This window comes from Lissotriton helveticus, chromosome 2_2 (genome assembly GCF_964261635.1).
Source record: "Lissotriton helveticus chromosome 2_2, aLisHel1.1, whole genome shotgun sequence".
Classification (NCBI taxonomy): domain Eukaryota; kingdom Metazoa; phylum Chordata; class Amphibia; order Caudata; family Salamandridae; genus Lissotriton; species Lissotriton helveticus.
In genome coordinates, this window is record NC_136060.1 from 398,188,233 (window position 1) to 398,332,411 (window position 144,179).

Here is a 144,179-nt window from a genome sequence, read left to right on the forward strand (position 1 = left end):
ATATAAAACCCAGATAACAATAACAATAACAATGATGTCATCCTCTCACTCACCCAACCTCCGTCAACACTGTGACATCTGTCACAAGAGCTTCTTGCTTTTGGAGACGTCGCAGGGTTCAAAGTCAACTTCTCGAAATCGCAAATTCTTAACATCTCTATTCTTGAAGCTGAGGTCCAGGACCTACAGCAGGATTTCGCCTTCCACTGGGTGCACACAGACATTATGTACTTGGGCGTTTGGCTGACTCCCTCTATCACTAAGACAACTGCCCTCAACTACAAATTATTGTTAGAACAAATGACTAAGGCGTTATCCGATTGGTCCCGTCTCAACCTGGCGTGGTACGGGAGGTTAGCGGCAGTAAAAATGACTGTGCTCCCGCGCATCCTATACATCTTTCAAATGCTTGCTTTGAGGCCACCGCCATGTACCCTTCAGAAACTACAGGGGCTCCTTAATAAGTTCTTGTGGGGGTTAGATAGAGAATCGGACACATGAAACGGGACCTTTGAGATACAGGAGTCTGGACTTATCAGTTTCCAGGAAATTCATTCAAGTTTGTCGAAGGGTTGCGAGCCTTTGAAGTGCGAGGCAGCTTCCTCAAATTAACATTTTCAGTATACCTCTGTGTGCACCGTTACGAGCTTAACACTGCCTGCAACTTTATTGGAATCTATTCCACATGGAAGAATTCCCATCAACAAAGTGGGTGCCCATGTAACCACAACTACCATTATCATCAACAGGAAAAGTTCTTTGAGCCTTGAAAAAGCCCTGCGGGCGAAACGTGCGTCGGCTGCTGCTGTTTCTTCGTATGTTGTGGAAATAAAAAACAAAAGACCTGATTGGAAGGGTGGTTGAAGTATTTCTTGAAGCCTTGTTCAAAGGACTTATTGGAAACACACCAGAAGGGAGAACTTCATCTGTTATTTGCTATTGGAGTATAGATATAGTGATTGGGTGTGCTTTGGTGTATTGTGATTAAATTCTTGTGGGGTAATAAGAAGCCGCGGCTTGCACCATCACTAGTTACCTCCCGAAAGCTAACGTGGGCTTGGTTTCCCACTAGTGGGTGCTTATTATCAAGCATCTTGCCTTCGTTACATCATGGAATGGAATAGGCCCTTGTCCAGTAAGCACTGGAACTTTATGGAGCAAACAGTGGCCGGTTGCAATATCTGGCGCGAACTGAGGCTCCCGTGCAGACACAGAGCTTGGGGCCTATACTCCTCTCCGGTTACATCACCGACCCTCCAGGTTTGGGACCAGCTAGCACGCCAGACACCCTAATTGTGGGGCATATTCACAGTTGTGTAGCATGGGGGCCTTATGAGCCCCCAATTCCCTGGTTGGAATTTAGGAAACAGACAATATTGGGGTGCCGGCACCTCTGAGACCAATATTGACAGCTGCACCCCTATATATTCAGAGTACCACTTAGGGCCTGATTACGAGTTTGACGAAGGGGTTACTCCATCACAAATAAGGGGGATATTCCGTCCACCGTATTGAGTTCCATTATATTCACTAGTGCCTGTCTAATAAATAAGCTTTTGAGTGGTATATACCTCCATCATGCTATTGCATACTTAACTACACATTTTTAGACCTAAGAGACTCATCTACAAGGCTCTTTTGTGCTCACAAACCCTGTGATTCACAAACTTAAAGGGTTTGTGACCACAATGTAAAAATAAAAGGCTTCCCAGATTGCAAAAGGAGTTGAAAATAGGAGGAGGAACTGTAAAGGAGAGACAGGTACCACCTTGCCTAATTAATATTAATTAGGGACTTTGCAATATGATGCCCTGTGTATGGGATTGTCACAATCTGACCAATAAGTACATAGGTCGCATTGCAAAATTACAGACTGGTGGCACAAAAGTCTCAATTTGCACTCACTGTTTCCGGCTTGCCTCTTCTTACATGAAGCCTCAAATACCTTAAAAAAATTCCTTAACTTCAGGGTTTAACCTCCTATCACGTAGCACAGCTTTTAAACATGTAAATAGATCACCACAGGGAAAACATGGAATACACCATTCTGCTACTAAAAGGGAGTATTTGGGGAACACAGGTGTGCACTTGGCAGATACATAGTCATGTAGCCCCATTCGAGTCAGTAAATTCGAAATAAGTCTGCCTAAAGCAAGCACAAGTTACATTTAGATGTATGCCCATTGTAACTTTGGTTCCCTGTTAAAAGAAGCTTGTTCCTCCTTGCACAAGGTGAAATGTATTTCTTGTGCTGTCAAATGATTATGCTATTAGTACAATAAAATGCATAGTGTACCAGGTAAAGAGTCAAGGCTCTCCCACTAGACTACCTCACCAGTACTGACCGTGATTTCACAAGCCAGCTTATTGAATTGCAAAGGGCAGTCGTTGGACGATGCTGTCATAGACTTCCCTCTCCATCTGTAAACATTACACGGCCATGCTACATTAAGGGATGGCGGTGAGGTCATGCTTCCCAGGGACAACATGAGCTCGCGACCCTCCCCGCAGAGATGAAAGTTGCGCCCGCTGCGCCGTCAACACAGCTTCAATGAACAGTGGAGCCACGGCCACGGCCACGAGGACAGCTCGAGCGTGAGCTCAGCGCGTGCCCCCCGCGGAGCGGGGACGTACAGTCCGCTTTTGTGCGAGAGCACAGAAAGCGCATTCATGCGAGCGCCGGGATGTGACATGAATGTCCCGCTGGGAGAGTGTGCAGGGCCTTGTCTGACTTGTAAGTCACCCTTCCTACACACTGGCTTTTATTTTGTGTTCCCTAACCTGCGGAGCTCGTGACCCCGCGGATGAATATTTATAGCCGCGCGCGAGCCAAAGGAAAAACAATGGCGCAAAGGAACCCCCTATGAATTCTGTCTCTGTGTTATGTGACCAAGTGACCCTCATGCAAATGGAGGAATCTCGGAGTTTCAGAACTTTTTGAACTTTAGAAAAGACTCTTATGCGCTGTGCATATTATCAAATTGAGTACGTAGGAAGGTTGTTCAATCGAATGCATGCTAAAGAACAGTTGCATTGATTGCCTGCCAAATGATGTAGTAAAGATATCGGTGCACCATCAATGGACATTCTGTAAAACAGTAGCGATTTTCCATTTTCAATGCCTTTGTTATGCAGCAAGATGCTAGACTAAGAGTATATAGAAAAAAAGATGAGTCCATTTATTTTTTGTAAATGATTACAACAAATTATCTTTGAAATAACTTGTATATTGTTGTTAACCCTAGTTTGGAATGGTAATATTTTTTTAAATTCATGTTTATCCAACATTCTATGTTTCATTGCATTCTATTTTCATGAATGTTCACATGGATGAGCTGTAGATAATGTGCTGGTGTTTTCAGAGCTCAGCAGTAACTACCACATTTTCATTGGCCTCTTAAATACCAATTTGAGTGAAAACTGGAGTTTTAGTTACACGATATTATGCGGCATGCGTTTATACCTCATTGCTACATTGATTTTAGAGGGGATATCCACAGTGTCACACAAGGAGATATTCGTTGCAAATAAAAAGGGCTGGAATTACAGAACTTCAAGTGGAGATATGTGCTGTACCACTGATTTCTCCATGTTATTATCCATTCTAAGGGCACTTGAATCGCTAACTTGTGATCCCGGATAATACTGTAAGCTAAATTGTAAGGACCACAGATATTGCTAAAACCAAGCCCGGTACCACATAGCAATGACTGCATTATTTGCGATGTAGGCCGAGCAGTGGTGGGTGCAGGTTGGTGAGCTGCTGATATCAATTGTGCTCAGTATATTAAGTCCCACTTCTGTTTATTAAATACAGGGTAATAACACGTCAGTGTGTTCTCACGTGCTCTTAATGGGACAGAGGGCTTTGTGTTTTTTGTGTTTTAGGGAAAGCAGAAAATCTTTTTTGTTAATGTGGTGTTGAAAGTCATCGAGCTAAGAAAATAATTTGCACTTCTATAGGGAAATTATGCAAATACATTTTTTTTAGCAGATGATACATTTACTGTCAAATAATACTTTCTCATATCTTCCCTCCCGCTCATCCCTTACCACCTTTGTGCAACATAATATTGCTCTGTAGCTCTGAATATGCTTTAGAAATCCCTAAACGTATAGACATAAAGAGTTGGACCAATGTAACTAGTGGTATCTGTGGGAGATTAATACAGAGATGTGAGGATTATTGTGTTCCAAGACAGGCATGATAACATATTAATGTTGTATTATCTTGTTAATGAGTCATTTTGGAGAAGGGACTCAGTTTGAATGATGTTTTGGTGTAGCTGGAATGAGCCCAAAGCTTGGTTGACAGAGGGAAGATATGTTGAGAGGTGGTGGCAGTGGTGTTTACTAGGATGGTTATGGGTTTGATCCTTGGCAGTATTTAGGTGTGTGCCAGTGTATGTATAGCTTGATTCCATGTATTAATGGGTTGCTGTTTATGGTAACCTGAGATAGTATGTTTTTCCGGTAAGGTATGTTAGTGTTTTTTAAGAGAAGGAAAACACACACATAGTTTATTGATGCAGGAGATTATATCCTTTGTAAAAAAATAATTAAAAAGAGTAGGTTTAAAGAAGCCCAGTCTTGGATATTGCTATTAGTCACCCATTAAGGTTTACAGGTTAGCATTCATGGCTCAGTGATTGCGATATTTGAGGCTATTGCAAGGCTGTTTGCATTTTGTAGCTGGGTGTGATATAAATGTCTCTTTGTTTTAGGTTTGGTGGCTATAATAAGATCACAGAAAAAACATATAGTCTATTGAATTTTAGAAGCAGATTCAGTGCTAGACAATCAATATACAGACTTGAGACATCACTCAGCACAGAGATCTCAACTAAGCCAGTAAGATGACACTTTATGGCAGACACGTTGACATCAATGTGACCTTACATTGGATTGAGAGGACACTGAGGTGCAAAATCAACCTTGGCACAGCATCAGCTGACTGAAATCTGAAGAGTGTTTTGGAGCTCAAATTACATTTAGCAGCACAAGAACCCTTGATGCAACATCAGCAGGCGCATAGAATAGCTTTAAAGACAAAACCACATTTCAGTTCCAAATCACATTGAAATGCAAAACCACAAGTGCGTGAAGACACATTTAGGAGCAAAAAACGCATTTTGGTGCACGTGCAAAGTTAGGTGCAAAATCTTCCTCCTTATAAAGATTCACTGTGGGACAACCTCAATATGCAAGTTGAGCTATCATTCCATACAGAGAAATTAGTTAGTAAAATGGCATTTTCGGTACAAAAGTTGCAAACGCATTTGGTTGATTGACAGTTCATAGATGTTCCAAGTCACCAATGGTGCAGTATAAGCAGGAGCGCTGAAACAATTTTACAATGCTTTTCTGATACAAATCAAATTTAGGAGGAAGACACATTCATGTGCAAGTTCAAATTTAGGCTCTAAGTCACACCTGGTGCAATGATGTTGAGTCTCTGTGAGCGGAGTGAGAGTGCTCTTGGTGGTGTGACTGCTAGCCTGTGAGATGGTAAACAGTGAGGTGTGTTAGAGCGGGTTTAGTGGTGTGTGACTGCTAGCCTGGGAGATGGTAAACAGTGAGGCTGTGAGAGAGTGGTTTTGGTAGTGTGTGAGTGCAAGTTTGGGAGATGGTAAACAGTGAGGCGTATGAGAGTGGTTTTGGTAGTGTGTGAGTGCTAGTTTGTGAGATGGTAAACAGTGAGGCAGGTGAGAGTGGTTTTGGTAGTGTGTGAGTGCTAGCCTGGGAGATGGTAAATAGTGAGGTGTGTGAGAGTGGTTTTGGTAGTGTGTGAGTGCTAGTTTGTGAGATGGTAAACAGTGAGGCATGTGAGAGTGTGGTATTGTGTGAGTGCTAGCCTGGGAGATGGTAAACAGTGAGGAGTATGAGAATTGTTTTGGTAGTGTGTGAGTGCTAGTTTGTGAGATGGTAAACAGTGAGGTGTGTGAGAGTGGTTTTGGTAGTGTGTGAGTGCTAGGCTTGGAGATGGTAAATAGTGAGGCATGTGAGAGTAGTTTTGGTAGTGTGTGAGTGCTAGTTTGTGAGATGGTAAACAGTGAGGCGTGTGAGAGTGGTTTTGGTAGTGTGTGAGTAGTGGCCTGTGAGATGATAAACAGTGAGCCGTGTGAGTGCTGTTTTGGTAGTGTGTGAGTGCTAGTTTCTGAGATGGTAAACAGTGAGGCGTGTGAGAGTGGTTTTGATAGTGTGTGAGTGCTAGTTTGTGAGATGATAAACAGTGAGGCGTGTTAGAGCGGGTTTGGTGGTGTGTGACTGCTAGCCTGGGAGATGGTAAACAGTGAGGCTGTGAGAGAGTGGTTTTGGTAGTGTGTGAGTGCTAGTTTGTGAGATGGTAAACAGTGAGGCATGTGAGAGTGTGGTATTGTGTGAGTGCTAACCTGGGAGATGGTAAACAGTGAGGTGTGTAAGGGTGGTTTTGGTACTGTGTGAGTGCTAGTTTGTGAGATGGTACACAGTGAGGCGTGTGAGAGTTGTTTTGGTAGTGTGTAAGTGCTAGTTTGTGAGATGGTAAACAGTGAGGCTTGTTAGAGCGGGTTTGGTGGTGTGTGACTGTAAGCCTGGGAGATGGTAAACAGTAAGGCGTGTGAGAGTGGTTTTGGTAGTGTGTGAGTACTAGTTTGGGAGATGGTAAACAGTGAGGGGTGTGAGAGTGGTTTTGGTAGTGTGTGAGTGCTAGTTTGTGAGATGGTAAACAGTGAGGAGAGTGAGAATGGTTTTGGTAGTGTGTGAGTGCTAGTTTGTGAGATGGTAAACAGTGAGGCGTGCGAGAGTGGTTTTGGTAGTGTGTGAGTGCTAGGCTGGGAGATGGTAAAAAGTGAGGCGTGTGAGAGTGGTTTTGGTAGTGTGTGAGTGCTAGCCTGTGAGATGGTAAACAGTGGGGCATGTGAGAGTGGTATTGGTAGTGTGTGAGTGCTAGTTTGGGAGATGGTAAACAGTGAGGCATGTGAGAGTGGTTTTGGTAGTGTGTGAGTGCTAGTTAGTGAGATGGTAAACAGTGAGGCATGTGAGAGTGGTTGTGGTAGTGTGTGAGTGCTAGCCTGGGAGATGGTAAATAGTGAGGCGTGTGAGAGTGGTTTTGGTAGTGTGTGAGTGCTTGCCTGGGAGATGGTAAACAGTGAGGAGTGTGAGAATGGTATTGGTAGTGTGTGAGTGCTTGTTTGTGAGATGGTAAACAGTGAGGCAGGTCAGAGTGGTTTTGTTAGTGTGTGAGTGCTAGACTGGGAGATGGTATATAGTGAGGCATGTGAGAGTGGTTTTGGTAGTGTGTGAGTGCTAGTTTGTGAGATGGTAAACAGTGAGGCGTGTGAGAGTGGTTTTGGTAGTGTGTGAGTAGTGGCCTGTGAGATGGTAAACAGTGAGGTGTGTGAGAGTGGTTTTGGTAGTGTGTGAGTGCTAGTTTGTGAGATGGTAAACAGTGAGGCGTGTGAGAGTGGTTTTGGTAGTGTGTGAGTAGTGGCCTGTGAGATGGTAAACAGTGAGCCGTGTGAGAGCGGATTTGGTAGTGTGTGAATGCTAGTTTCTGAGAGGGTAAACAGTGAGGCGTGTGAGAGTGGTTTTGGTAGTGTGTGAGTGCTAGTTTGTGAGATGATAAACAGTGAGGCGTGTTAGAGTGGGTTTGGTGGTGTGTGACTGCTAGCCTCGGAAATGGTAAACAGTGAGGCGTGTGAGAGTGGTTTTGGTAGTATGTGAGTGCTAGTTTGTGAGATGGTAAACAGTGAGGCGTGTGATAGTGGTTTTGGTGGTGTGTGAGTGCTAGCCTGTGAGATGGTAAACAGTTGGGCGTGCAAGAGTGGTATTGGTAGTGTGTGAGTGCTAGTTTGTGAGATGGTAAACATTGAGGCGTGTGAGAGTTGTTTTGGTAGTGTGTGAGTGCTAGCCTGTGAGATGGTAAACAGTGAGGCGTGTTAGAGCGGGTTTGGTGGTGTGTGACTGCTAGCCTGTGAGATGGTAAACAGTTTTGTCAGTATTTAGGTTGTATTGCTTTAGCAGTTCTTCTTTGGGTACACCAAAGAACAGACACTCGGCCTCTTACCCCTGAGGGCTTTAAAGCTCGCATGTCAACACACTCTTCTCTCGGATTCACATGAACAGATCTGCAGTAGTTTCTAGTAGCAGCTCTCCCTGGCTGGTGCCATTTCCAGTACACTAACTCCAAAACCATTCCAGCTGTCTTGCATAAGCGCTCACATAGTTCTTGATTATGAGAGCTTGAAGCATAACAGCATTTACCAGCCCCATCGGAATCATGTACCCAAAATATTGTACATGAAGGCTTCAGCTGCTGAAAATACGTACCCGTGACAATGCAAGGAATGACCAGGGTAATTGGGATTGGAATTTCAGTGGCAATCTATCAGGCAATCAAACAGCATTTGTAAACCGCAACACTTTCAACCCTAGGGGTATCTGGGCGCTGGTCCACTGGTAACTCTAGAATTCTGAGAGGATCATCATGGTCTGAGGTGGAAAACTCAAAAATGCTCCGGAGTTCCAGATTGGTAACTCTGGGGTGAGGAGGGGGTTGACATAACTACATCTCAGAACTCATAGTGAGGCCCAGAGTGTCCATATGCAGCAAAGTGCAATTCATGGCCCAGTGCATGTAGGGAAGGAACAGTTTGTCTGCCACCATTTGGGGTCCCTATATTGTGCATGTACTGAAGAGCACATACACATGCATGTACAATTGAGTACTATACACGTGCAATAGTTAAACCAGCATAGAACACAACCATTCCTGTCATCACCCACTGGGGAGAGGAATGCTGGCTCTGGGGGAAGTCCAGCAGTAGCCAAACTAATACATAATGCAGTTGCCACTTGGGACTCCGAGTGGCACTGCTGCTTGTTTACTGTGATAAGCACGACTTGCCAGCCTACGCCATAAGCTGCCACGTGGACTAGAAGCCCACATCAACCAGCTCAATTTGGGATTAAAAACCTACACCAACCAGCACATTGTGGTTGGAAGCCTACATTAACCAGCACAATGTGGGATGAGAACACTACATCAACCAGCTGAATGTGGGACGAGACCCCTAACTAAATCAGCTCAATGTGTGGCTAGAAGCCTACATCAACTAGCTCAATGTGAGACTAGAAGCCTACATCAACCAGCCTAATGTGAGAATTTTACTGTAACAAACACGCCATAAGCTGCCACGTTATTAAGTTTGTACTCAGCAGCAGTTTTAGGAGTAGGGGAACCACATCACATCATTCTGCATTGCACCAGCCCTGCTACTGATGTAATGAATGTATGAACAGCGATTATATCAAAAGTAAAGAAATTGAAAAAAAAATCTATTTCTTTACCTTTGGTATAATCACAGCACTCACGCTTTACTTATAAATTAAAAGTAAAGCGCATGTGCCGCGCTTATACCAATAGTAAAGAAAAACTAGCCCTGGTTTCGGTTTCAATTATTGTGCCCGTGTCTGGGCACGATAATTGAAACCACGTGACGGCCTATTGGTGTCTATTATGCACACCAATAGGCCGTGGGAGGAGCAATGCGCCCACCTTTGGCCAAAAGCGTGCAGTTTTTCATTAAAAGACGCACGCTAAGGCCAATGGGGTAGCTAAAAAAGGAAACGAACACGCATAAGCGAGTGCGAATCCTAGGTCAGCTCAGATTCCCCGTTTTTCCCTTACTAAATGACTAGCGCTGAGCGAGCACTGCTGCACAGTAAACCGCTAGGTGCGAGACCTAATAAAAAGTACTTTAGTTCACACATATCCAACTACTTAAATTTACATATGTGCACAATGAAAACTTGACATCCCTCATGCAGCTCATGGAGCAGAGATTTACCTAAGAAGGCCTCTGAGTTTTAAAGGCCCTAGCTACTGTATTTGTCAGAGAGAGACAACAATGTAAAACTGCTGTTTCATTTGTAAGAGATCACTGCTGCCCATTGTATTTGTCACTAAGTTCATAATGTAAAACACCTTTCTACAGTAGCTATCGGAGAGAGTTCGCCATTTAAAACCTGTTCCTACTATATTTGTCACAGGGTCAGGCCATGCAAAGGATTGTTAACGTTTAACTCACACAAGGTCTGCATTAACGATGTCTGTATCTATTGTGAGCAATGGGACAGCTTCATAAGTAAACTAGCACAACTACTGGCCTATTCAAGGGCGGTACATCAAAAGACAGACCCAACGACCCTCTCTGTATACTTCTTTTTAAATACAATTTTAATTTATTTTTGAGATTACATTAACTCTGGCAAACAATTAAAACTGCCCCTAGTCTGACTTGAAAATCCAAATTTTGATCCAGAGTTATCCAAAAGTTGATCCAGAGCTCTTATTTAACTACAGGAATATTGCAGGCCTCCCTTGCATTCAGAGCTGAGGGATTTGGCCGCAGGAGCCTGTCTTCTACTACATTGTAGCAGAGCGGTAATTTTTTACTACTTCAAGGTAGGACTCTCTTTCATTTCAGAAATGTGTTGGCTCCCAATCTCAGGTTTCTGCATGTATCTCTCATTTCCATTCTCGATGGTTGCCTTCAATTCTGTTGGTCTAGACATATGTGCCATCCAGTGCTTAATTTATAAAACAATGCGAGTCAGTGCACAAAGGTCTGCTCCGAAGCCCTAGGATGGCGCTATTAAATTTGGCGCACCGAATACTAAGTTCTGCTTTGCCTTGAATCCTCCTCATTCCTCTTTAATTGACCACCAGACACTCTTTGCCCCTTTATCTCACTCTCGCCGGTCCCTTCTTTCTCCTTTCCATGGTTTTCCATTTATTTCTTACTCATTCTTTCCCCTTTGTGTGTTTTTCCCTCTCTTGCTCTCAGTAAATATCTGATGCAAATCAATTAGAGCCGGTCCCCAAAAATGAACTCCACTGTCAACCACTGGTCAAGCAGTGACGTCTTCTCATAGAGCAAGATGATGGATGTCTTGTCTGGTCATCAGGTTTATCACCACTGTGTAAAATTCACAGTCTTTGTCCTCCCAGTGGCAGATGTCTTTGAGAAACTTCAAAAGCGTGTAAGATTCAGACTTCTTCTGTTCTTGTGAAGCAGTAGTATCAATGTCCTTCACGAGGAATGTTCCAGAGTTGGACAGAGTGAAGCAGCACAGCCTGCGGCGGAGGAGCTGTGCATTATAGACAGCCTGGAAGCTCTGAGTCGCTGCCTGGAATGGCGGGTGGTCACCAGCAGAATAGTGAGCCACACTTGCATTGTGCAAACTTTGCATGGTGTTTAGGGTGTGCAGGAGGCTAGCCACCGACCACAGCAAAGATACCTTATCTGCCAGAACCGCACCCATGTGCTCTTGGAGTGGGAACAGGTGGCAAGAACCCTCGACTATGAATTATATAGGTTTAGAGGCTCTGTGTCTGTGGCATTTACAATTCATGTTTCTCAGCGGTCAATTGAATGAAACAAAAAGGGCAAATAAAAATAATTCCATTGGGGTACTTTTTGTTGATTGAATTAATGATACCGCCTGAAGGTAGGCTCTCAGCAAATTGCATTGTCTACCCCGGAAAACGTGCTGTATGTAGATGTGTCCACATTAGATGGCTTGATTGTGTGGTTGTTAATGGCTGATGGAAAAGAGATAGACTTTAGTTCTTTTCCAACATACATCAGAGTGCTCTTCAAATTGTTATTCTCTTTCAATACGTCCAGGATCCTTGGATCATAAATTTCACTGGGGATCATCTTCTCCAGTAAATGATGGCTGCAGTCCCTCTCTTCACATCCACTGTAAACTGTATTCCTGGTCTAGCCCAACATAGGGTGCCCTCTTCCTTCCTGAAAAACGTTCTGTGTGGCAATAAAGACAATATGGCCCATTAAGAAGATCTCATTGCTTCCCCATCTCTTTTGGTGATCTAGGGATCTGTTCTGAACAGGGTTCTAACTGTTCCTGAGGTCGGAGCTGAGGCCGAAGCATTCTAAGTGTGAGGTCATTAATTGGGATTAATTGTGTCACTGTGGGATTCTTTTGCCCAAGAATCTACAAATGTTTGGATAGATTGGGGGAAATCAAAGATAAAGTTGTTCTCCTTGCAGGAGGGGAATGGGAGATTTAAGTTACAGATGTATTCTCTTTCTTGGATGATATGCAGAAGAAATTTCATAAAGCTAGTAGCCCATCATGCAGATATTTACACAATTCATCAACAAGTTGATAGAACTTGCTCATGTACCTGACTATGAGTGGCTCGTCTCCATGCATCTGATGCTAGTAGTTACCTGCCTAAAGGAATGTTACATTTCTATATCTTTTCTGGCAGGACTTTTGTAGTTATGGTCCACTTGATTTGTTCAGGCCCCCATCGGTACCTTACTGTTACTTTGGTAGGATATTTGAGATGGTGTATTTGTAAACAGTAGGGGCACGTAAGTCACACATTTATACTTGTAAATCAAGCAATTTTCCATCTAAATTAAATGTAGGTGCACCGACCACAGACTTGCTTAAAAGTAGCACAGCCATGTAGCGTAGGTCGTCTCCTGAGATTTGTGCAGCTTTTCACCATTTTAGGTGATTCACAAGGAGAACACATGGAAATCTACACAAATTGCATCTTCTATACACTTGGTACTATGGGATAGGGAGATTTTGGCATTTTTCATTTACCATTCTTCATACCTAATTTGCACCTTTTATCCAGCTCTCATTGTCACGAAGAGAGTCAATTAGATGACTATCAAGGACATGACATTGCAAAGGTCTCTCATGTTACCTTCTTGATTGCCTGGAGAAAAAAATGACTCTTCCCAGCAGCCATGCGACCATCCTTGTACAAACTGTCTCCTTCAGAGCGTTTGAGTTAGGAGGGAAACCACAAGGGCAAAATATTGATCAGCAAGGCACAGAAACTACCCTGAACCAGAGTGAAGAAACAACAAGGCATTGATCTTAAGAAAGAGAGAATCTAATAAGCCGACCAGCTGCAAGAAAATAGTGCTAATAAATAAGGGACAGAAATACTTCAAAGTGGATGATGAACATCACGAAAATTAGGGACAAAAATGCATTGAGACACATCCATCTGAATGCAAAGTATCATTATATATGGTGAAATTATATGCTGAAACTGTAGTATCCACAATGGAACTAAATGTGGATACCTGAAGTCCTGTTGGCACTCTGGAGATTTTTAGATTTCTCTGTGATAATTTTCTAAGTCCCAACTCAAAATGGCACATAGTAATTTTTCAGCGGTACTGAGAACTCCCCACAGGGTGAAGCTAAAAACCAGTACGTTCTTGTGCAACTGTTGGTTGGATTTGTTTTCTTGCGGGTTCTCCTGATACTCTGGAGGAAATTATATCAAAAGTTTACAAACTTTCTTCTGGTGCCCATACAACCACAGAATAACACTTTTCAAAGCCCCCAGGCTCTCAGGGAAAGTCACTTTCAGACTCCCAGGATATCAGACAGAGGCCTACATCAAAGTCCAGTCCTAGTCCAGTTGCCAATGGGATTCTTCACAGGAATGCCCTCTCCAGCTTTTCTGTATGATCCTGGAGCCAATAAGGGGATCAGCCTTACAATGCTTGCAACGTTTAAAGTTTTAGAATTTCAAGTTAAAGCGGGTCCAGATTTCTCAGGTCCTTCTCAAAGGTCATCAATGCCATGTGCAGGAGGTTCAGTCCAGCTGGTCTGCTTTCACAGTCCAGCAGTGTTCTAAAGAAGGCTGTGCAAGGTTACAGGTTTGTAGGTTCGCCAGCCTGTGGATGGAGGACACCTTTAGACACTCCAAATACATCTCTGTGCAATGGAGCAAATGTTATGTTATGTTATCTTCCCAGTCCCTGGCCGACATACTTTTCAGTAGTTCATGTTAGCCTTATAGGCCCAAATGAAATAGCTCAGGGCAATTCAAGATGGTCAAAGTCTTCGGCTACACTAAAATGGAGCTCTGCGAGCTGGGAGTGTGTACAGAAGTATACTATGGAAATTCCTAATGTCCTCCCTGCATTTTACACTAAAATTGAGTTTCAAGAAGGCCCTGGGCCCACAACATAAAATGAGGCAGACATCAAGAAATGTAAAGTAGGGTCCTTAAGTAACCAGACAGTGGATATACAAGAAGTGTGACCTAGGCCTGTTTGAGCCCTTTCAAGGGGGAACATACGTTACATGGGCCTCAAACAGGCCTGTCTTGCAGGATTTGACACTGTTATGCCAACACGAGGATAAGCTGCCACAGCTCTAAATATTCTGCTGCAGTCAGATGAGTCATCCCTGCCCCATTCAGATCAACGTTTCAATCAAACGTGTCTATTGTGCAGCTGCTGAAAGCATTTTCACACCTCATTACTGGCAGGGCTGGGCAGCAGCTGTAGATTAAGGCCAATTAACCTATAGAGGATTGGGCAAGTAAATATAACTATTCTAAAAGTTTTATTTTTCAATTAGAAAAAAATTGACTTTACCAATGAATTACGTTTTTGAAAGTGTTTAGGAAAGGTTCTTGAACTTTTTCTTTAGCTGTTTCCTATTGGACAATGCAGAAAAAATGGTTTAATCTACTTTACCACTATTTCCAATGGGAAAACTGTAAACCCAATACAATGAACATAGCTTTTGGTGATTTAGGTATGTACCACTTCTAGGTACAGTGGGCCAGATGTACGAAGGACTGGTGCAGTCACAAACGCTCTGATTCATGAAATCTGAGCCAATCCTGCCGCAAAATGACATTTAGGTATGTACAACCCCCAAATTATGATTCAGTAACATGTTTGGGTCATTGAGGACACCCCAAATCGATTTTTGGAAGAAGCATGTTTTGGGCATTGCTTTCAAATAGTTGTGTGCAATGGTGTTTATTAATGTTTGGCGATCAAAGACTAGAAGCACAAAAATTAATATTATTCTAACTTCATAAATGTTGTGGTAACCCATTTGCTAACGTGAAGGGGTAACCGTAGGGGCCCCTTCCCCTGCATGTAGTCAAGAGTTCCATTGACCACAGCCTAGTCTTTAATGCATCATGTTTCCTATAAGGGAAAGAGGTTGCATTAAAAAAAAGATTCCATTATTTAAAACCAATCACAGACATGGTGGTCTGCTGACTTCAGGAAGCCACCATCCCCGTAAGTGAAGTAAAATTATAGTGGGTCGCAAATTGCAATCTACCTAAAATTCATGAGGTAGGTCGAATTGCGAACCCACCATGATTCAGTAGTTTGAGAACCAACCTATTAGTACATTGGTCGTTGCACAAAATACCGCTGGATTTGCTAAAAGTTGGTGCACAAATTGCAACCACTTTTAGCTAATCCAATATACTTCTCGCCCTATGCAACCTACATTATGGGCTAATAAGTTGATTTTAGCTGTGACTTATTAAGCTCTCATAAGCAGGTTTTGAGGCCCATAAAAGTGTTTGTTTTTAAAGGTCTGTCATGGATGTCTTTTAGGAGTCACCAGGGGTCGAATTTGCGCCCACCCGGCTTGCCCCTAGCGCCCTCTGGCTCTGCCGTTTTGACCCATGGCCTCAGAGGTATCAAAATCAGATCCAAAAATAAAGTAGTATCTCCACATTTCTTATTTTCTGCCAATTTTTCATTACAATAATAGTGAATAATATTCTATTATTTGTTATTAGTGTAATTATGAAAATGGGGTACACTTAGCTGGAATGATCCTTTTGGTGGCAGCTGTAGTAAGTAAAAAAGGTTTTTAAGTATATATTGTATGTATGCTCATGTGTGAGAGTGTGTTTAAGTGAGAGAGAGAGAGAGTTTGTGTATGTTTAAGCACGTGTGTCTGTATGTGTAAGCATGTTTGTGTGAAAGTCAGTGACAGTTAGTGAGTGAGCGTGTGAGATTGAAGCCCAGACTTACTATTCTTTTAAAGGTAGGCAATATTGCCCGAAATTTGCTATGCTGCCATGCCTCAAAGGGAGAAAGAGAAAATGAGCTGTATCTACTAAGATATCTTGCATTTTATCTCTCCTCGGGCGCTGATGCACTCTTGGGAGCCATGTGCCAAAGAAAGCACCCTTGCACCATAATGCAAAAGATGTGTGCATTCTCTGAAACATATGTTTTGTATTGGAAGGTATGCCTACCATTGTCTTACGTTTTAAGGTTTTTACTACTTTGTATGTGTGCTATACATGCAAAGTTACCAACCTATTTGGAATAAAAGGGAAGCTTGAATTATTTGGATTGAATGGACTGACTCAAATATTTTTAGAGGATGATAAATGTTTACTGTACATTTAGTTTGGTGATACAAAAGTTACATGTATTATCTGGTATTCATGACAGAAGAAGCTATTGGCAAATGCTTCTGTTTGAGATTTGTGTGAGACTTCGGGAGTTAAAAAAGAAATTACAGCCATGAAGGAATGGGCAAAACAGGGGTAGGATCAGGGATGAGGAAAATACAAGAGCCAAAGGTTTTGAGTATTTTTTACCACCAGTCTGTCTGGTGTCTCCCTATATAGGAATATTTATATATTTTAGGAGTGGTTTATGGTGTTTGGGGACTCAGAAGAAAGGTTTCAGTCCCTGCAAGTCTACCTTTAGCATAAATGGAGGAAACCTGAGATATGGGAGGTATTCCAACTGAAAAGAGCCAGGTAGACTCTAACACTATTTTACTACGTTATTGTGTTTGTGACAGCAATACGTAAGCACAACCTTGATGAAGGGTCTGGCATAAGATAAAAAAAGCACAAAATCTAAACCAGTAGTTCAATTTTGACCCAGATTTGTCACCTATGTATTTACTTATTTATTTATCTACTTAGGGCTAGATGTAGGTAATTGAAATTTACAGATTCGAAAGCACCGAATTGTACCGATTCGGTATTTTCGAATCGGTAATTGCGATGTAGATAAAAAATCGGTAAAAATTACCGAATCGTTAAGATTCGGTAATTACCGAATCGGTATTTACCAATTCGGTAATGCCATTCATTTCTAAATGAATGTCAATTAGCGAATCGGTAAATACCGATTCGGTAAAATAGGAAAAGAGTCAAGGGTGGCAGGGTGGCACTTTGACACCCTGTTGCACCCCTGATTAGTGCTTGTGTGCACATGTGGCAGACATACATGCCCTAAGGGCATGTATGTCTGCCACATGGCACAGTTGAAAATGCATTGATTTGCATTTTCTAAGGTATTCCTTATTTACGGGGGAAAGGATCACTTGTCCTGCTTAAACCTTGGGTTTCACAAGTCGAGGAACTGGTATCTCCCAATCAAATATAACTCTCATACACGTGTACTAGGATGATTCTTTCTTAGCGGTATATACTGGGTACCCGCTTTTTTTACACGTGCGTGCGTAATCATTGAGTTATTTTTTGTATTGTGCACCCTCCACCAGGAGGTATTGCCTTTGGTTTAAGGCAGTAGTGATCGTGAATAGTAGGGGAGGGGTTGTGGTGACGGTGTGGTTAAAAAATCCGGACAGCCAGACTGAGAAAGTTTTAATAGGTCTGGATTCGGAATTAATTTAAAAATTAGTGGTGCACTTTTTGAAATTGTTAGGGGTTCAAGTGCATTTCGTATCTAAAAAGAGGTCAACATGTTTCAGCCTTTGGTAGTCAGAGGATCTTAGGCTTTCGTCAGGACCAATAAGGGTGAATAAATAGTGATTAAAGCAAAAATTGTGAGAAGAGAAAAGGTAAATTGACCTGATCCTTCGTTATTCAAGGTTTCATTGTACCTGAGAAAATGACAAAAAGACACACACAAACGACAACAAATAGGGAGATAGGGGACGGGAAAACACATAATATGTACAGTAGTGCCTTTCAATTATTAAGGAACTCATGAATAGCAATGCTTTAGCTCATACTCAATTCAGGCGTCAACTCTTCCTTTTTCATGCTTCGATAGTGGCAGGGACTAGGACTGTAATATGGTGCCCATAATTTTACCAAAGTACATTCTCTGTGCGTGGTTTATAGTGAGGACTATTGTTTGTGATTGGTTCATAATTTCATTCATGCTCCATTCACACCATGCTTTCTGTCGCATATCAATCGTGTGGTAATAGTTTTAAAATCACGTGCCCATGTGATGGTCAGATTGTTGTCTATAAATCGATGTTGCTTAGTGCGATGTGCACAATGATTAATAATGACTTATCAATCGTGTGATTCTAAATTCATGCTCTAATGATGGTCGCATTAGGTATACGATGCTTTGTTGTGAAATGCGTCGTTCATAACTGTAAATTTGCCCAATTGCTACATCTGGCCTACATCTGGCCCTTAGTTGTTGATGTGACAGTTTAATGGAATTGAATCAGGTCAAAACTTTGGAGTAGAAGCTCTTCATATTTATGGCTTTGTAACCATTTGGTAACTTAGGACCTGATTTAGATCTTGTCCCTTTTCCGATGGTTTCTCCACCTGCCAACTTGGCGGTCTGCCCACTCTATTTAGATGTTGGCAGGTTCATGTACGATAGTCCGTCCCAGTGCCGCCATCTCCGCAAGAATTTTCCTTCCACGTCGATTGCATCATAGATAAAACCAGCTGTCGGAGAGGGTCCAGCCAATATTACCGCCAGGTCAACCATAAGGTGCCTTTCTATCAAGGTAACTAGGACAGGGAACCCTTCAAACTTGAGTGGCAGCATCAAAGGAAATTTTTCTGTATTCCACTTCCGTTTCCATCTTGAACCCCACTGTCCAGGTCCTTCCTTTGCTATTACTACTTGACCACAACGCTAAACAACTCCTTTGTCACGGGAATCTAAGGTAAGCTTCTTTTTCACTTGTTTTACTATGAATCATGTGTTCATATTTGCTTTGTCCTCATGTATTTTTACATTGCCCTTACATGCAATGTTTTATTATGTGTAATGTGGTGCCTGTGGGTGTACATTCAATATTGTGTGTATGTTGTTTGTGTGCTATGCTAAATGTAAAAAGAGGCCTAACATATTGCCTACATATATTTTTTAAGCAAACACAGAGTATATCTGTAGTGACACATAAATAAGTAGTACTAGTCTCCCCTCCACCAGGGACTCACTCCATCAGGAATCTGCCGCAAGGACAATGCCAGCTTAATGGGGAAATCTAAACAGGCTCTGCGCAAATCCACAAGCCAGACAGAGATGGAGTACTGTTAGCCAGCAGAGAAGTCCACCGTTTTGACGGAGGTGTGCTGCTTACGCGACGTAAAACAGTCTGTTGATGTGGACGGAGGTTCAGCCAGCACACATCTAAATACGGCAGGCGGGACTCAGTTAGCTCGACGGAGTACTTGTAACCGTCGCCATGGATGGATGACGGAAGTTCCGCCAGGATCTAAATCAGGCCATCAGTCAGACTCAAGACTTAAACCCTGAAGAAAATTCTAGGGAAGTTGCATAAAGCAATTCTTGCTTAGACTATTTTCTTGGAAATTTGTTCTTTGGCTTGTGCATGCTTCCAACGCATGATCACTCCCTCTTAAGTCTCTAGATTAACAATTCTGAGCATTTGATTTGTGCTCACCCTTCCACTGGAGAACTGACTGTGCTTCTCAACATGAAAAAGTAAACCATAGTGATGCTTGCTGCTCCCTTCTAAGCTCTTACTCTTGGACTATGCAGCAGTTAGACATAGCTGAGAGCTCAAAGTTTAATCGCCGGAAGCTCTACTTAATTGCGTACTATCAGAGCTCTCCATAATAGTTGTGAAATCAAACACTTTAATGGGTAATTCAAAATATTCAATTTAACCATCTTGGAAAAATATCTCTATGTAGTATTTTAATCCTTGCAAGGGCTCTTGCTGTAGGGATCAGGGCCTTAACAGCGTTCAGTTTATTCTAACCCTACGGTCAGATTCTTAATCATATTGGGATCCCTGTTTGGTTAGGCTCCTCATATAAACATGACTTTTCAGGAATCTTCATCTGTCTGACTCAAGTTTGTCACCCAGGGGTTATTTGGTTGGGCCAACTAAAGTTCTGTACACTCAGCAACCAGTACACCTCTTTTGCGTTTGACTCTCAAAAAAGATGCGGGCGAGTAGTCCAAGGCTTAAACAGAAATTTGGTGTGGGATTAGAGATATATACCTCAGCATATGTTTATATGTCATCCATAAACAATGCCTTGTAAGCCACCATGCAGGCTGCCCCATAAAAAATAAGTGGCACACTACATGTTTGAAATAGGTGCAGTCATAATGACTGAATATCTAATAGCTGTTTTTACTGTGAAGGTTAGGCTAGGCTAGATTTTTCACAGACAGGCCTATGTGTTCTGAATTATTTAACATCCTGTTTGGGAAAATAAAGAATAGTAATTCATAGTTATTTTCCACATCGTTTTAAAAAATCTGATTTAGTTGTGAAATAAAATTTTGATAATTTTAGTGGAGAAGTAATTTTATATGGGCTGCCTAAGTCAGAATTGTATTTTTTTTTTTTTAAAAACGTTTATTGCCAGTCTTAGAGTCTTCCCATCAAACCAGTACCATACAATAAAACTGCCATAAATCTAAAGAAGTGAAGACTATACATCTGACTACTTTGCGCCCACATCCTGGCCACTGTTCTGCAGAGCACCGGTCCTCCATCACAGCCCACCCGTTGAGTGCCTACTGTGAGCCTAGCTACTCAGCCCTTGATGCATGATCCCGATCCTCTCACTCCCTCTCCGTAAACGCTCAAAGGAGAGATGCCCAGTTACCAGAGGTCGGGTGCTGTTGAATACCTCTGCTCTCTTCTGTCCTCATCTCTGTTTCCTCTGCCTCAGCCCAGCGCTCCACCTCAGATTGTCATCTGCAGTGAAGCGGCCCATCAGAGGACTTCCAGTGGATGGCCAGTGACAGAAGCAGGAATCTAGTGTCCACCTTGGGCATTTTCAGGGATGGTGATAGTCCAAGGAGGCAGACCGCTAGTCCCACAGGTCAGTGCGGTCTAGAGCATGCCCTAGATCAGACATCACTCCCTGCCAGAACCTCACTGCTTCCGGGCCTTACTTGGTCATATGTATAAAAGTAAGCATTGGGTACCTGGTAGCGAGGGCACTGCTAATCATTTGCCCCCTTTATTGTATTTGTTTGTGGTGTGGTGTCAGATACATCATATGCAGAACATTGAACTGTGTGTAATGGAAACAGGTGTACCAGGAGACTGCATGAACCTTTTCCAGTGCCCGAGTTCATTCACCATCCCGTAGCTCCCGGCCGGCCCAACACCGTCTGACATCCTTTACTGAACTGCATCTGGTCCGGTCATGACTGAAGCAGCGTTCATTCATAAAGCCAAGGAAAAACTCTATGGCCCTGCCTGAGGTTCAAGACGATATGCAGAACTTTATGTGCCAGTGGTTCATTCTGTCCATGCTGCCATGATCGATCCTATCAACTTGGCATACGTAAGAAACTGTGAAGGGGGCAACCCTGCATCTGCTGCCAGGTCGTCCAGGGATCTCAATCTGCCCTCCACCTAATAGTGTCCCACAGTGAGAATGTCTGATGTGGTATAGACTCCTTATGTGCTGGGCATGAGCGTGCCACCACCGCATGCAGCTCCAGCGGCAGGACCGGGGAGTAAGGTTGTGGTTGGACCGGGGAGTAAGGTTGTGGTTGGCCCTAAAGCTTAGCAAACTTCGCCCAACATCGCAATGTGATCCGCAGTAGTTTCAGTGCTCGCCCTTGCATGGGCCTCTCCCCCAGCATGAGTGGTACCAGCCAGCCACGGTCTGGGTCCAATCCATAAAGACCCACACTCCACTTGAAGTACCGGGTTATTTAGAACCCAGCGGTGCCAGGGGACACACCCAAAGACTTCGGATTCTCCTGTCTCAGACTACAGAAACGCAGAGACTTCTTGGTGACGTCAAAGATCAGATTTTATTGGCTGCAACCAGTAACAGGCATCCTAGAAGTACAACACGGTGTATGTTCTCAGGAGACTGCTCAACTTTACAAAGCTGGTCATCCCTTTTATACCAAATATTATGCTTCAGGCAAACATTCCTTATTTACAGTTGACCATTCACATATTTTCACGACAAAGAAAAAGCAGAATCATGATGACAAGCCCATATTTCAGTTTGTCCAGCCCACAATCAATTACCCGGTAAGGCCCAACACTTTTCATCAGATATCGGACGGACCCCTAATAAAATTGGGCACCTCCTCATCGTAAAGCAGGCCATAAAGAAAGGAACAGAGGCAGGTGTGAGTAGGATTAGACATAGTTGTGTGCAATACAGGGTTTATGGCATGTTGTGGCTTGATTCCTAATCTCGATCGGCCACTAGCAAAGGAACTGGCCGAACAGGTTTGGCTTCCGGCAGTGGAGTTAGCTTGCCCAGGTCACACAGAAGTCAACAGAGAGTGTACGTGTTCCTAGGACTCGTTCGGCCTTAGTCATCGGCCTATGTGAGGGCAACCACAAAATGGATGCCGTACATAAAATGGATTCCGAGGGTTCAGAACGGAATCCCTGATTTCATGGTGATCTCGCCACTCAAATGTGACGAAAAATACTTGCACACCTTACACTTGTCTTTTTCGGTCTGATGTTACCAAAATCGTCATGATACGGCGATTCTTATGACACGGGTGCAGAATTTCTGTACCACAGACCTCCTTTTGCCCTTACATAGGCAATAACCTACACTCACGCTAATCTGAGTCTAGGTCTATATTCATAAAATCATAGAGATGTTGCTGTAGCATCATCCTATCACTTAGCTCGTCCCTCGATATACGTTTCCTTACACATGATGTAGCACAGAGGCCACATATAGTAGGAGCACACTGTACGCACAGACAGAACAGAAAAAGAATGGCTAAGATCATCCCAATGACCATCAGAATCTTCCATCCCCAGGCGGATATCAGTTCCCAGAACCACCCCATCAACGACCAATCTCCTTTATCCACATGTATAGAGTCGGAGATTTTCTGCAGTTTGGAAATGGCCTGGTACACTGTCGGGGCATTATCTGGAATGAAAACACAGCAACTTGATTGGATCACTTTACATACCCCACCTCGGTCTGCAAGTTTGACATCTAATGCAACTTTGTTCTGGAGTGTCATAAGACGATCCGACTGGAGCTCAGCAGTCAAGTTACTAAGGGCACCGGCAGTTTCAACTACGGTGGACTCGACTACCCTCGTCAATTGTCGTATGTTCCTGCTGTTAACCATAGGTCCCCAAAACGGCAGAAAACCCTTCAAGAAATCTCCTAATTCTTGTCCTGCAGTATCTTCCTCAGTGAAGACACCTCTAACTACCCTTGTCTTGTGGTAATCTGCCACAGCTGTGTAGGTGGAGGCAACAGGAACGAGACAAAACATGTGCCAGAGAAATCAGGGGGCAACCATGTGTATGCCCTATCATAGCAGATGAAATAGGTACCCTTAGCTGCTAAGAACGAAGGGGAGGTCTGGGACGCAAAGACATATGTCTCTTTACAGACACTCTTCCCTAGCTGAGCTCTCGGATTCTTGCCATTACCTTGCAGACATAGATGACCCTGATGGGGTACAACCCAAATCGGGGAGGATCTTTTTGCACGCTGGTTCTCACTCAGACTAACTCCATATCTGGTTACATTCCATCCAATGTATGCCAGTGTCTCATCTCTCGGGATAGTCTCATAGGAAGTAGTTCCTCTAATCATATCTACTACACCCTTAACTAGAGCACTATTCTTTGGACTATCTTTTACCGAACGTAGGGGATGGACTTCACGAGCATAGATGAACATTGTTCTGTATGCCCGTACCGAACCATTGTAGCTGAATGGCAGGACCAGGTAGGGAATACCTTTACCAGTAGTATGAGGCATAAGACCATACACCCAACAGTTAGTTGTGTTCACTACTAATTGGTGTTGGTGCAAAATCTGAACGAAGGAGTTATTGACGAACTCTAATCTTCTAACGGACTCATGTTCAGGTAGAGGGTGAAAAGAATGTGAGGAAACAGTAGAAGGAGGTATGGGCTGTGTAGTGGGTGCAAACATCACTCGAAAAGAGAATAAAACATATCCTATTAAGAACATCATTACACTAAGCATCATGGAAATGCATAATATCAAAAAACGTTTTCTGGTCATCGTTATACACATTTTGGCCTTAAAGTTCATCTCTTTGGCAGGTCTCTCCATCTCGAAAAACTCCATCCTCTAACGTTGCTGCTCGCGGAGGTAGGGTATTCCGTGCTAAGGAATGCGCCTGTCAGTCCAGGGAACTCCCAAGGACCAACGACCTTGTGTCTTCGGCTTGCACTCCAAAGACTTGTCGCCCGCGACCCTACAGCTGAACCCGGATGGTGGTTCGAAAAACAAAAATCAAAATAGTTTCTCAGATGAGAGAGCTGCACTTTCAAAAATAGCAAAGAAAAAGAATGTGTTTATTTGTCCATAGTTCTCGGCCTCAGATTATAACGGCCTTTCCCTGGTAATGTCTCATCACGAAACAACAGGTCGGGCTCAGTAGTGTCCGATCGAACTGAAGATGGCACGGCTTTTTGCAGAAGATCGTCGTTTTCATGCTCAGAATTTGTCCCATTAAACGTGCATCGCTGAAAGGCAGAAAACGAGGCACAGTCTCAGTTTCAGAATCTGCAATACCCTCCTGGACCCACCGGTCGTACGGCAGAGGCAAAGGGACCCTCTTGCAGTGTACGCCGTGGATCCAGTTCTTTTTTCCTTGCACTCGCACTGCACATCTCGTGGACAAAAGCACCAAATAGGGACCGATCCAGCGGGGCTGATCGTTCTTTGTCCGCTGGAAGTTTCTGATTAACACCCACGGACCAGGATCGATGACATGTCCTGGATCTTCAGAAGCCTGAGGCAAAGTATCGTGAACCTGTTGGTGTAAAACACGCAATTTAGCCGTCAAATCATGCAAGTAATCAAGCAGTACAGGGTGTTCAATCTCGCTGAATTTCGTCGGCCTCGGCACTCCCCATATGTTTGCCGGGCGACCAAAGATGATTTCATAGGGACTAAGTCCCACTCGTGAATGCACAGTCATCCTAGTTGATAAAAGTGCTAATGGCAAAGCATCAGGCCATTTAAGACCAGAGCTTGCTTGTATCTTGGCCAGTTTCAGTTTTAGCGTGCCATTATAGCACTCTACTAATCCAGCTGATTGGGGGTGATTTGCAGCATGGAACTTCTGCCGGATTCCTAGCCCTTCACATACTCTCTTCATCACTTGACCCACAAATTCACTCCCATTATCACTCCAGACCATTCTCGGCAAACCAAATCTGGGGAAGAATTCTTTGACAAGGGCTTTAGCTGTGGACATGGCAGTGTTATCTTTCAGGGGGTATGCTTCTACCCATCTCGAAAAGGCAAAAACAACAACGAGTATGTATTTTAAGTTGTTGCACCTCTCCATGTGGATGAAATCTAGCTGCAAAACCTCGAACGGATACGTTGGAGGGGCAAAATGACCAGCTGGAGTTGGGGTTCCCCTACCAGGGTTGTATTTCAGCCAAACCATGCAATTCTTGACCACATTCTCTGCACACTTAGGAATTCCAGCATTTTGCCATACTGGGGCCAACAACTCACAGATCCCTTTCACACTGATGTGAGCCATTCCATGCGCCATTGTAACTACTGCAAGTACGTACGCATCGGGTAACAACCATCGCTGATGCTCTGACAACTCAACCCAACAACCATTCGTATCCAATTTACCCGTGAACTCTCTCCCCACACTCAACTCTTTCTCTGTAGCTTCAGCTTGAATAGACTTCACACTCTCTATCGTATCTTCACACATTCCAACGTCACCAATCCATCTTGCGGGGCCCGCCACATACATTCGACTCATCACATCTCTTGCTGTTGCTTTCGCCACTTCATCAGCAAACGCATTACCGTGACCAATGTCGTCAGTAACCTTCTTGTGTGCACTACATTTCACAATCGCAACTTGCAATGGCAAGGTAAGTGACTCAAGAAGCTCATTCACCAGCTGACCATGCTGTATCTTGGCTCCATGCGAAGTCAGAAACCCACGCTCTTTCCACAATCGTCCAAAACTATGAGCCACACCAAACGCATACTGGCTGTCAGTATATATGTTCACTTTCATTCCTTTCGATAATGCACACGCTCTCGTAAGTGCAATCAACTCGGCTGCTTGAGCTGAATTATGTGGGATACATGCAGCTTCAACAATCGTATGCAAAGTCGTAACAACATATGCCGCAGTCGTATCACCATTTGGAAGCTTGAAGCATGAACCATCCACCCATAAGGTACCATCACACTTCACAAGAGGAGTGTCTTTAAGATCTACTCTCCCTTTCGTTTCTTCTTCTGTCCTAAGAAAGCAATCATGCTGTTGCGGCTTGCACTCCAAAGACTTGTCGCCCGCGACCCTACAGCTGGACCCGGATGGTGGTTCGAAAAACAAAAATCAAAATAGTTTCTCAGATGAGAGAGCTGCACTTTCGAAAATAGCAAAGAAAAAGAATTTGTTTATTTGTCCATAGTTCTCGGCCTCAGATTATAACGGCCTTTCCCTGGTAATGTCTCATCACGAAACAACAGGTCGGGCTCAGTAGTGTCCGATCGAACTGAAGATGGCACGGCTTTTTGCAGAAGATCGTCGTTTTCATGCTCAGAATTTGTCCCATTAAACGCGCATCGCTGAAAGGCAGAAAATGAAGCACAGTCTCAGTTTCAGAATCTGCAATACCCTCCTGGACCCACCGGTCGTACGGCAGAGGCAAAGGGACCCTCTTGCAGTGTACGCCGTGGATCCAGTTCTTTTTTCCTTGCACTTGCACTGCAGATCTCGTGGACAAAAGCACCAAATAGGGACGGATCCAGTGGGGCTGATCGTTCTTTGTCCGCTGGAAGTTTCTGATTAACACCCACGAACCAGGATCGATGACATGTCCTGGATCTTCAGAAGCCTGAGGCAAAGTATCGTGAACCTGTTGGTGTAAAACACGCAATTTAGCCGTCAAATCATGCAAGTAATCGAGCAGTACAGGGTGTTTAATCTCGCTGAATTTCGTCGGCCTCGGCACTCCCCATATGTTTGCCGGGCGACCAAAGATGATTTCATAGGGATTAAGTCCCACTCGTGAATGCACAGTCATCTAGTTGATAAAAGTGCTAATGGCAAAGCATCAGGCCATTTAAGACCAGAGCTTGCTTGTATCTTGGCCAGTTTCAGTTTTAGCGTGCCATTATAGCACTCTACTAATCCAGCTGATTGGGGGTGATTTGCAGCATGGAACTTCTGCCGGATTCCTAGCCCTTCACATACTCTCTTCATCACTTGACCCACAAATTCACTCCCATTATCACTCCAGACCATTCTCGGCAAACCAAATCTGGGGAAGAATTCTTTGACAAGGGCTTTAGCTGTGGACATGGCAGTGTTATCTTTCAGGGGGTATGGTTCCACCCATCTCGAAAAGGCACAAACAGCAACGAGTACGTATTTTAAGTTGTTGCACCTCTCCATGTGGATGAAATCTAGCTGCAAAACCTCGAACGGATACGTTGGAGGGGCAAAATGACCAGCTGGAGTTGGGGTTCCCCTACCAGGGTTGTATTTCAGACAAACCATGCAATTCTTGACCACATTCTCTGCACACTTAGGAATTCCAGCATTTTGCCATACTGGGGCCAACAACTTACAGATCCCTTTCACACTGATGTGAGCCATTCCATGCGCCATTGTAACTACTGCAAGTACGTACGCATCGGGTAACAACCATCGCTGATGCTCTGACAACTCAACCCAACAACCATTCGTATCCAATTTACCCGTGCTCTCTCTCCACACACTCAACTCTTTCTCTGTAGCTTCAGCTTGAATAGACTTCACACTCTCTATCGTATCTTCACACATTCCAACGTCACCAATCCATCTTGCAGGGCCCGCCACATACATTCGACTCATCACATCTCTTGCTGTTGCTTTTGCCACTTCATCAGCAAACGCATTACCGCGACCAATGTCGTCAGTAACCTTCTTGTGTGCACTACATTTCACAATCGCAACTTGCAATGGCAAGGTAAGTGACTCAAGAAGCTCATTCACCAGCTGACCATGCTGTATCTTGGCTCCATGCGAAGTCAGAAACCCACGCTCTTTCCACAATCGTCCAAAACTATGAGCCACACCAAACGCATACTGGCTGTCAGTATATATGTTCACTTTCATTCCTTTCGATAATACACACGCTCTCGTAAGTGCAATCAACTCGGCTGCTTGAGCTGAATTATGTGGGATACGTGCAGCTTCAACAATCGTATGCAAAGTCGAAACAGCATATGCCGCAGTCGTATCACCATTTGGAAGCTTGAAGCATGAACCATCCACCCATAAGGTACCATCACACTTCACAAGAGGAGTGTCTTTAAGATCTACTCTCCCTTTCGTTTCTTCTTCTGTCCTAAGAAAGCAATCATGCTGTTCAGGAACATCTGTCTCTGCTACAATCGGCAACAATGTAGCTGGATTCAACGTGTTGCATCTCTTTATGTGCACATGACTCGCTAAAAGTGTTAACTCATAACCTGACAATCGAGCACTAGTTAAGTGCTGCGTCTTGGTCCTGTTCAACAAAGTGTCCACTGCATGTGGAACCATTACAATCAACATATTATTCATCACTAAACCAGCAGACTGTCGAATAGAAACAGCTGCTGCTGCCGTCGCTCTCAAGCAACTCGGCAACGCTCTAGCCACCGGATCTAAAGTTGACGAAAAATACGCACATGGGCGCTGGGTGTCCCCAAAAGGCTGTGTCAGCACTGACAACGCACAACCGTCTTTCTCATGGACATACAGTGTAAAGGGCTTACTGTAGTCGGGGGTACCCAACACAGGAGCCGAACACAATGCATCACGTAATTCGGAAAAACTTTTCTGACAATCTTCAGACCACGGAAGGGGATTAGGTGTATCTTTACAGGTTAATGCCACCAAAGGTTTGGCCAGCAGGGAAAAGTTTGGTATCCATTGTCTGCAATATGACGTGATACCCAAGAAAGCACGCACTTCTCTCTGTGTAACTGGCACACTCATTCTCGCAATCGCTTGAATTCGTTCTGGAGTCAATCTTCTTCCCTCCTTCGATAAGGAATGACCTAAGTAGGTCACTTCTTGTAGACAATACTGTAATTTCGAAAGGGACACTTTATGATGCAGATCAGACAAATGACGCAACAACGACAAGGTGGCTTCTTTACAAATCTCAGTATCTGCAGCGACTAGTAAATCGTCGACGTACTGAATAAGAGCAGCACCATCAGGTAAAACAATTGTATCAAGCTGTGTCTTCAACGCCTGACTATATATTGATGGACTCTCACAATAGCCTTGGGGAGCGCGTTTGAACCGGAAGCTTCGTCCTCCTAAACAGAAGCCGAAAATATCCCTACTCTCCTCAGCAATCGGGATGCTGAAAAAGGCATTTTTCAGGTCAATCACCGAGAACCAAGTGGCGGAAGCTGGAATCATCGTTAATAAGGCAGTGATATCAGGAACAACTGGAAATTGTGGCACAACTATTTTATTCACCTCCCTAAGGTCAATCACAAACCTGTAAACAGGTGGCTGAGAAGAGTCAGTACGTTTCAGAACAGGCATAACAGGGCTATTGCAAACGTTACCTCTTGTTTCTTCAATTACACCTTTCTCAATCAGGTCATGAATGATCACTAGCAACGCCTTTTCACCTTCACTAGAGATCTTGTATTGGGGAATACGTGGCATTTTAACATTCGCTTTCAATGTCACAACATATGGCGGAATCTCCAAAAGACCCACATCATTAGGACCAGTAGCCCAAAGAATATCAGGAAGAGACGACAATTCTGTCGGAAGTTTATCCTTTGACAAATACATCGAGGAGACCATTTTCTTACCCAGTGTAAGCTGTTCTCCCGAAGGAGAACAATACAATGTCGCGTGCAATCTTTTCAACAGATCCAATCCTAACAAGTTCTCACCACAACCTGTTGTCAGAATAAGGGGTGCTTCGAATTCACAAGGTCTGACAGAAAGAGACATAGGACTAGAAATCGGGTTCCTAACTGGGGCGCCAGAAAAAGCTACTGAAACATTCATTTCGCCAGACAAAGGTGCGCCAGGGAGTTTAGAGTGCATAATAGAACTCTTTGTAGCACCAGTATCCAACAGAAAAGGCTCTGACACACCTGATGTAATTACCTCAACATAAGGCCCACTCTGATCTACTGGAACTGAAACAACTCCCTCTCTTTGTCTATGGCTGTCCTAGCAATCATCACTTTCCATATTCTCACCTTCTGCATAGTAGTCATCAGCATAGTACTGAGTCGTTCTACCAGACGCGTTATTCTGCTGATCAAAATTGTTCATTGAATTCTGTGGAGGAAAGGGACGTGTGTTCTGGGGAAAACCTCCACATCCTCTACCTCTAGGAGCTTGTGGAGCACCCCGACCTCTTGCGCTAGAAACACCATTCACACGTTGTAACAAAACAGGGCAGCTACTTTTAAAATGACCCTCTTCTTTGCAATATGCACACTGATTAGGGCCTACAGGAAAACGTTGCTGAGAAAACTCGAACCTTTGCGAGTTTCTCTGAAATTGCTGAGGTTGCTGATAATCACGCTGACCGCCACGAGGTGGATACGCCTGCTGCAAAAGAACCTTCGTCTTCAATTCTTTAGTTTTCTTGTCTGCTCTATCCTTCTCGTCTTTATCTCTATTCTTGTAGTACTGTGCAGTAGCCAATATCTGTGCTGATGAGGAAACAGCCCACGAACTCTCTGAATCTTTCAATTTCTTACACAACTCAGGAACCAAATTGTGTACAAACTTGTCAACGAACAACCGTTGACCACCTTCTGTACTCATGTCTTGACCACTGTGGTCGATAAACGTCTCTTCAAACCTGGTGAAGAAATCAGACACGGTTTCCTCTTTCTTCTGCTTACATGCAGACAACTTATCCCAATTTACACGCATCGCAGGCATTAAAGTCTTCATATAAGTAACGATCTTACCAGGGAGTTCTGCTACTACAGGCTCAGGTTTAGCACCACCAACTTGTCGGCCATCTGCAGCAGCAATATTAACCCAGGTATCACCTAACTCCTGCGCATGATCTGTATGAGGAATCAATCCCCACAAAGGCTGTGGAACCACATTTCCAAACAACATGTCTATATCAGCTAGATTCATAACACATGAGTCTGCAGTCTGAGATAGTTCCTTATAATACCCTGCAGGATTTTTCCGGGGGTCAGGTAAGGTCTGCTTAAGAGCCAAGACTTCAGCACGTTTCCATGGAACATGTACCCAAACACGCTGAAAATGAGGCTGAACAGGTGGATTAGCTGCTAGATCCCCTTCTTTCCAAACTGGGGGAACTTCTCTCATCGGATATTGTCGCGCTTTTCTCCTAGCAGAGGGATCAGGTTCAAACAACGACCGAGAGATAGCCTCACTCCTAAATGACAACAATGTCGCAACTGCTCTCTCAACATCGGAACTCACAATCGTGCCTTTCGCAAATTCGAACCGTACTCGACATAACTCAGGTGGATTGGGTTCCAAACCATTATCCTCCAATTCTTCACAAAGAAAGCACACATTTTGTCAAAAACATATCTCTGCTTTGGTGCTTCCCATTGACGAAAAACATCCATAACAGACTCTAGCTCATATCTTGTGGGGTCAGTAACCCATTTATGTGCCAAATAATCCAATGTTTCCCGTTCTCTAGAATCAGGCAGTTGACTACGCAACTGTTTACGTGTTGAAACAGGGGTCATACTTGATGCCCCAAAGAAGGGAGATAGAAGACTAGCAACAGTATCAGTCATCCTCTGTCGAACAGAAGGAGAAGTCGACAAAAGAACAGGAGGAAAAACAGGATGAGACAAGGCAGTATCGGAAGGAATATCGGAAAAAGTAGTCGATACAGTAGGCAAAGTCGTAGGAAATACAGGTGGAGCAGGTAGCAAAGTCGGCGGCCCTTGAGGAGGCTGCGCCATAGCAGTGGGAGCCAACTGAAGAAGAGCTGGCGGTTGTGGAAGAACCTGAGGTAAAACAACCGGAGGTTGCACAACTAAAGGTTGCGGAGGTGCTGTAGCACTCTGCGCATAGGGGGGTGGTAAGCTCAGCAAATGCGACATTAAAGAATCTTTCTCAAGTTCCTTTGCTGCATCCTGCTGAAGAGGCGGCAAAACTGGATAGCATTTATCAACTGCCATTTTACGTTGCCTGTGCAACTGCTCACTGGCTTGTTCTTCTTCATCATCTTTATACTGCATAGCAGCTTGCATTATCGAGATACCCTTTTCTCTTTTATTCCTTTTTGCTAATTTAATTTCTTTCTGTTTGGCTTCCTTTCGCCATAGGCGGAAAGAGTCAAACATCGCTGGCCGGGCTTTCTTCTTAAAAAGTCTAACCTCTAGATTGTCTAAGATTTCTGTGTCAAAACTACCATATTGGGGCCATTTGAGGACACCGTCCTTCCTCGTGTATCGGATCCACACTTCATTATATGTGATGGGGCCCACGCCATGCTTCACATAGAGTTCATAGGTTGGAGTTCCAATCGGAGGAACCGGACACGAGTCCTCCAATCGGGAATCCCTATTTCGACCACAACAAAACAAATTTCCAAGTCTGCTAAGACCAGGCATCTTCGCTCACTAGTCTAGCTTCAAACTTCAAAGGATTATCAAATACGATAGTCTCGTGAATACACGAGTCCCTCGGCTTTGGTACTTGCAAGTTCCAAATCAAAGATCCCAAGGGGATACCCAAAAACTAAGGACTGGGAGACGCTCCACTCATACTTAACTGAGGTATCGATGGCATCACCAGAAGACTCGTCTATCGTCTCGCTCTACAAATCGTCAAAAGGTCCAAGACAGGGCGATAGTCAGGGCAGCAGTCCTTCGTAGCCGTTGGAAAGCGGGGAACCTCGCAGCAAAGACTTTCGGACCACGATGACATACAGGGGTCGAGGAAGTGGTTGGCCTTCCTCCAGAATTTTCACACAAAGCTCCTCACGAACCTCTGGCTTGGACCGGTACCGCTGAAATCGCCCCACGTTGGGTGCCAAATGAAGTACCGGGTTATTTAGAACCCAGCGGTGCCAGGGGACACACCCAAAGACTTCGGATTCTCCTGTCTCAGACTACAGAAATGCAGAGACTTCTTGGTGACGTCAAAGATCAGATTTTATTGGCTGCAACCAGTAACAGGTATCCTAGAAGTACAACACGGTGTATGTTCTCAGGAGACTGCTCAACTTTACAAAGCTGGTCATCCCTTTTATACCAAATATTATGCTTCAGGCAAACATTCCTTATTTACAGTTGACCATTCACATATTTTCACGACAAAGAAAAAGCAGAATCATGATGACAAGCCCATATTTCAGTTTGTCCAGCCCACAATCAATTACCCGGTAAGGCCCAACACTTTTCATCAGATATCCGACGGACCCCTAATAAAATTGGGCACCTCCTCATCGTAAAGCAGGCCATAAAGAAAGGAACAGAGACAGGTGTGAGTAAGATTAGACATAGTTGTGTGCAATTCAGGGTTTATGGCATGTTGTGGCTTGATTCCTAATCTCGATCGGCCACTAGCAAAGGAACTGGCCGAACAGGTTTGGCTTCGGGCAGTGGAGTTAGCTTGCCCAGGTCACACAGAAGTCAACAGAGAGTGTACGTGTTCCTAGGACTCGTTCGGCCTTAGTCATCGGCCTATGTGAGGGCAACCACAAAATGGATGCCGTACATAAAATGGATTCCGAGGGTTCAGAACGGAATCCCTGATTTCATGGTGATCTCGCCACTCAAATGTGACGAAAAATACTCGCACACCTTACACTTGTCATTTTCGGTCTGATGTTACCAAAATCATCATGATTCTTATGACACGGGTGCAGAATTTCAGTACCATAAGCTTTATGGTCACCTGCGAACCAATTGGTCAGCCATTGTACTTGTGCCACTTTGTGATATAGCTCGATATTAGGTACACCCAATTTACCCTCCCTCATTGGACACTGGATGGTACGAAGCAATTTCCTACACTGTCCCTCATCTCAGACTAATTCCCCCTACACGGTATCCAGGGAGTGAAACCAGAAGCTAGATATCGAGAGGGGAAGATTCACGAAATAATAAAGCAGTCTAGGTAAAACAATAATTTTCGTGAGCACTATTGCGCCATCAAGGGGTGTCTCAGCGGGCGCCAGAATGCTATGTTTCCCTTCAATGATCTAAGTGCTCCTACCAAGTGACCTTCCAGACTTTGTTGTTGTAGAAAATTTGAATCCCGCGATATCGAACGACCGAGTCTCCCAAAGTATACCACTATCCTGGACCACCTGTAGTGGAACCATGGTGCTCTCTCCAACCAGGAAGACACACAACTTGTTACAACTGGTGCATAATCACGTTGTGCCTCCCAGCCCCCGGAGCATCAATCCCCTCAGGGTATGCCAGTGCGGGCATCCCGTAAGAAGAGGAGCATGTTGTTTAAGTATAGGGAGATGTTATGCTCCCCGTCATGTCCTCACCCTGCCTCTGCTGTCATGCGGCACCCTCAAATGACTCAATAGCCAGCGCAAACAACAGGGGGGAATGAGGACACCCCTGCCATACGCCCATGCAACTCTCAAGTGGATCCGAGATGTTCAGCCCAGTTTTTACCCAGGCTCTGACTACACCGTGCAACAGTGAGATCCACTTGGCCCACTCAGGGCCAATGTTCATGTGGTGCATTACCGTCTGCAACTATCTCCACTGAAGGGTGTCAAAGGCTTTAATGTTAATGTTAATGGTAAGAATGTTTTTGTATAGCGCTCGGCTACTCCGAGGAGTGTCCCGGCGCTTTGACCTAACACGAACAAAGGACAAAAGCAAAAAGGGGAAATGAGAACTACTGCACAAACAACCAAGATTTCAAGTCCTTCCTGAAGGCCAACAAGTTAGGATTCCTGCGCAGGGAGACCGGCAGTGTGTTCCACAGCTGAGGGGCTGGGCGCCGAAATGACCGGCCGCCAATCCGAACTCTTCCTATGGCCGGGACATAGGCCAGAGCCAAAGACTCTGATCTCAGTGATCTGGCAGGTTGGTAGAAAGTCAGCCTTATTTTAATGTATTTAGCTCCGGTCATGTGAAGGGCCTTAAAGGCCAGAGTAAGGGCTTTAAAAGCGATACGCTTCCGGATGGGCAGCCAGTGCAAGGTCTGCAAGAGGTCAGAAGCTCTGGCGCGCTGATGAAGTCCGAAAATGGCACGCGCCGCTGAGTTCTGCACTATCTGCAGGCGTTGGAGAAGGTATTCAGGAAGACCCAAATATAGGATGTTGGCGTAATCAAGATGCGACCCAATAAGCGCCTGCACAGTGATCTTTCTATGTGCAGGTGTCAAGAGTGGAAGAAGTTTGCGCAGCATCTTGAGCAGACCAAAACACCTCCCGGTAAGGCCAAGAATCTGGGGTTTCATCGTTAGTTCCTTGTCAATTTTTATCCCAAGATTCTTGGCCATAGTAGAGGCAGCCGAAGGTGGAAACATCTTCTCAGGCCACCAAGGTTGCCAGATGGGATCCGAGCGACAACCAAAGAAAAGCACCTCTGACTTATCAGAATTACACTTGAGGCTCTGTAGATGGAACCAGTTAAACACAGCCCCAAGGCAACCTCTGATACTCTCCCCATCGAATTCAGCACCTTTCCCACAAGTGAAAAGGAGCTGCGTGTCATCAGCGTATGACAGGATCTCGGCTCCAAAGGACTTCGCCAATGCCGCCAGAGGGGTCATAAAGATGTTAAAAAGGGTCGGGCTCAATATCGACCCCTGCGGGACCCCGCCCTCCAGTGGCGGCACTGCAGCAGAAAATGGAGGAGCCCATACCGTCTGACTCCGGCCAGCCAAGAAGGAGCGGAAACAGCTGAGCACCGTCCCCCGTACACTGATCTCCCTGAGTCTTACTAGGAGACCCTGGTGGGGGACGGTGTCAAATGCCGCTGATAGATCTAACATAACCAACATGGCTGTACCTCCAGAGTCCAACACTTCCTTGATGATTTCAGTAACTTCCACTAACGCCGTCTCGGTACTCAAGTTAGCCCGAAAACCGGATTGCGAGCTGTGGAGAAGATTATTAGTCTCCAAGAAGTTAGAGAGAGAAGTCTGTACATGTTTCTCCACCACTTTAGCAAGAGCAGGTAGAAGAGAAATCGGCCTATAGTTGGCATACCCCTCCGGGTCCAGATTGGGCTTCTTAAGCAGTGGGATGACAAATGCCTGCTTCCAGACTGAAGGAACCACCCCCGTGCTGAGAGACAGATTCAGCACCGGGTTGATGACAGGATTCAGCACCGCCGCCATTCTAGCCAACAATTTAGCTGGGCAAGGGTCCATAGGGGAGCCGGACTTTAGTTTGGACAAAATGTCCAGAGAAACCGCAGTGGAGAGTAACGGGAATTCAGAGAAGGTTATGGTCCAAATCTCTTTATGTAGGTCCAATGACAGAGTTTGCAGCTGAATTCAAGAACCCACTAGTGCCATCTAATACAGGTTTGTAATTGTATTATGCAGATATTGAATTTTTTTTTTAGAAACTTGATTCTATTTAAAAGATTTCGATCGATAGTTTATTCATAAAAAACACATTTTATGCATATAAGTGCCATAACAACAAAACATTAAAAGCTGTGTACAAAACACAGTAGCGATTTAAAAACATAAAATAACATTGAAGGAAAACAAAATGTCGACGCAGCGTTTCGGTATGTTGCAATAACACCTTCTTCAGGACAGTTCTCTAATTAAAGAAAACATACAATTATTATTCATATCCACATCGTCTTTTTCTACAATAACACAGACATCTGATTATCTAGTCCATTATTTTTTTGTAAAAAACCTTCAACAGATTCGCTTCATGGCATGCATTACACTGAAAATCAATATTTTTTAGGTTCTTTAACATGTTCTAGGCACTCTCAAAGGCAAACTAGTGGGTCTCTACGGTTTTCGCTGCTGTAGTTAAAAAGCCAGTGTCTTCGCACTCATAGTTGTACACAAAAGGGAAAAGTTTCCCATTACCCCCATTATTAGGTCTTAAAAAATACTTAGACAATCATGAATACAAATCTAAGAGATTTCAAGCAATTCTAATTATTCAATACCTCATATAGATTGTGTGCCTTTCTCTTTGATTTACAGGCTTTATTTTCTGGTCGGTCTGGTTGGCTATCAGACTCTTTAGCCTGGTAATTTTCCAAGTTCTGTTTTTGTTAAGAAAAACTTCCACCTTTGGGGGCATAATATAAAACACATCCTATTATTTCGGACACCCCACCTTTCATGTCTAGTTCTGTATTGTGCGGGTTCCTAGAATGGTTACCTGTGAGTCTCAGTTCCATTTCTTACATTCGGAAAAATAAGAAACGGAACTGATTCAATTACAAACCTGTATTAGATGGCACTAGTGGGTTCTTGAATTCAGCTGCAAACTCAGTTCTACCATTTGGGGTTTTGGGGACTTCCCTTATTTTCTAAACCTTTCTCTCCTTGTTCCGCTATGGATCTATAAGGAGACCTCCTTTTGTTTTTTACTTGGTCCAATGACAGAACCACAACTCCTGAAGCAACATTCCAGGGGGTCTCGTCCAGCACCCTAAGGAGGCTTTTAATGTTCAAAAAGGTATTGAGGTGAGGAATAAAGTTGTTCTTATTCCTTTGAAGCAAGTGGTGTAGGAGGGGTTGCAGACGGGTAACTAGGACTTTACTGAGGATTTTATAGTTGATGGTGGACATTGGCAAAGGCTGGTATGAGGAAGTGTTCTCCTGGGTCTTCCCTGTTTTTAACAGAGAGATCAGAAGCGCCTCTTGGAATGTGGGCGCCAGAGTGTCTGGTTCCCACACAGTTCTATAGAGGGTAGACACCTCGGCACCAGTAGCAAGCTGAACATCCGCTAGATTTATGTGGGGAGACTGTCCACTCCAGGGGTCTTTCCCGTCTCCAGATCCCTGATGGCCTTCTTAATCTCAGTTTAAAAATGGGCCGGTCGAGGTTTTGTCGGCCAGAAACCCATCAATCACATCATCGGCTGGAAGGTCTGAGCCCCCATACAGGTCAGTGTAATGTTACACAAACTCCAGATGGTTGTCTGATTGGGCATACAGTAATGTATCATCGGTGTCCCGGAGCACGTAGGTGACTGGCGTTTGCCGCTCTGGAGAGACAAGCCAGGCCAACAGCCTCCCAGCCTTGTCACCCTTTGCATGTGACTGAACCACATACTCTTTATAAGAGAAAAGGCACAGCTGATGTGTTGCATCTGCATGGGACACCCATGTCTCCAAGTGTTCTGGAAGATGAGAGGGATCCAGCAGAGACACAGTCTTGTAGCTTGGTCTTCAGACTATTGAGCTCGCATTCCAGAGTTTTATGCACACCAGCCTGTACACACATGCAATGACCCTATATCACCACCTTGAATGTTTCCCAGGCTAACGCTACTGACGCAGTGTCTTGGTTACAAGGCAAGAAATCACTTATTGCTTCCTTCAGAGCATCGCGGAAGAACATGGTGTGCAGCTGCTCCGGGCGGAGCCGCCATGTGGAAATCGGGGTTAGTTTCTTTCCCAGTGCAGACGCAGCATGAGTGTGTTATATTTGGAGTATGTGGAGGCTCATAACTTCGGGCTTGTGGCTTAGTCTGCTTTTGAAGGGGATGCCAGAAGTCCATCTATTCATGCATGGAGTAAATGTAGTGGAGAGTAAAATAAATACTCCTGTTTCCGGCCGTGCTGTAGTCACCAGATGTCCAGGAGGTCCTATTCCATCATCCATTTCCAAAAAGAGGTAGCTAACTCTAAGAGTGGGGGCAGGACCTGTCCAAAGATATATCTGCACACAGTTGAAATCTCCACCTAACAGCCTAACAGTCTGCAAGGATGCACCTAGGTGTCGTGCAAGGGATTCCAGAAATGCGGACTGATTAACATTAGGGTCGTAGACACATCCCACCCCTAAAGGCCTCCCATCTAGTGTTCCACTGAGGAGCATGTCTCGCCCTTCTTTGTCAATGTGTTGGGACTCAAAGTAAAAACGGACCCCGGCTTAAATACAAATCAGAAAACCCCATGTAAAAGAGAAGTAGATGGTGGGGACGATTTGAGCCTATTCTCACAATGAGGAGAGCGAGAGGAAACTGCCCAGTGGCATTCTCTCTAGTTCATTTTTTCACACAAAAAGGCAACTCTGTAAAATAATAAAAAGAAAAGAAAAAATGGAGGTAGACGGTAGGGTCCAGAAAGCATACTACTTTCTGGGTCTGCCTGGGAATCCAGAGATATTGAAATAGATGCCTCACTCATTTTATCGTGACATGATCCATCATTGGCGTCTATCCACACCCTGGTAGGGTGGCACTCCCAGGCTGTAATCAACCAAAGAATGGGAGTTCTTAGATGAATTCTTGCTGGATAAGCAGGGATCCAGAATCCAGATGAAAATAGAGAATCTGAACATACCTTTAAGTATACCCAAAGAATTTCTTTATTGGTAGGTTACATGGGGTATAGGTTAAAACGTATACTTTGTTCTTTTTTTTAAATGACATTTGTTCAAATAACCCTAGTATATTGAAGCCAACATGTTTCAGCCCATGCTGAGAGCCCGTCTGGGGCCTTCGTCAGGCCTATATATTGTTTATCCCTGCCTTGCTACACCTGCATTCCATGCACATACATGAGGCCTAATGCTCTCACCTGTGTTCTATCTTCCATCATTGGGGATATCCTTATTATGGGCTGTTCACTGGTTATACATGTCTGGAGCGTGGTTTTGTCCTGTAGTCACACTTGCGTCAAGGAACCAACACCATCGGAGGAACCTAGCTCTCACCACTTCTCAGACTGCTGCCGGAATAAAGAATACCTGGGCTAGTGCTAATCACTCATGAGTTGCAATTGTAGAAATAGATCACCTACCCCAAATCAGTGAACTCTTTGGTCAGTCTTTTAAATGTTGAGTCTCTTGTGTGATACAATCTTCCTTCCTCCTGCCATTATGCTAGCCCTGTTGGGCAGAGCAAACTCGAGTTACCTGGATACTGAAATCAGTACAGCAGGACCGGAGCTTCGGTGGGCAAACATGGCTGCTTCCAGCGGGTACTTCCACTCAACCATGTCCCTCCTTTACAGATTCCTGCTTGGAAGTGCGATGGAGCATCATAGTCCTGATGGGGGAGCAGAGAAGCATGGTACAGTAGGCAGCAATCACGCCCCAACATATCAGCCCCTCTCCCCCCAAATTAGTTACTGAGTATATGATGAGGTCCAACGAGGGCACCCAAGTAGGTCAGGTTCAGCCCACCCTAGTGTATTTAATTAGAGCGAAAGTCATTCAGATCACAGAATTAATGGACCCTGCTGCACTGGGCACACAGAGCACAAGATTAACTGTTTTGTCACAGTGAGCAGCACAGTAGTGCTGGACAGAGGAGCAGGTCAGTCACACTAGACACATGATGAAACGGAAAGGCGCATTGGGAACATGAGGAGTGGTTCAGCAGTACTGGACACCAAATGAGCGACACAGTCATTCTGAGCACACAATAAGTGGCACAGTCAAACTAGGCAACCGATGAGTCGCACAGCCATGTTGTATGCCAGATGAGTGGTTCAGTCTAGCTGGATACACCATTGGCGGCATTGCCTTCTTTAAAGTCAGTATAGTCAATGGGCCTCAGTGTTAATTCATGTCCTTCGTACAGCCCAGGTCTGAATATATGACAAGTGAGCTCAGTTAGTTTAATTATGTTTTAACAATGTTTTATCCAAAAACACAGAAAATATTAAGAACAGTTGAATTTCTGTAGTTTCTTTGAAATATTTCTGTACAAGTCTCCCTTTGTGACGCTTTGCCTTAACTCTGTAATCAATACCTTCCCTAAAAAACACAGCATACTAATATTTGCCATGTTCTGATTGACATGGTTATATAGGCCGTTCTGAGTTTTTCTGAGTTGATCTGCCAGGTATTGCTATCCAGAAAGAAGGTGTTTTTTCCTGTAGTATGTAAAATCATAGAACAAATAAATATTAGAAACCCATTACTGAGAAACCAAATAATTGAAATGCCATTTTGTTGAAGAATACATTAACAGATATACAGTGTTTGAGAACCCCCCAGACATAGTTAAATAAATAATAATCTTATATATATATATATATATATATATATATATTCACTGAAAAAAACATAGGTTTCACACCAGTTATAGTTAGGTGGAAATTTTACTCTCATAAAACCATTGAATACCCACGTTATAGTTAGTTGGACTCACTATAACTTGCGCGTGCAATGCACTGCTGATGACGTCACATATTACATCACTCATGACATGGTCAGTGACATCACTCATGACATCACTGATGACATCTCAAATGACATCACTGATGACAACATCCTTGTGACAAAGTGGCAGACCTCCTATCAGCATAAAATAACCTTTGACACATACATTCAAAAATGGAAACTAACATTTTCTTAAAAAAGGAGAAACCAATACCAATTACAACAACTTATTAGGTAATTCCAACATCTACATACACATCCACTCATTCACCAACAGTTCTATATAGTCACTCATGCATGTACTTACTCATCATATGTACTCATACACCTATACATCCTGTTACACACTAATACTCATCCATATAGTTACTCACACACAAATTCACACATGCAAATAAACTATCAAAAACATTTACTTGATTATACTGCTATATACATACCACTACACATACTTCTACAGAAACGGAAACATATTTACTCTCTTAAACAATCAATTATAAAAACACATACTCACTAACCCACCCATACACACAATCATCCACCCATACAGTCTTGCACACATGCTGTCTTCAAAATACATACAAATAGTGAGTCACTCATTCATGCATCTGTGCTCTAAGTAATATCCCCCACCGAACCATACAGACACTGATACTGATACTCAAAAAAACAACTAATAACCCATATACACACTCATGTAGCTACTCAACAACCCATGCAGCCACTTATACACAAAGTGAGACACAGATACAGATATTTAAATATTTAAACATTACTCGCTTATATATGTATTCACTAAGATACATTTAATAAGTCGGTTAACCAATCAATTTTACACAAAAAAAACATCCATTTAGACATTTATTTACCAATTTATTCTTCCATCAACCTTTAGATATACATATATAAAAAATATTTATTTTTCAGAAAGATACACATTCACTGGATGATGTCATCAGTGATGTCATTTGAGATGTCATCAGTGATGTCATGAGTGATGTCACTGACCATGTCATGAGTGATGTAATATGTGACGTCATCAGCAGTGCATTGCACAAGCAAGTTATAGTGAGTCCAACTAACTATAACGTGGGAATTTCAATGGTTTTATGCGAGTAAAATTTCCACCTAACTGTAACTGGTGTGAAACCTATGGTTTTTTCAGTGAATTTAATAGGTTTTTTAAATGCTAATTCCTAACTATAACTGGTGTGAAACCTATGGTTTTTTCAGTGAATATATATATATATTATATATATATATATATAAAATTTCTATGGCAAAATGAAACCCCTCATTTTGTTTCTTTTCAAATTAAATGTATTAAGTGTTACCACTTTATTCCAATCAAGATGACTTCAGGTGTGCCATACTTTTGTCATAAGTAAGACTGTTAGCGTTCTAGTTGTTCTTTAGAACACTCTGGGACATTCTGTCATCGGGCTATAGTTGGGCTACATCTGGCTGATATTTGGGCTACATTTGGGCTCTTTTGTCTCTGGTGGCCATCTTGGGAGACTGCATATCAGAATTTTTTTAATTAAATATAAGAGGATTTGAGAAGTCACTCAAAATGTGCCCTAATTTTTCTTTCTTCAGCACTAATCATAATTTCTATGGCAAAATGAACCCCATCATTTTGTTCCTTTGCAAATTAAATGTTTTAAGTGTTAACACTTTATTCCAATCAAGATGACTTCAGGTGTGCCATACTTTTGTCATAAGTAAGACTGTTAGCGCTCTAGTTGTTCTTTAGAACACTCTGGGACATTCTGTCATTGGGCTATAGTTGGGCTACATCTGGCTGATATTTGGGCTACGTTTGTTTTTTTTTGTCTCTGGTGGCCATCTTTGGGCTACATTGGGCTACATTTGGGCTCTAACATATATATAGCCCAATGTAGCCCAATATATATTTTTTCAAAGTTAATTTTCGTAAAAACCACTGGAGCATATATCTTGAGACATAGCAAAGGCACATCGGGGTACCAGTCCCTACAATTTTGCCAAGTTTGGTGGAAATCCATTCAGCCGTTCGGGCTACAAGTGAGTCCAACCGCCCTATGGAAATTAACATGGGGAAAACACGTTTTGGGACCCCCCTTTTATCTCGGCCCCCGCTTGACGGATCCCCCTGAAACTTTCAGGGAAGGAGCGGAGCGCAGCGAGGCACAGTTAAGGAAAATTACAGGCAGATCCCTCATTCGGTGCGAAAGTTATTCCCAATAGAATGTTGCGGATTTCCTATGGAAAACAATCCTAACTATAACTACCTACTGGCGACCGCCAGTAGGTAATATATATATATATTCACTGAAAAAAAACATAGGTTTCAGGGACGTTATAGTTAGAAATTAGCATTAAAAAACCTTAGAAATTCACTGGAAAAAACATAGGTTTCAGGGACATTATAGTTAGTTGGAGATTTCACTCGTACAAAACCATAGAAATTTGCCCGTTATAGTTAGTAGACCTAACTATAATTCGCGCCCCCGCAATGCACTGCTGATGATGTCACATATTACATCATTCATGACATGCTCAGTGACATCACTGATGACTTCACTGATAACATCTCAAATGACATCACTGATGGGTGACTGGAGGACTGCACGGGGAGTGACAGGGTGATTGCTGGACTGCTTAGGTACTCCCAGGGGAATTGAAGGGGTGAATGAGAAGTGTGTAGGTGGTTAGAGGACTGCATGGGTAGTATAGAAGGATTGTAGCAGTGCAAGTGTTAGTGCCTGTATCATTGCATGACTACATGGGTACTGACTTAATGATTAGAGTACTGCGAGGAGAGTGCATTGTGAATTTATAAGTGCTTGGTTTTTCGTGCAGTGATTGGATAAGGACATAGGACTGGCTGGGTTATTGGAGGACTGCATAGGTAGTACCAGGGAGACTACTGGACTGCATTGGTAGTCCTCATTGGATTGCAGCAGTGCATGTGTTAGTGACTGGGTCATTGCATGAGTACATGGGTAGTGACTGGATGATTAGAGTGCTGCAAGGACAGTGCATCGTGATTTTATAACTGCTTGGGTTTTGGTGGAGTGATTGGATAAGTATACATGGTGCTGTCTGGGTGATTGAAGGAGTTCATGGGTACTGACAGGGCGATGGCTGGACTGCATGGGTAGTGCTCAGGGTATTTTAGCAGTGCATGTGTTAGTGCATGGGCGATTGCATGAGAGCATGGGTAATGCCTGGATGATTAGAGTACTGCAAGGAGAGTGCGTGGTGAATTTATAAGTGCTTGGGTTTTGGCTGAGTGATTGGATAAGCACACACATGTCACATCAGTCCCGCCCCCTCCCTTCACCACTGTGCAAACGCGCCCACTGGCAGGTTTTAAGTTAGGGGATTAATTCCTCTTGAATCCTGAGGGTCCCTGGGGGGCAACTAGCCCACCATGTACCTCCAGTAAGCGCCACAGAGCTGCGTTGCAGAGAGGTGGTCTGAGGCCACACCCCTTTTTCCACCTCTCTGCAATGCAGCTCTGTGGCACTTACTGTAGGTTCAAACTCGAGCCCATGGGCTCATGTAGCTGATACTGACTGCATGTCAATGCACATTGTGGCTGTTTGTGGGGAAATGCCTATCTGATTTGGACAATGGTCACTTGTTCTGCCTCACAGCTGTGGGGTTGTGCTCGTATGTTGTCATCACACCGTTTTTTTACTCTGCTTTTATGGTGCATTTTCCCACCTGACAGGTGGGATTGGTTTTCGCTGCTTTTTGTATTGTGATTGTCCTCATTGCTGTTTTTTGCGTTCGTGTTTAGCAGTTTTGCGGCGCCACATTGATTTTAACGTGGTCATTTGATGCTTTATCTGGAGACTATCGCATGGTACCGCTGTGTTGTGAATACTTAGTTAACACGGCGGAAGTTTCCTGCGATAGACTGCGATGTTGAAAGTTGCGTTAAGTTACTTTTGTGATGGTTATCACTCGTTCTTGAGAATATGCCCCTTGGTTTAAACTTTAAATCATAAAGAAAGAGGTTATGGGACAAAGGTACAGATAGGTAGTGTTGCATAAAGGGTTATGAGAATATAAAAAGGGACACCACAAAAAAAGTGCAAAGAAAGAAGAGGATGGGGACTGAAGGAGTGACATTGGGGTGCTTCCCCCATAAAAGGCAGATGGGTGGAGTGAGATGAAAAGTAGTGGATATATAGGATGGATAAAAATCAATAAAACTGTTTAGGTAACAGAGTGTGTCAGGATTAGTATTCTATGAAACTGTTTTTCTTTGAAATCACAGACAGCAATTATTGGCCTACGCTTGGTTTGGTAGACAGGGTCAGACAAGAAGTCTGAAGGGTTTGCGTGCATGCCAGGAGACCAGACATGGTAGCCCATAAAAGACCCTGAAGACTTCTAACTTGGCGAAGATGGGGAAAAGTGCAATAGAAGATACAGACCCATAGCAGAGCACATGTTCTACACCTGCTTTAGGACCATCCATGCTGCATCACTACCAGGTCAGTAGAGGTGGAAATGGCATGAGAATTTACCATGTTTAGAAGCCTCTGCCTGGCAATATTTTACATGTTCTTAAGCACACTCCCTGGACAAGAAACCTATTGTCCAGGCCTCCCCTGTCGGAGTTTTGTCCAGCAGCAGGAGAGCAGACTCGTGCCTGTGGCAGCAGCATCCATTTTGTGATGCTGGGGGGCTCTGTTTAACTTTAACCGGGTTTAACAGTAACTACATGTCTTCTCCCTCTAGAAGGGTGGAATGCTACCCCCGCCGCCAGAATTGGCAGGCTAACCAGAGGTGGCAAAATACATGCTGTAGCCCCAGGTAGGTCTAGGGTGCACCTATGCCCTGGGTACTAAAGGTACATTATACAGGGGCTCACAAGGGTGACAGAGTAACTAATCTGGTATGTACCTAACGTACATGGAGTCCATTTTCTAGAGAAAGCAGATAGACTGGGGCCCTGAATAGCAGGGCCCCAGTCCAATTAAGTCGAAAACCAGCAAAACACCAGGCAAAAAGTGGGGGTAACCATATAGTCAGATATCCACCTTCCTACAGCTGCCATCTTTGCACATTCTCAAATCAATCACATTGCTATACTTGCCATTTACACAAACTGCACTGATGCATTGAATCTAAACATTTATGATATTTAGCAAAGTTGACATCGCATGTAGGTGATTTTTTTTTTTTAAAGTATATTTTTATTGCGGAATTACGAACAAAACATCGAGAAAAGCAACCATTAGCACCCCCTCCATACAAGGTACCACATGTTTCCTGGAATGTACACAGCCCATCAGCCCACATCGCATGTAGGTGATGTGCATAAGTATCACATACGGGCAGTCATCCAAAAATTGCATTCAATTTAAATGACATCCATAGCAGACCCAAGTACAGCCAAGAACATCACGAAAGGACAGAATTTCTATTCTCTGCGGTTGTCATCCGAGAACAATTACAGAGATACAAGTTCACCCAGCATGCCTTCCAGCAAAGATTATTAACACACACACTCTGGTAAAGATTAATTATATGAACGCTCTAGTGTACAGTTAAATATTACTTAATAATTCATCTAGTTGAACCACCACTAAATTTGAAAGTATAATGTAATAAATCATTTTACAATTCATCGCCTTTATGGCTACCATCTTGTTACATTCTGTACTTAAACTTAAATACTGCACTTATACATTCGTTTTGTGTCACTACTCAACTGACCCAAATGTGCAACACATGTCGGTGTTGTACATAAGATGTAACATAAGGGCAAGTCAGTTGTACCTCAGCGGCCATCATCTAAGTCTGATCACTAATATCTAACCCATTCCAAAAGTATCTCAACCAAAAGTGTTATTACAGTACATGGTAAGAACTAAATTGAATAATTCACAAAATCAGACTCTGCCCAGTATTAGGCAAACCATAATAAATATTACCATTATTACGGTGATAACAGAATATTAGTATTAAACTGGCATTATCAGCACCAAAACCTTTATTACCTAGCTAAGTGTGCAAAACTCATATCTATCCCATAGAAATGTAAACCAGTATAGTTTAAAAAATATGAATAGCATTACATGCATGGAGAGGCAATGACGCATCCATCACTTTACAAGAGAAGATAATTCAATCCCCCTAAAATAATGTAAGTAGTGGTCCACATTTAGCCCTCTCTCTACCTCTTGCAATTTCATAATCCAAATGGCTTTGAGCATGCATAGGTTCAATTATCTTTTCACACCTCGGGGGTCCCTGGTCACATGGTCTATACCAAAAACTTGGAAACTCCTGTGTTGCCCCTGTGTTTCATGCTCCATGGCATGAACCAGTATAGGGCATTTCATGTCACCTGATTATAATGATCGCATATGTTCACCAACCCTATCTCTCAAAGCTCTAATCGTGTTCCCCACATATATACGATTACATTTACATAAAAGTTTTTAATCAGCAAACTTAGTGCCACAGTTATTGTTCGTGTTGATTACACATTCATCAACATCTCCAATGTCACATCTCTTGGTCTTGTCCAGGCCACATCTCTGCACATCCCTCAGTGGCCACATCTGTAGAATGCTAATGTGTTTTGTGACAACTAACCCGTCGGTGGTTGCTGTTTCGGATAACTAGGGCTCAAAATGCTTTTCAGGGACCTTCCTTTACAGAAGGTGATGTCAGGCCGATCTGAAATGAATTTGCTTAACGATCTATCAGATTGAAGCACATGCAAATGTCTCTGTAGACAATTACGAAATGTATGCAAGTTGCAACCGTACTTTCTTTGAATTGGCAGTATTCTGTATGTTAACACCAGGTGTGCCCTTGCGATCTACTTTCAAATTTCTATTCCTAGCTGAGCAAATAGTGTGTATGTCATATCACTCCAGACAAATCTCATCCACACATCATGGAGGCAATCCTGAATTTCATGCTCATTACTATAATTGTGTCTGGCCCACATCAATAGCCTGAAAGGAATGACATTTATCTAGCATTTTGGATGTGAAGTAGTCACATGCAAAGTTGAGCTGTAGGAAGTTGGCTTACGAAATAACCAACTGTTAATCCTATTTTTCCTACATCCAGAAAGACAATCTGCTCAGCACTATATTGATATGTGAATTGTATGTTTGAGTCATTCATCTTTATATAGTCATAAATAGTTTTCAGTTGCATCTCATTTTCTGTCCAAATCATGAAGCAATCATCAATAAATTGCTCCCGTAGAGGATATGATTACTCCATCTTACACCACGTGGACCCAGATCTGCCCCTCCTTAAACTACCCCATGAAGGGGTTTGCATAAGAAGGGGCAAATCTGGAGTCCATCGCTGTCCCTTGAAGGGGTCAAATCATTCATTGTTAAATGAAGAGAAATTATTCTCCAATATGATTTTAATCATTGTTAACCACATTTCCGTGTGCTCCAATAGGTCTATAGATCTAGTGTTCAACACCTGTCTGAGTGCCATCATACCATTATCATGTTTGATACTCATATAAAGTGAGACAGTAATAAGTGTTACCATCAACATGCCTGATTTCCAGGTCACATTGTTCAAAAGATTAGGAACGTGTTTAGTGTCACGTATGTGAGATGGTAAGTTAATCACTAATGGCTGAAGAAAGACATCTACAAATATTGATAACTTCTAGGTGGGCACACCAATACCCGAAATTATGGGCTTCCCTGGTGGAAACTGTAGATCCTTGTGCACTTTAGGGAGTGTATAAAGGCAAGCATACATGGGACGATCAACCCGTAAATAAAAATGTTCAATGTCATTTAGTAAACCTCTCTCATGCCATTTCTTCAATTCACCATTAATCCTTTTGACCAGTTCAAAGGAGGGGTTCATATCAGATTTTTCATAACACAGCCCATCATTTAGTTGTGTATATATCCCCTGGTCATAATCGGATTGGCTCATAACCACAATGTTTCCCCCCTTGTCTGCTTCCCTTATTTTTTAGCTCATCATCACTTTGCAATTGTTTAAGAGCAAAAACGTCCTCCTTAGGTTATGGTGGAGGTGCATATATGAACCACACTTGGCCTGATATGTTTTTGTATTAAGTTTATGTTTTGATTTGTAGACTTTAAGGGTCTTTAGGTAAGGCTCAGAGAAATTGACTATGTATTTAATTTGATTATGCATGGGTTTCTACAATGAATGAATGAATGAATGAATGAAAGAAGATATTTATAAAGCACACAGCTACTCAGTAAGACTGTCCCAGCGCTAAACAGGTCTCCCCATCAACACAATTGATGCCCCTCACAGCAGGAAATCATATTTACAATTGCTCCTGGATGATGGCTGATCAATGACAGAATAACTAAGTTTTAAGTATTTTCCTAAAAGTTGTTAGCTCGGTCACTTTTCTCAAGGACAAAGGAAGCAAGTTCCATGCCTGTGCTCCCAGGAGCCTGAAAGAACTGCAGTCCGACCGAGCACGGTATATTCTGGGAACCCAAGCTAGGCTGAAAGAGGAAGATCTCAAGGTTCTTGGTGGCGCGTGTTGGGTTACTCGCCTTCTGAGATAGCCTGCGCCAGTCACATGAAGGGCCTTGAAAAATAGCACCAAAGCTTTAAACCTGATCCTCTTTTTCACTGGAAGTCAGTGTAGAGCCTTGAGGTGCGGGGATATGTGGGCCCTAGGCTTAAGCATAAGAACTGCTCTGGCGGCTGCATTTTGGGCCACCTGCAACTGCCTCAACAGGCATTCAGAAAGACCCAGATACAGGACATTCACATAGTCCAGTTTAGGAGTGACAAGTGCTTGAACCACGATCTTCCTACATTCAAGTGGTAAAAGTGGAAGAAAATGTCCTCACCATAGGCAAGAGCCCAAAGAAACCAATTATATTATATTGTGATTTCTCACTAGTGTCTCTTTTGACCCATGTAACTTATTGTCTGCATTTATCTGTACTCTTGTATATCTCTCCTGTTCACTCTCCCACACCCACCTTTACGCCATCCTAACATGGATCACAGCGGCAAGCACACATATAAAATAAACTACCCACCCGCACTCACCAAAAAAGCCGCTAAACGCTTTAAACACAACTTCCTGAGGTCCCACCCTGAAACACCCTTTGCCGACACCTACTTCTCAACGGTAAATGGATCCCTGAACACCGATATCATCTTTCACACCGCACGCAGAGCTCAATGGAGAAAAGCGTTCCCTACCTTACTCAACGTCTTCACCATCAGGAAATCCGCTCATGGACTAACACTCTCCATCGCACAATCCCAACTCTTCCCAGGCAGAACAGCCATTACTATCTACAATAACGGGATTGTCCTAATTCAATCCACAGACAGGAACCTAGAACTACTCGACAACCTGTTCCCCACTTTCAAAGAGCACCTTTCCAACAGTCGGACCTCCACACATACTCCAAACCAACTGAGCCAGAACTCCACACTTCCAACTAACGTTTCAGAACGACCCACCGCTTCTGACCCTCACAACTCGACTCTATCCCTTCCCAACTCCCCCCCACTTTCTCCACCACCGCCACTCCCTGCACTCCCACCTCTCCTAGCTCCCCCTCCCGCCGTGACCTCTCCCCCCCACTCCCTGCTCTCTCGCCTCTCTGGGCCCCCACTCCTCCCTCAACATCTCCCCCCCACTCTTTGCACTCAACCCACTCCTGACATACACCCCTCCCTCAACATCTCCCCCCCACTCCCTGCACTCCTGCCACTCTTAGCCTTCACCCCTCCCTCAACAGCCCCCCCATTCTCTGCACTCAACCCATTCCTGACCTACACCCCTCCCTCAACATCTCCCCCCCACTCCCTGCACTCCCGCCACTCCTAGCCCTCACTCCTGCACTCCCGCCACTCCTAGCCCTCACTCTTGCACTCCCTGCACTCCCGCCACTCCCAGCCTTCACTCCTCCCTCAATCGTCCCCCCCCCTCTCCTAGCACTCCCGCCACTCCTGGCCCCCACTCCTCCCTCAACATCTCCCCCCCACTCTCACCCCCTTTTACTATACTTGCACCCCCGTAACGACCAGTTGCCTCACCCCTCCTGTCATTGATTACCCTTCCAATAACACCAACCCCATACCCAACTGCACGCTGGACACAATCATGACCACCCTCCTCCAAGAAATTCACACGCTCAAAGAGTTACTCCTCACGCACCCCAGGCACCCCCCTCCCACCACCACCTCTCAACGAATAAACAACGCCCCCTCACATCCTATTCACCCCTTACATGGGACCTCTATCTCCTCTCGCAATACCTCCAACCGGCCCCAGCGCACTATCAAGACACATCCTTCTCACCCCCTACACTGGACCTCTATCCCCTCTCGCAATACCTCCAACCGCCCCCAGCGCGCTATCAAGACTCTCTCGGACCGCGACATACACACCCTACTCAACACATATGTCCCGGCAACCCAGAACATCTTAGCCACCACACACCTGTCCATTCCTACGATTCTCTCCAACCCTATCAGGCACCCCACGCATAGCAACAGAGGCTCCATTCCCAACAACCTCACTCAAGTCCCTCTCACTATAGACCCTTCCACCTCCCCTTGCACCCCCAGACTCAAATGCACACTTCTCAACTGTAGATCGGCCCAAAAACACTCGTCGGAGGTCGCTGACCTCATCATGTCTATGAACCTTGACCTGGCCATACTGACGGAAACATGGTTAACTGAATCCTCCAATCCTATCATAGATATCCTAGTCCCCCCCAACTACTGCATCACTAGACTTGACAGGTCCAACAAGACAGGGGGCGGAATCGCTTGCATTTACTAGAGCAACCTCTCAATTAATAAAGTCACCGCCCCTTCGCTTACCTCCTGTGAATATTTCTGCCTTGATGTCATCAGTGAGAACAAACCTGTATGTTCACTGCACATCATATACCACCCTCCGGGGGACAACCTCGTCTTCTCCCAACAACTCATGGACATAATGTCAATCAACTCAGGACGGCAAAACACACAAATTTACCTTGGCGACTACAATCTCCACTGGAATGACTGCAGTGACACAGTAGGTAATAGCCTCAAAAATTTTCTTAACACTTCTGACCTCACTCAAATATGCAACACTCCGACACATGACAAAGGCTCTATTCTAGACCTTGTCATCTCCAAAGAAGGCACCATTCAACTTGATTCAATCCAACCTTGTGACTGGTCAGACCACCATATTATCACATTCCTCATCAAGGAAAAAGTTAAACGCATCCCGGTGCAATACTCCATGCCAAAAGTTTGGAAAAGAGACCTGAGGAAACTCAATCCAAACTCTCTATCCCCTAACAGCTGCAATCTCCTACTCCCCCCTACCGGCGTTACTGACGTTCAGTACCTAACTGACCACTATCTCAACTCCATGGCCTCAATAATCAATGAGGCCGCTCCACTGCAACTGAAAAGAGTATCCACCAAGATATCCAACCCCTGGTACAACGGGAGCCTCAATGAAGACAGACGGGCTATGCGAATGGCAGAGCGCACCTGGAGATCTGCCCCCTCGACATTGCACCTAAAAACTCTGAGGAAAAAGAGAAACGCATTCTTCAGGAAAATAAAACGCTCAAAGTCAGAGTTCTTCAGACTCCAGCTAGACCAAGCAAAAAACCGTCCAAGTAAACTGTTCGAGCTAATCCGATCTCAATCTAAGGAACAACCCCCAGCTGTCGACATGATGAGCATCACTCCTTCATGTGAAGATTTCTCGGCTTTCTTTAACAAAAAAACTGACAATATAAGGATTGACCTCCTCAAGGACGCAAGCCTTTACTCAATACCCAACTGCATAACACCCAATAATGTAAAAAACAATGCGACATGGTCATCCTTTGACACCTACTCTGAAGAAGAAATTGCCAGAATACTCAGCACCCTAAAACCATCCAATCACCTCACTGACCCTCTCCCTGCTAACGCCGTAAAATACTTCATCCCTTTCCTCCTCCCACTCTGGACTAAAATTATCAATAGCTCACTTCAACAAGGAACCATCCCTGACTCCCTCAAAGTTGGACAAGTTACACCTTTACTGAAGAAACCAACAGCCGACCCCACTGATCTTAGCAATTACCGTCCGATCACCAACATTCCCACTCTCGCCAAACTTTTAGAAAAATGCGTCCAACTGCAACTGACAAAGCACATAGAACAGTTTGATCTTCTCAATCCACATCAATCAGGCTTCCAAGCAGGGCACAGCACTGAAACAGCTATGACTCACATAATTGACGATGCCCTCCAAATTTTAGACCAAAATGATACCTGTCTCCTCATCCTTCTTGATCTCTCTTCAGCATTCGACACAGTGAAACATGAGAACTTACTCGAACTCTTAAACACAAGAATGGGCCTCTCTGGGACTGTTCTTCGTTGGTTCACTTCCTTTCTTCACAACCGGTCTCAAAAATTCAAGAGCAAAAACTTGATGTCTTCCCCAGTACCGGTATCGCTAGGTGTCCCTCAAGGATCCTGCCTATCCCCTACTCTGTTCAACCTAGTTATGGAACCTCTCACCACCTTGCTACAAGCATCCAATGTTCACTTTCACATGTACGCCGATGACACTCAACTATATCTCAAGGTACAATCCCCCAAAGACATCCTGAGTCTGAACTCAACGATCAGAAGCACCCAATCTTGGCTGGCCGATAACCACCTCAAACTCAATGCTATGAAAACTGAGTTCCTCCTAATCTCACCTCCCACGAAAACATCTGCCGCACAAACATGGCTTAAGCACCTTACAGCACTCAATGTCCAACCGACCATCGTGGATTCAGCAAAATCTTTAGGCATAACACTTGACACCAACCTCAACATGCAGCAGCATATCAGCAAGGCAACTAAGGGGGCGAACTTCTAAATAAATACCTTGAGGAAACTTAAACCCTTCCTCCCAGCAAAAGACTTCCAAACCGCAGTACAAGCACTAGTCATCCCTCGCATAGACTACGGCAGTGTGGCCCTCTGCGGACTACCCCTAACTACAACCGCACCCCTCAGAGCGTCACTAAACGTGGCAGCAAGACTCATCACTGGATCAAAAAAACATTCGCATATCTCCCCTGACTTTAAATCCTTGAAATGGCTGCCTTTTGAAGCCAGAATACAGCTGAAAATTGCCTGCATGACGCACAAGGCTATACACCTGAAATCACCCGGCTACCTCACTCATAAGTTGACAATTTCCGGCGGGTCCAGAACCACCAGAAGCACAAACAATCTACTGCTGAAACCTCGAAGATTCCGGAAGGAAAAAACTTACAAACGCTCCTTCTCAGGAATGGCGCCTAGGATCTGGAACGCACTCCCTCCTGAAACCAGACTCATCTCCTCCACTCTTCTTTTTAAGAAAGAAGTCAAAAATATCCTTATGGCTAAATACACTTGAACAACTACGTTTGATCTACAATGCGTCGATCAGTATTCCCGGTCCGATTCCTATGCATATGTGTTTTTACTTGTATTAGACTAAAGTGTTTAGATTCTTGCTCCCTCATATCTGTATTATCTTCTATTTCTGTATTAGCTACATTGTTTTGATGACCTATGTTCCAACTATGCCATGCTACCTCATACCTGTACTAAATGTAATATTTTTATTATTTACATTAACTTGATGACCTACCTTCCTACTATGCTCCCTTGTTTCCCTACCCTTCCACTTGCCTTTGTAAAGCGCTCTGTTATCTGCAAAGATCTTGTTCGCGCTATATAAAACTTTCAAAATAAAATAAATAAATAAAATAAGTACCTACAACAGACTGGACTTGGGCTCTAATTGAAAGTGTATCCTTTATTATGATGCCCAGATTTTTTACCGTCTGTTGTGCAGAGAGAGGAGGTGACATATTTTCAGGCCACTAGCGTCTCCTATTGTCTGGAGGTGGGGAGCCAAAATAGATCACTTCGAACTTCTCCGGATTACACTTCAGTTGGTTAGTTCTCAGCCACTTAAACACCTTCATGAGGCAGATTCTAATTTTCTCACTCTTGAAGTCCACTCCCCTATCACAGGTAAAGAGGAGCTGGGTGTCATCAGCGTACAAAATAATTTTAGCACCATATGCTTCGGCTAGTGGCGCAAGCGGAGACATATATAGGTTGAACAGAGTAGGGCTCAACTTTCAGACTGGGGATTGCGGCCGCAAAGGGGGAAGTCAATACCTCCTGACCTCTATCCTCCAAGAAGGAAGAGAGCCATTTTAGTACAGTGCCTGCAATTCCGAATTCCCGTAACCTGTCCAGGAGCCGGTAATGGGAAATAGTATCAAAGACCGCTAATAGGTCTAAAAAGATCAGGACGGCCTTCCCTCCCAAATCAAGCTTCTCTTTGATATATTCCGAGACCTCCAGTAAGGTGGATTCAGTGCTATAGTTGGCTCTAAAGCCAGGCTGGCCAATGTGCAAAAGGTTGTTCCTTTCGGCATAATCCGAAATGTCACAGATTCGATCTAATGTGGACACATGAATTTTGTCACAAGGTGGTAGTCTCCCTACAGAGAGCATTCGTTTTGCCCATGTAAAACGAAGGCTTTGTTTTGTTTCAGCCCTGATGTGTGTCTTTTGCTGATGAAGATCTGGGGCAAGATGCCTGATTGACGAAACATGTATTGGCAGTAAAGCAATACGGATCAGGCAGGTGACACCACTGGACTTTGGAATTGTGAAATAATCTTCTTTGGACTCTGCATAATTGCGTTTTGTTTGTAAGTTGTTATGTTATAAGCCTTCAGGTTTATTGAGGGGTTTGGGGTGAACACCTTTCCTTGGAGCACCATATTGCAAAATTGTGTACATTCTGAAATTGTGTGAGATACATAAGTGAGCGCCATATTTTTCTCTCACCCTTTGTCTGGCAATATCGATTGTTATGTTTACTTTGCTTTTGTTTCAGTTTGCTCTCAGCCTTTTGGTACCCTTACCTTTGTTGTTTTTCTCCTTTTGGTTTCCTCAGTTCCTCAGCCTGTGTTGTAACCATGACTTGTCACTATCCTATGCTTGTTAGTTTTGTCTCCCTACTTGCAGGTTCTCTTCTTCCTGGGGTTGCAATGGTGTTTCATCTTACTTTGGCTCTTGGGCAGGATTCCAGATATGCTTGAGACCTAGTTAGAGTCTGTCTGCATGCTGCACCGAGTATCGTCATATCCTATTCCTGTGCAAGCTCTTCTTATCCCTTTAGTACCTTGTCCCTTCACTGATTTGTGCTATCTCTTCCATAGGTTGTGAATTTCAGAACCCCTGACCCTTTGTCAAAGATGCTATGGCAGAACCGTTCACTCCGGGGTTTACAGCAACTAATCTTCAGTAGAGTGTGACTATCTTTCGTATTCCTTTTTGCCCCTTTTCCTCTTGAAATCAGCTGTTAAAGTCAGGTGTAATTTACAAACCTCTTGAGATAACCACAGGGGGTGAGTGGACCCATAGAAGAAGGAGGAGGGATTGGCCTTGACATCCTCAATGTAAACAGAGAACAAAGTTAAAAAGTAGTTTGTCTATGTCTAGTTCTGAATTCGTAGATATATTCATAATGGTTTTCATATGAGGAGAAAGGAGATGAGAACGTTACTTATTTTTTCCATATATTATGCAATATACTGATTAACGAGAAACGAGATAAATTGAATCATTTTGAAAGGAAATAATGATTTCATGGGTGCTCTAGGTGAGCTGTACCAAGGTAGGTAGGCATTTATTTAAAGAACTGTGAACTTTTAACCAGAAATTCAATTGTTAGATTCAGCCAGCTTGTTACATCTCTTCGAGTGCCTGCATGCAAAGTGAGATTATTTGTAAAGGTCAGAAAGTAAGATTTCGACTATTTGAAATAATAGTGTATAATTAGAAGGTTGGAATGTGGAGAATCTCTGGCAGAAGATATCATGTCTGCCACTGTCAGAAAAGTCGGTGGAATTCGAGGATACAAAAGCAGTTTAGCCAGGCACCATACAGCTCTCCTTTCCAAATTCCCTCTCTGACTAAAGAAGTACTGTCCAGAGAGCCAATGAAACGTGATTGCATAGCAATAATTGCATAGCAAGAACAAATGTTGAGTGCATCTGGGCAAATTCAGCTGCAGTTCACAAGAGGATCACATTCCTAGCACTGAGGGCCTGATTCACAAAGGTAAACTTACACCTTTATGTAAGATTGCTACTTTGTTGGTTTTCACAAACTACAAAATTAATTTTTCTGATACTAATTTTGCTGCTGCAGAGACTCTGCGGTGTGGGCTCAGAGCTCTGCACATAAAAAGATAGGACACGGCTATCTTCTTATGTGCGGAGTCCCCGCCTACTACATGTATGTGTGCCTGAGGTGTGGTGAATCTTCCTCTCTTTCCAGACATAGCCATGTTTGCATTTTATGACGTGATGCCATCATGATGTGTTCATCGGCCTGCTCCAAAGTTCGTGGCACAAACATGTTGTTTAAACGATAGATTGTTAAAAAAGAAACATATGTAGTGCACCTAGGGCTAGTATGAGAGTGTCACAAATTATATTATTCTGCTTGGCATGATTTGCATGGTTTTGCATGCTCAAACTTTGGCACCCATACTCACAATTTTAAAAGTGGAAATCAAGTCCCAGAATGCAACATGCCCCAACGCAAAAATCCAGAACTCACTTAATCAGAATGATTACACCCTTCTACATACAAAAAAGAATTATTAACTGAATTGCTTTTTACTCACTTTTACACCACCAATAAATGCAATTATTACACTGAATTCTGTCTACATACAAGAATTAATTTATCTGTGCTGAGACAAACAACATTTCCAGGATCATGGTTCAAAAACGAGCCGCGGCCCATGCAGGTAAGAGCGGTGGGGCTGTGTGGGCGGGATTTCGACAGACGACGACCAGGGAAAATTATTTATTTATTTAATTTCCGCTTATTGTCATCTGTCGAACTCTCCCCCCATCCACCCCCACTGCTCTTATCTGCACAGGCCACAACTGGATCACAACCATTGCTTCCCGCATTGTATCCGGAAGTCTCCCCCTCTGCAGTGCCTCATGATATACCTCTAGCAGGTTGTCCGTGATGGTGCCCACATATCTGTGATAAAATTCTGCAGGCAGTCCATCGCACCCAGGGGTTTTTGCCGTCTTCAGTCCCCTTATTGCCACAAGTATTTCCTCTCTGGAGATGGGTGTTTCTATTGACTCATGATCACTCTCAGCAAGTCGCAGAAGTGCTACCCCGGCCAAGTGCTCCTCTCCTCTCCCCATCGCCCTGCTCAGGTGGGCCATGTACGTCCTGCACAGGTGGGATTTGAACATCTCATTAATGGCTAAATGCGTACCGAAGAGCAATCCCCTGCCATCAGCCCTGCTGATTGTCCAATATTGCCAAGGACGCGAGGAGTAACCCTGCCCTGTCCCCCTCTGTATGTTGTCATTGGCAGTGTGCTGTGTAAGTAAAATTCTCCAGTCTGCGCTAGTCAGCCAGTATTTCCTACCGGCACTACTGCCAGTCTCCGACTCTGCTGAAGTAAGCAGGCAGATCCCTTTCTATGTCACCCAGGTCCACCTCGTTTCTACTCAGGATGCGTTCCAGTTGTCACCTGTCCCATAAGTCGCCTTTAGGCACTCACCATGAATGACCACCTTCATGCCCTCCCAGTCTATGGATGTACTCCCTGCACTACCCCAGTTCTCCTCACAGTAGTGTCTCAACATCTCTTCTACTGTCACCACAAACGGGGGGTCCGTTAGTGCCTCGCCCTAAGTCTCACAGTGGGACTGCTGGGAGTCTGCCCTCCCTTCTAAAGCCCACCACCACCGGGGAATGGTGAGACTGATATCAGGCCAAGTATGATAGGTCCATCACTGCCTGTGGCATGGGAGCGGATACAAAACAGTACACCAAGAGGCTGTACGACCCCATAGCAGTCGCGTATAAGAAGTAAACCTTCTCTGCCGGGTATCTCTTGCACCACATGTCTACCAAGGATCACATACCTCCACTCTGCATCTATCACATGCCACTTGATGTTGAATGAGACCCCGGGGGCCACCCAGATCATCACTCTCAGTGGATACCCAGAATAGGAAGTGGCATAGAGCTGTCCTCTCTACCTCTTCTGCAGACTGCGTACACAGGCCCCCCAGACATGGGTTTGATTCCGAAAAGATATGGAGACTCTGTATAATTTTAAGTAGGCATTCATCCTGCCATTTTTCCAGGTTGCCCAGACTTCTAACATTCCATGTCATAATTGTAATCAATTCACCCACCATTTCCCATCATATTTGGTACAGTCCAGCACCTTTCCCCACTGGTTCTACCAGTCCTGGGCTGCCCACATAGCTGAAACGGGAGCAGTAACCGGTATGTTGTTATGCAAGAGCAGTTTAACATTCCCCAAAGCAGTAAGCAAGTAGCATCATAACTCCTTCCGAACTCCCCCACTTCTTGGGCAGCCCATTCAAACTACCTAGCCCCGCAACAGGCAGGCCAGGAAATAGCATCCACTACCCCATTTCCATATACCAGAATGATGGGCATCCTCCTCCAACTAGAACTTGTGCTTTGCAAAAGGGCACAGTCCGGAGAGAGTTGCGAGGCCAAAGGCGCTCAAGCTCCTCACCCTAGACCACACACCTCTCCCCCCCTTCGGCCAGCATAGCAGTCTATTTATAAATCAAGAACACAGCAAACTCTTTTACGAATTGCAATGGAATGAGTTCAAGCACCATATCCATCACTTGGAAGTCTTCAGCCACTTAGCACCGTCCCATAGTTAACACATGGACTATGGAGCAGCAGTATTCGCTCTTAAATTCTGCCACTCACAAGCGTGCAACAGTTCCAAATCCAGACCCGTGTTAATTCAGGGTGACCCCACATCCATACTGTCAGTGCCAGTCCCAAGGTCACTTACCAGTCTCTGGAATGAGTCCCTCGAGTTCGGCACCACGTTCGTGTTCATGAGCATGCCTTCTTGGCAGACCACGATCCATCCTGTCTGACGCGTATCATACCCATTCCAACTGCAAACTCAGGCAGATTGCCTTTGTTTGTGCGGCATTCATGATTCTCATCTCGCAGCACCTCGTCACAGGACCTCAGCGAGAGTTTCAATCCAGTTGTTTGCCTCCTCTGGGATGAAGAAGATCAACACTTACCCTTCATGCAGTACATGCAAATTCACTGGGTACAACAGGCTATGTTTCATGTTAAGGTCCCACATGTGCTTCTTAACAAACAAAAAGACTTTACGTTGTTCCTGTACCTTTTTTGTGTTGTCCAGGAAGATGGAGCTGGCATGCTGTAATGGCTCTAGGAGGGCGCCCCATGTATTTGCGGTGGGGAGGAGGGTGTCAGAACTTGGTTGGCCCTTTCAATTGTGAAAAATATCGAAAGTGTGCTGGGGCATAATGTGTTAGTAATCCAGTCCTATAAATACAACTCCATTGATTGCCCCTCCTCCTTCTCCAGGGACCTAATGAACCTCAAATTATTTCTCACAGACCAGCCCTTAGAGTCTTCAATCCTCTCTTCCAGCTGGACTGTTAATGCCTGTAGCGTCAACACAGAGGCCGTTAGTGCTTGCACTTCCTGCTGCATTTTCACCATTTTTTGCAGGTCAATGCGTTGAATGGCAAGCGGGAATCAGACCACGTTGTAATTGCTGTTTCCCGTAGGCCCCACTAGGCTACCATTAGGCCACGTTTGGGCCTTCTGCACAAATTCCAAGATACAGCGCATCTCACCTCCGATTTGGCAAGTGTCCGGCCTCACTTGCCACAGCACTGACCCGCGGCATGCACACCTTTGCTTGCGCACAGTAATCCTTCTGCCTGTCTGAGCCCCGCCATCACTCCTTCAATGTGCCAGCCACCGGGGCCCCAGAGCATGCCCACTTTCCTGGTGTCTTTCAAACTGCCATGCCCCCTCTCTGGCCCTTTCTCACTGCAGCTTTTCTCTTCCAAGTAGGCCCGCCACAGTCACCGCATAATAGGCTCTCCCGGTGCTTGTTGGTGACCCAATGTCGGGCCCGGGGAACAGCCTTTACAACGCAGGCACGCGCTGCCATTACTACGCTGCTTTTACAACGCAAGTTGTTTCAACGACTTGCGCTGGAGGGCGCTGTTGGACACGGAATAGTTTAATTTTCTATTCCAACACCTTCCCTACTGTAACGTGGGCTGGAGTTGGAATAGAAAATTAAACTATTCCACTTCCCAGCGCTTACAGCGCAAGTCATTGTAACGACTTGCGTTGTAAAAACAGCGTTGTGATGGCACGCGTGGTAATAGCCCGCGTTGTGCTGACATACAACCGTCGGGCCCAGGACTCTTATCCTCAATGGTGCAGGACTGGGGGGTAGGCATCAGCCTCAGAACCCCTCAATGATGCTGGATACGGGCAGGATTTCTATTACGGTAGCGGGAGCTCTGCATAAGGCTCCTAGTCGGCCATCTTGCTTGGCGACCCGGACTTGTCAACCAGTTGACCAATTCCTTGTTAAAGTGCAAAAGTGCCAATGATGAATTGTCACCTTTGAGGCTTTGAATGTGTAGTAATTTGTGTCTGAGAATGGCTCTGAGACAGACTCACCTAAAACCTCAATTGGATTAGATCTGCTTTCTTCCTATCATGAAGCTTTATTTTCCCATTTTCTTTCCACATGTCAAAGTCATGCACCATCAAACTGGGACATGATTTCCATCATGAGATGCGTGGCATGAAAGAAGGCTTGAATAAAGGATTGATGGTACTATTTTCTGGGTTTATGGCCCATGTGGTGGCAACACACCTGTCTCTGACCTCAAATTAACTCAGGCCTACTGGCGCTGATCAAATTAGAGCTGATCAACTAGGATGAAGGCTACAGTCTGAAGATGTCGGCAAATGAGTAATTGGACAATTGTCATTTAATGAAAACGGAAGATCAAGGCAGTAAAAATGCAATTGGTTGGATTTTCAAAATTTTGTGTCAAGTTCAGCTTGTATTTTACTGAAATTATTCATTGCATGAACACGTCAAGGAAGTTATATAACCAGTTGTCAAATCATACATCATACAAGAGTGATTAGAGTTTGATTAAAGGTTCTCCGCCACATATAGGAGTTTTTGGAGAAAAGTTGGATGACTTTATAGGAGGTGCTAGATAAAGGAGTAGTGATTTCAGATAATTTGCTGGAACTCACAAACTGCTACGTATGTTGTTCTCTAACCATCCACCTCAATGTATATAGACATCCGGAGAATATGCTTTTTTACCTTTCTCCAGTGTAGCCCTATCTACCACTATTTGGAATTATTTTAGTGTGTCTGCCTGCAAAAATTGCTGTATCAAACCTTTTAATGCAATTGTAGCTGTTTATGGTTTGATTTTTATAGGGAAAGATTTAACCAGGCATAATGTTTTCTTTAAGGCTTTCTTTTTTAAATTATTTGTGCAAAGAATGAAGGATTTTTCTGCTGCCATAGTCGCTTTGGTTTTGGGAGGGGTTTGTTTTCTTGTCCTGTACTTTTATGAACCAAGGGCATCTTCTGCTTGTGGGTTGTTACTTCAGAACACAGATGATTGACTTATTTATAGATAGGTTTTTTTTTAATCAGAGATCATTTTTAATGAGATAATGCATTCAGCAAATGCATGGGGTAGGGATAAAATTAGTAAATGTCCCATGGATAGTTTTTGTCCCTTGGATAGGTTTTGGTTTGCTGGTGATTTGTAGGCATGACAAGTTTACGGAAAAGGGTTGGGTTGTTGTATGGTAAGTTCAGGTCGAAACAGCTTCTCTAAATTAGTGTATCGAGTCCAGTATTAGTAAAGTCAGCATTCTTTACTACTTCATTTATTAGGCAAAGGTAGAATTGATGCCATGTATGTATTTTACTCATGGATTCTTTGTCTGAAGGAGCTCTCTTTTTATAACTGAAAGACAATGTACAAATGTTCACTACCACAGTGATCTCACCAAGGAATGCCCTTCCAGTAAATCTTCGTATCTGTTCTTACATGCAGATTTAAAAGCACACTTATTTGAACTGCATTTTCCTGGTGGTTAATAAATGATGTGATTTTATTGCAAAGATTTATTGTTCTATATGTTTTATTATGTGCCGTAAAATTGCAATTGCATCTTCTGGAAACCCCCAGGTGCTTATGGTCTGGTTTGTGTTGGATAAAGAGGCATAAGGTACAAAATAAATACATATTTTATTGCCTGGCCAGCTGGTAGCAAGAGAGACAGTGCAGATTTATATGCATAATTTACTTCAGGGATTATGAGAGAAGAAAAAGTGTCAAGAGACAGACTGCTGTGATTGCTGTCACTGTTCCTGTCAATGTTAAAGCCAATGAAGGACCTGCTGCCTTTGGATAGAATATGTTTCTCTGTGATGTGTTGGGTGACTCACTCTCTACATGAATTCGGGGTAATTGCGAATGGATGAAGGGGTTCAAGAATACTGTAGATGTACTGGATATATTGTTGTCTTTTAGATCAGATTCACTGTGGATTTCAAGAGTCATTTTTAGGTCGAGCCTGAGCCAGCGGGGAAGCAATGCTCTGCGAAGATCTTTTGTAGTTCAGTACGGAGAGAAGCTTCACCCACTCCTCCCGGCCTTATTTTTCATTGACTTGTGTGTTTGTCCTTTGTAAATGCTGTCTTCTAATTCATTATTATGCTTCTTAGTCCCTCCTTAGTACGGCCATGTCGCAGACATGCCAACCCTCCCGATTCAGACGTGAGACTACCGATTTCAGGGCCAGTCTCCTGCCTCCCGATTCCTGCAAGCAAAAACCCGATTCCTCAGGGGTTTCAGCTGACAGGGCTTGGTATTGTGTAATGTGCTAATTCTTCCAGAAAAAGTCAGAGGGCAGATTTAGCATTGTAATCGTGCCTTTCATTTGTGCTGGGGCTCACTAAAATCAACTTTTAAAAATCTTTTTTTTCCCCAACAACACCAAATTGCCGCACTTTGAAAATGGCGCCCATGCGTTCATTGCCAGCAGTTCGGCGGTTTCTAACATTTCCGCCCGCTTTCCCTATGTGACTGCTTTGGCTCTGGTGTGTTACTAAGTGCTGAGATCCCTACTACAGCCCCTGCAGACACTATGGACAGCTGCAGCTTTGTTTATTTCAGATAGATAGCCCTTCCCCTTTCATTCAAAAATAATCTGGGTAACGTAAAGGCCAGGTGTGAATTAATAGGCAGTGGTTGCTCGGCTTGTCTGTACTTTCTTCTTCATATTGTGGCAAGGGGGGCACAGAGCAAGTGGGCAACAGTGCACTTTAATTGACTATACAGTTTGATATAGAGGGATTTTTGTGCCCTGACCTCCTGCCTTTGTTGATGGTGTGTACGAAGGAGAGGGTGGGCATTGGTGAACTTTTCACTCTTTGTTCTGTTTTTCAGACAGATGCCGACTTGTAAAAGCGCGTGGAGGTAGACGAGTCACCCACAAGTTAAGCGGGTGGAAGGAGGCCACTTTTTCAGTATCGCTTGATCAAGAATGTGGGTAATAAAACATCGATGTGCTCTCAGCGGGCCAGCAGGGTTTGGTAAGTTATGGAATTCAGAGCGGGAGGACAATGTGCGATAGCACAGTGAGTTGACGTCCTGTACAAAGACCACGAATTACAAGTGCTATTTTATAAAACTTGTCAATTGTGCGTTCCTGAGTTAATAATTGGTGACACGAGTGTTTGGAGACACCTTGAAAGGTTTTCATCGGTCATAGGCATCAACGATCACAAGAATTGTTTCATTGTTGTCACGTTACCACCTGAAGCCCATTGCCTTACAGCTAGAGCTGCCGACTTTGGAGCTGGAGAACCGGGTTTGAGCCTCAGCATCGGCTCAGCATCCTGTGATTCTTGGCAAGGGGGATTTGGGGGTCAGCCGAGCCGCGAGGTCTGCCCCCGGGTAGTTTTGGGAGGGGTTAGGGGGGCGAGTCATGGCAGCGGCCATTTTGTCGCTTGGGCTGCCTGGGGATAGCCCAAAGGCAGCCCAAATTATGAGGTAGGCAGCCCAACGTAGCCTGTGTTTTCCCAGCCACCATTTTGGGTATTGAGACCTGGTGGCTGGGAGCGAGCAGTGTAGATTTTTGTCGAGCAGTGTAGCTTTTGTCTAGCGTGAGTTTCGGTTTCGCGTTAGCGTTAGGATTTGTGTGGAGGTTGCGTGACTTATCTGGAAATGGATGCCCATGGTGATGTTCGAACTTCGAGTCCTGGAGGCCCTCCGCCTGCTGAGCGAGGCAGGGCAGATGGACCTCCTTGTGGGCCTGAGAGAGGCGGCGCGCCCGGCGATGCGCGCCTCTGCAGGTGTGGCGGCGGCGGTCTTCGCCTGCTCGCCGCTACGGAAGGCCCCGAAATTGCAGGTGGGTCTGAAGGGCCGCACCGATGCCAAGAGCGTGGCCCTCGTGGGGGCGGACTGTGCCGGGAAAGGAGAGCGGTTACTGCGGCCGAGGCGCGCTGCCAGTGGCGCCTCGCCATGTGAGCTGCTGCCGTCTGGGGGCCGGGCCGGGGGCGGGGCAGTGGGCAGGAGCATGCCGCGATCTGGTCGCGCTCCAGAGGGAGCACCGGGGCCATGCGGAGATGCGCGGGGACGCCCCAGCGCGACAGCAGCAGGCGGAGAGGCCCTGCCGGTGTGCAGGGCCTCTGAGGCGGCAATGAGGGAAGTGGGGAAGGTGCCGGGAGGGCAGGGGATGGGGGGGTGGAAGAACAGGCCCCGGGATTAGGGGCGGGGGGTGACGCCCTGAGTGTAGGCGGAAGAGACAGCAAAGCACAGAGAGGGAGGGGGCGGGGGGCTCATATATGGGAGGAAGGACAGTGGCCTGCATCAGAGGGTAGACAGGAGAGTCCCTCACCTGCTAGGCAGGGGGCCATCTTAGACGGGGGAGGGGCAGAAAGGCAACCAAGAAGAGGGCAAAAGGGGAGGCACAGGTGGGGTGGGGCAGGGGGGCCGAGAGGGGAAGGGGGGGCGGGGCACCGTCGAGCAGGGGGGGAGTGGAGGTCAATTGGGGGCCTTGGGAGGTGCGGGGGCGGGGGGAGGACCTGGGACAAGGGGGGTGGGTTTCGCCAGTATTGATAGATTCAGAGGGCAGCGAGCGGGACTGGGAGGGTTTGGATATTTTCGAGTCCTGGGGGAGGGGGTGCGAGAGGCACGGGGCGCGTTAGGGAGCAGGGTGGGGGAGGAGGAGGCGGGGCTGTTGGGGGGACGGCAGCGCTGGCGGGGGAGCGGGAGGTGGGACGGGGGAGTGGGAGGTGGGGGGAGTTCGCTGGAGGAGTTGGGGACAGGGGTTGGGGGCTTATTGTGGATTGAGGACGAGGAGGTGGAGGTGGTGGGAGGCAGGTGGGGGACGGGGGAGGTGTAGGGGGCGCGCAGTTGCAGGGGCCCAGCCCACAGCAATACCTTTTTTCTTGCAGGGGGATGCCCGGCGCGGGGTTGCGGACTTGGTAAGGCTGGGAGCGGCCCAGCGGCACCAAAGCGAAGGGAGGGCAGAGCTTCCTGCAGCAGGCCCGGGGTCAGCGAGGGATCACGGCGCGGCTGGCTCGCCGGCCCCTCCACCCACAGGGCCCCAGCAGCTTGGGGACCAGCGATGGAACTGGAGCACCTGCGCGGAGGACTGTTTTGTGTTGAGCGGGGGGAGAGAGGGGCCGTGGGCCTCTAGTAGGGTGCAGTCCACGCCGGAGTTATTTGTGGGGTGGAATTGAGTTGTTGGAAGGAGATGATGACAGTTTGGAGGAAGGGGAAGTGAGGGATGGCGAGGGCAGACGGGGGTCCGGTAATGGTGTTGGTTCTTTTTTGCAGGTGTCACGGGGCCTGGGTGCTGCGGCGGTCCATCGCCGACCTGGGGACAGGTCGGCGATGGATCGGAGAGGCTTCGAACGGTGAGGGGATGCATTGGTGACAGGTAAATGCAAAGCCGCGGCGCGCATGGTATCGGTGGGTGTGGGGGGGAGAGGGAGGTGGGGGGATCGGTTATGCAAGGGCAGGTATGTGGTGGATAAGGGTGTGGGGTCAGAGGAGGCTCTGCTGGTGCCTGAGGCGAAGGGGGACCTCAAGGGGACCACGGAGGCCGCCGGGGCGAAGCCTGAGACTCAGGATAGCGCGGGCAGTACGGCCGCCGGGGGGGCGGCGGAGGCAGAAGGTGGCGCGTCGAAACCGGAGAGCAAGGAGCTGAAGATAAAGCGGCTACCGTATATGGGGGTCACAAAGCCGCTGGGGGCACACTTAATGGCGGCCACTAAAGAGAAGATATGGAAAGGGGAATATGTAGAATTGTTAAAACTGCTGCACCGTGAGGTCCGGTCAAAGGAAGGGTCAAATGAGGAGGAATACGTGCTGCAGAAGCGGCCGAGGGTGCCATTGACGATTGAGAACTGGACGGCAGCGTTTCTGATATTTGCGAGTGTTTATTGCAAAAAGTTCCCGGAGCGTTCGGTGTCCATGTTTAAATACATGGACGTTATTAGGAAGGCGCAGATCACGGGAGGTGGTTACGCGTGGGCGCTGTACTATGAAGAGTTCCGTGCACGGATGGCATGGGATCCGGAGGCTAAGTGGGGGAGCTGGATTGCGACCTTTGGCAGCACACAATGGGGCTGGCGGGGTCAGGTAAGACTATTTTTACTGCCAGCGTTCTACCGATCATATATCAGCCCTTTCAGGGGCGCACCACCCGCGGCGGGGTGGGGACCGGTTTCAGAAGCCAGTCTGGAGCGGCGGGCGCTTGCTGGGACTTCAATAAAGGGTCTGTGCCAGGGAGCATTGCCGTTTTAAGCACGAGTGCTCCGGGTGCGGTAAATACGGACACCCCGTGGTCCGTTGTTGGGGCCCCCCCGGACAGCAGGGGGGGTCGCAGGCGCCAGGTGGGAACGCGCGCCCCGGAGCCGCTCAGCAGTCAGGCAGCGGCCGTGGGGGTAGCGGGTCTGGGCCAAAGGGCTCGTACTTCGGTTAAGATGGAGCAATTGACAGTGGACCTGCGTAATTACCCGGACGCGGGGGCCGCGGAGCATTTGCGAACCGGGTTTCGTGAGGGGTTTCAGTTGGGTGACGCGGGGCACCGGCAGTGACGATGGGCAGACAATCTGCGGTCGGCTCGGGAACACTCGGAAGTGGTACAGAGCAAATTGGACAAGGAGGTCATGGAGAGCCGCATGGCGGATCCTTTCGTAGATTGGCCATTGGAACATTTGATAGTGTCCGGGTCGTGCCCAAGAAGGAGGTGGGGCAGTTCCGCCTCATACAACACTTGTCATGGCCGGAGGGGGGATCGGTGAACAATTTTATTGATGAGAATGAAGCCACGGTGCCTTACTCATCGGTGGAGGCGGCCATGGCCCTGGTGGTGGCGGCAGGTCCGGGAGCAGAAATGGCTAAGTGCGACATCAACTCGGCTTTCTGGCTGCTGCCGGTTCACCCAGGCAACTGGTGCCTACTGGTGATTCAGTTTCACGGCCGCTGGTATGTGGAAAAGGCACTGCCAATGGGCTGCTCGATGTCGTGTGCACTTTTGAATGTTTAAGCATGTTCCTCCAATGGCTTTTTATGGAACAAACGAGTTACGCGCTACCTGGATGACTTTTTCTTGGTTGGGGCCCCGGACTCCACGGACTGCCAGGTAGCGCTGGACAGGTTTCAGGAGATCATGGAGGACCTGGGCGAGCCACTGGCATCAGAGAAGACAGTGGGGCCAGGCACGGCGTTGTCATTTTTGGGCATCGAGCTAGACTCAGTGCTGATGGAGGCGCGGCTGCCAGCGGACAAACAGCGGCAGATGTTAGGATTGCTGGAAGTGATGGTGGCAAAGCATAAAGGGTCAGTGTTGGAAATCCAGGTGCCGTTGGAACACCTCAATTTTGCATGCCGAGTGGTACGCGTAGGGAGGAAGTTCTGTAGGCGTTTGGGTCGGGTGCTGGCGGGTCAGAGGCCTCCGCACCACCACGTGCACTTGTCGGCGGGCATTCGGGAGGATTTGCGGATGTGGCGGTTTTTCCTGAACCAGTTCTACGGTGTGCCCTTACGGCAGGACGAGGACATGGTTTGGGACGTGCAGATTTTCTCGGACGCGGAGGGCAGCGACGGATTCGGGCTCTACTGGAACGGGAAATGTGCGGAGAGTTGGCCCCCGGAGTGGCTGGGGGGGCGGGAGGAGCATTGCCTTTCTTGAACTGTTTCCTTTGGTGGTGGCGATATGGCTGTGGGGTGAGGTGTTGGCCCACCGAAGGGTGACTTTCAACGTGGACAATATGGCGGTGGTCCAGGTGGTAAATCGCCAGTCTGCCAGGGATGAGTAGGTGTTGAAGTTGTTGCGTGTGTTTGTGCTGGGTTGCTTGCGCCATGACATTGACTTTCGCGCGGTGCACGTACCGGGAATTGAAAATGACATAGTGGGGGAAATTCCGTGGGTTAGCCGAGGATACAGAGCGGGACCCGACGCCAATGCCGCCGCAGATGTGGCACATAGGCAACACCGGATGTTGCAACTGGTTCTAGGATCCTTGGCGGAATCGACCAGGACAATGTATGTGGCGAATTTGTGCTCTAACGCGCCCCGGGTTAGAGGCCGCCAGGAGTGGAGAGACAGGAAGACGTGGTGCAGTTTATGCTCTCCCTGATAGACAAGGGTCTAACGAGGGTGACCATAGCGGGCAAGCTGGCAGGGATTGCGTTCATGGGGAAGCTGTTCTGGGGGTACGCCCCGTCTGCGGGGGAGCTCGGGTCGCGGATGTTGAAAGGGTGGGCCCGGGAATGCGGGAGGGTAGGGGCTTTGCGGCAGCCTTTGTCAGAGGAGTGGTTGGGGAGGATTGTGGAGGTTTTGCCTTTGGTGTGCAAGGATGGTCGGGAAGCTTGCCTCTTTGCGACAATGATGGTGTGGATGTTTGCGGGGGCTTTGCGGGTGTTGGAATTGTTGGGTGGGAAAGCAGGCCAGGGTGTGGGGTGGTCAGATGTACAGCTGGGGGGGCAGGAGGTGGGCATTTGGCTGCGTAAGTCCAAGACAGATCAGCCGTGCGTAGGGGCCTGGGCGGTCTTGCGGCAGGCGGGGAGGAGGAGTGGCGTGCCCGGTGCGATGGGGTTGGACATGGGAGGGAGAACGGCGGTCGGAGGGGTTGGTGTTTCAGCACGCGAATGGGAAGGGGGCGACAGGGTCACAGTTGCTGGGGGTGCTGCGAAAGCGTTGGCCAGGGTGGGGGTGGATGGCACTCAGTATGGCACACACTCGTTCCGAATTGTTCACCCTGTCCCCCTTGTAAATTCGGTAATTTTACCGAATCGGTATAAATGACATTGGTTCCTATGGGCATCATGGCCCATAGGAATCAATGGCAATTACCGAATCGGTAAATACCGATTCGGCAATTACCGAATGTTACAGATTCGGTAAAAAATTCGGTAAATATACCTACATTGCATTTACCGATTTGTAAATACCGAATCGGTAAAATTCGGTATTTACGAATCGGTAAATGCCATTTACCTACATAGGGCCCCTAGTTGGAAACGTGACTGGGCACCCTGTTTGTCAATCTGTCTGTCTGCCTACCTCATTTAAAGATGGGCAGACCATGAGCTTTCTGTCGACCAAGCTCACTTTGGCTCTGTCAAAGAAAGGCCCTCTCTCACAGCCCAACTGATTAGGTGCCGTTAGTGGAAGGGCATTACACTTCCAGTCCTATTTAGAGTAGATGGTCGGTCGGCTTCAGGGAAAACTTGGGAATGATAGACATAAAACATAATGACCCCCAACCATAGGAGAAACTTCCACAACCTAGGAGAAACTCCTAGGCTGTGGGGGATCATTATTTTTTTTCCCAAAACAAATTGACACTTTGGAGTTTATTTTTTGAAAAATACATTTTTTTAAAAGATTGTTAGACTCAGCCGCGGTCTGTGCAGGTAACCGCGGTAGGGAGTTGGGGCTACGTTGGGGGGGATTTCGAAGGACGATTCCAAGGGAAAATTAATTATTTATTTAATTTTCCCTCTGCATCATCTCTCGAAATCCCCCCGTCGCCGCCCCACAGCTGTTACCTGCACAGACTGCAGCTGGTTAGACTACAATCAAAACAGAAGCCATCCACCAAACTTTTCTACCTTAAAGGTAACAGCCATGATGGCAGTTCCTTTCATTGTGCAAAGATGACAAGTGGACTGGTGATCATATCTAAATTTAGAAGACCATAGTCCATGATGGTAGCAGAGATAATGTAATCTACCATTCTCGCGAGATGTACTCCATCCACCAAACTCTAAGGGCCTTATTATAAGTTTGGCGGTGCGAGTTTTCTTTTGTTTGTAGGGCTGTTCTTTGATGTTCCCAGGGTGTCCCAATGAAATAGGCACTGCAAAGGGAACGTCAAAGGCAGTACCTTCACGGCATGGACTGCTGGAGTCTATACCATGCAGGTACTTGTGTGAATGCACACAATGGGGCACATGTTGTACCCCCTTGTGTGCACCCACATGGCGTAAGGCACCAGGGGGCCCTGTAGAGCCCCTTTGTTTACTCACCACCACACTTTTCATGGCAAAGTGTGTTGGTGAGGAAACATGGTGAGGAAACTCGTAATATGCTTGGTGAGGCCACAGCAGCCCAGCAAAGCATATTGCGGCCTCAAGACTGCCACGCCAGGGATCCCTGGTGGTTGTGGTGGTCCCAGGGTGGCCCGACTGCCCTCGTCCTAATAGGGCGGTTGAAAGACTGCCTCTGCCGCTCCCCCACAAGTCTGGCGGTCCGTGGACCACCAGACTCATAATAAGGCCCTAAACCGGCTCCCTCTGTTTGATCAACTTCATCAAATGTATGCGCAAAGGAAGCTTACTGGAACTTCCGCAAGGCTGAATGGACATATTGTCCTATTTTATCAAGGTTCATCATATTATCTTAGAAATGAATTGACCCAAAAGGACTCAGTGATGAGATTAAGGACAAATTAGGTAGAGTTTTTTGCCTAGCTTCCTTACAAACACTGATTGATCTGCTCTTGGGGATCTTATATAATTATAATGATAGACGAAACTGAAAAGGAAGCTGTACCTCAACTTGCTTCCTCTTCTGCGCAGTCCATGTTTGCTAAATATGTGGCTCCTCAATCCCCAGACGCTGAGGAACCTATACAGGTGAATGCAGTTAGATAGAGGACCTTTATCTGCTGGAGAACAAAACAGACAGTATACTGTGGGCTGATGAATGCATTTTTAACAAAAGATATATGATAATCTCACATAATTAGGGTCCTAATACCTAAAACCCAACAGGTAAACACATACACTCTCCTCACAATCTGGAGGAGAGAGTGGATGTTTCATTTTGAGCTCTCCCTGTAAACAATATTGAGGTAGCTTCTTCAAAATGACTGTTGGTAATCCCAGTTCAACCTTCTTGTCCGCCTAATATTGCTGTCATGATTTATGCTAGGGTCACAGGTGTATTTATGGCCAAAAGAGTGGGTTGAAATAAATAATATTCCAGTAGTTTCTAAGCAACAAGCTTGAATCAGTTCAGTCTTTTGATGGTTCATTGCTGAATTCTTGTGCAATTATGAATTATGTGCACTTCCTCAACTACAGATAAACAATCATAAACATTTAGTTCTTAGCCATATTATAGTATCTCCCAATCATTGTGTGGATTGAGCTCCTGCAAGCTAAAGACTGCAAGGCACTAGGCTCAAATGATAATCCACCAGTCTTACTGTAAGGATTTTTTGAAAGGCGGTACAGTTGGAACAAGCTCCCGCAAAAGTCCACAGTGGGGAAAGATGAGTTAGGGCTATATGGAGCGGGAGAGGGAACACACCCTGTTTACTGTGAAATGCCAGCCTGTACTGACTGGATGTAGGAGGTATCTTCAGGGTAGGGGTAACAAGACACCATAACTATGCATAGCAAAAAGACAATGAACACAAATGAGAAACAAACATGAAAGTCTGAGTATAAAAGGCAATGCCTGACCAATTCACTGGGTGCTTCAGATAAACAAATGGTAACATGTCCCAAGGGCACCAGAATATGTTGTAGAATCCCGAAGCACTCAGCTGGTGGTAAGTCGATAAGCCAGATGCCACAATAGAACAATTTAGTCCAAGAGAGTAAGGCAAAAAAGGTACAGGAAATACATGAACTGGGGACGCAATACGATGAGGCACTGAGTAGGAACAATATAACACACAGAAAGTTGCCAGACTCTAACTTTGTAGTTCGCAGCCCTTTCCCGGGATCCATATATACTGTAAGAGATCTCCTACCCGTGACCTGAAGTAGCTTAATCCTGATCCTTGGTGTATTTGTGTGGTGCCAAACGCCTGTCTTCACAATCTCTAATCCGTCCCAGCCTTACGTGTTTTTCAAAGACAGATCCAAAAAGACTTGCACTTGATGAAATCCTGACCTTTGTCCTCTTATTTTAGTAGTCCTTGGTTGACTTGTCATAATCCCTACATAAATTGATCAACAAAATGTATAGTCCTGGCTTCATATTTTCCCATAATCAGTTGTGGAGAACCTAAACATTACTGTAATCTAGATTTTTCAATTTCTGGATAAGCTGATAACAGGCCTTCTATTGTAGCGGCTATGACAACTTGCATATTATGGGGATGTTTTTGATGTGTTTTGAGATTCTAGATTATGTAGCCTTCCTCCTTCAAGAGAGGTGTTCAATTAAATTAATACCAAATACTGCCATACTCTTCAGTGAAAAGTACTTGTCTGAGAATGGAGACCGCACAGGGTACCTTCAAAAGAATCTTCAAAAGAGTTTGATTGCTAATTTCAAATCACCTGAAGGAGCCTTCTACTGAATTAAGATATTGTACAGAATACAGGAGATTTAAAAAAGGTTACTGTCAAGGATAGATGCCCTATGGCCATAAGAAGGAATATTATTTAATCCTTATGAGATGCCAACATTTTTACCAAGCATGACTTTAAGGGCGCCTATCATTTATTGCAAATAAAGAAGAGTGATGAATAGAAAACTGAATGGAAAACTGTTCCGAAAACACCATTTGATTATAGGCATTAATAATGCAGAGCAATGACATTTGCATTCTGCAAGTATTCCTTCATTTGATGGATTCAAAATTTGCTGAACTAACAAGTCACAGTTTATCTTCATGATAATCTAATGTTGTCTCTAGCCTTGGAAACTCATATTGACATGCTCAACAAATCTTACCACGTTTATGAACTCACAGTCTGTTTTGAAAACCCCCAAAAATTGTGTTTTTGATGTGAATCGTGTTGAGTATTTAGGATACATCATCTCTTCCCATGGACTTTTCATGGATAATAATTACGCTGTTTGACTAATAGCTTACACTCCAACTTGGTAGAATTATTATTAACAGCTGACTTTGCAAAATACAATGCTCAGATTGTCCTACTAATTTTTTTCTGTTTTGCGTAGGTATCTTCCCCCGAGCAGTGCCTTTTGAAGGACCTACCTTTTGAAGAACTTCTTGATGACTCTGTACCAGTCACTTCTGAAATTTTCTCTATTCTATAGACTACCGGGAAACACTTAATAGATCATTTAAAGCCTACGTGAGTTACATGGAAATGACTGCCAATCATTTGAGAAGCTTGTCCCTCTTATATTGTAGGACAAAAAGTCTAGATATTCTCTAAAGGCCCTATTACGAGTCTAGCGGTCCGAGGACTGCCACACTCATGGTGGCACAGTGGTGGCAGATCTAGCCACCGCTGCACCGGCAGTACGACTGCCTGATTACGCCTTGGGCAGTCGCACCGCCCTGGGACCACTGGCTCTGCCAGGGAACCTCCATTCCTTGGCGTTGGAGCAGCAGTCAGAGGCCGTATTATGCTTAGCGGGAGCTACACGGTCCCGTGAAGCATATTACGAGTTTCCTCTCTGCTAGGGTTTTCATAGCAGTTCCACCTCATTCTGAACCTCTCATGAGCACTCATTTGAGCACTTGCTTCTCATCACCTACCTTGGAGCACCAATCATGAATGTATTGTATAAATTGATTTTGTTGTGATGAATATGATGTAAACTTGTAAAATTGAATTTAAAAAAAACTTATTTGGAAAATGCCTCTATTTGGGGTGTTGTAGACTTATTAGTCTTCATATTCTGTTTGGACCAATTCTTTTGTACCTTGTTTGAGCTGAGAAGCCCTTCTCATGGCTCCTAAAGACTTCAAGGCACATCAGTTACCTTTCTGAAGGAAGAGATAATACCTTCTCTAGACTATCAGTACTGGGCTATCTAGGATCACCATGTAGATTTTAAGATCCAAGGGTCAGTAAAATGTGTACATCCAATAACACCTGCCAGGAAGAAATAACTCTTATTGTATGAACAGATGTTACAGCTTGCACTCCTATTTTATTTTCTGGATGATGCTGTGTTTTCCAAACTACAGATGTTATATGAGTTTAGTATTTCTTCATTAGCAGATCACAAGCCACTTCTGGAATGGTGGTGCACTTCAAAGTGTCCTTCTATCACTAGTCGAGCGTGATTACTCGCCATTCATTAAGCAATGGGATAACTGATGGTTGAGTTCAGTGTAGAGTCTAATGGGGGCAAATGACAATTTACTCAGATCTCTAGTAGAGGTTACTGCTCATGCATACAAAATCAGTTCAGTCCCACAACACATATTCTTCATCCTCGCCTTCCCTCAGAGATTCATGGCAAGTTAGATAAGAGAGCAAGAATTTTTGCCTGTAGCTGTAGTAGAGAACATAAAGTTGGCTGACCCGCTTTATGTAAAATTGGTTAGTCCCCCATTATAGGTTCTTCAATTTCTCCTCTATGTATGTGGTTTGTGACTTGAATGATATATGTGGCACATGGCTAAGTGTTCATGTGCTGTATGAATGGTGGTTTGATTGCATGTTTCCAAACTGGATTGCGCATTCTTTATCCATGTAGTCCATCTGGGAAAGCTTGGGTAGTCATCATTCAATTTCTGCAGATTTGAGCCCTGATTGAAGGCTGACCATTACTGGGTTTGCTATTTGCCAGCTCATCTGCCCATAAATAAGTGGATTCCTCCTAAGGGTGAGAAAGACTTCTGACCAGCCCTTCTAAATTTCTTCCTTAAAGCCATATGTTTCCCCACCCCCATTAAGTCTATGCTGAGAACTGTCTGGAGGCTGCAGATAACTGACTCAGGATGTTTACTTTGTTTTCATATGTATAAATAACCCAATTGGCCTTTTTCAGTGGCCAGCCCCTGACCCCTTTTAGGAGAAGTTTGATAAGACAAGCCAAGTCCTGCTTGACCAAAGTATGAACCATTATAATGATATGTCTTTTGAATGGTCCTTACTTCTCACCTCTTTCGCTTCAAATGGAAATTCTATCCCTCCAGAATTCATTCCATGTATTTGGCTGGAACGTTTGTTTTTCCACCAAATTTGTATTTATTTTCAGATAACAAAAACCCAACATTGAACCTACCAAACAGCAGTTCACAAGTATGAATCATCGTTACTATGACATGTATAGGCAATGCATAGCTCCCTCTCCTTCCCCCAACCAGATGGATATCCAAATGTAGGCCATTTACTGAGTGCACTTTCTATGGTGGAGCCAACACAACATCATCTCAAGATTATTTGGGGAGTAATTTTCCATTGACCAACCATGTAGTCTAATCAGCGAGTCAGAGTGACCTTAGAGATTTGGGGAAAACATGTGGGGAGAGGATGATGCCTTACGGCTAGAGCAGTCGACCTCAAAGCTGGGGAACCGGGCTCTAGTCTACGCAACGATACACAACATTCTGTGATTCTGGGCAAATCACTTAATCTCCCTGTGCCTAACAAAAATGAATGTGTCAATCAGTAACGAAACTGGTGCTCATGTAAAGCACTCTGATACCTGATATCTTCGGGTCTAGTTTGTGCTATATAAAACTCTAAAGAAAAAATTAGTAAATATACAAAGTTTTTATCTTTTAAATAGTTCACCAAAGGGTACCACAGGTTTTCATATTATTGGCCCACGTCAATAGGTTTCCAGGGCAATTTGTGAATGAACAGCAACATCCAACGTTTGCTATCCCACTCTTGCATTGTAGGAATAAATGGTGATTTCCATTTGAGTGGATTCAAATGTCTCACTGGCAAAGTCATATTAGTTATCAACCTCCAGTCTGGCTTGTGCAGATGTGTGATTTCCGCTGGTGTGAGGTTCAGTATGATGGTCACTGGATCTGGTCGAGGCTGGTACCCGACCACCTCCTTAATATGACTGAACATTTCCTTCCAAAAAAGTGTTAGACACATCCACCAGAGTGTCTGGAACTTTGAAGACACTCTTTAACACTAACATGGAAAGATATATGACAAGGATAAGTCACCTCAACGTTTGTTCAGATCAAAGCTGTTGCCATGGCCAGGTTATAAGAATAGCCTTGCTAAAGCACTCTTGTGAAAAGCCTAAAGTTCCACTGGACTGAAGAATAGAGGGTTGCCTGAGAACAAATGCAAGGCTTAGCTGCATTGATTTGCATGGAGAAGAACTTGGGCAACACGGTGTGTGTGAGGGCGTCACCAGTCTACAGACAAATGACTGTGACTGCCCCACAACTTGATACATCTAGGTTCACTTTAGGCAGTATTATATTACCAATGATATGGAAATGAGCCATGTTAATTTAACGGTTTTCCTAGTCACTTATGTAAGAATGTGCCTCTCATAATCAATCCCTTGTGCTTGGTATTCTTATCTGTGGTTGTCCCAACAATGCCTTTTTTTCTAGTGCCATGCTTAAAGTCCAAATGAGTTGGGCCTTCCTTGTTTTATTTTGAGGTAAGTGCTTTAAAGACGCATTGGCTTATTACGAGTACAGCAGTCCTGGGACCGCTGTACTCCATCCGACTGCCGCCACCCGGTGGTCCAACTGCCATATTATGAGTGTGGCTGTTGGACTGCCCCAAGACTGTAGCAATTGCCAGGATCAAGGATCCCGCTGTGGCGGCGGTCTGCAAAGGGCTTGAATATGCTGGCGGTGCCAAAGCCATTACCTCTAAGCATATCCATTTCCACCAGCCATTTCATGGCGCGGACCCAGCCAGGAAAAGGGAAGTGGAAATGCAGGGAAGGGGGCATTAACAGGGCCCCTGGCCGAACCTGGCCACGGGGGTGCCTGCGGGGGGGGGGCACACGTTGTGCCCCCCCATAATTTCACCTTCGTTCATGCACGGTGTGGCATGCACAACATGGCACATGCTGCAGGCTCTCTCACAGCGGCAGTATGCTGTTTAGGCTCTCCTATGGCCCTTGCATACTGCCGTTGTGAGATCGCCACCACATTGAATTCAACACAGTATCCGGCATGTGTGTGCACCACAGGCTTGGCCGTCTTCCTGTGACCACCGCCGTTGCAGTCCCAGACGAAGACCACCAAACTTGTAATAAAGCCCTTTAATTCTTAGCAGTGAGTAAAATAGTAGCTTACTGGGAATAGAATCCATTTCATCCCATTTTGTAAAGTACGCAGTTGAACATTGCTGAGTTCAAAGAATGTTTCAAAGAGTGCTGAGAACGATTTGAGTTTACTGATGCTAAGTTGGTTTGGCAATCGTGCGCGCTCATACTGCATTATCACTGCAATGCCCTAGAGCTTTGAGAGTTAACAGAAAGCCCCTGGTCCATTGCCATGGCATTCCCTTCAGTTCAGGGAAGGAATTAGTTAAGCTCATTCCCTGTCGCCCTCTCCTTTGGGTAAAAGTGTGCCATGAAGCTGCAGTGTAAAGGGCTGTTTGCTTATGGAGTCTGCCTTTGGCTGTCCTCCACCATAAAAGGTCCCACTGACACATTTTTGTTCTGCCTGTCAACCCATGCCCTGGCAGACCCGAGTCTGGTGAAAAACGATCATGCTCCCTGCAAGAGCTGGCCAAGTCCAGCTTTTGTGAAAAGGATTTAAACAGCTGGTTAGAAATGTGGCTGGCACTGCAGGACGTCCCAAATTCCTTTTAGGGTTGCAGAATGCTTTTCATTAATCACTGTTGAATAAACACTGTTTCCCATGCAGTATCTTAGGTCAGTCAAACAAGAATGCTCCAGTACTGCTGGGCTTGCAAATAGTCCTGAAAAGCAAGCTTTATAGCCAGCAAAAGACGCACATTGGCATTGACTTGGCTCCAAAGAGATAATCAGGCTCAATGGTCTACATGGACGGTTCAGATGAGTCCAAAACCTGCCCTGACTGTGCGCCATCTGCTTGTTCACTCGTCTTTATGTGACTTTATTTATTTGGATTTTTCAAGATGGCTGCAAGCGTACCCCTGTACACTGCCTTTTCCGGGACTCAATTTGTCTAGCTTATTGACAATGAATGTAGTTGAGTATGGCGCTTGCAAGCAATCAATGAACTACATTTTTTCAGGATAGTGACAAGGGGCAGCTGTTCACATTGTGACACCCGTCACCACCCCATCAGCAACAATATGAGAAGAGAGGCATTGAAAGGGCAAGGAAGCTGCAGCACACACAGAAGCGCCATTTTAAGTCAGTCTGTTACTGTTAAATTGCTATTTAACAGTACACAATTCTAGGATTCCATAGTATTTGAGCATCCCATGAAATCGTCCACTCTCCTCTTCACAGCCTCCTCAAAAATCCTGATCTAGACAATTTTCTAAATGGTGGTTTTGAGTAATTTTCCATCGAACATATCTGCAAAATTTGATAATAGCGTGACTGACTTTGAGGTTAGTGTTGTCTCTCACTGGAGTCAATGGTCAAATTTTAAACCATTTGCACAATCTAAAGGGATGCACCCCTAACATTGAATCCACTGTGTCGTCATATATTACATTTTCAAAAGTAATTAAAAGTTAAGTGAAAGGGCTAATTAATTAAAATCAGGGCAACGCTAACTTATTTAATAAAATAAATACGAATAATTAAATATAAATTTGAAGATCCCTCAACGTGAATTCATGATGTAGTGAATTCAGTTTATTATGAGTCACTCCTATACAAGGCTTATTGGAAAAAACAAAATTACTCACATAATCGGTCCCACAACATACACCATTCGTACTTTATCCAAGCACAGACTTTCAAAGAACAGAAACATGAATGCAGATCACCAACCATCTTGCCCTCAACTCTGAGACACATTTAGACCTACATGTGTGGAAAAGTCAGCCCATAACGCACCTGATGCCCAGGCTGCTGGCGCAGGACGCCTCTTAGTTCCCATCTTGAGCAATTACCAAATAAAGAGACGGGCGCTGGAAACAGGAAAACAAGAACAGAGTTTTATTTCTCATGAGGAGAGCCTGTCATTTCGGACACTCGCATAGTGTCTTCAGGAGGTGCTCTCTCTAACAAGTTTCTCTGAGGCTTCGTCTTTTATACACATGTTTATGATGCACAAACATTCCTTATTGCAATAAAGACGCTTTGAAGTAGGAAAAAGTATGCTTGGAATCACAGCTTCAGGCCTATTCCCATACCAGTCGCTCAGATGTCATCCTCCCCTCCTGAATGTAACAAGAGAGTGTGATCTCTCAGCCGGACATTCCTACAGGACACGAGGGCAGGAGGGGATGATCAGATCAAAGGTTGGGCAGGCTATAAGATCGGGCACTTCGGTTGGTGTATCACGGTTTTGTTATGCTGGGCAGGAAAAGGGGGGGTGTACATCCACGAGGCTAGGTCTTAGGACTTGGGACCGGGTCGAAAGGCCAAGTGCAGCTGGGGGGGGGGGCTCGTCAGCTGAGGGGAAGGGTGTTCTTGGGAGGAAATGGGGGTGTGGGTCAAGCAGGAGTGTTGCTTCTAGAGCAGGGTCACGCAGAGGGAGAGGGTCTTATGGCCGATGCATGAGCAGTGCGCGCGGGGAGGGGTGCCGGGGGTTTAACAAACGGGCAGAGAGGCCATGGTGCCTAAAATGGCTGTCGTGTACGTGTGTGCATGGGTCTATGCTGGCGGGATAACACAGTCAGTGTTTCGCGATATCCATTCTACTTACAACAGGGGGTACAGTGAACACAAATGAACGCCGCTTATGTGCATATACATTGCCATTTTCAACAGTCGCCGCTTTTTTACATAAGCTAGTTCATTTTACCTCAACTGACGGAGTGTACACATAGCCATGTGTGGCCAATAAAATAGCGTTTGTCAATACTAGCAGATTGCGTGTAGCCATATACAGTCGATACGATTGGCGGAATGCGGTACATATGATTTTACATTTGTTGGGTTATTCATACAAGTCTAGGGATCGGCATAATACTTAGTCGGGGTCAATCAAGAAAAAGGTTCCGACATATTATAGAATCACGTTCTGACTTTTTCTCCGGTGACATCAACATACAGTAAAAAGTGCTCTGATACCTTCGGGTCTTGTCAGTGCTATAAGAGACTTTTGGAAAACTAAATACATGAGTGACCGATGAAACATTTTTTAAAGCAATACAAAAATGGTTGAGGGAGGAATTCAGTTCGATACAAGCAATTAGTCAAGGGGTGGGCAGAAAGTTCAGGAAGGGGGGGGTCTTCGTCACAGTGTCTTTTTAACAGCGAGCCATCACTGGTAGGCTCTGGTAGTCCGTCTTCTTTCGTTGGCGCTGTTGAGCACCGGCGGTGGAGCTATAGGTCCAGCTCGGATTCATCCTTACGCGTTGCAGGGTGCGATCAGTCCTCTGCTGTTAGATCACAGTCCTGTTTCCTAACTGATCTTCTTAGGGGTGTCTCATGCTGGGCACCTGCGTATCTTTCTTCTTCCGTGGCAAAACCTTATTCTATCTAAATGCTGCTCTTCTTTTCTGAGTCAAAAGTTATGCGAAAAGGGTGATGTTGTTGAATAATCGAGGGAAGAGAGGGCGGAGTGGGATCAGATCTTTGAACACACCAAGGGACTAAAGGAGCAAAGGACGACGAGCAGGCAGGCCCATCAGTCGGGCTCAAAAGGGACGGGGACTTCAGGCACGAGTGGGTCAGCAAATCGAGGGCTTCAAGGCAGCCCTTCATTCCTTCATCTGCCGAGTTTGAGAGTGGTGCCTCGTCCCGCGTCTCGTTGCTCTGCGACTCCACCTTTGGTCGTGGTCACACGTGCTTCACGATCTGTGACCAGGCTGTGCGTCACGTCCAGCTCCTCTCCTCCGGTGATTGTATCTTTGAATGGGTACAAAACAAGTTTTAGAAAACTGGCAGGAGAAGACATTTATACATCTCAATTCCGTCCCCAATCCTAAGTAGGTGGGGGATAGGTTCATCGGTCACAGTCAGAAGTCATCACTTATGGAGTATGTAGGAGGGCATTTCCACTGTATTCGTAAGCCTATTTGGCGTTCATTCGAGGCGTACGTGGAGAGAAATCGGACTCCCATCGACAGTGTATTCTATCAAACTCGAAATCGAGTCCTTAGGTAGAGACTCGCCCCTTTTTTTTAACCCAAGTACTGACAATCTTACATTTCCCTTCGGGGTCGGCTAACTCTTGCAAGCAGGGGGGTTATCATCATGAGAGGGGGGCAGAGGTTAAATATGCTTTTCTTGGGGAGCAACGGCTAATCAAGGTCATCAATTACGCTTCTGGGGTAGCTGATATGGAGCCGGGGTCAATCGGGAGAAGCGAGGACGCTTTGGACAGGGAGCTGGGGTCAATCGGGAGAAGCGAGGACACTTTGGACAGGGAGCTCGGGTCAATCGGGAGAAGCGAGGACACTTTGGACAGGGAGCTGGGGTCAATCGGGAGAAGCGAGGACGCTTTGGACATCCGCACTTAAGTGCAGAGGGGTGAGGCAATCTGGGCATTGGGGATTGCATTTCTAACGAACTGAAAAACAGAAGACCATTGACGTTATAGTCCCCCTATAAAAAGGCCAGATTAGGGGACATCAGTCGTCTTACCTGTCCTTTCTTTCATTACCAACTCGGGTTCTATCGTTTTGCAGAAAGGAGATGTAGTAATATGGCAAGTTACAATCGTTTTAGTTCCTGTCAATTTTGCCGAACACCTTTGTGTTCGAAGAGACCCAATTAGGTTTGTGCCGGTGGGGCACAACGTTACCACACAAGGGAGGAGGGAACAGGGGGACCCTCAGAGAGAGAGAGAATCGTCCGCACTCTAAACGAACCATTCGGTACACGTATGACATGGAGAGAGAGAGAGAGAGAGAGAGAGAGGGGGGGAGAGAGAGAGAGAGAGAGGAAAACGTGTACAATAATGGGCCATTCAGTGCGCACACAACACAGAACAGCAGGGGTCAAGTAATACGGAAACACAGGCAGAGGGACGACGTAGATCCATACATTTTGTACACACAAACTCAGGCGGGGGAGACAGTACATGTATTATTTACAAAAATCCAAGACAAAACATAGAACAGTTATTGGCCAAAATGATCTCTTCCTGTAAGCTGCGCATCCTTAGCATCCTAAGCTCTTTTTACCTTTTTCTTCTCTTTTATCGTCGGCTGCCTTTACTGGTGGCTTTGGTTGCACACACTTACGCCTTTGGCAATTGGTCAAGAACTAACCTGGTCGGGCTAATGCTCACTGTGGGCTGAGGCAACAGTGGGTGTCAGTTGGGAGAGCAATGGGGCAGCTTTGAGTTTCATGTCTATGAGGGTGCGAAAGGAGGTAGTAGATTTTAAATACTGGCAACATTCCTAGTCCTCCAAGCGGAGGGTACTTGGGTAAACCTCACCTCGGAATATTCCTTAAACTTTCCCTATTTAGTTAAACGTCTTTGAATTTATTCATTAGTGCACGTCATTCTTGGTTGTATTATTCGGGGTGCCGAGCGAAGTCATATTTTGTAGTTTCCGCTTCAGGCTGTCCTCCCAAGTGCTAAGTTCAGGGAGAGAAATAGTCATTGTTCGCTCGTCCTGCGTAGGCACCATAATCGAACCCCTTTTTCCCCTCTCTTCGTCCGCCAGATCACCATTTTTTTTTTTGTACTTTAATCGACGTTCCGATGTGACCTGCAGAAAGGGGGAAAAAGAAGGGGGGCGGGGGCAGCATTTAAAAACACATTAGCGCGCATAAACCCGAAAAGGCTTTTACTTACTACATACTCGGCCTATCTCCACGGGACGCAGTCCCTGCCAACTTGGCGTTTAAGCCCAGGTGGACCGTTTAGTGTGGGAGAGATGATTATCGGAAGCCTGTGGATAGCATAGGTCGCCCAAGTGTGGTATTACGGATCATGTGCGGGGGGGGGTCAGAACAAAGGGCAGTCGGTGCAAAAGTGGGGGGCGAGCTCGCGCTCTCCTTTGAGAAAAAGGGATAACCTACAGTGGTACGGGGTCGTTGTCGTTCGTACTAGGGGGTTCAGGTGGCACTCCTTCGGGGCGACTTAGGGGTATTTTAGAACAACTTTCCTGATACAGGTAGCATATAAAGTATAGGCTAAATACCAGGATCTTTAGCGGTTGCTTTAGGCTGTACAAAAATGAAAAACACATACAACAAAAACCTGGACCATTCATATTTGCAATATTTCTGCGTACTATACTTTTTAACCCTTAACTAATCGAGCTGAGCCATTTCACCTGTATTTTAGTTATATCGGAAATAGTGGTCATTTATTCGAAACTTACCAATCTACGCGTGACAACTACGTTTGCTTTTTTCAAAAATCTTTAATAAGAATGTCGGTGCACAAATACGGGCCTACAACCCCATGGGCCGGCCACGGAGCAGGCTGGAACTGTACATGTGGGGATACTTATTAGTGGAAAACCTAATGGAGTCGGTGGTCGTTTATTTCATAATAAAAAGTGCGACAAGTGCAATAAAATCATATCGAAACTTCAGTGTGAGCGAGTATCATAAGTGTTGAAATTCAAACTTTCAATAATCATGATGCGCCAAAACTTAACAACAATTCATTGTCCGAATGTTCAATCAGTCTCATCTCATGTCAATTCATTGTCCGAACACATAATCAGAACCCATCCCATATCAATTCATTGTGTTTAAAAACTGCATACATATTTCATGACACCAAGGCTGAGCAATTGGGGTACAACAAGGAGTTGAAAGTTTCATTTGTACCAGCGCCATTTTGGGGGCAGCCAGGCAGATCCAGGCATAGTCAAAATCTCCACCAACTCGTGGTTGGCCCAGAGCCTCTTTCGGCAGTCCAAAAGTTCCGTTAAAGGGCAACAGAAAGGATCGGCGGTATGAACCATCAGTCAAAGGGGGAGGGAGGCAACTATTTTTTCTACCGGGTCATACTGGGTTTTCACCGGAACTGATCCGAACTGTAGTCTGCAGGATTTTAGTCATTCAAACTGAGGCTGGCGCTAGCATGGGAGCGCCGACGTCTCGTGGCTACATTTTCATCGTTCCGCGGGCAATCATGGCAGTCATTCCCCATCGGGGGTGTCTGCGGGGGTCGGGGGCCCCCGTAGCTCTTATAGAATCTTCAAAGTCGAGGAGAACACTTCTGATTGTGGGACTCATTTCTTAATCAACAAGCAACCGGGCCATCCCGTCACACCGGGCCCGCTCCTGCAGGGTCGACCGCCATTTTACGAGTGGACGAACCCTTGTCGGGTGAGTGGAGCGTTGGGGGTGCCACTGGGGGCCTCCACCTGGGGAGGTGGGAGAGGCTCGTTCGCGCCGCCTCTCCCTCCCAGCGCACCCCACGCCGTTTTTCTCGGCGTTAACATTCATGATGGCCGGACCAGGCGATGAGAGGGGGGGGGGTCGGAGGCATAGGCAAAACATCCCCCCACCCCGGTGGCCTGCAAGGCGCCGCTTCAGGGCCGAACGGGGAGCTTCTACCAAGCCGTGGCTGGACCAGGAGATGCGAGGGGGGGGTCGGTGGCATGAGCAAGACATCCCCCCCATGTTGTCGTAGCCATTATTGAAGAAAGAAGAGGGGACGCCCGGATCCCGTCGGCCTCGGCTCCTCTTCTGGCCCACCTTACGCGACGACCTCCCCGACCGACGGCTGGCAGCAGGACCCGCCCTACACGTGCCGAAGATCTCGTCTTCCGGATGGGCGTAGCCGCGGACCTGTTGCACTTCGGGAGTTTCCAGAATGGGGGTAGGTATCTGCTGACTTGTATCTATCTCATGTTACCGTTATTGGGGCGTGGCAGGCGGGACAGACATGTTGGAAGCAGTGAGAGGTGGCGAAGCCTAGTTGCCTCGTGGCCGTCGCGATGTCAAGCTTGGCTTCTCTCACCATTTTCATGTTTCTTATTACGGGCTTATTTCTAACGTTTCTTATTTCTAGCGAAATCATGTGTTTTATCGTGAGCTTATTTCTAACGTTTTCCTATTTGTGGCGAAATCAAAAAACTCATCAGTGGCCTACTGATTTTGCTTTCTTATTTCTTTCTCTCTTTTTTTTTTTTCTTTTTTTTCTAGCGTGTTTCATGCTAAAGTTTCTGTTAACAGGATACGGTGATTACTTCGTTATTGTTGCATATGTCCTTTTTATTAGGGGTGCCCTCCGGTCGAGCCAGATGACCTACCTCTAATAAATGGTCCGGGTGGAACTAGTTTACCAATCAGTGGGGAGTAGATAGGCACGAGAGATTTACAACGGAGGACAAAGGTCCACATTACCTACCCTTCACTACTTGCAAAGATTAGACAGAATATTTCTTTTCTACGTTATTTGCAAACAGGGAATGCCTCAAAAAGAACTAATCCTTGAACAATAAATGTCCAGACAATCAATCAATCAGTGGGGAGAAAAACAGGTATGACGGATTACAATAGGGGACAAAAGTCTGCATTACCTATCCTTCACTATCTGCAAAGGGGGGCAGAATATTTCTATTCTTCCCTGTTTGTAGACAGGGAATATCTCAAAGAGCAATAGTCGATAAAAATCGATAACAAACAATCAGTGGGGAGAAAGATAGGCATGACGGATTACAATGGGGGACAAACGTCTGCATTACCTATCCTTAACTATTTGCAAAGAGAGAGGAACGTTCCTATTCATCGCTGTTTGTAAATAGAAAATGTCTCAAAGAGAACCAATACTTCAAGTACAATCAATCAATCAATCAGATGGATAAAGCCATCCTACCAATCGGACGTAAAGACTTCCTACTTAACCTTACCCGGACCGGACCGTGTGGGCAATTCTTCGCCTTCCCTTTTCCAGCGCCCAATCGTTCTCTTTCTCCATGTTTTTACCGCAGCATTCCTGTGGGATTCCAGTCAGGACAGTAGGTCACTTGAGAGAGGTCCGTTCGGAATCGGTGAAGTTCATTCAATCGGCAGCCGGACGAGGGCCCTCTCATGGCAGGTATACTCCAATCGTTTAGATGTTCACCCCATCGTCTGGACCTCTCTTACCGGACCTTATGTCGCTGATGGACCCCGCGTTGGGACGCCAATTGTGGAAAAGTCAGCCCATAACGCACCTGATGCCCAGGCTGCTGGCGCAGGACGCCTCTTAGTTCCCATCTTGAGCAATTACCAAATAAAAAGACGGGCGCTGGAAACAGGAAAACAAGAACAGAGTTTTATTTCTCATGAGGAGAGCCTGTCATTTCGGACACTCGCATAGTGTCTTCAGGAGGTGCTCTCTCTAACAAGTTTCTCTGAGGCTTCGTCTTTTATACACATGTTTATGATGCACAAACATTCCTTATTGCAATAAAGACGCTTTGAAGTAGGAAAAAGTATGCTTGGAATCACAGCTTCAGGCCTATTCCCATACCAGTCGCTCAGATGTCATCCTCCCCTCCTGAATGTAACAAGAGAGTGTGATCTCTCAGCCGGACATTCCTACAGGACACGAGGGCAGGAGGGGATGATCAGATCAAAGGTTGGGCAGGCTATAAGATCGGGCACTTCGGTTGGTGTATCACGGTTTTGTTATGCTGGGCAGGAAAAGGGGGGGGGGTGTACATCCACGAGGCTTGGTCTTAGGACTTGGGACCGGGTCGAAAGGCCAAGTGCAGCTGGGGGGGGGGCTCGTCAGCTGAGGGGAAGGGTGTTCTTGGGAGGAAATGGGGGTGTGGGTCAAGCAGGAGTGTTGCTTCTAGAGCAGGGTCACGCAGAGGGAGAGGGTCTTATGGCCGATGCATGAGCAGTGCGCGCGGGGAGGGGTGCCGGGGGTTTAACAAACGGGCAGAGAGGCCATGGTGCCTAAAATGGCTGTCGTGTACGTGTGTGCATGGGTCTATGCTGGCGGGATAACACAGTCAGTGTTTCGCGATATCCATTCTACTTACAACAGGGGGTACAGTGAACACAAATGAACGCCGCTTATGTGCATATACATTGCCATTTTCAACACATGAGAGCAGAATCTGACCACATATGCTTCTAAAAACTCCTGATGACAGAACCTGCCAGGCTGGTTTTCTGCTGAACACTAGCGACAACAATACAGGGTGGCACACTTTGCATTACGCTGGATTCCACCTACCAAGGTTATTTTACTTCTGGGACCACTTTAGAAACTTCTGAGTAAGTAAATAATGAGATGCCAAGTGCTGTAGCAAGAGGTTTTGTGTTTGCATTGCTTTTTTTAAGTAGTAGCAACAGATCCTTCTCTCTCTTTCCCTCTCTGGCTCTCTCTCCTTCTTTATTTCTCTGACACCCTTTCTGTCTTCATCCTCTTTCTCATTCTCTCTCTTTAGCCGTCTTTTGGTATTTTGCTGTGTCTTTCTTGCAATGCCTTACTCTCCAGCCCTTCGTTCTCTGTTGCTTATCAGGCGGCGTGTGCCATGGTGGAGGTATGGAAACTGTTTGTTCCTGCCCCATTCGTGGCGTCTTCTCAGTTCCTCTTTTGTCGTGAGATGTCTACCGGTGCCAGCTCCCACCTGCAGCAACCTCTAGCTCTTGTTATCTGAGTGCTGGGATGTGAGGCAGTGTACTCCCACCCTCTTGTGTTTGAAAAGGCTCCCTTGAGCTAATGAGCTGACTGGCCAATGCACCTGCGCCCAGTGAGTATTAGAAGGAACAGAGAAGACTTTGGGCAGCAATTCCAGCACCCTCAAAAGAATGTGTTGCTCTCTGCTGAAGAAGGACAACTATTCTGAAACACTCATACACAGCACTGGCTGCACAAACAAGGGTGAAAAACTAAAGACTGTCCCTGAAGTAAGTGTTGTCATGCACTTCATTTACCATGATGCATTGGGGTGGACTGAGTGCTGGGATATAAGGCAGTGTGCTTCCACCCTCTTGTTATCCCCTGGCTGGGTCATCTACGCTCTTTTGATTCGAGCTGTCAATCCTCCTCTCTTGCACATCCGCTTTGAACACTCTGCTTTAAGACTACTTCCAGGGCGTTCTGCTTCCTTCCCTTTAACTCGTGTACTTCCACTTCTTTCTGGACACTTGTGAGAGAGCGCCATTTACAGTGAAATTTGTAGGGGTGCAGCATATGTACAAGTAGTCAGCACCCGTATATATAAAGGACTTTTAATCATGTTTAGACGCAATGTATGACAAGTACTAATGTAAATTGGTATCAGAGAATGTGCAGAGCCAACGTTACAAGGTGCAATTCATATTTGCTGCAATGTAGAGCTGCTTTGAAATGAAATCTTTTACTACTTAGAAGAGTGTTTAGTTGATTTTCTAATGTGTCTTCAGATTGATAAACTGAAATGTGATCATGCTTTATGTACTCAATAATTAGTCGAATATAGAGAAAATGCATTCATTAAGGTTGAAGGCCTAAGTGAACACAGAGAATTGCTCATTTAAACGTAAGGCCTAAAGTTTAGCTGAGGCCTAGTTATGGAAATGGCGCAGGCCTGTATGAAAATGTTTTGCTTAAACATATAAACGGTAGAAATGCTTATGAAAGAGGCTTTAGAAAATGTTGCAACATTATTAGAATGTGAGCCTATTTGCGTATATTCTTTTGCAGGTGCATCATCCAGTAGATTGTAGAGTAGAAGGGCCCATTGTGTATGAGAGTTAGAAATGCTAGACTCAGACATGGAGGAGTAAACCAGGAATTTGAAGATACAACTGGAAGCGACAGAGAGTCTGAGACCCAAGGACGTTTAACGGACAAGGATGGAAGAAGGCCAATGTGGAAAACTCCATGTAATCGACACCTTGGAGAAGGCGTACCGGAAGGCGTGTCATTCACATTTTGGGGTTTCGTATTAGGGACAGCACCCCGAGGGTGGAGGCAGAGCAGATGGGCTGAGGAGTCAGAGAGAGTGGTTGGTCTTGGTAAATAGCTTAGCTATGACTGAGGATTCTCTAGTCTTGGAGAGAAGTGAGTGAACTTCTTTGAAGTCACCACTGCTGACACCTTTGGTTAGGTTGGGCTATTGTTGAGTAGGGATGTCACTTAGAGTAGTGTAGGGACAGATTAACCTGGATTTATGTCTTTTATTCCGATGAGTACCAGAACCCAGGTTATAGCATTTTTGTTTAGTCTGATGGTCCTGGAATTGATCTTGGTGTTGTTCATCAGTCGCCTGAGACTTTTCCGTAGGATTATGTTTGTATTAGTGCCTGTTTACCTTTTGAACCTCTTGCTGAGGTGTTTTTACCTGCAGTTATTTTTGGTTATGTAATAAACTTTTCAAACTTAGTTTGGTCAGTGGTTCTTGGGGAAAGCAATTGGGATTTCTAAATTGTTCATTTGTTATGACAGATTGCCTAATTCACTCTATGACAGGTAAAAAGGTCTAGTCGACCTGTGGCGGGATTTTAGAGAATGATAAGCAGACTCTAGAGGTAAAATCCCGCCTTTCCAGTTGGTAGCAGAGTAGGATGGTTTACCTTCTAGAGTGAGGGTAATCCAGAAGTAGGTTGAGATTTCCCCGAGGCCCATAGAACCAAGGATGAGTGTCCAGAGAATTGAGGAAGGAGGACGGCGTTCCACGAAAACTGACGGAGAGTGACAGTGCGGCAGAAAGCAGCAGGTCGAAGGAGAGTGAGTATGAAAAGGGTCATGCGTTGCTAGATTGCGGTGTTAAGTTGTATTGTGTGTTGTATTGTCTTGCGGAGTTGAATGCTTGTAGTGTGAAAGAGGAACAGGTTGTGAGCGCGCGCAACCAGTGAAAATCTTGGGCTCAGGGAGAGTCCAAGTGGTCCGGGTGTATCGAACACCCATAGTAATTGTCGACCATTGTTAAGGGGGTTATGAGGTACCATTAATCGCCCGCAGGACCGAGATAGGGGGAACGAATGTGTGAGTGCGTGGGTAACAGACGCTGGTCGGAAGTTGCCGTCAGTTTGTAACCTATCAGTGAGGCGATTGTCCGGTCGTTCGCGGACAGACATTTGCCAGTTCGGGTGACAATTACAGTTAGACTGTGGCCGTACAGTCAGGGAAGTGGTTGCTTGGTCGGAAGTAATCATTTTCAGTGTATGATTGGGACGCATGCGAGACCGCGAGAAGTACGGAGAAAGGAGGGGAACTGCTGCGAAACGGAGGCGAGTGACGTCAGAAAGAGCCGCGCTGAGATTGGTCGGTTGGTGTGGAGCCGCGCTGAGATAGGGCGGTTAGTGAGAAGCCGCGCTGAGATTGGTGGATTGTCATCAGGAAGTAAACAAGCGCTGTGGAACAAGGAAACGTTTTGGGTTTTCATCATGCAATGTTTTAAGGTGTTGCAGAAATGTTTCAAAGGCAAAAACTAGATAGAACCTCGGGGTGGGGAGGAGGCTCCACCCGAGGATACTCCAGCTCATTACATGGCTACGAATGTTGGTTTGCATACCATATTGTGGCTTGATACCTGGTGTAAGATGACAGATGGAAATGAAGAATTGACCTTCCCTAAATACGGGACGTTTAGACTAGAAGTGTTGTATCAGCTGAAAGCGATTATGGCTGCGTTGCGACCTTTGCCCAGACTAATACAATTTGAAGCGCTAAATGCATGGATCAGGGCAGCCCATGACAGGGGCAGAGATAGGCGACAAGAAAGAGTGAAACGATCAGTTAAGGCAGTCCAAGATGCGAGATGGGATGCCATGGAAAAGAGATGGAGAGTACAGACTATAGAAGGAGATAGATTGTACCCGTTGCTAGATACACAGAGGCGAAATACAGAAGACGAGGATGAGGACAGCGAGACAGACGATGGCCTGATAGAGAGGATGTTGGCAGAGAGACCACCTCCATACAATCCCGAGTTAGGGGGAACGCCAATGTCAGCCAAATGCGGGGAACATTCAGATGGGGATGGTGGGGTCAAAATGGTGAGTGATAAGAGCACCTCAGAGGATATATTTTACCCAGTGAAGGGAGAAAAAGCACCTCCACCCTCCCCAGTGACGAGAGTAGTGGGGCGATTCACAGTGCAGAAGGTTCGGGTAGAAGAGGGTGTCCACTCACAGAAATTGCCAGATGCGCTTACGGTACCTGTTACCATAGGTCCCATAGTATCAGTGTACAACCCAGAGCAGAAACAAGTTGAGAATCCATTGCAAAGGGGGAGTGAGAGATGCACCAGTGAAGACAGGAGTAATGGGACAGAAGAAGGGTTGAGGCAGTTGCCAATGCCAGTAGACAGAAGTACACCTTTGGTGGCATCGGCAGACTCCTCGGAAAAACAGACGGGTTGGAGGGGACCAATGGATCTAAGGGGACCAAGGCCGAGGTCGATGAGAGAATTAAGGCCAGACTTGAGAACGTGGGAAACGGTTGTGGACACTCAGAGTGATCGATCCAGGAATGTCTTCGGGTCTGACAACCAGGAAGAAAGGATGGTATCCCGCTGTGCGCCTAGTGAAAGCAGGCTGGAGTGGGAACGAGAAGGGGTGGGGAATAGGGGGGCGTCCCATCACACCTCTAGCGATAGTAGGCAGGAATGGGTTCGAGAAGGCTGGGAGAACCGAAGGGTTCCCCCTAACACACCTGAGGAAAACAGACGAGAAATTCAGGACAGTGGCGGGAGAGGCTCTAATGGAACTACCAGCCAAGGTACATTGAGGGCTGTGCTAAAGGCAAGAAGAATAGATGTGCTGAGGCTGAAAACAGAAGTGGAGGAAATAGTGGAAGGTACATTGCCACTAGAGAGAATTGAACTATATGAACCAGATGAGCTACTGTTTGTAGCGAAGGATGTTACACGGAGGGCTAGGGCTGCTCATGAGAAACTCTCGGAATTGGCAAACAAATACAGCGTAGATTTGACAAAAACAAAAGCTTTGCAGAGTGGCCACCGGTTACAGTATTCAGATCAAGATCTAGAAGAAAAGAGGGTGATCGGATTAAAAACTCACATCAGGGAGCTGATTGTGGGGATACGAACGTGGTCCCCTCTGGAGAAATGGAGGAAAGGTGGTCAAAGAGAAAGAGTGTTAGAAGGAGCGTTCTGGAGACATCTCCGGGAGGAGGGTTGATGCATGCAGAGGCATACCCCTTGCGGGAGGTGGCTCATGGAGGCTATGTACATGTACCCTGGAGTAGGGGAGATCTGGCTGCCTTTACGAACACATTTCCAAAGTTGTGGGAGAGTCCAGTGGAATGGTACAAACAGGTGGAGAGGTTTGTTAAAATCTCAAAGGTGCTGTGGATTGATCTAAACACACTGTTTGATATTGTGGTCCCAAGTGATTTGTGGATAGCATGCAAGGTCAGTGTCGAATGGCCCACAGCGGAGCCAGAGAGAGATAGCACCACAAATGGACCGTCACCTAGGGTAATGGCAAAGTATGAGCAGGCGATCACATGGCTGAAGACTAAGGTACCACCACAGGACATAGACTGGGTGAAAATAGATCGGACTAGACAGGAACCAAAAGAGACAGTGCATGAATACTACGAGAGGTTATTGCTGATCTTTAAGCAGTACAGTGGGTTAGATGTGATGGACCCAAAGGATATGGGACAGTTCGTATCCAAATTTGTCCTAGGACTAGACCTGATATTTGCCTTATGATACAGCAACATCTGATTTGTTGGCAAAATAAGCCCCTAGATGAGATTTTGAGGTATGCGAGGTACTGCAGTGACGAGATAGACTCGAAGACAAAGAAGCTTAAGGACAAACTGATGTTAGTACAGATGCAAGCGGGAGGACAGGGTCAGTCAGGCAATGGCACCATGGGAAGGAGATCAGGGGGGCAGAAGAGGGACGGAGAGGAAGGTCCGAGACCTAGGATAGATATAGAGGCCCTGAAAAAGACGACCAAGTGCCATCAATGTCACGAGGTGGGGCATTGGAGACGCGAATGTCCCCATAACCCTGACAATCAGGTACAGGAGGAGGAAGAGGAGGAGGAAGTACAAGCCCCTCCGGTACGGAAGGTGACAGTGACCAAATCCCAGACGACGAAAGGGGGGACGTCAGCCCCTAGGGCTCCAGTTCCCCAGGCACCGAAGATTTCAACAGGTAGCAAGGTATACAAGCAGATGCCTTTCATAGTGGAAGGGGACGAGTGTTACCAATTTGATCCAGTGACGGGATGGTATGTGGATGGGGAGGAGGGCTGTACTCTAGGAGCTGTACTGGAGGTAGACCAGAGAGGACCTTTTGTAGAGGCGGATGTAGATGGCCATCCCACCACATTTTTGGTTGACACTGGTGCCGCTCGGTCCACTGTGAGGTCTGCGGTAGTCCCCAACTTACCCCTTTCAGGACAGACCATCCAAGTTGTAGGAGTTGCAAACAGAAGAATGACAAACCCCCTGACTGAGCCAGTCCCTGTAAAGATTGGAAGTTTTAGTGACCGACACCAGTTCGTGGTGTGTGATTCCAGTCCTGTGTGCCTGTTAGGAAGAGATCTTTTGTGCAAACTTAATTGCACCATCTATTGTACCCCAAAGGGAGTGGAATTACAGACTAACGATGATGATGCAGATTTTAAGGTTGCAAATACGCATACGTGCATTGAGTTGTACCCTGCTATAACTGTGGAGGAACTCCCTTGGGACTTGAGAGACTTGGTCTCTCCAGAAGTCTGGGACTTCACAGGAGAGGAGATTGGATTGATCAAAGGGGTAGAGGCAGTCAGAATTCAGGTGAGACAGAATGTTGAATTTCCTCGAACTCCCCAGTACAAACTGACCCCAGAAACACTAGAAGGTATAAAACCTGTGATTGAGTCCATGGTTAGACAGGGAATTCTGAAGGAGGTTATGGGAAGTCCCTGTAACTCTCCGATAATGGGGTTGCAGAAACCAAGTGGGAAGTTCAGGATTGTGCAGGATTTACGAAAAATTAACAACATCGTTGTTCCATGCTGTCCAGAGGTACCGAATCCATCAGTGATACTGTTTCAGATACCGTTCCAAGCCGAATGGTTTTCTGTGATAGATTTGTGTCAGGCTTTCTTTTCTATCCCATTGCACGAAGAAAGCCAATTTATTTTCGCATTTAAAATAGAGAGTCGCATTTTAACATGGTGTCGTATCCCACAAGGGTATACAGAGAGTCCATCGATCTTTAATCAATTGCTGAAAAGGAATCTTGAGAGTCTAGTACTGCCGCAGAACTCCGTTCTTGTGCAGTACGTAGACGACCTCCTTGTTGCGTCAGACACCGAAGATGCTTGTAGGATTGATACCATTGCCTTGTTGAACCATCTGGGGAAGAATGGACACAAGGTATCTCCCAGTAAATTACAGTACTGCCTGCAAGAAGTGCAGTATCTGGGTCACAGAATAGAGATGGGGAAGAGAAAGGTGTCACCTGACAGAATTGAAACTATCATGAGAATGAGTGTGCCCTCAACTCAAAGAGAGGTCAGGATGTTCTTAGGCATGGTTGGCTACTGCCGACAGTGGATTGCTAACTTTTCTCTGAAAGCGAAACCACTGCAGAAACTGACGCACAAGGACGTGAATGATCCGGTACCATGGGACACAGATTGTATGATGGCCTTTTTGGAGCTGAGAGAGGACCTGTGTCGCGCTCCAGCTCTGGGAATGCCCGATTACACCAAATAATTTGCATTGTTCTGCTGTGAGAGGGAGGGGTGTGCATTGGCAGTCTTAGTGCAAGATCATGGAGGAGTCCGTAGACCAGTTGCATACTTTTCGGCTACCTTAGATCCAGTAGCCGCAGCGTTGCCCGGATGTCTCAAATCCGTTGCTGCAACAGGTGTCAGCATTGAAAGGTGTGAAAGTATTGTGATGGGATATCCACTGACAGTGCATGTACCTCATTCTGTGGAATTGTTGATGACCAGGACCAAGACACAGCACTTGACAAACAACAGGCTCACACGCTACGAGCAGGTTATACTTGCTGCAGAGAATGTGACTCTCAGGAGGTGCTCTGTCTTGAATCCTGCTACTTTGTTACCATTGCCGAATGATATAGAAGATGATTGGGAAGACCATGATTGTCCTGATGTAACTGAACTATGCACCAAACCTAGACCGGATATTGTTGATGTGCCATTAACAGACCCTGATGAAATTTATTTTGTGGATGGCTCATGTGTAAGAGACAATACTGGTCAGTTGAGAGCAGCCTTTGCTGTCTGCACTATTTCTGGAATAATTGAAGCAGCCTGCCTGGAAGGAGTACACTCTGCTCAGGTGGCTGAGATAATCGCATTGACACGCGCCTGTTTAGCAGCCAACGGCATTAAGATCACCATATTCACGGACAGCCAGTACGGATTTGGGGTGGTTCATGACTTTGGCCAGTTGTGGTCTCAGAGGGGTTACATGACATCATCGGGCTCCCCAATCAGAAATGGTGAATTTATCAGGTTATTGCTGGAGGCCTTGCAAAGACCTGTAGAAATAGCTGTGGTAAAATGCACGGCACACACAAAGGGAATGGATTTTGTGACACAAGGGAACCGTTATGCGGATGAAGTTGCACGCTATTGTGCAGAGCAGGGATATTCCTTTACGGAACAAACAATTGAGGGACCAAGGGAAAGAACCGAACTAAGCATGATGCTTGAGGTGGCAGACACATGGGAAGAGCTGAGAAACATGCAAGTACAGACATCTGATTATGAAAAAAGGGTGTGGGAATCGGCTGGCTGTGTCAAGGGAGATTTGGACATGTGGGCTTCAGCTGATGGAAGAGCTGTGTTACCGAATGAGTTGGTGAGTGCAATCGCACGACAGATACATGGTCCTGTGCATCTGGGAAGGGATGCGATGGTGCGTGTATTCAGGCAAACGTGGTATAACCCAAAATTTAGACAGGCCGCAGAAGCAGTATGTCAGAGATGTGTAACCTGTCAACAGCTGAATGTTGGGAAAAGAACACCTGTTCCATTGAGTCACATTGGGAGGTCTGGTGGACCTTTCTACAGGATGCAGATAGATTTCATCGAGATGCCGAGGTGCAATCGCCTCAGGTACGTCTTGGTGATTGTGTGTGTGTTTTCTATATGGGTTGAGGCATATCCCACTCGTAGGTGCGACACACTCACAGTAGCAAAACTGTTGTTGAGGGAGCTAGTGCCACGATTCGGGGTTCCGACCTCTTTGGAATCGGACAGAGGAAAACACTTTAATAGCGAAGTTGTGAAGATGCTTTGCTCAGCCCTGAACATTGACTAGAGACTGCATTGTAGCTACCGCCCAGAGGCTTCTGGCATAGTGGAGCAAATCAATGGGACTTTGAAGGCTCGAATGGCAAAAGTGTGCTCATCCACGTCCCTGAAGTGGCCCGATGCCTTGCCATTGGTACTAATGAGCATGCGTAGTACCCCAGACAGGAGGACAGGGCTCTCGCCTCATGAAGTGCTGATGGGGAGGGCTATGAGACTGCCATCTATTCCTACAACTGCCTTGATGAATATCACAGATGATGTGATTCTTGACTATTGCAGAGGACTTTCTGATGTCATGCGTTCTGTGTTTCTTCAGGTGCAGGCTGCTGAAATTCCGGCTTCTAGCGACCTTTGTCACGACCTGTGCCCTGGTGACTGGGTCTTGGTGCGGAAGCACGTCAGGAAGAGCTGCCTGGACGTACGTTGGAGGGGACCTTTCCAAGTGATCCTAGTCACTACTACTGCTGTGAAGTGCGGTGGATTGCCAAATTGGGTCCATGCTTCTCACACCCGACGAGTCCCAGCACCCAAGGAGAGAACAGCTCCTCTCGTAGACCAAAATAATACCGAAGAAGAAGATCCATTAGAGGGAGCGAGTCAAGCTGTGGGGGTGCCTGTTGAACTTGGGGACTCCCCTGATCAAGCAGGAAACGGCCAAGACGAAAGTGACACGGAATCTGCCTCAGAGGGAGGAAGTGGCGAAGAAGGCAATCTAAGTGCAGAAGAGGTCGACAGTGGAGACAAACAGGGTGTGCGAACGAGAACAAGAAGGGCAAGAAGTACAGGGGATCATTGGCCCGAGAGACGGAGGCGAATGAATGTGAGATTGGCTTCCGAAACAGATCTTGCTCCTGTGTCCGAAGAGTCAGATCCTGAAGAGGGAGAACAAGGAGCTGAGCAAGGGGGTCCGAGAAGGTCAAGGAGGGTGAGAGTACCTTGCCAAAGATACGCCACCCCAGAGTGGACCTACCCTTTTACCTATGCTAGGAGTACCAATGCCAGGAGTACTGAGGTCCGGGAGGGTGAGGTCAGTAGCAGTGACCAGTACGATCCCAAATGTTAAGCTGGAAGTGATACTGTTGGTTCCTGGACTTGAAATCGAAGGTAAACTGACACTCACCATTCCCAATCCCCCTCTCCTAAGCAAGATATGTGATTTACTCCTGGATAGACTGATTTTTCCAACGTTTGTACCCGACATGCCAGTGTATGATGAAGTGGTGCTCCGCATGGAACTTTTAGATTATGTGTTGCAAGCAATCGGATCAAGTATAATCATAGACTATTGAGAACTTTGAACTTTGAATTGCTTTGAAAGACTTTTAAAAAGATGTTGTAAATAACTGTTGAACTTAACCTAGAGCCGAGTGGAAGAAGAACAAATTTAGGGACTTTCCACAGAGGACAGAGAAGGGTTAAGGTTGTCTGTTAGTGAACAAAAGAAGAACTGAAACGGGACTTTCCGTTTTCAAGGTGGTTCGAGAGACTCAAATCGCACAGAAAGAGACTTTGGGTGCTTTCCGAGAACGAACTACTTTGTACTGAGACCATGGCGTCTGGAAACCCGAATTGTAGAGCCAAGTGCATAGTAGGCACTCTTTTAGGAGGAGTAATACTCCTTATAGCTATAGTAGTTTTAGTTTCTTATTTTGCACCACACGAACAAGTAGAGAAGGCTGTGGGGACACCGACACCTGCCACCCCTAGCCAGAAAGAAGAGAGAGAGCGAAGAGAGAAAGCCATACTGGCTGCAGAAAGTCGTAGGCTACACACTGATCTGTCTAAAGGAAATTTGGGGCAGAATGCTTATGCAAAGCTGTTGTATGAATACATTGAGGCGATGGATGCAAAAGACTGTTATGTGTGCATGCAATTACCAGCTTCAGTAGATGAGGGTATTAGATACCATCACCTTCCATTGACATATGGAATATCCTGTAGTTTGCTGATTAGTATCCTTTATGGGCGAAATCACTTTGAATATTTCTTTTCAAATTATGATGCTGTGTTGCCAGAAGTCCCGAATTATAAGCATTTGAACAAGTGGGACTATTATAAGTCAGAGGACAGACTTGGATATTTTTTCATTCCCACTCGAGAGCTAGACACCCCGTATGCACACCGACACAATCTGACATGTTCGTTGTCAGACGTAGAAAAGAAGTTCATTGAACAAGTAGAAGATAGGTACACGAAACAGAAAAAGTTGCGAGATTCAGGGCAAGGAAAGGTAGATTGGACCGAAGAAGAGAAGCAGCATAAGTCAAGAGGGAGTTATGGCCCAATAGCTCTGGATGAAGTACAGAAAGGGAAGTTGTGTCTGCACAGACCACAGACGTATTATGAAAATGTGTATGTGGGCCAGACTACGTGTGACCACACCTTCACATTAGAATACTGCACAAAGGACTTTTTGAAGAGCGTGGTTCAGGTGATTCCTACTGTGTATTTTGTCTGCGGAAAGAATGCGTATGTGAGAAGTGGTATGGAACGTGTTACCTAGCAATTATCTTTCCCAAAATTTACCATACTGAGGATTTCGAACTCTTAGAGGGAGGGTCTCAAAGGAGGGTAAAGCGAGGGGAAAGTGCTGGAGCAATTGTGGGAGATGTGTTTGGAGCAGCGATACCTATGTTGGGTGTCATTTTGAATGGCATAAAGATACGGCGGCTGGCAACTGTTGTGGATGAATTGTCGATGAATACTGCCAAGTCATTGGTGTTGGTTGAGGGTGAGATCTTGTCGATCAGGACAATGGTTTTACAGAACCGTCTTGCCCTTGACGTCATTCTAGCAAAAGAGGGCGGGGTCTGTAAACGTTTGAAGCTCCAAGAATGTTGCACTTATATACCAGACAACTCTAAGGATCTGGAGAAATATATAAGCAACATTACTGCAATCCATTATGATATTGAGGACTTGACGCAAGAGAATGCATGGGAGACAGTTGGCATAGGATTTGGGAAGGTTGGAAGCTGGTTTGCCAACTTAGGAAAGAGTTTTCCTGGATTTGTACTGCAGCCCCTTATCATAGCAGTGGCATGTGTGATTGGATTGTGGGGTTTGGTAAGATTGTACAAGTGGTACAGGTCCAATAGGTTGGCGAGATCAATGAGATCTCAAGAGATGCGAATGGAGAGGCTGCAGGATAGTCAATACCGCAGCCTGAGAGCATTGGAATCGTTCAAGCGAGGGAAAATGGCCACAAGCTCAGTTTAGTTGGATCTTACCCTAAGGAAGATGTGTGGGTGGTGATGACACGGGTCATCAAAGGGGGGAACTGAGAGAGCGCCATTTACAGTGAAATTTGTAGGGGTGCAGCATATGTACAAGTAGTCAGCACCCGTATATATAAAGGACTTTTAATCATGTTTAGACGCAATGTATGACAAGTACTAATGTAAATTGGTATCAGAGAATGTGCAGAGCCAACGTTACAAGGTGCAATTCATATTTGCTGCAATGTAGAGCTGCTTTGAAATGAAATCTTTTACTACTTAGAAGAGTGTTTAGTTGATTTTCCAATGTGTCTTCAGATTGATAAACTGAAATGTGATCATGCTTTATGTACTCAATAATTAGTCGAATATAGAGAAAATGCATTCAATAAGGTTGAAGGCCTAAGTGAACACAGAGAATTGCTCATTTAAACGTAAGGCCTAAAGTTTAGCTGAGGCCTAGTTATGGAAATGGTGCAGGCCTGTATGAAAATGTTTTACTTAAACATATAAACGGTAGAAATGCTTATGAAAGAGGCTTTAGAAAATGTTGCAACATTATTAGAATGTGAGCCTATTTGCGTATATTCTTTTGCAGGTGCATCATCCAGTAGATTGTACAGTAGAAGGGCCCATTGTGTATGAGAGTTAGAAATGCTAGACTCAGACATGGAGGAGTAAACCAGGAATTTGAAGATACAACTGGAAGCGACAGAGAGTCTGAGACCCAAGGACGTTTAACGGACAAGGATGGAAGAAGGCCAATGTGGAAAACTCCATGTAATCGACACCTTGGAGAAGGCGTACCGGAAGGCGTGTCATTCACATTTTGGGGTTTCGTATTAGGGACAGCACCCCGAGGGTGGAGGCAGAGCAGATGGGCTGAGGAGTCAGAGAGAGTGGTTGGTCTTGGTAAATAGCTTAGCTATGACTGAGGATTCTCTAGTCTTGGAGAGAAGTGAGTGAACTTCTTTGAAGTCACCACTGCTGACACCTTTGGTTAGGTTGGGCTATTGTTGAGTAGGGATGTCACTTAGAGTAGTGTAGGGACAGATTAACCTGGATTTATGTATTTTATTCCGATGAGTACCAGAACCCAGGTTATAGCTATTTTGTTTAGTCTGATGGTCCTGGAATTGATCTTGGTGTTGTTCATCAGTCGCCTGAGACTTTTCCGTAGGATTATGTTTGTATTAGTGCCTGTTTACCTTTTGAACCTCTTGCTGAGGTGTTTGTACCTGCAGTTATTTTTGGTTATGTAATAAACTTTTCAAACTTAGTTTGGTCAGTGGTTCTTGGGGAAAGCAATTGGGATTTCTAAATTGTTCATTTGTTATGACAGATTGCCTAATTCACTCTATGACAGGTAAAAAGGTCTAGTCGACCTGTGACGGGATTCTGGAGAATGATAAGCAGACTCTAGAGGTAAAATCCCGCCTTTCCACATGCATGCAATCTCTATAATATATGATAATGGTGCTAATGAGGATTGTGTATTTGGAATTCCTTAGTGGCTGAAACAGCCTTGATTCCAGAGACAATTATTAACCAGTGTTCACTTATTAGTTACAACGTAGAGATAGTTTTAGCTGCCTGGAAGAGCTCATGGAATGAGCTAAGTACAACACATAGAGAGGGGCGTTGCCCTTGCTTGCAGGAAGTGTCACTCACGTTGTCTGAAAAGCCTGCCTTCCTGCCAATGGGTGTAGGGTGGTGTTATTCACTGAGGCGCTGTTTAGCCTCTTCATAGAGAATGTGATTATTAAGACGTTTACATGAGTCCACACAGAGAAGGTTCTTTTTGTGCAGGACACTGGCTCCTCCCCTACCACCAGCCATCAGCCACACTTGGGGCAGAGAAGACACTACACAAAAAACTTCTGGTGCCAATTTTCTTCGGATCCTCCATTTAATTCTAGCCTCAGAACCCTGGTCCACTTGTTCTGTTTTTGCAACATGTTCTTCTTCTCTGAATGTTACTCTCCTTATCATTGGTGAGCAGCTCTACTCAGACATCCCCATTGTCTTCTGACTGGGTGCATGCCATGGTCAGCATCCCATCTTTTTCTCAGTCCGCTAGCTGCAGTGGCGTAACTGGGGGGGGGGGCGTCTGCCCCGGGCAGCACTATTTTGGGGGTGGCAGCAAGCACAGCGTCGTTGTGGTCTGTCGCCCCCCCCCTTCCCTGGTCATCAACGTCTGTCACCTTCACTCTGAACCCCTCCCCCCTCTCTTACCTGCACCGACTGTTACTGGGCGGTAAGGGACAAAGAATCCCTGTGCATTCCCACCTGCACCTCCCAGCTTCTGCCATAGCTACCATTTTGAAAACAAAGCATAAAAGATGGCTGGAGAGTGAAGAAGAAGCAAATCCAGGAGCAAAGCCCTGTGTTGTCGGGGGCTTGGCACACACCAACTAATAAGTGTCAGCTCCAAAAGACATAGATGGCCTACAAAGGTGTTCAGATAAAAAGGTAATACACGATTGGTATTAATATTAGCAAACTGTGGCACAAGTGGAACCAGTTCTCAAACACTTCCACATGTGGCTGGGAAAAAGATGTTCCCAAAAGAGCAGTGACTGTCTTGGTTGGGGCACGAGGCATTTGTTATTGAAGAAAAGAGCTAGAATAAACACAGTTCTCACAAAACGACCCCACTAGTATGAATTCGAGACACTAGTATTATTTGTGTTTACAAAATGTTAGGAATCTGAAAAATCATTTTATAGATTATAGGCAAGCAAGTGCCCCAGGGCACTACAATTGACAAACAACTGAACACTGAGGGCAATGCAATTGGCTCACACACCTGTTTCACTGTCATTGCCTCATTTCCGCTCAACAATAGCTGTTGCAGTTCCAAAGAGGGAACAAGAGAGAAATGAGAAGGGGGAGAGAGATAGAGAGAGCTCGAGAGAGCGAAATAGATAGAGCTCGAGAGAGAGAGAGCACTAAGCAGCCGATGGTTCCTGGTTCCTACATGCTACATTATGATTGGGCGCCGCTCACCACTAGTGCAGAGGCAATGGCATTAGTTTTCATTATTGCTATACTTGCAGTAAGTATTTTTAACAAGTTCCGTTCACCCATCCATCCACTCACATCAACGTACCTATTCATTCATCCTTGATGTCACTGATCCATCTACACATACATTCATCCACCAAAACCCTCAATACTTCATGCAGATGTTTGTACATGCACTCACCCCTGCATCCATCCTCCCAGGTACCTATCTGTCCATGCACTCACTCACTCACTCACTCACTCCATGCACTCATTAGTCCGTCCATTCTTCCAGCCATTTACTTATTGCATCTTACTGACCTATCCACACAACCACAGCCACAAACTTACCAATCCATGAAAAAGCAAGTTCACTTATAAAACAGCTAGACATATTGGTCGCACATTCTTATTGCTGCTTTCTCTTCCAGTCTGACAAAATGCCTTGCATATTTTAGTGGAGATCTCACTTTCTAACTAGTTCGCTCTCAATTCACTCACTTCATTGTAGCTGTCTGTCACATTCCAATTAAAGCTCTCTCCCTAACATTTGAGTCACTTGTGCCTTCCATGTTCTACTGGCCGCTCTCTGGCACTTTCCACTGCAGCTGCATCTCACATATTTCAATATGCTCAGGTGGCAACTAATTATGAAACAAGCCTTGGCAATGCCAGTAGTTCTGGGTTATGAATGAAAGGACATTTGCCATTGATGTATGTATGCACTTAAAAAGTCATGAATCATATACTCTTTCACTCGTCTTTGCTCTCATGTACGATTCATGTATCAACTGCCTCATTCTTGCTTTCACTCTGTCACAGAACCACAATAAAACACACACTAACTCACTCACATATGTAAGATAAATTTGACGGATACGAGTAGAAAAAGAGCAAGCTGCGATATAAACACAGCAGGCATAAGCTTGCCTGTGGCATAAAGAAAGTTGAGGGGGTCCCCATGCAAGGCACATGGAGGGGCCCCCTATCCAAATTTAATCTGGAGCTCTCAGGCCTGAGTACTGTGCTGAGTGGGACCCCTTCAGCTCAGGGCCCCCCGCAACGCAGGGGCATCTGGGGCCAGTGTTATGCCACAGAAGCTACCAATAGCAAAACTAAATAGAGCAGAGTGTGACTCAATGGTTTGTTAACATGAGCAGCTCTGGGATAGCCCACCCTAAGCAGACACAATTCACAGCTAATTTCTAGTAAAGCCTTTGCTCTAATGTGTGATAGTAAAAATGATTGCATTAGGAACAGTTGTCTCTGGGTAGTTATGGTTAGGTTTATGTTTCCATAGGAAATTCCTTTTTTTGTTTGCTAATAACTTTGATGCCTTTTGACAAATCTTCATGGATCTTTCCAAAAAGGAAAGATTCATTTCTTTTTGACTCATTTCTTCATGAAAAGTTTTGGGGTGATCCATCAAGTGGGGGCAGAGAAAAGGGGGGGTCCTAAATGCAAAATCCCCATGCATTTTCCATAGACTTTTTTTAATAACACTACCGCAAAAACTGATGAACTGAACTACTTCAAATTGTCAGGAAGCTGGATCTTAGCCCAGAAACTGTGCTTCTTGTGATTTGATGTCAATCCGTTCAGTAGTTTTAAAGAAATTAAAATACAAAAATCATTGTATATCTAGACAGTTGGGTTCAAGAGAGTTTCCTCAAACCCAACTTCAAAACATAGTGCGTTCTGTTTGGCCTACGGACTTTTTTTCCCTTGGGTATCCTCGCTCACATAGGAGTGCGCTCCTGCTGGAGTGAGCCCATTGATTGCCTGGTGGCAACAGGAGAAAAAATGTTGCTGGCAGCCAATACAGGACTCTGGGACTTAGGGCCTGGTTACGAGTTTATCGGTCCATCGGACCGCTGAACCCGTGGTGGAGATGCGGTGGCGGTCAGGGACTGCCACATTGCAAGTAAAGTGGTTGGACATTTTTGGGACTGCCACAACCACCAGGGATTCGCAATGCCTGGCAGTGGCGCAGCAGTGTGAGGCCACAATATTCTTGGCAGGGCTTCTGCGGCCACCCCAAGCTCATTACGAGTTTCCTCACTGTCAGCTGTCTCATGATGGTGTTCAAGCCAATAAACTGCTGGCAGTGAGGAAACTATGTGGGCAATACAGGGGCACCCCCTGTTGACTCTGGTCATGGGGATGCATGCAGGGGGGCACATGGTGTGCCCCCATGTCTGCATGCACACCCTGTTCACTTTAACCTTTTTAGGTCTCGGCTAGCCGCGCGAAGCGCGTCTCCGCCGAGCCCCTTTTGTCGGCATGTGTGCTTCCCAGGAGACAGTCCTGGCCGCGCGCATCGCCTTGGAGGCGATTTGAAAGTGACACGCGAACGAGCGCTGCGGCCAGGCGCTGTCTCCTGTAAAGCACACACGCATGCGCATACACACATCAAGTGCTTCGTGAAATTGCAGATGACGGTAAGTGGATTTATTTACATTGCGTGTGTCCTCTTTTCCCGCCTCCACCCCTGGGGCAATCCCTCGTCTATCCTTGCTCCCCGAACACCAGCCCAGCTCCCTCCCAAGCTCCGGCTGCGGCTTTACCTTTGCAGCGGCGCCAAACCGGATGCGCGCTCAGATCTGCAGAAGGAACAGATCCCACGGAAATGTAACCGGGAGAGCGAGCGAGCTCCGCCGGGAGGCTCACATCGAGAGGCGCGGGGAGTGGGGCAGCTGCAGTGCGCTTCCACCGACTGCAGGGGGGCGTCACCGAGCGGCTTGCCGAGGAAAGCGGTGGAAGGCAGGGGCCGAGCTTGCGGGAGGAGGGAGGAGAAACGAGAGCGCGCTCGAGGGCCTGACTGACAGAAACACGAGGAGGCAGGACTTCTCACGAAAAACAGAATTGAGCTCTAGTTGACACCCCCGGGGTACCAAAGAGTTGTCGGCGTGAAGGAGTAGAAACGTCTCGCCCTGTGGGTATTAACATTTTAAAACTTGGTGACGCTACTCTCGTAAGTTAATAAAACGTTGCCCATCGCAAATCATACCCAAGCCACCACGCGTACCTCTAGAAAACGGACCCCTCAACTTGTGATATACCAGACCCGACCCTTTAGTGAAGATATGTTAGGAGCTCAGGCTCTTGAAGTTTTAAGGCTAGCCTGACTCAAAGAATGAAGCCGGTGTTCTTACCCTTGTTGCACGGAACCACCGAATACTAAAGGGCACTAAAGATGGAACTAAAAAGTAGCAAGAGAGTAGTGAGTGCAGAGTAGTGAGTGCAGAGTGAGTGTGTAGAGTAGTGAGTGCAGAGTGAGTGTGCAGAGTAGTGAGTGCAGAGTGAGTGTGCAGAGTAGTGAGTGCAGAGTGAGTGTGCAGAGTAGTGAGTGCAGAGTGAGTGTGCAGAGTAGTGAGTAGTGAGTGCAGAGTAGTGAGTGCCGAGTGAGTGTGCAGAGTAGTGAGTGCAGAGTGAGTGTGCAGAGTAGTGAGTGCAGAGTGAGTGTGCAGAGTAGTGAGTGCGGAGTGAGTAGTGAGGGCAGAGTAGTGAGTGCAGAGTAGTGAGTGCAGAGTAGTGAGTGCAGAGTGAGTGTGCAGAGTAGTGAGCGCAGAGTAGTGAGTGCAGAGTAGTGAGTGCAGAGTAGTGAGTGCAGAGTGAGTGTGCAGAGTAGTGAGTGCAGAGTGAGTGTGCAGAGTAGTGAGTAGTGAGTGCAGAGTAGTGAGTGCAGAGTAGTGAGTGCAGAGTGAGTGTGTAGAGTAGTGAGTGCAGAGTGAGTGTGCAGAGTAGTGAGTGCAGAGTGAGTGTGCAGAGTAGTGAGTGCAGAGTGAGTGTGCAGAGTAGTGAGTGCAGAGTGAGTGTGCAGAGTAGTGAGTAGTGAGTGCAGAGTAGTGAGTGCCGAGTGAGTGTGCAGAGTAGTGAGTGCAGAGTGAGTGTGCAGAGTAGTGAGTGCAGAGTGAGTGTGCAGAGTAGTGAGTGCCGAGTGAGTAGTGAGTGCAGAGTAGTGAGTGCAGAGTAGTGAGTGCAGAGTAGTGAGTGCAGAGTGAGTGTGCAGAGTAGTGAGTGCAGAGTGCAGAGTAGTGAGTGCAGAGTGAGTGTGCAGAGTAGTGAGTGCAGAGTGAGTGTGCAGAGTAGTGAGTGCAGAGTGAGTGTGCAGAGTAGTGAGTAGTGAGTGCAGAGTAGTGAGTGCAGAGTAGTGAGTGCAGAGTGAGTGTGCAGAGTAGTGAGTGCAGAGTGAGTGTGCAGAGTAGTGAGTGCCGAGTGAGTAGTGAGTGCAGAGTAGTGAGTGCAGAGTAGTGAGTGCAGAGTGAGTGTGCAGAGTAGTGAGTGCCGAGTGAGTAGTGAGTGCAGAGTAGTGAGTGCAGAGTAGTGAGTGCAGAGTAGTGAGTGCAGAGTGAGTGTGCAGAGTAGTGAGTGCAGAGTAGTGAGTAGTGAGTGCAGAGTAGTGAGTAGTGAGTGCAGAGTAGTGAGTGCAGAGTAGTGAGTGTGCAGACTAGTGAGTGCAGAGTGAGTATGCAGAGTAGTGAGTAGTGAGTGCAGAGTGAGTGTGCAGAGTAGTGAGTGCAGAGTAGTGAGTGCAGAGTAGTGAGTGCAGAGTAGTGAGTAGTGAGTGCAGAGTAGTGAGTGCAGAGTGAGTGTGCAGAGTAGTGAGTGCAGAGTGAGTGTGCAGAGTAGTGAGTAGTGAGTGCAGAGTAGTGAGTAGAGTAGTGAGTAGAGTAGTGAGTAGAGTAGTGAGTAGTGAGTAAAGTAGTGAGTGCAGAGTAGTGAGTGCAGAGTAGTGAGTGCAGAGTAGTGAGTAGAGTAGTGAGTAGAGTAGTGAGTAGAGTAGTGAGTAGTGAGTGCAGAGTAGTGAGTAGTGAGTAATGAGTGCAGAGTAGTGAGTAGAGTAGTGAGTAGTGAGTAAAGTAGTGAGTAGAGTAGTGAGTAAAGTAGTGAGTAGAGTAGTGAGTGCAGAGTAGTGAGTAGTGAGTGCACAGTAGTGAGTAGTGAGTGCAGAGTAGTGAGTGCAGAGTGCAGAGTAGTGAGTGCAGAGTAGTGAGTGCAGAGTAGTGAGTGCAGAGTAGTGAGTGCAGAGTAGTGAGTAGAGTAGTGAGTAGAGTAGTGAGTAGAGTACTGAGTAGTGAGTGGTGAGTAGTGAGTAGTGAGTGGTGAGTGGTGAGTAGTGAGTAGAGTAGTGAGTAGTGAGTGCAGAGTAGTGAGTAGAGTAGTGAGTAGTGAGTGCAGAGTAGTGAGTGGTGAGTAGTGAGTGCAGAGTAGTGAGTGGCTGGCCCTGTTTCTAGCTCAAGCGGCACCGGTACCTGTAGTCTAAAGATAATACCTCTGCCTCAAGTGAAGTACTCTGGTACCCAAGGATGACTAGCAAACAATATTATTCACAACGTTGCTTACTATTCAGCAACATTTGACAGTTTGCAATCAATCTTTATAAAACAATTCAGAGTTTGATAACAAATTAATGCAACACATTGTAATATACAATGCCAATAGCTCAAACTTTAATGCTGCGAGACCTATTGCATTGTAAATGCTTGTTTTTTCTGTGAATTTGTATATACATAGATATGGAAAGAGAGAGTTAGATAGATAGATAGATAGATAGATAGATAGATAGATAGATAGATAGATAGATAGATAGATAGATGTGTGCCATTCTTAACTTGGGCTACTAGATGTGGAGTTAAGAACAGTTAGGGCCCGATTAGGACTTTTCGCGGTGCGTGGGCGGGCAGCTCGCCACCGCTGCACCCAGCACCATCATAGGTTGCCCCCACTTGCCCCCAGATTACAAGTTTTTTGTAGTCTGGCGGGTTTGGCAGTTAGCAGTCTAACGGCGGTGCTGTTTAAAAGGCTCATTGTGAGCCTGAAACAGCACCACTGCGGGACTGTCTGTGCACATTCCTGCACAAGAAGAAATGCACCATATTGTGCATTTCTTCCAGTGCAGGAACTTGGGGTGAATAAATACAGAGGGGGTACAACATGTCTCCTCCTGCACGCACCCCAGGGCACAGGGGCTTTCCTCACTGCCAACCTTTTAATGGAGGAAGAACCTCCATGACAGCGCTTGTGGTGAAGAAAGTCTCAATAAGCATATTGCAACCCTCAGACTGCCGTGGGACCTCTAGGGAGAGGCAGTTTCCCAGACACTGCGGCGGTGATATCTTGCACTCTGTATTGTTGCAGGACAACATTTTGTCACTGGATAGTGTGAAATACCTACCCTCGAGCCTCTGATGTAGATTCCTACTCATGCTGCTAAGAGCACTGCTCCTCATGTGGTTCAAACAGAAAACAAAGTGCACACGTTGTGTGTAAAACAGAGACAATAGGTTATTGGGCTGTTCAATAGAGTGCACAAAATCGAGCCACAACCAACTTATTTCATACACTGGGATCCCAGGGAGAATCACAGGGCATTTTCTGGTGACTTTATCACTGAATAGTTTACAATATGTCGTTAATTTCAAGGCAATTTTCCTTCACGAGTAAATAAGATGCAAAAAAGACATGAAACCAACTTGTTTTCGTGCATTTCTATAATATTTCTGTTCCTTGTTGATGGGATGAAAGATATGGCCCTTCCTTGAAGCAACCCCAGATCGCACAAGTCATCAGATTCATGTTTTATGTTGAGCAAGTGAAAAGAAGAGAAACACGCCCTTGCTTTGAAAGTCCTTTAGGCTGCTAAGTTACACCTAGGGCCAACACCCTTCTGTGCAGAATGTACTTTGTGCAATGCAGCCCAGCTGAGCAGGAAAAAATATTAAAACTGCTGGCTTTAGTATTACCTTCAATTTGCTCATTTGCACACCTGGGGTATGGGGTGAGGGCATCATCCATCAAGTAACTCACTGATATTTAACTTTTATTAAAAATATTATGATCACACTTTATATCTGACCTCCGGTAGGAGCTCTTTCTAAATCTTATACTGTGTCCCACTCCATTCTGAGTGTTTCTACCACTCGGACAGGAGTGATTTACTTTCTTTTAGCACCTTTGTAGCACCTTTGTGCTGAGAGGTGCCTGACTCCCTTGTTATGATCTGTTGTCCTTGTAGCACTTACTGCTGGGAGGAGCCAGGCTCCCTTTTATGTTTTATATTCAATCTAATTTCCCTGTAGCACTTCAGTGCAGGGAGATGCCTAGCTCCCATTTATACTTTTAAATCTTGTTGTGTGTCACGTAACCTTAGTTTACGGTCTTACTTGACGAGCAATCGACTGCTGGGCACGGCAAATGAATTCACTGCACGTCCTGGTGACACCAGATTGACTGGGAATTGGCCGCGCCTATTGGAGGTGGACTATTTCTCGATGGCTGTGATGTGAACGAGTCGCTGCAATGCCAAAGGCAAGGCCTTCTGTGCCCGTCCGTGTCCGGCCAGCACCAGGGGCCAGGACCCCTGCCAGTTCCACACCCCATCAACCTATCCTATACACCTCTAAACAGCTAAGATGTCTTGCGGCCAAGACCACTGTAGGCTGCCTGCACACACTAAAGGTCGATTCCCTCTCACTTAAATGCTCTCACGGTGGCTGTGGATGAAATTTAGAGCAAGGGAAGATTCCTCTGATCTCCAACCATAAAATGCAGTTTCTTTTGATCAATTACTGGTCGCTGGTCAAACATAAAAACGAAAATGTTGAGGTCCTCAAGGAGAAGCAGCTTTATTCATGACGGATGCTGTCCCGCAAGCCTATGGAATATTGAGCATTGACCACCCATTAAAAATGGGAGGAGGGATAATTTATAAACTGACACTGAAATGCACACCCAACCTCGCAAATTGTGAGGATATCTTTTTCTCTCTAACCCTAGCACAAGACTGTGCCCTAACAGGCTATTTACCCTCCTGGGCCAACTGCACAGTTCATTTCTAGCCATGCAAAGAACATTGTTCATCCAGCGCTATATCACAATAACATGATAGTACTAGGTGATCTCATTATGCAAGTAGGGAGCTCGAAACAATCAACTTTGCTCAAAAAGTGAAGGCTCTTACCCATCAATCAGGCCATATTTTAGATACAATATTTGCTAACTTTTCCACTATGAAGGTTGACACGCCAATAAAAGTTCCTTGGTCAGACCACTATCTGGCAGCTTTCAATATGCCATTACGTGAGCTTACACCTGCCAGCAAGTCTAATCATATGATTACTACAAGAAAGAGGGAAAAAATCAATCCTGAGATCTTTTCTAATATTCTCTCAGAAACTGATCTTAAGCTTGGGGAGGATGTCCATTCAGCTAATCTGAAGCTAGAAAAATGGATATCAGGAGCACTTAATAAGATAGCTCCAATGACTACTGAAACCCCACTTAGGTCCCAGAACTCTGCCCCTTGTTTCAATGATGTCTTAATTGCAGCCAAAAAAAAACTGCAAACGCTTAGAGTGCATCTGGAGGAAGGACTATTGTATAACCAGCAGAGCTAGGTATAAAAATAAACTTAAACAGTACCACACGCTCTTTAGGAAAACACACTGTGACTTTTATACCAACAAAATAGATAATGCTACTAATTCCTCCAAATAATTAGTCTCTATCCTTGACTCTCTATCCTCTCCAGAACGAGTTGCTTCCCCAGAACAATCATCTCTAGATAGCTGTAACAAGATTGCTTACTTCTTCGCTTCTAAAGTAGCTATGATATGTGACACTTTTCCTGCAGAAGCTTGTCCCTGTTTAAATTTAGATACCCTCTTTGATGATTCACCAAAGGAGAATGGTCTCAATGAATTTAGGACCCCCTCTCTGGAAGACCTAGAGGGTTTTTCTATGAGCATTAAATCAGGATACTTTCTAGATCCGGCCCCACCTAAACTTTTGGTGCACGGAATGAAGGTTATTCTTCCTCACCTACAACAGCTGATCTCTATCTTTTTGTTTACGTGAAATCCCACAAAAATGATGGAAGCACGCAATAGTGCTCAACCTACAGAAAAAGCCTTCTACCGATCAAATAGAGAATTTGCTCCCCATCTCACTTTTGCCATTCTTTGCAAAAATTCTGGAGAAAACTGTGATAATCAACTTACAAGCTATATCAACTCGAATGATTTACTCCATCCTCAATCGGGCTTCAGGGCCTCTCATTCTAAGGAGTCAGTCCTGCTTCTTGCCTTCCAAACTTTGAGACGGTGCACAGATGAAGGAAAAGCAGTTTCTCTGGTGCTACCTGACCTAAGCGCCACTTTCGAGAACACATCGCACAACCTACTCATTCAGAGGTTAAGGCGGTGCAGGGTCGGGGGTACAGCACTACAATGGATGACCTCCTTTCTTCAAACTCAGAGTTTTAAAGTTGCCCAACATCTGCATATGTCAGACAGCATCTCTATTACACAAAGGGGTTCCACAGGGCTCAGTATTGAGCCCAACTCCATTCAACCCATATATTTGCCCCCTACCGAAAATCATGGAAAAACACAATGTAAGAATTGTGTCATATGCGGGTGATATGTAGCTCATAGTAACCTTATCACAGGATGTGGAGTCAGTCGGCTGCGGCACAATTTTCTCTTGCTTAAAAGAGCTAGCCTCCTGGATGACCAATACCTGCCTTAAACTTAATGTCAATAAAACAGAGGTAATGATAGTTGGGAAAACACCTTCCATCTGGTCATCAGCCAGGTGGCCTGAGTTCCTGGGCCAAACCCCAGTCCTGAACGCTATAACCAAAAACTTGGATGTTTGGTTTGACCCCAAACTCTTGTTTGAGAGTCAAAAGGGGCGTAGCCGGTAAGGGCTTCAGGACCCTTGAAGTCCTGGGGAATCTCCTGGACCTACTACATATAATGGTCAGGAAACGGTTGTACCTGCCCTAGTTACATCACAAATAGACTATTGCAACATCCTCTACCTTCTGGCCACTAAAGGGAACCTCCAAAGCATTCAAAATTCAGCTGCCTGCTTGGTCCTTAATCTCCCCAGAAGAGCATCTACCTCAAAAGCTCTGACTACTCTACACTTGCTTCCAGTGGAGAAGAGGATTATGTATAAAGCCAATGTTCTACTGCCATAGAATCGTGAAGGACAAAGGCCCCAGCTACTTACTATCCATGATAACACTCTACATACGCTCACGGAACCAAAGATCCGTAGTGGCTCACCTTGCAAGGGTGCCAAGAGTGCAGAGGGCCAGGATGGGAACCCTATCCTTTAGCTATCTATTGGCAAAAACCTAGAACTCTCTGCCGTCAAATCTGAAAGAAAAACCTATGGGAAGATCTTTCCGCAAGGGACTTAAAACCTGGCTTTTCAGTACTCTGGTGGCGCCCGGTGCAACAGTCTTTATTAGCACCCTCACCCCCATGACCTCCTCCTCAAATTCCCTCACTCCCACCCATCAAAAGTGTCCCTCATTTCCCAATATCCCTCTCTAGCATTTACTTTGTTTTAAAGAGCTGGTAAAGGCTGGCTTTACTAATTCACTCAGCTATCCCCTAATAATACAGACCTGTTCTTCGCAGCAGGCACATTAACCCTCTGCACTACTTTATGGCGAGACAAAACAGCCACTAGACAAAACTCTGCTCTCGCTCTAGCAGGAATATTAATCACAAGAGTTATCTTGACATTTTTATTGCGGCCTGAATCCCTGGACGCACAAGGAACTCTGTATCAGCTGCTCTTAAATCATAATTTATTGCTAAACACAGCACCCCACATGAGGTCAGTGCCCCCCCCCCCTTCCAGGTCAGCGCCCAGTGCTGCTGCACCGGTCGCACTGCCCTAAAGCCGGCCCTGCCAGCAGGGACTGTTTAGCCATGCTATTCTCTGACTGTCTTGGTCATTCATGACTCCGGGTTGTCTCTTTCTTTCCCTCCCTTTCTTCCTGCTTTTCACAGAGAATCTTAGCACGAGAACACACAAGTGGGTGTAACCATGCGCTTTATAAATGGTAAAAAATACAAATAAAAATAAATAAATATATTTGCCTACTCTAGGACAAGAAGTGACAAACAGTTTACCAACTGTCTCATTTAGCTGATGGCTGCAGGCTAAAGATTCATTTTTTTTATTTCTCCTCTACGGCTCCACCAGGAGATGACCCAAAACAAAATTAACGTTTCTAAATTCACCCCAAAAAAAATGTTACAGGTTGAAAAATTCACTATTCCCTCTGCAACCTAAAAGCTGTAGGGAACTTGCTCTTTAGAAGGATAGAATTTAGTGTTCCTGCACCATTCTAAGCCACTCAAATGAAAGTCATAGAGGGCTTTGATTGACTTTTCCTGCTAAAACATCAGGAGGGGAAAGGGTGGACTTTGCAGGGTACACCTTCCTATTCACACTCCAACCTAAGCAACAGTAGGGAAAGCATTTGACTTTGAAGGCGGGGTCGGATTTACCATTGACACTTTAATCCAAGCAAAAGTAAGGAAAGCGCTGGACCTTGGAGGGGTCACAATTACTATACCCACTCAAAATATAAGCAATAGTAGGGAAAGTGCTGGACTTTGGAGAGTTGAGATTTTCTATTCCCACTCCAACCTAAGCAAAAGTAGGGGGTGTGTTGGACTTTGTTGGGGGGAGCAAACTTACTATTCCCCCTTCAAAATACATAGTAGTAGGGAAGCACTGTATTTTGAAGGGGTCAGGTTTGCTAATCCCCTTCCAAGCTAAGCAGCAGTAGGGGAATCAGTGGCCTTTGGAAGGACTACATGTACATGTCCCACTCCAATTTAAGCAACAGTAGGGAAAGCTTGGACTTTGGAAGGGAGCAACATTTCTATTCCTACTACAAACTAAGCAACAGTAGAGAAGTAGAGAAAGCTCTGGACTTTGAAAGGGTGAGAGTTACTATTTCCCCTCTAACTTAAGCAACTGTAGAGAGAGCAGTGGACTTCAGAGAGATTAGATTTACTATTCCCACTCCAACCTGAGCAACAGTAGGGAAAGTATTGGACTTCAGAAGTGGTCTGATTTACTATTGCTATTCTAACCAAAACAATAGTGGGGAACATTTTAAAAATGTATTGAATAATTATTAGAAAATTTATAATAAATCACAATATTAAAAATATATATAAAAAATCCCTAACATCTATAAATATTTAATTTTTTATTTACAAAAATGCAGTTTCTATAAACAACCAAATGCCCTCCAAAAGTATGTAAAATAACTTTTCAAGAAAAATGTCCTCCTTAAAATATTACTAATTCAAACATTGGCAACAGAGTACCCTCTCCATCAAACTTCTCAGGCAGTCTGCCCAATTTAGGGCTAGGTGAATCAAGAGTATGTAGATGATGGAGCCTGCTCTAGCTCTGTCTCTGTCCTTCAATGGTCCGATGGAGTTCAGGTCATTGGAGGTAAGCCAACCAAGAGTCTGCCCAATTTAGAATGGATAGATGATGGCTTTTTCTCCTGCCTGTCAATGCCAAGTAAATTTGGCCATGGTTTGAGCTGGCATTCATTTGTAGCTATAAACATATGTAACCCAAGTATATGAAAAAAACTATCATTTCATTTACTTAACTGGGATAAATACATGACTGAATAGCTAAATTGACATGCCATAACACTACCTAAAGCCAGAAACAGCCTCAGAATGGAAGGAAAATGTCTGTTTCCTTGTAGCAACTCAGTAATACAGAACCAACCTATGCTCCAGACATTCAAAGCATATGCTCTAACACAATCCTATCAATTACTTTTAGGAAATAAAGCATTTCTGTAGATTGTTACAGCACAATCCACTAATGAACATTCCTTTGCTTAAAACATTATTGGCCACATGCATCATCGGTACATTTTGCGATTCTTTATTTGCGAAATTTAGGGAATCACAAATAAGGAATCGCAAAATGGAATGCATCATTTTTTTCGCAATTTTTATGCGATTTGGTAAAAATCGCAATTTTTACCGAATCGCATAAAAATGCGAATTCTTATTTGCGAATTCGCATTTTTGCGAAGTCGCAAATAGCGAGATTGCACACATGATGCATCTCAATACAATTACTGGCAGGAAGCTAGGGAAGCAATCAAATGCACCTGATTCAGCATTTGAACTGCAGGAGAGACTTCTGGCAGTTGGAGCTGTGCCTGTTGGTAGTGGAGGAGCCTGTGTTTACTTCTGAAGTAATGGATCCAGAAAATGTTGCTGAAGAGCAGCATGCAAGGAAAAGAAAAGTGAAATTTAGTGACCAGGAGTTAGAGATTCTAATAGAAGAGGTCACAGCGAGACAGGATCAGTTGTTTGGCACACAGTCCCTTAAGGTGCCTGAAGGGGTGAAAAGGAAACTTTGGCTGGCAATACAAGCCAAAGTTAATGCAGTAGGCGTAGCACACAGAGACATCACCAACCTGCAAAAAAGGAGGTATGATCTGCGCAGTCGCGCAAAAGAAAGAATTGCGACCCGCATTAAGACTGCCAGAAGGACTGGTGGAGGACCTCTCAAAGAGAAGCCAACTACACCCCTTGAGGACCTTGTTGAAGGAACCCTTTCCACAGAAGCGGTGATTGGATTAATAGACATTGACACATCAGAGCTACCAGGAACTTCTCAAGGTAAAGATGCTTTCTGTGTTTTTAGATGTAATGTTTGTCTCTGCTGGCCATTCCAAACTACATCATAAGTGATGTTGGTTTGTTTCACCATCTGCTTCAATGTTTTACCTATGGATGTGTGTGCAATACTACTTTTCATAGCAGCTGCAATGCATCATGGTACTTGTAGTTTATTCTTGACATATGCAGAAAACATTTGTTAATTGTGTTTAAAAAAAAAAAAAAAAAAATGTAGTAATAGGCAACCAAAGTAGGCTGTAAACATGTATTGAATATACAAATGAAGTACTTTATTTAATGCAACATAAAGTAAATTTCACACATAGTAACCACATTTTTGCGCTATTTTAACCATAGATGCAGACCTGGACACACATTTCATAGACTTTGCTGAGTCTTCTACTGAGGATTTGCTTAATTCTGTTGAAAATCATTCTGAAGCATCCTCACCAACAGTCCAGAGAAGTAATCCACGTCACAGAGTACGTCAACTTCCAGAGTCAGACAGCGATGTACCACAAAATTATATTGTTCAAGTTCAAGATACTCCACAAAACCCTGCTCCTCCGCAAAGACAGATTGGCAGACGTCATAGACTGCAGCAATTTTTTAGGCGCAGGACACGTCATGGGCAGCGCAGATCAAATAATGATGATGACACCAGTGCCAGTGTGGTAGAATTGAAGCTTTTAAAAATTCAGCGTCTGCAAGGAAAAGACATTAGGGTCATAAATGAGTAACATGAGTGTTGATTTTAGTGCCATTAGTAGAAGTTTATCATAAATATCTGCACTTATGGGAAATGCACATATGGTGTCCTCTCAAAAACTGGACCGAATAGTAGCTTCCATGGATTCCATGTGTGCAACAATGCAGGCACAATATTTATTACAGTCAAAAAGGTCAAACCGGTCATTCATCTCTATGCAATAATGTAGTAGGGCAATGAATAGAATGTGCATGAGCACAGCACAGCTTATCAAGAATGCAGTTGCCGGGGGGCGTGGCTAACGCCCGATGAGAATGGAAGCACCGGCGTAGCGCTTCGTCCACACCGAGACTACAGGACGGATAACACACCCTCGCTGAAATATGGAAAACTCATTATACTGGCAGAATACCTACCGCACACTTTGAGTTAGTCTTCATCTTCTTCCGAGGTCGGAAACATCAAGAACTGCCTCGTCCGTTGAAGACGCGGCTCTCCTCAGCTCACGGCCGCCATCTTCCGACATATCCCAACGGCGTCTTTGAAGTACCGCGTTTACCGCGCATGCCCTTAACAGCTCTCCCTGATTCCCTACTGCCGTTTTTCAGCACTTTATGACGGCGAACTGCTTCAGATACAGATGATTGATACGTCTGATACAGGTGACTGGATCATTTTATGGGGAAATACCTATGCATATTTGACAGTCATGATTCATTTGTGATTAAACGACCTCTCTGGTATTTAAGAGACCCTACCTACCAGATACACTTTTTTTAAATTTTTTTTAAACATTTTTGTCATTCCCTTAATTTCTTTTTACAGATTTTCACTGTTTTTAAACCTGAATTGACTCTTATTGGTCATTTTTCTTCTCCTGTCTGGTATCTCCTTCCTGGTTGGTCCTGGTTGACGCTACATTTGAAGTATTTTTGTTGGTTATATGGCAGGGAACCTTGGCAAAGTTCCTAAGAGAAATTATATTAAAAACTCAAAACTCTTCACGGCGTTGGCTCAATTAGAGGCCTCCATAGCCTCTCACACAAGCGACGCACCAGCCAATATGGATACCTCTCTCCAAAATATAGCGAAAGTCAACTCTAAAAGACAAAAAAAAGACTCACCTTCTCCCTCGAAATCCTCCTCAGATGTCTCACTAGAAATTCTCCTAGAGGAAATACGGGCATTGCGTCCTTTCATGGAAGAAACAAATTCCAAGCTACAAACGCTCACTGATAACTGGTCTCAGATGGACGCTAGAGTCTCAGCCGTGGAAAAAGATGTCTCCTTCCTCCAGGAGACTGCCGTCAAGGTAGTACACATAGACTCGCAGATATCATCTCTCCAGAAGCAGATGGAGAACCTTGAAAACAGGAACAGACGCAATAATCTTCGTCTCTACGGCCTGAAGGAGGGCAGCGAGGGGAACGATCCCATTGTTTTCCTCAAATCTTTCCTTCCAAAGTTATTACAATTGCCTGCAGATACTTCACTGAACATTCAGCGCGCTCACAGACTTGGACGTCTTTCATCTTCCACTTCCCTTTCAGTGAAACCCAGGGGAGTGATAATGTACTTTCTAGAATACACAGACTTACTAAAGGTTCTACTTGCTGCCAAAGCCTTACCTCACCTCACCTGGTCTGGATCTCCTTTATTTTTTGCTCAAGACTATGCCAAGTCCACTGCTGACCGCCGCAAGGCCTTTCTTGATATGAGGACTGACCTTCGTTCAATTGGAGCCAGATATGGTCTCTTTCATCCTTGCCTATTTAAGGTCACCTATAACAATAAGACTACAACTTTTGAAGATCCAGTACGACTCCGAAGTTTCTTGAACTCTTGTAGTTCTACCAATATGGATTTCTCCTGTGCTTCTTCCTCATTTCCACCTTAATCGCTATTCTTATCACTGATGATTAATCCAATTTGCTTGATTTACTGTTCTCATTTGCTTATCTGTTATTGCGTTCATAACTTTTGATATCCTCTTAGACCCTTGAGTTATTCATAGTTATTCTTCATACTCATTTCTAATTTATTCACCTGATATTTGATTGTAGTCCTGCCATTTATTCTCTCCTAACCTGTTCTTCTCCTTTCACAGATATCGCTTAGCGTTCCGTCACATGTCTCTGGTTGGACATTTCGTTGTTCCTCGTGCTCACCCTTCATTGGTTGGCGTTACCTCCCTCTCATTACCTCCGTCATGATCCCTTGTGTCCTGTTCCCAGATCGTCCTTACCCCCTGTTAATTTTTGTAAGTACCCTCCTCCTTTCCCTTGTTGACATGATACTGTTTGAAACAAATGTTCCTCCTCTCATGTTCTTTTTGATTATCTCGTCTATTTCGGTATTATTCCTTTTCACAATGTTTTTCTCCAATTCCTTACTTTCTTTCTTCTTCTTTTTACTGATTTCTAGGCCTATTCATCCTTTCTTATCTACATGGCACACTTTTCCCATATCTCATCCCCTTTCCTACATTCCTTTACTATGCTCTTTATCTTATCTCAATTCTTCATTTCTTATTTTTGTTCGAGCCCCCTTGACACTCTCCCCCTTAGTTGCTATTCTTGTTTCCTTGTTATCCCCTCTTGCTTTCGCTGCCACTCTTTTCACTGTTATTCTCTCACTTCCCCTCTACAACTTTTTTGTGACCTCTACTTTTGCTTCCCTTTTCCTCCACGGTTTCTTCCCTTTCTCTCCCTTCTCCTCTATCTTGCTTATTTCCCTTATTGTCCTATTTTATATTTCCCCCATGGGCTCTCTTTTTTCTCTCTCTTATTGTACTTTGTTTAAGATTATTTACACGCAATGGCTTTAAATATTGTCTCCTGGAATGTTAAAGGCATTAATTCCCCCATCAAACGTCAGAGAATCCTATCACATCTTACCAAGTTGAATGTTGATGTAGCCTTCCTGCAGGAAACTCACCTATCTGACTCTGAATCCCTTAAGCTTAAAAAAGGTTGGGTAGGCGAGGTTTTCTTCTCGCCTGGAGATGGAAAACGAAATGGTGTTGCTATTCTATGCAGAAAATCGCTTCCCCTCTCTACCACCTCCCAAGAGTCAGATGCCAATGGTAGATGGACATATGTTAAATTACTACTTAGAGGTGCTCCAGTCTCTTTTCTTAATGTCTACGCCCCAACTGTGGGCGAACCTCTTCTTTGGTCTGAATTCTCTCGTCACATCACACGATTTATTGATGACAATTTCATCCTTGCAGGGGACCGCAACCATCCCCTAGACCCTTTTGTAGATAGGAACTCCACGACCCACTACATCCCCAATAAACCACACAAGCTTTTTTGCCAGGCAATTTCTCAGCACAAACTTGTTGATGCTTGGCGGATTTGTAATCCCACTATACGAGAATTCACCTTTTATTCCCCTTCCCATCATTCTCAATCCCGGATTGATTACATTTTCCTCTCCCATAATCTCACCCAAACTCTCGCTGTTGCTGAAATTGGCCCAATTTTATTTTCAGATCATGCCCCTGTCTACATCACTATTGACGTACTTCTCCCATCTGATGGCCCTAAGAGATGGCGTTTCAATAATGCTCTCCTTCTGGACCTCACTTTCACCTCTTCATTCACCACTTTTTTTGATGACATTTTTCTACTCAACGATACTCCCACTATTCCCACCCATACTATTTGGGATGCTTTCAAGGCAGCTGCACGAGATTTCATTATTCGTTTTGTATTTAAAAAACGCAGACTCGCCTGTGCATCCATCAAACAAATTTTGCTGGACATTAAGAGACTGGAGCACGCCTATTTTACCTCCCACTCCTAGGATTCCCTTACTGCTCTGATGGCTGCTAAAATGCATTTCAATAAGAAATCTACCGATGATGCCTCATTGTACTTATTGAAATCCAGTGCTAAATTTTATGGGGGTAAAAACAGGGCGGGTAAACTTCTTGCTAATTATTTAAAAGTCAAACACAACAAATTGAATATTGCTGCTATCTATGACACTAACTCCACTCTACAGCATACTGACACCGCCATTCTTTCAGAATTTTCCCTCTTCTATAAAACCCTCCTCGGAATCCCAACCCACTCCTCAATCACTCACTCACTATTTCTCTACCATTCACAAGCCCTCTCACTTCCCCCTTGATCTCTCTGATCTAGAGTCTAACATCACTCCCGAAGAGCTGCTTACTGCGCTCAAACACCTCAAATTAAATAAAGCTCCCGGACCTGATGGCTTCACCGTCGAGTTCTATCTCCATTTTTCCAAACTTCTCCTCCCCAAGCTCTATTTACTTATTGACTCCTTCACTACCTGCGGAAGCTCCTCTGGCACCTTCTCAGAAGCACACATTTGCCTGATTCCCAAGGAGGGTAAAGATACCCAACACTGCAAGAACTACCGGCCAATCTCGCTAGTAAATATAGATTACAAGATCTTTGCCAAGTCCTTAGCTGCTCGATTAGACTCCCTCCTCCCTGATCTTTTGGGTGAGGAACAGTCCGGTTTTGTCAAAGGTCGCTTTATCACAGATAATACCAGGTTACTTTTTAACATTCTCACAAAATCTTCACGTATGCAAACCTCACTCGCTGCGATTGCCTTAGACGCAGAAAAAGCGTTCGATAGGGTGGAATGGTTTTACCTCTTTCATGCTCTCACATGGTTTGGATTTGGCCCTAATTTCATTTCCTTAATTTCCCTTTTATACTCTCGCCCACGTGCTGCAATTTGTGCTAATGGCAAAGTCTCTCCCTTCTTTGACTTAGGTAGAGGAGTACGTCAAGGTTGCCCCCTTTCTCCCTTCCTTTTCATTTTGGCCCTGGAACCGTTTATCTCCAGGTTACGCCAAAATCCCAATATACATGGCTTTCACTCCACAGATTCCCACGTCAAACTTGCTGCATACGCGGATGACATTTTACTGTTCATTTCTGATCCTAATTCCTCTATTCCTGCTTTCTTGTTAGAAGTGCAGGATTATTCCTTAATCTCAGGATACAAGCTTAACCATGAAAAATGTGAGATATTGCCATTGACCAAATTCACTTTCAAAGCAGACTACGCTGCCTCAAATTTCATCTGGAATTCCTCTCACATCATATATCTTGGCTTGCACATCACCCCCTCCATACCCGATACGATTTCCGTATGCTTAAATAAATGCATTCAGAAAATCTCCGATCTCACTGCTCGATGGCATCCTCTCTACCTCTCCTGGTGGGGTCGACTCGACACGATTAAAATGATGCTCACCCCAATTATCCTTTACACCATATCCAATATTCCTGTACCTATCGCTGCAAAGTTATTTAAAAAGATTAACTCCATTCTGTCAGCCTTCCTTTGGCACAATAAAAAGCCACGAATGTCCATCGCACGACTGATTCGCCTTACTTCTGAAGGCGGAGTCAACTTTCCAGATTTCCCCTCATATCAAAAAGCCTTCCTACTCCGGCAAGCATCATTCTGGCTACAGGATCCTGACGACCCATGCCCCTTGTGGGTCAAGATGGAACGCCTCTTCCTTTCCCCTTTCTCCTTTGCAGAATATCTCGCTTTTTCTCGAAAACCCTCTTCTATTTCCACACCCATTCACAAATTCACAACCAAACTCCTTTTGGCTTCCTCCCCCACCCCTCCTAGCTCTATTGCGGATTTTCTCTCCTCTCCTTTATGGCACAACACTCACCTCCTCATTCGCTCTAAACCCTTCTACTGGAAGTCCTGGAGGCAGAAAGGTCTTTTGTGGATTTCACAACTGTTCTCCCATTCTACATTTCTCTCTTTCTCAGACCTTAGAGCGAAATACGCCTTACCTGCTTCTTTCGCTCCTAATTACTCTCGGCTCAAAACAGCGGTAATGGCTATATACACATCACTTACGCAGACGCAGACACCCTCCATTCCCCCTACTCCTACTTCGCGCCTACACTCTCTACTTCGCACAACTCCTAAAGCTTCGGCGATTTATAAACACCTTCACATGACAGACACCCCTAGACCCAAATCCAAGCTGGAATTACAGTGGGAGCACGACTTTGACATGGTTTGGCCTTTAGTCACCTGGGACAAATTGTGGCTCAAGATACGCAAATCATCCAGAGCGGCATCTCTCACGCAATCCATGCTCTTCATTTACAATAGATTACTCCTTACCCCCTCTGCCCTTCATAGGAGGTTCCCTTCCACCCAAGACATATGTTGGTCATGCTCCGCTCCATCCGCTACCCTGTTCCACATGCTCTTCTTATGTCCCTCTGTTCACGCTTTTTGGCTTAAGGTGTGGGCTCAAATCATTGTAATATTTCAAATATGCATTCCTTTCTCCCATGCTCACATTTTTCTAGGCAGCCTTTCACCTTGTTGGGACATATTTCAGTTTGATATACGTATTGTAGATCTATTGCTGGCTGTTGCGTTTCAACAGATTACCACCCACTGGAAATCCTCATCTAACCTTTCCTTCCAAGCATGGTGGAATAATGTTTGTCATAATCACAGACTGGACACTACCTTTGTTCCCCCCCCCCCCAGCTAGCTACGAAGAGAACAGCTCTATGGCTTCCTGTTGTTCTATACCTGAACAGATGTTCTACTACCTCCCATTGTCCTTTACCTGCCCAGCAAGAAGTCCTTAAACCCCCTTGATTGCCTTATCATCCCCTCATTGTTAAATTTCCGCATGTACTCATTCTCTCCTTTTTGCATTTTGTTAATCCGGTAATCACTTATAAGCCTAGATTAACTTACGCCTTTTTCTTATTCATGACTATTATGTATCATTATATTTACTGTACCTGCGAATGTATTTGTATTTGTAATTTTTTTTTTTTTTTTTTATACTTTTACCCCTTATTGTCAACCCTTTTCCCCCTCTTCCCCTCTCTTTTTATTTCTTTTTATGCCTACTTCTCTGCCTAATAAAATCTTTTTGAACTAAAAAAAAAAAAAAAAAGAATGCAGTTGCCATGCAGAAGGGCCAGACAAAGTGCTGTGATGATGTTTCCAGAGGAATGTCCTCACTCATGACTTTAACAAATAACATGCAAGTTGTGAGAAATAGGGAAATGCCTGTGGAAGGGGAGGTCAATTATGGTGGGGCAGATGTAGCAGAGCAAGGGAGTAGTAGTCAAGTTGTGGAATGCCACAGCAATAGGAAAAGTGGCAAAGTAACCAGCATGACCAAGGGCACTGCCAATGTCACAAGTAAAGCCTTAGGGGTAAGAGGTAGAAGGAAATAGCATGTTTCCAAAAGTGACATGATACATTTGTCATCATAAGATTTATGCTTTTCAAAATTTTACAATAACTCAATACATGTAACTTTACTTTATCCAAGAGCCATTATGATGTCTACATTTTTTTTACAATTCATTTCAAATTAACCTTAATAAACAGAACATGTCACCAAAATATAAGCATTGTAAGTGTCATACCTGTGTTAAAAGTAATGTTGTGTGATCTCTGCCCTCCTTCTCCTTCCCTCTGCAGCGTCTGGTCCATGTATTCTGGCTTGGGGTTGTTGGGGTTGGTTGTCATTGTTTTGCAAGACATCCTCAAAATCCAATTCAAGTCCTCTCTTAGTTGCTACGTTGTGCAGCATGTCACATGTTGCAACAATCTTACAGCAAACTTCAGGGCGATATTGTAAGGCACCTCTTGTTTTATGTAGTATGCGAAATCTAGATTTCATAACTCCAAAAGTTCTTTCAATGACATTTCGTGTTGAAATATGGGCATGGTTGTACTGTTGCTCTTTGCGAGTAGTAGGAGTCAGATAGGGTGTGAGTATGAATGATCTGACACCATACGCACTATCACCTACAGTACATGAAAAGGTGGAATACAAGCTATTAGTGTTAATGGAAAGTATTATTTCACTACTTATTTCCATAAAAATCACTTACCAAGCAAATAACCATCACCAAATTCTCCAGCCAGCAGTCTACCATGAATAGCACTGTGTCTAAAAATGTAGGAATCATGGGCACTTCCAGGGAAGCTAGCAACTAGATCAGTGATAATAGTTTTGGAGTTACATATAGCTTGAATGTTGAGAGAATGGTAACATTTCCGATTGCGGAAAATGTACACATTGTCAAAAGGAGGACAAATAGGAATATATGTGCCATCTATGCAGCCTATGACATGTGGGAAATGTGCCAAGTTGTAGAAGATTAACTTGGTTTGAAGCAATTCCTGCGCAGTTGTAGGGAAAGTAATGTAATGCCTTATTCTTTGCAACATAGCATCTAGAAAATTATTTAAAAACCTAGACAGTGAACTCTGGGAGACCCCACCAGCAATGGCTATGACACCCTGGAAAGACCCCGAGGCAAGAAGGTGGAGCGAACAAAGTACCTGAACATGAGTAGGAATAGCTTGGGTCCTACGTGTCTGCTTCTGCAAAATTGGGTCCAAATCTGCAATCAACTCTAAACTAGAATCACCATTGAGCCTATACTTATCATATATCTCTGGCTCTGTCTGCCCTAATAAAGTTATGTGCAATCTAAAAATTCTTTCACTAATCATCCTTCTCCTCCTAGTACCTACAATGACTGCAGCCATAGTGAATGTATGTAAGACGCATTGGTGTTCCCCTTATATGCCTTTCTTATCACTTTCACCTGATTCACTATTAGAAAAAAAAATACCACCAGCTCAGACCTCTTCTAAAAATAAGAATTGCAATTTGCGATTTCTAAGAAAATCGCAAATTGCGATTTTTCATGCATGTACTTTTTTGTATTGAAATTGCGATTCCTTATTTTTTGCGATTTAATTTAGAAATCGCAAACAGTATTGCGATTCCTAAATTTGCGAATTGGACTTGATGCATCCAAAAATTCAATTTTGCATTCACAAACGGCCGATTTCTGCGAATCGCACCGTTTGCGAATGCAAAAACGAATGATGCATGTGCCCGTAAGTACTCAAGACATTCAATAATTAACTGAAGACAAAGAATACTTGGATACAGAGTTCTTGAGGTTGTGGAATACATTCTTCTGTGAGTAATTGGGAAGTATAAACAAGATGTTGGGCACTTCTTTATATATTTTCATTATATACTAAATGCTATGGACGCCACTTAGGAAGTCTCATAAAATACCAAATCTAGTGAGAGTTCAGCTGCCATCTTTGGGAATAAAACCTCTTAATGTCAAAAGGTATATACAAGAATGTCCTCCATGCTGGTACATGAAACAAACACTGATGAATTCATAGGTATTTCTTGGTTTTAGATGCTGATATCTGCTATCAACAAGTTAAGCAAAAAGAGAAGGACAACAGATACTATCCTGCAACTTCTAATTTATTTATTTATTTGCGAGTTTATATCGCGCTTGAATCAACTCCATAGGGAGTATCTCTGCGCCCAAGAAACATAGCAGACACAGTTAGAGAGGGGACCTGATGGAGCTAGTTTTGGAATAGGAAGGTTTTGAGTTTCTTCCTAAACATAAGATGTTCCGAACACTGTCTGAGATCTAGAGGGAGCTTATTCCATAGCGATGGGCCGGCCACGGAAAGGGCTCTACCTCCGTGCCTGGCCTTCCTTGCGCGGGGCACAACTAGTAGGGATTGGTTGCTTGACCTAAGGGAACGTGAAGGGGTGTAGGCTATAAATTTATTTTTGAGGTATGCAGGACCTAGTCCGTTTAAGCTTTTGTGGATTAGGCAACAGATCTTAAACTTAGTCCTCTGCCGGACTGATAGCCAATGCAGTCTGTCTAAAAGAGGTTTAGATACAGTCCGGGGGGGGGCATTTAGGACCAAGCGGGCAGCAGTATTTTGCACCACTTGGAGTTTTGCCAATACTCCCTCATTTACGGATAGTAACAGGCCGTTACAATAATCAATGCGGCTAAGAATCAGGGCCTGTACTAGCGTTTTCCTGACGGAGTCTGGGAGAATAGGGAATATTTTCCGTAGCAAACTGATTACGTGGAAACATGATCCCACGACGTAGTTGCTGTGCTGTTTTAATGAGAGTTCCTGATCTAAACGGATTCCTAAGTTTTTTACAATTTGTTTGGGTTCGGGGACTGGACCCAGATCATGTGGCCACCAATCTGGGGTCCAGAGAATCTTAGCCTCCCCGAACAGCATAACTTCGGTCTTGCTCACGTTACACTGCAAACAGTTAGATGACATCCACTGTGCCACTGCTCTCATGCCTTGTGAGAAGGAGTCCTTTACCTCGGTGGTCATAGATTTGAAGGGGAAAAGGAGCTGTGTGTCGTCCGCGTAGGATACAGGGACGAAACCATATGCTCGCATAATTCCAGCCAGGGGGGCCACATAGACGTTAAAAAGGGTTGGGCTCAGGCAGGAGCCCTGTGGCACCCCTTTGGAGATCTCCACCTCCGCCGAGCGATAGGCACCCATGGTGACAGTTTGGGTGCGGTTGGATAGGAAGCTTCTGAGCCATGTCAGGGCTTTGTCTGTTAGACCGATGTTTTCCATTCGGCTAGTCAAGATGCTGTGTGACACCGTATCAAACGCTGCTGACAGGTGCAACAGCACCATGATAACAGAAAGGCCCCTATCTTGATACATGTGCAGGTCGTCCATGACTGATATCAGGGCCGACTCTGTACTATGTTTAGGCCTAAAGCCGGATTGTGAATAATCCAGTCCTCTTGTTTGTTCGATGTACATGGATAGATGGTGATTCACATGTTTTTCAAGGAGTTTTCCCAGGAATGGAAGCAGGGATATAGGCCTAAGGTTGGACAGATCTGTCCAGGGGATAGTTGTATTTTTCCTAATTGGTCTGACCAGAGCCCTTTTCCACCCTCTGGGGACCACACCGGTATTCAGGGAAAGATTCACCAGTGTCTGAATCGCAGGCCCTAATTCGGAAGCAATCATAGGCATGATTCTTCTAATGTAATGTCATCTGGCCATGTGGTCCCCCGTAACATTCCCTCTTCTATCTGCACTGGTTGAAGTCTTTACAGGGTGCTGGTAGCTGACACTAAGAGAGAGAAGGCAAAATAGAGAGCGCAAAATGTGGCCTAAGCAAATTAATACTTATCATTGAAGGAGGAAACAACCTGCATCAATTGAACCCTAAGAAGACTTAAAAGGGGATCCCCCTGACCCTCACAGATTTCCAACCACCTCTCAGTATTTGCAAGGTGAATGCATCTTTGACCAGTAAAGATGGCTCCATAAGAGCCGTGCAAAACACAGCACACAGGTAGAGAGTGGGGACTTGCACAAAAAAAGTCATACTAAAGAAAGTAGCCCTTCTTTATGTAAATTCGAAATTGTTCCTACCTCTTCATGTGGCAAAGCATTCCCCCCAAAATAAATTACTTAATAGGTGAGGTTGCTTGTATCATTTCCATCTCTTGAGGGAGTTGGATGTACAGATGACAAGCCCAGGCCGGGTCAAAGTTTGAAGGGGCATAGGAATTTTTATGAACTGAAAATCATAAGAGGTGCTGCTCATATAAACATCCACCGTGGAACACATTCCCAAGTGAATAGTGTGTCAAAAGAACCTACTGCACAACTTCTACCTGTGAGAAGTAGAACTGGACAGCTTGCACATCGCAATGCTTGTCCAAGATAACATCTTCCTTTCAGACTATGACCACTGGAGCTGTACTTGAGAATATTGTCCGGGAAAAGTACCAACCATGAAATACTGCCATGGTACATTGAATAATATTCAAATAATGTGTAAGGGGAATACTTATTAGTCTACACATGTATTGCAACATCAAAGCACTATCCCAGTAGGTGTACTGCCATTGCACATAGGTGCAACATCAAAGGATTACACCAGAAGACATACTGCCCATGACACACACGTGCAACATCAAAGCATTACTCCAAGAGACATACTGCCAACGACACATAAGTATAACATCAAAGAGTTACCGCAGGAGACATACTATCCGTGTCTTAAGTATACCATCAAAGAGTTACCCCAAGAAACAAACTGTCCACGACATGTACGTGCAACATCATAGCATTACCCAAGGAGACGGACTGCCCATAACACATACATGCAACATTAAAGCATTACACAAAGAGAAGTACTGTCCACAACACTTATGTGCGCTCACAAGTAATGTCCATCTATACATGTGCTAGGAAAATCATCACCATGTAGAATTCTAAGGTCTTTAGGTATTGTCTATCAGATAAATACCGAACAGCAACTACTGCCCATTCAAATAGTGCCCAGGGGACAGTACTGCCCATCAAAATACTGCAATGCAAGATATAGAATAAAAATAAAAGCACTGCAGAAGAAGTACAACTCCTTGGAATGCAGGCCCAGGAGAGACCTAACCACAAAAATAGCATTTTATACGAAGTAGTGCATGTCAGTGTTCTGTCCTTGAAGGAGTACCATCCATTAGGCTATGGAAATACTGCACTATGATGCCTACAGGAACATTGCCCTGGAAGATTCACTGTCTACCAGTTGACTGCCAGGGAGATAAATGGTTCCCCCGAGAATTGTTGGCCAAAGGCTCTCCAAGAGGTTCTTGGGCAAGGAGCAAACTTTGTGAGTTTGCAAGCAAAACGCCAGAAAATCTGGTACCCATTTCAAGAAACATTTATGCTCATAAATAGAGATTAAGATGATATTGAGGATGGGAGAGAGAGAGACAAAGAGACTTGGGGTAAGATGTATGAAGCCTTCTTGTGGTCACTAATGGACCGATTTACAGAATATGGCTGTTTGCAACTGCACAACAGCTTTTCCTGATATGTTTAGGGGGTCTCTTCCAATTACAGAATCACAGTGGCATGTACTTATGTTTTGCGACCACATTTCTCAAAGGAGGTGGTAAACCATTAAATGAAGGGGTCCCCATTGGACCACTTCCTGTTTGAGAATGTTAAATATTTTTTAAGAGCATGCAGTGGTCCCTGACACCACTGCCTACTCTTAAACAATTAAACTTTTCATTTGTTTTTCAACTGCTTACCGTATTAATTTAATAAAGAAAGATTGTTTGATTTAAAAGCAGTCACAGTCATGGTGGTCTACCGACCCCAGAAGGCTGCTAATTCTATGATGGCTATCATTCCGAATGGATCACGAACTGCAACCTACCTCATTAATATTCATGAGGTAGGTCGATTTATGACCCACTAGAAATTTAAAAATAAAAGTTTAATACATTAAGAATAGGAATTTCCTAATTGCGATTCGGAGAAATCCTTGTTCCAAGTGTTTGTACATCTGGCCCTTAAGGGAGTTCTTTTAACCGCATGCGCGCTGCGGCGATTTTCACGCTACAGCTCGTCATCAGCGTGCGAGCGGTGCTACTGATGACGAGCTGAGCTCGTCATCAGCGCCGAAGGGGTTAATAACTGAAGTCAGGAGAAAGTATGATGTGACATGAAAGCCAGTCCTCTGTGTGCAGAATGTTATCACAGCAAGAGGTTAACTGGATCAGAATGATGTTGGTGAATCCACAGGAAGTAGCATAGGGCGGATTTCTTGGGAAGTTTGTATAGCACTAGCAGTAAGCCAGTGCCAGGAAGACAGAAACGTACGCTAGAGTGAGTCACAGCTGGACTGGGATCGCAAACCAGCCCTGGTAATTATCCTCAATTACCGCGGCCAAGGCCGGACTGACTACCGGGCGTTTTAGAATGCTGCCGAGCTGGGGGCAGATTTCACTGCGGTGGGGGCTGATTTTGTTGATGGAGACCTGCGTGTGCTTTGAAATAAACAAAGCAAAACAAATTTTGTTCAGCACACGCGGGTCCCCAGCAACAAAATCAGTTCCCAGCTCAGCAGCATTCCAAAACGCCCGGTAGCCAGTCCGGCCCTGACCCCGGCCCTGAATAGGGTGGGGTGGTGGTGGGAGGGGAGGAATGTTGGTGGAAAAGACTGCAGCTGCTGTTATTGTTATTTTGTTACAGGGGTCCGATATTGCAGCACTGCTGTAAAACCAGCTCCCAGTAACAAAAAAATGGCACCCACCACTCCAAAACCGGCCCTCGCCCTTTCGGCCCACCGGGAAAACACCCGGTGCCCGCTACGGCCTTGGGCAGAGTGAGTAGGTTCTGTTTGCTTCATAGATTTGCCTGCCAAAATGGGACAACATGCACGTGACAGTAAACACTTGCCTAATGCTTGCACACAACACAAACAAACTCGTATTTTATTTTTAGCCTTAATAGGGGAACGCAGTGAGTACGAGGCCGGAATGTAAGCAGGGGTGTGAATTCCCATCAGGACAGCCTGGTAAACTGATGTTACACTCGTGTTGTACACATGCCCTCAGATGTACAGCATGGTTCTTTAGAAGGAAGAGGATATGTGCTGCAGGCATGCTGTCAGGATGTTCTTGAAAGCCGTACTGCCGTGTTAATCCATTCCCTTCCCCATTAAAGACATTAACGTTGGAAGGCAGGGTGGCTCAGTGAGCTGAACGCTCTCAGCTGACAAAAAGAGGGGTTCTAGAAGTGCATGAGGATGAATCCTGAAACGGCAGACTCCTCCTTTTATCAGTCACTTGAGTATCATAAATTAGGCAATAGTAATTTCTAGAAATTACAGCAATTAGCAACGGCATAATTGCGGTGTATACCGAAATTTGAAATGCAGGTAGCTACAACTATCTTTATTGTCTATAAGGAAGCTGTAAAAATACTACTCGAGATCAGTGTCCCATAGGGAAAAAGGAACAAAAGCTACTGTAGTGGCTACCATTGGTATCCCAGAGACCTCTGTTGTATGCGGAACAAAGCCACAGGCTTCCCTGCATACCCTTAATGATGAAATAGCTGGAAAGTGATTGCTCCTACATATAGTAGGATGTGAATTATTATCCAGCTCACAAACATTTTGAGCCAAAATTGAGAAAAAACCCCAGAAACTGGCATTTCAAGTAGGTCACAAATGTCAGAAATAATGGCAAAAAGAGGGGGGAAAATCATGAATTCACCTAGTCATCACCTAAATAGGTTTGAGGGACAAATCATGTAGTTACTACCACCATGGAACATGCATCGTAGGCATTTATTCAGGGTCCCCTTGAAATGCACAGAAATAGCAGACAACCACGAATGAAGGTTCATGCTGTAAAATGCAGCTCTGTGTGAACATAGTACGCGTGGGCCTCCCTCCCACCACCAAAGTGCAGTGGAAATGCAGAGGTAAACATGTCTGTGTCAATCACATGGCAAAGTGCGGGAATTATGATGTTCACAACATAACAAAAGTTCACCAATACACATTTCATCTAAAATTGCGAGTCTCTTGAAAGCTAGTTGTAACTGGTGTAAACACACCTGGATAACGTACAACTTGTCTCCTGCCACAAAAAAATAAAAAATTAAATAAGCGGCACACTCTGGAGCACTGGATGCTGCTGCAGTACACACAATCATTGCAAACTTTTTATCCGATTAAGCATGTACTTTGCACTAAAAAATAGTGCTGAATGCAACCGAACACGAATAGTGAGTGAGTGCAAGGGGCAGCTCCTGCACGCTAAATCAAATTGTACTTTTGCGGTAGGATTTGTTTCCCCAAATTACTCTCAATTATGCAAGCAGAAGTAATACCGTTGTTATCAGTAATTTTACATCAAAGAGTCGACACCCAGCCAGTATTGCGAGTTGCTAAACAGAAACTGCACTTTAATGATACCTCAAAATATATAAACATATTTATAGTGAAAACAAACACTCAATAGGTGAAATGTATACATTGAAAATACACAATAAAACCATAATGCAATAGCAATACAGTGAGAAACTAGGGTCCCCAGATACAAGCATTATATGCCATTTGCAGTCTCTAGAAAACACATGATACCAAGATCACATAAGCAACAAAAAACTGTTTATAGTAAAACCTGTAATGCTTTCTACAATGTTTGCTAATATGAAAGGTTTGCAAACACCCTACCTAATATCAAACACCATACTGTAAAATGAAGGTCCACAATCTTCCACCGCAAACCTGCTTCCAGCTTTGAGAAACCTAACCTTTTCTCCTGCTGTATGATTAGTGGTGGAGTGTACCTACAAATGAGGAGATGTAGCGACGGGGGACCCTAGAAACTCCAGGTCAGTTGTTCCACATTGGAGGAGAAGTGTGGCTCAATGGTTAGAGCGGCAGACCCTGATGCAGAGGTCTAACCCGGGACCAGGGTTCAATTCCCCGCCTCGGCGGGTCTTGGGCTCAAAATTCCATGGACCTGATAATTCTTGCCTTGGTGCCTATTCCAATCATGGAGTCCCACTCTGCAACTCTGGGCAATAGCTTGCTTAATCTCCACAACAGCCTCCACAACACTAAGGATGCCTGGCCTCCACCTTGGGGGTGCCTAGGAGTGGACACCTCACAGGGAAAACCAGGATGAGTTCCACAGCAGTATTCGTACAAGCGCCTTGAGACCCTTGCGGGTGAGTAGTGCGCTATACAAGTATCAATTTACATTCTGGGATGGGCAAACCATAGTCTGACCCACAGCAGCCTGGTGTGTGAGCCCACATGACACAAAGGGCACACATTAGGACCAATCAAGTTTTTAATACAGCTATCCCACAAACAAATCATCTATTGGACCTCTGCACAGAAAGGCAAGTTCAGGGGCATTACAATACAAGGCAATGCAAGGTAGGAGTGCTCTCACCTGACAGTCACCACTCAGCTAGTATGTATTTCATGACAGTATTCTCCTGGCAGCACTCTTCTGTTTACTGTTGAGGAGGGATGACTTCTAGCTGCAGCTGCTACTTTTTTTGGACTGGCTTATGTATCTACAGAGGAAGGTTGTCAGCAGCAGCAATGCAGGCTTGCAAAGTGTTAGCAGGAAATTTATGCATATTCCCAGAGAGGAGAAAATAGGCAGCATTCACATCAACATTCGAGAACTGGGTTCTCCAATGTCAGTCCTGGAGGGCCGGATCCATGCCAGACTCTTAAGATGACTAGATTTAGCTAAATGGGAATATGCTAAAAAATATGGCATAGATGCGCCCACCAGGACCAACTTTGGAGAATTCTGTTCTAGAAGCATCAAAGCAGGGTCCACTATACTTGATATCAACCTTATTCTACCAGGAGTGGGGTTCCAGCTTTCATTAGCTAACTAACAGTCCACTGCCAATAAAGGTCAGTGTATTCTTTACAGTGTAAAAATCCAACCAATCAAGTTGGAGAAGAGCTTTTGTACTCATGATAGTTTCTGGGAAATGTCCCTCTTGCTCTCTTCCAAGAATATATTTCGGTGGCCATTGTCTACAAATGCATGACCATGGCATCCCCTGGGGTGTGCTGTAGCAGGAAACATTCCTCTCACATAGATCCTGGAGACTAAACAAAAAGGAAAGGAACAACTGGGGGGGCCACATTTTCCTTTGAGCAGCAAACATCCTCTATCCTGAAAATGATGTTAGCATAAATATCAAGATGATCGCGATCATCTATGACTAACCCTGAAAAATGTGCACCACCAGTGCTTACAAATTATCCCCCAGGTTACACTGTTCTGATGCTCATGACCATTGTAGCCAAACCTATGCACTTAATTATTGCGAACACTCTCGTCACAACTTAATTAAAATGGGAGGTCAGTAATTGCCACCTTGGCTACAGCCAACACACCACAAAATTAAAAATGCTTGCTTAATGCCAGGGAATGTGTGGGCTGGGTTAAGAAGGGCTATCTGCTTGCGACTCAAGGGGGGGATGACCAATCGAATGTCTTCTTATTACAGGATATATAAAGGAAGTCCCGAAGCAGAATCAGACCACAGTTTGAGAGGCCACTCAGGATCACAGACTGATTGTTACCAAAATTGAAAATTATAGGGGTACTTCGGGATAAGCGGAACCGCTCTAGATAGCTGCAGAGATAGGAAATATCTATTGGTGGCACATGAATGCAGCAAAAAGTAGAAAAGAATCATTACCTAAAACATGTCAACAGGAGGAGATAGCTCATGGGGTCCATACAGCAAAACTGTAGTGCACTTCCTCATGACGCAGAATTGATATACACAGCAACATTGTTAAATTGTCACTGACTAAGACAGGCCTGCCACCTACTATTGGAATCTAAGCAGACAAACAACAGCTTGTGAAGCTGTTCACTTTTAAACTAAACTCTACAGCTATCAGCATACATGACCTTACAGCCTGCATTCTGTTGGATATCACATCAACATTCTCATACACAAGGTATAAAATTGGGGTTTTATTTAGGGGGTGAGTGCTTACTTAAAGTAATCAGCTTGTCAGGGTGAACTCTTAATAATTTGAATGTTTTGCCAATGTGCAACATTCCGTCCATCATCTTGTGTGTTTTACTGAACTCTTGGGGGCCCATTAGGATGGCGGGCGGAAGACGTAAAGCGGGACCGCCCGCCATAAGGGCGGTGGTTCCGTGGCGGCCATTAGGATGCGCCCGCCACACTGGTGGGCGCATCCCGCATTTGTAACATTGTGGCGCAATGCAAAAAATGCACGTCGCAGACTTCAATGCACAACGTGACAGGCACCGTGTGGTGCCTGCCACGTTGTACATTGAAGTGCAGGGGGTACCATATGTATCCCCCATGTGCGCCCCCCACCTCCAACAACAACCAACAACAAATTTGTATAGCGCGCTGCTCACCCGTAAGGGTCTCAAGGCGCTGACGGGGGGGTCGCTACTGCTCGAATAGCCAGGTCTTGAGTTGTTTCCTGAAGGAGAGATGGTCCAGGGTCAGCCGTTGGTGAGTGGGGAGGGAGTTCCATGTCTTGGCTGCCAGGTAGGAGAAGGATCTTCCTCCGACGGTGGATTTGCGAATTCGTGGGACGGAGGCGAGGGCGAGGCTGGCGGATCGGAGCTGGCGGGTGGGTGTGTAGAATGTGAGGTGGCTGTTGAGGTACTTTGGGCCCGTGTCGTGGAGAGCCTTGTGTGCGTGGGTGAGGAGTCTGAACGTGATCCTCTTGTTGACGGGGAGCCAGTGCAGGTCTTTCAGGTGGGCGGAGATGTGGTTGTGGCGAGGGATGTCCAGGATGAGTCGTGCTGAGGCGTTCTGAATGCGCTGGAGTCTTTTCTGGAGTTTGGCTGTGGTTCCAGCGTAGAGGGTGTTCCCGTAGTCCAGACGGCTGGTGACGAGGGCCTGGGTGACCGTCTTCCTGGTTTCGGGGGGGATCCATTGGAAGATCTTTCGGAGCATGCGCAGGGTGTTGAAGCAGGATGACAAGACGGCGTTGACTTGCTTGGTCATCGTGAGGGAGGAGTCCAGGATGAAGCCCAGGTTGAGTGCGTGGTCCGTTGGCTTGGGGGCGGTGCCCAGGGCAAGGGGCCACCAGGAGTCGTCCCAGGCAGAGGGAGATGGTCCGAGGATGAGGACTTCCGTCTTGTCTGAGTTCAGTTTCAGACGGCTGATCTTCATCCATTCTGCGACGTCTTTCATTCCTTCCTGGAGGTTGGCTCTGGTGGTGGCGGGGTCGTTGGTGAGGATCAGCTGGGTGTCGTCGGCGTAGAAGATGATGTTGAGGTTGTGTTGGCGCGCGATGGCTGCGAGAGGGCTCATGTAGATGTTGAAGAGGGTGGGGCTGAGTGAGGATCCTTGCGGAACGCCGCAGATGACTTCGGTGGTCGCAGATCGGAACGGGGGGAGGCGGACTCTCTGGGTTCTTCCAGTGAGGAACGAGATGTTCCACTCCAGGGCCGCTCCTTGGATTCCGGTGTTGCTGAGGCGCTGTATCAGGGTGCGGTGGCATACGGTGTCGAAGGCTGCCGAGAGGTCTAGGAGGATGAGGGCAGCAGTTTCCCCGTTGTCGAGCAGGGACCTGATGTTGTCGGTGGCTGGGATGAGGGCGGTCTCGGTGCTGTGGTTTGCTCGGAAACCAGACTGTGAGGGGTCGAGGGATCCGTTGGTCTCGAGGAAGGCGGAGAGTTGTCTGTTGATGGTCTTCTCAATGACTTTGGCTGGAAAGGGGAGGAGCGAGATGGGGCGGAAGTTCTTGAGGTCCGTGGGGTCCGCGGTGGGTTTCTTCAGGAGGGCACTCAGCTCGGAATGTTTCCAGCTCTCCGGGAAGGTGGCGGATGCGAAGGAGCTGTTGATGATATTCCGGAGTTGGGGTGCGATGATGGAGTCAGCTTTGTTGAAGATGTGGTGTGGGCAGGGGTCGGTAGGGGAGCCGGAGTGGATGGTGTTCATCAGGCGAGTGGTGTATTCGGTGCCGACAGGGGTCCAGGTGTAAGGGTGGTGGTGGGGGGCGCTGGTTCGGTGGTTGGGTGCGTGGTCAACGCGCCAAAGCTGTTGTGTATGTCGGCGATCTTGCGGTGGAAGAACGAGGCAAGTGAGTCGCAGAGGTCTTGCGAGGGTGTGATGTCGTTGTTGCAGTTGCTGGGGTTGGAGAGCTCTTTAACGATGCTGAAGAGTACCTTGCTGTTGTGGGTGTTGTTGTCCAGTCGTTCTTTGAATGTTGTCTTCTTGGTGGTGCGGATCAGCTGGTGGTGTTTGCGGGTGGCGTTCTTGAGGGCTGTCATGTTTTCTGCTGTCTGGTCATGGAGTCAGGCTTTCTCGAGGGAGCAGCAGTTTTTCTTGGAGTTTTTGAGGTCGTTGGTAAACCACTAGGCTTTTCTGCTGCCGGGTCTGCTGGGAGGATTCTTCAGTGGTGCGAGTTCGTCGGCGCAGTTGGTGAGTCACTGTGTGAGGTTGCGGGTTGGGGTTGGGGTCCTTCGTGTTGGTGGGCGAGTTCTGGCTGAGGGCGGTGGTGAGCTGGTCGGCGGTGATCTTGCTCCAGCGTCTGCGGGGAACCTGTTGCGGGTGGTGGTGGGTCGTGGTTCTCCTGAAGTTGAAGTGGACGCAGCTGTGATCTGTCCAGTGTAGTCCGGTTGAGTGGCTGAAGGAGATGTGCTTGCTGGAGGAGAAGATGGGGTCAAGCGTGTGGCCGGCGTAATGGGTGGGGGTGTTCACCAGTTGCTTGAGTCCAAGGTTGGCGAGGTTGTCCAGCAGGGCGGCGGTGTTGCAGTCCTTCTTGTTCTCCAGGTGGAAGTTGAGGTCCCCTAGGAGGATGTAGTCTGTGGAGGTGAGGGCGTGCGGACTGATGAAGTCTGCGATGGCTTCGCTGAATTGTGTGCGTGGTCCCGGGGGTCTGTAGATGAGGGTGCCTCTGAGGGTGGTCTTGGGGTCGGTGTGAATCTGGAAGTGAAGGTGCTCGGCGGCGGTGAGGGTGTCGTCTGAGTTGGTCGTGATGCGGATGGTGTTTCTGTGGACGATGGCGATGCCTCCTCCGGTTTGGTTGACGCGGTCCCTCCGGGTGATCTTGTAGCCTTCCGGGATGGCTATGGCAATGTCAGGGGCTGAGGAGGCGTTCATCCATGTCTCTGTGAGGAAGGCGATGTCTGGTGATGTTGTGTCGAGGAGGTTCCAGAGTTCGACGGCGTGCCTGTGGACGAAGCGGGTGTTGAGCAGGATGCACTTGATTTGGTTGTTGCTGGAGCTCGGCTTGGCGGGTGCGATGCAGGTTCGGAGGCATGTGAATTGGCAGGCTTGGCAGGTGAAGGGTCCGTGGGTGAGTTTCGGGGTGGCTCGGAAGCAGGCGGGGTTCCGGCCGGCGTTGAGTGCGTGGAGGGTGGCGTCGTCGTAAGTTCCCAGAATCCCTGCGGCCCGCAACGGGCCCTCGCAGGTGATTCCCGCATGCCCGTTGCCACCACAGAAAAGCATGTCCCCGCCCACATCCTAATGTGGATGGCGGTGTCTTACAGACACCGCCACCATATAGAACCTTTTTCGCCCAGTCAGAAAAGCGGCGTACGGTCTTTCCGTCCACCGCGGTCCCCCCCCGCCATAGTAATATGGCGGGGGGAAATGGGTGGCGGGCGGGGAAGGATGTCGGGCGGATCGCCACCCCCCGCATGGCGGTGGCAATCGGCCCGACATCCTAATGGGGCCCTTGATGTCACAAAATTAACCAGAGCTCTATCTCCTGGTGGTTATGGCATAGAGCAGACAGGCTTAATTCAAAGGAAATGTGTATGAATTATTTATGCAACAACAACACCTTAATAAAGTCAAAACACAACGCAAAGAAAGTCACAAACCACATTTGGAGAATAAGTGATTTTTATTAAATATAATAGAATAGAATAGAATAGAAGCCATTTATAAAGCGCCTGGTTACTCAGGAACAGAGTGTCCCCGCGCTGAAAACCGCAAAGAAGCTAAGAGGAATGAACACAGGAGAAACGGAAAAGGAAGGGGAATGGAAAAATCAGATGCGAGGAAAGAGGAGGGTTTTTAATTTTCCTCGAAATCTCATTTCAGAGGGTTCCATCCGCATCTCAAGAGGGAGTTCATTCCAGCCCTTGGCAGCCAAGTATCTGAAAGAGGAGCCACCCATCTTTGCTCTAGTTATCTTAGGGATGTTAAACACCATCGTACCAGCAGATCTAAGGTTCCTGGTAGGGCGATGTATGGTGAGTAAACCTTGCAGATATCCTGGGCCGGTGCCGTGGGCTATGCGATGGGCAAAGCATAGGGCCTTGAATTTAATTCGCTCCTTGATGGGGAGCCAATGGAGTCTGGACAAGGCCAGTCTCCCTGAGGCTCTTCGAGGGAGCTTAAGCACAAGGCGAGCTGCAGCCTTTTGAGCGGACTGGAGTTGGTAAGTGCCCTTTTTACTCAACCCCAGTAGCAAAGCGTTCCCATAGTCCAGATGGGGGGTAACTAGGGCATGGACTATGGTCTTTCTTGAGTCCAAGGGGAGAAGGTCTAGTACCTTTCGAAGGACTCTCAAAATGCTGAAGCATCTTGCTGCAACCTTGTTCACATGAGGATTATAAGACAACTTAGAATCCAATGTAATGCCCAGGTTCCGCACCGATGCCACAGGGCAGGGCAGGCTGCCCAATTCCGCAGGCCACCACATGTGGGACCAAGCGGAAGAAGATTTGCCTACCACCAATAACTCAGTTTTGTCGCCATTAAGGCGAAGACAGTTGTTATTCATCCAAGCTGCCACGGAGGAGAGGCAGTTGGAGAAATTGGTGGCGTCTTCTCTGTGGTCGGGCGTAAGTTTGAACACCAATTGGGTGTCGTCAGCGTAGCTGACAATTCCCACCCCATAAGTCTCCACTATGCAAGCCAGGGGTTCCATATAGATATTAAACAAGGTGGGGCTCAGACTGGAGCCCTGAGGAACCCCATGGCTTGCTTTTCTGGGAGAAGACTTAAAGGGGGGGCAGTGCAACTGAAAGTTTCTGTTGGCCAAGAAAGACTCCAGCCACGCAAGGGCTGACCCCTTGACTCCCATTCCAGATAGCCGAGACAGCAGCGTTGAGTGCAGCACGGTGTCAAAGGCTGCACTAAGATCTAATAGTACCAACGCTGCTGTCTCTCCTCCATCCACTATGCGCCTAAGACTCTCGGTGGAAAAAAGTAGGGCTGACTCAGTAGAGTATCCGGCTCTAAACCCTGATTGAGTGGGGTGTAGGAGCGAATGATCTTTTAGATGACTCATGAGCTGCTTATTCACTACTTTTTCCACAATCTTGGCACAAAAAGGGAGGAGGGATATGGGGCGAAGATTCTGGAATTGGGAGATGTGGATGTTAGCCTTTTTTTTAAGGGGGATTACTTGGGCTGTTTTCCAGGCATCTAGTACCTTACATTCCTCAAAGGACAGTGATACGATACGACTGATGTAGTCAATAACAGTGGATTCCATGACTCCTCTGCAGCGAGTCGGTGGGCATACATCACTCGGAGAGCCGGATTGTATGCTGTTCACAATGCTGAGAAGCTCTTGTTTCTCAGGAGTGATGAAACACGTGAGATCAGGGGTCCCCGTGTTGCTGTTATTGGCTTCAGCCGATTCGCTAGAACTGGACTCATCTTTTGTGAAGGTGTCATGGATTTTGTCAATTTTATTTACAAAAAAATCAGCAATGGAGTCACATAGTTCTTTCGAATACGTGTCCTGGGCTTCTAATCTAGTAGGAATGGTGAGTTCCCTATAGATTGAAAACAGTTCTTTGGTAGGATTATCAGCTGAGTCTATTCTATTTTTGAGATGGCATCTTTTTTCCGATCTCACTAATTTATGATATTTATGGAGTTCAGTCTTATATAACATTTTATCCTCGAGGTTGTAATGTTTTCTCCAGTTACGCTCTAGAGTTTTACATCTGGCTTTGGCTAGTTTTAATTTTTCAGAAAACCATGGGGCGGTTTTAGACTGCCTAGCGGGGGGCTTAGATGTCCATGGGGCTATCTCATCCAGGGCATTAGAGAGCCACTCTTCATAACTTTCGTAAGTTTCTTGAAGAGAGTTACAATGCAACGGAGGATTTTTTTGGAGAGCAAGTCTAAAAGCTACTTGATTGAACTTCTTCCAATTTCTACGTTTATGGGATGAGGGCTTAAAAATTATATTTTCTGTGAGTGTATTAACTACCAGGAACGGAATGATACAGTGGTCAGACCAGATTATTTTATTATTTTATTATTATAATGACACCAAAACCACAAAAAATCAATAGGACAAAACAGAGTTATGATTTTCTGAAGTTTAAAGTTCAAATTAGTGCCCAAAAAAGTTACCCGCCAACCGCAGTCATCTGGTTGCACTTGTTATTGCTGACCGCAATGGACCGCAGGTCAATTACAAAATTTGATTAGAGATGCCTCCTAAATATTTGGGAGCCCACTGACCTCAGCAGAAGGGATAACCTCTGGGCTACGCTGGGCCAAATGATAGCCAAACGGAACCTTGTGCAGCTGTGGGGAGTGGGGGAACCACCCAGGGTGGACTCCTGGAAAAACGACATGGACTCGTGTATGTTCAGGGAAAAAACGGTCTAAGTCTCCCGAGGATGTCCAAGGAAATGGTCCTCTATATGGAACAAAGGGAATAACTATTGTGGAAGTATCTGTACTCCCCCCTTTGATCCTGTTTCAGATGACCAACTTACACCATAGTCATTGTTGTTAGTCACAAATACCTGTATACTTGTACCTATGAATGCTCTAGACTCGAAATATGTATACATTTTCAGTGCCCTGTAATGTAAACTTTTGATGTTTAATAAAAAGAAAACAAAACCTAAAAAAAAAAACTGATTTGAGCCAGTCGCAGTTTTACCAGCGAACTTTGAAAATCCTCAGCTGGTAAGGCAGCAGGCTGTGGCTGCCACATCATCGTATAGCCACTAGAAGAGGTCTTGGTGAAGCTGTTGTCTTTTCGGTGAAAACTTCAGAGTGGGAGAAATTTGAATTTCACATCCAGCGAAGGTCTCTCAACAGCCAGATACTTTGTACACCTTCGTGCAGTGATGATTTCTATCTTCTGACTTGGAATCTTCCAGCAGGGTGAGAATGCAGGCTGTAGCCTATGAGGGCTCCACGATACTGGATACCTTTTTTGCGATGACCTGTTGAATGGGATTTGCTGCTGCGGAAAAGTTCAAAGCAGGAGCAACCTGAATCTTTGTCTCAGCGACAACACACCTTAATTACATAGGCTTGGCAAATTGATCACAGTCCTCCAGATGTCTTTGAAGTCAAAAGGCTAATAAGTTTCAGGAATTAAGATAAGTACACTTTGACACCAGCCAAGGGTCCAGGACCTTGGTGAAAGCACTTGGGAGTCAAGACTCACACCAGCAGATGCCAGCAACATGGTCCATTGCAGGTCTAGTTGGATTAGACCAGCTGGACTCATCATGAAAAGGGCTTCTAGCAGCTTGTTAAGTTCCTGTAACTTTAAAGGTGGCCAGTTAAATAATCCTCGGAGTTCCCTTTTTTGTCCTGGGTGCAACAGGGAGTGGGTTCAGCCTTTCAGGCCTTCTCAGGCGTTTAAACAGGAGGTGCAGTTCTTCTTCTGTTTTCCACAGGTCTAGTAGTGTTATGAAGAGGGCATCCAGGGATGATACAATTGTGCCTGACACTAGCATGTGGGTGGGGTAACTCCTGGCCCCTCCCTAACCAATATATAGGAAACGTTTTGAGGGATAACCCTACCCACTTTTGCAGTATTCCCTGTGTGCCCTACTGCAATCAATCTCACAGTGCCACTCTCGACCTAACTACAACATGGCAGAG